Source organism: Pithys albifrons, chromosome 15 (assembly GCF_047495875.1).
Source record: "Pithys albifrons albifrons isolate INPA30051 chromosome 15, PitAlb_v1, whole genome shotgun sequence".
Classification (NCBI taxonomy): domain Eukaryota; kingdom Metazoa; phylum Chordata; class Aves; order Passeriformes; family Thamnophilidae; genus Pithys; species Pithys albifrons.
The window spans coordinates 15979675-16123853 of record NC_092472.1 but is presented as its reverse complement, the minus strand read 5'-3'; the positions used below and the strand labels follow the sequence as shown (position 1 = coordinate 16123853).

The following is a 144179-nucleotide window of genomic DNA, read 5'->3' as shown; positions in this document are numbered from 1 at the left end:
CACAGGCGCGCATAAAATGGCGGCGGTGCTGCTCGGGAGCGCGGCCGGCGAGTGGCGCCCACACAAAGGGGCCGCCGCGAGCCCCGCCCCCGCCCCCCGCCCCGCGCGCAGCCACAGCCAATCGGAGCGCGCCGCCCGCGCCACCAGCCACTCACCTTCAAGGGGCGGGCGCCCCGGAGGAGATGGACGTGAATATCGACCAATGAGAGGGCGCGACCCCCGCGACGGTGGCGGTGCGCGCCCGCTGACGGACGCGGCGGGGCAGCCAACGGAGGGGCGGGGCCCCGCGACCGGCAGCCAATGGGGAGCCGCCGCCGCGCGCGCGCGCCCTCCCGCGGCGGCCACGCCCCCTCACCCCGGCGGCGCGCGGGGGGCGCGGGAGCGTTTGAATGGCGGGAACGCTGCGGGGGCCCTGAGGGGGAAACGGGACCGGGATCGGGGCCAGGATCGGGGGGGAATGGGCCAGACCGGGGGATCGGGATCGGGAGAGCGGGACCGGGATCGGGGGGGAATCGGGGCTGGGATCGGCGGGGAATCGGGGCTGGGATGGGGGGGGAATCGGGGCCGGACCGGGGGATGAGGGCTGGGATCGGAAGGGAATTGAGGCTGGGATTGGAACTGAGTTCAGGAGAGCAGGGCCGGGGTCGGGAGGGGAGCGTGGCCGGGATGGGGATGAGGGCTTGGACTCGGGGGAGGAGCGGGGCTGGGATTTCGGGAATCAGGGCCGGGATCGCCGACTCCGGAGCGGGTCCCGGTGGGAGGCTCCGCACCGGGTGATGCTCCCGCAGGGTCGCCCCCAGCTCGCCCCGCACAGCGCGGAGTCCACGCGGTGCTTGTCCCGCAGGGAGGGACACCCGCACCCGCTCCGGGCACCGCACGGTGCCGCAGTTGTGCCTCATGTTCGGGGGGACCATCCTGTGCATCTGTCTCTGCCTCCTGCCCAGTGCAGGCACCCCCGAGCAGAGCCTGGTCCATCCCCCTGAGCCCGCCCCTTGGACACGCACCCTCCGGGCTCTGCTGTCTGTGTGTCCTTCCCTGTCCCTCGCCTTCCACCGCGGACAGCGTGTCCTTCGCCACTCCGCTCTGTCCAGGTCCCGTTCGCTCCCTCTCAGCGATGGCTCTTCCCCCTCTGTGTCCATCAACCCCCTTTCCAACACTCCCAACTGCCCCGTCCGTTCTCTCAGGACAGTGAGGGGCTGGAGCGTGTCCAGGGAAGGGAATGGAGCTGGGAAGGGGCTGGAGCAGCTGGGGGGGCTCAACCTGGAGAAAAGGAGGCTCAGGGGGGACCTTCTGGCTCTCTGCAACCCCCTGACAGGAGGGGGGAGCCGGGGGATTTGGGCTCTGCTCCAGGAACAGAGACAGGAGGAGAGGGAACAGCCTCAGGCTGGGCCAGGGGAGGTTTGATTGGATATCTGGAAAAAATTCTTCAGAGAAAAGACCTGACACAGCTGCCCAGGGCAGTTGGACTCCCCATCCCCGGAGGGATTTAAAATAAGTGGAGGTGTGGCACTTGGGGACATGGGGGAGTGGTGGCCTTGGCAGTGCTGGGGGAATGGTTGGAATTGATGATCTCGGGGGCTTTTCCAACCTAAACGATTCTGTGATTCTTTCTCACTCACTTTCCCAGCTACTGTTTCCTCCCCCATTTCCAAGTCATCTTCCCAACTCTGTCACTGCCTCCTCACCCTTAAATCTGTCCTTGGCTCTGAAAAGGAGGAATTTTCTCTGAGAAATAATTAGAGCCGTTCAAGGATGTTCAAGGCCTGTGAAATGACTAATAGCGAGATCATTCTTTCTTTTTTTTTTACTTTAATTGTACATTAAACACTAGCAGCATGAAGACTGCAGCACTGCTTTCAACTTCATGATTTTTTTCACCAGGAACAGGATTTTCTCTTTTTTTTGGTCTTACAGCCACTGGGGTTTCTGTTAAAACCACCCAGGAGCTGAGTGGCTGATGTGGTGAAATGTTCTTTCCTTGAAGGTCAGTTCACGCAGTGTTACAGTTTTGTGTTGGGCACCGTGTCAGGATGTAATTCCACAGTTGTCTGAGTTGATATGCTCTGGGATTGCTTCACTCCAGCCCTGGAATCCTTCCTTCCTTTTCCCATGTGCCAGCCTTGATGCTTGTACAAACACACAGCGATCCACTTAAGAGAACTGAGACAGCCAAAAATAATTTTATCAAGAAAAATAACTTTGTTTTCGGCTGCCTCAGCTTTCTGAAACATTTTTTTACATGATCTGCTGGTGCTGACAGGAGGGAGGAAGCAGAACTGTAACATCCCCCTGATACATATGAATTGGAAATGCTCCCTTGGAGACACAAGTGTAACACTGACTGTACTGGAAAGTTGGTCAACCACAGCCTGGGAGGAAGTCCAGGAAGGCTGAACATGCTTTAGTCTCACAGGGTTTGATTATCATTAACCAATTGCATTCATAACTCCAATACAGTAACCTAATTTTTCTTAAATTGGGGGTTTTTTTACTGTTATAACCAAATTTAAAGTAAAAGAAATGTATTAATATGATAGAAATATTAATAACTGTGTTTGACAACCACTCACATGTTTACATCCATTTATCTCAATGCATGAACAGACAAAACCATTTTATCTAGTAGAAAAGAGAATATGCTCACAGTGTCACTGAAGTATTTGTGGTTTAAAAATAAACAAATACATCCTACTCTGTTAAATGAACAGATTCTCCCCAGGGGTCATCTGCAAGCTCCACACAATTGCAGGAAGCACAAAACTGTATTTTGCCTACTAGTTATTGGAAAAGCTGTGTGGCCCTTCACAAAAAAAAAAAAATTAATATATTTCATGTAGAAAATAATCCATGAGAGTTTTGTTGACCTGAAATAATTTAAAGCAAAAAAGGAAGAAAAATTAAGAAGAGCTGCTTGTGGCCTCAGTGGAAAACAAAGAAAAGAGAATACTTGTTTACAGCTCACTTTCTCTCCCTGAGAGTAAGACAGACAACTAGGCCAAGGAAGAGATCAAAGAAAGAAATCACTGCTTGCATCAGGAGGAGGAGATGAGGGTCATCAAGATGTGAGTAAATCAGGAAAAATCAGCCACTGACACAACTCGAGTGTAGCCCAAATGCTTCCTCTTCATTTGCATTTCTGACTGGTTGATTACTGAAAGGAAAACAGCCTTAAGACAGACATACCCATCACTTGCAGGTGAAAATGTCTCCTCTAACACGTCAGAAAGGCCGAACTCCACTTGACCTGCTGTCCTCCTGTGCACTCACCTTTCCCAGCTGCCTGGGAGTGACCTCCTGTCGCTCACACCTTCTCTCGAAAGCACTTCAGTCCCCACACAGTGCACTGTGCACCTCCCTGTGCCCTGACAGGTCCCACCAGGGCTGGGGCTGCAGCTTTCCCGGACAGCCCAGCATCAGTTTAAGCTTCCTGAGTATCCCACTGACCTTCATACTGCCCAGGTCACCTGAGCTGCTGCAGCCACTCCAGCACGACCTCTCCAGCTCCTGTGGGATTCGTGCCTGGGGAGGGATCCAGCCACCTGATCTGTGCAGCCAGTCACTTGTTACACACATTTCCATGGACTGGGTGGCTTTCCATGCTCCTGAAACGTCCCTTTTCCCTGGAGCTACATGAGCCACTGCAAATATGACCCACAGGAAGGGCCACACACAGAACCAAAGGTGGGTCTCACTGGGCTTGAGATGTGGCACAGACAACACTCCAGCAGCTACAGCAGCTTCTCCACCGTATCTTCCTACTGTTTTTCACTGAGGAAATACATAACACTCCCCCATGGATTTAAAAATTCTTAGGAAAGCACCACACAAAAGAAATGCATGATTTCCCCCTTCTGAAAGGGCAGTTGCAGCATGGCATTGTTTCATTCTGATAGCAACCTAGAGAATAAAAAAAATCATTGTATAAGCAGCTGAAGTTTCCAAATTTAGGCACTTTTTCAGTTAAAAGATCCACCTGTGTCATCACCTGAAGGAAATGTTTCTCAGACCAGAAGCACTGGCCAAATAATGCCCTATGTTAAACATCTTCACAGGATATTTTAATTTGAGTGTCCTTAATTAGAGTGTTGGAAAGAAACCACATTGTTTTCATGCAGTTATTCGAGTAGAAATCAGCCTGTTTAGAGTCCACTGGAGGGCATCACTGCTTAAGAGATCATAAACCAGAGACAAGACAGGCCCTTTCCAGCACTAGGATTCCTATTTTATTATATATTCCTCATAAATGATGTTACAAAATAAATTATTAAGGAATTCTTTTTATCAATTTTTATCAGTAGAGAAACATAGTCTTGTCATGCCGTTTAATGGGTCCAAACTGCCAAGAAAGTAAAGGAATAATAAAGTTTTGGGAAAGAGCATGAGGGGCAATAGAAAAACATTATGAAATCAAAAGTAGCTCACTAGTTATAAATATTTTTATCTAAACCTTCATATAAACACAAAGTCATATCCTTTTAACTCATTTCAACCTCTTTAATCTAGTTATATCAGTGGCTTCCATAGTCAACAGGTACTGATTATTTTTTTTTTTTTACATTTAAGTGTATCACTTGGATTTTTAATGAGCTTAATTATGTTTTTTAGTATAGTGCAGTCATAGAATCATAGAATGGATTGGGTTGGAAGAGACCTCCGAGATCATCGAGTCCAACCCTTGGTCCAACTCCAGTCCCTTTACCAGATCATGGCACTCAGTGCCACGGCCAATCTGTCCAATCTTAAGTCCTTCTAGACTTAAGTCTGCTTTTACCCTTCAGCAGACAGAAAGTATTTTGAAACCCACAGGATTCCTCCTTGCAGACTGTTAGTTCTGCATCGACATGATGCTCCTTGAAAATTGTAATAACATCATTTTAGTTACACACACATTTCATCCAGATTTTTCTGACTGTGCAGAGGAGGAAAGAGTTGGGAGTACAGGAGTTTCAACCCTAATTCCTCACATCACCCTGAGATCCACAGGGCAAGAGATCCACATTCAGGCAAGGCTTTTGAATCTCATCCTTTCAAAGAGACATTATTAGACTTTTCAAAGCTCACTCCTACCCAAAGCAACACCTCAGACAGAGGGTCATTGTGCAGGTCATAGGAAGGTATTCTGGCTAAAACATTCAGCAGCAGCACCAGCTTCCCCATCCTGGCACCTTTAGCTACAGGTGTGAAACTTGTAAAAGTTATACAGCTGCCCTTGACAGAGCTCCTCCCTTCCTGGAAAGGTTTATCTTTCACTCTGTTCTGCTGTTTTTACTTTAATCTGCATAAACATCAAACCTGTGACTTTACTTTGGAGACCACCGTGAATTAGAGCTGGTTGGGAGAGGGGGTTTTGTTGAAAAAGATGGATTAAAAATCATTGAGAGGCAACTGGATAGTCTTTTGCATCCCTAAAGTTTGAACATGACTCTCCTCAGGATGAAAATCTCTGCCCTGTGTGAATTCAGATGGGGAATTAAACACTACCCCTGCCTTGTATCTGCTTAAAGCAAAATAAGATACCTACAGATAAGAAGATAACTACAAAGCAACCCACAGGAACTGTTTCTTCAGTAAGTAGTATCAAAGTTTATCAACTGAACAAAATCTTCCCTGAGCCTTTTGTAAGGGGAGTTTGCTGAAGAGAGAGAAACACACCTTTGTGAAGGGTGAAGCAGAAATTCATCAGAGAATTGAATTTGAATCCTTTTCTTTGGACTTAATTACCATTTTTTCCTTAAATCCTGCCCTCCCTCTTCTTGCCTCTGAAGTTCATTTTCTCGTTCCCTTTCATCTTTTCACTCTTCTGTAATAATGGTTGATTTCCTTTCTTCTCTTTCCTAAAATTTTATATAAAAGCTGGTCATAATTTGAAGTGATGGGATGAAAGTAAGGCTGCAAAATACAGTCTGAAAAGTCAAGGTTCTTGTGAAGGATCAAAGAATGCAGCAATGCTGGGACAGATGTGAGAGGGGAGATCTCAGTCCAAGACAGACCAGAATTGTAAGTTTTGCCAAGGGAAGACCTGGAGCCAACACCAATCTTGGCCACACTCTGATCCTTTTCATCTGCAAATCTTTCATTATGTATTTTCCAGTTAAATTAAAATCTACTTGCTTTCTTTTTTTTTTTCCTTAGTTATTCCTGACTCCATCTATTTCTCATTGCACAGAACATCTGGGGGGTGGTTTTGTGGAGCTTTTGCATGACTGACACTCAGCTTTGTTTGAACACAGCAGGCAGAGTTGTGCCAGGAAGCTCAGTAAGTACCTGCCTGAAATGAGCTGTAAGACATCCCTGCTATTCAAGGCATTTTAAAATGAGGTGGTGTGAAGTGAGACTTCCTAGACACAAAATAGCAATCTAGAATCCATCATTTTAATTCAGAAAATCAAAACTGCTCTTGCATGCTGGAAAACTGAAACAGATTGAGATTAGCAGGAAAAACCTTTTGATTATATAAGTATTTCTTAATTAACAATTAGGACACTGAAAGATGTCATGGCACGAGAACAGCAGGGTTTGGTGCTTACAGTGTTGTTATAAAAAGATTGTAGAATGGGGAAAAAAAACAAAACAGAGACACAAATTATCATATTCCCCCCAGGTCTGTGAACTATTGAAATAATTCATTTTTTAGCAGAGATCACTTTTGGTAAAAACCAACTGGAGAAGTTCTAGAAAGCTACAAAGAACTGAATCAGGGTTTAGAAAATGAAATCTATTATGAAAATATGAATTAACACAGTCACCCTCCTATTGCAAATTCTCACATAACTTATCTCCTTTTCAGTGAGAAAAGTGACTTGGCTGACCCAAAGAATCAAGATGCTAAACCTTCCATGTCCACCACAGTTCTGTGCCAACCCAAGAAGGTCCAGAAATCAGCCAACAGTTCGTGGCATGACATAATTTCAAAAATGAATCTACTATTATAAGTAACTCATTTATAGTTCAATCAGATTTTCAAACAGTTGACTTTTCATTCTAGGCAGGAACTAATTGAGAATCAGAACTGAGAATCAGAATGAGGCATCAAGGATGTTACAGAGCTGTTCTCTAGAGTTCTGCAGTGTAATGGAGGGAGACAAACTCCAGGCAGTGATTTGGGGGATAATTTTTAACAATTAAGAAAAAAAAATTCTGAATCATGGAGTAGAGCTTCAACTTATACATCTTTGGAGAAAAATTTACACTGCATACTTAGCTGATATTCAGCTGTTGCTGGTTTGCTCCCATTACAAGCTATTTACTGAAGATCCCTCACCAGGGTGTTGATCTCTCCACAAAACAGGAAATGTGAAAGGGCTGTGGTTTTCCTCCATCACGGCACATTATCCTACTTTCCTGGCATTAACCAGCACATCCAACACCAACACAGGAGATTTCCAATTATTCTTGTTTATCTCTCTGGGCCTCTTTGAAGTGCTATAAAGAATAGTGCTTATAAGGAAGAAATATTCCAGGAGAAAGACTTGGGGGTGTTGGTTGACAAGAAGCTCAACACGAGCTGGGAATGTGTGTTTGAACCCAGAGAGCCAAAGGTGTGCTGGGCTGCAGCAAAGGCAGCAGTGAGGGAGGGGGTTGTCCCCCTCTGCCCTGCCTGGGACACTCCACCTGCACAGCTGCCTCCAGCTCTGCAGCTCCCACTGTAAGAGAGATGTGGAGCTGCTGGAGCGAGCCTAGAGGAGGTCACAAAGATGCTCCAAGAGCCCCTCTGCTCTGGAGACAGGCTGGGAGAGCTGAGGGGTTCACCTGGAGAAGAGAAGGCTCTGGAGATACCTCAGAGCCCCTTCCAGTGCTTGAAGAGGCTCCAAGAGAGCTGGAGAGGGATTTTGGACAAGGCCCGGAGTGACAGGACACAGGGAATGGCTTCCCACTGCCAGAGGGCAGGGTTAGATTTGGGATTAGGAGGAAATTGTTCCCTGTGAGGGTGGGCAGGCCCTGGCACAGGTTGCCCAGAGAAGTTGTGGCTGCCCCATTCCTGGGAGTGTCCAAGGCCACGTTGGACAGGGCTTGGAGCAACCTGGGATAGTGGAAGGTGTTTCTCCCCATGGCAGGGGTTGGAATAAGATGATCTTTACGGTCCCTTCCCACCCTTAACACCCTACAATTCTGTGGCCCTTCAGAGATGTGACAGGTCACCAAACCAGCCCTTGGCTGACCTGCTGTTACAGAACTGGGAACTGAGAAACTGTACCTGTCCATCTGCACTAAATCTTGCTTTCTGAAGAAGGGGCTGCACCAGGTAGGAACAAGCACTGCTGCACAGCTACGTGGGAGAAGCAACCAAGCAAAAGTTTAGAGTGGTCAACCATCAGCAAAGACTCCTGCTGGGCAAGGAATCATGGAAATGCCAAAGCAAAAGGTGAACTCAAAGGACTTACATGACAGAGAATTTTTCACCAACACATTGTCAGTGCAACAGAAGTTACTACAAACTTAGAGTTTATAAAACTACTTTGGCACTTCACCCATCACTTACTACAGAGCAATTTAGAAATACCACGATCATTGACAAAAAGTAAATACAATTCTGCCATCCATTAACCTTATTTGCAAACAGAAACTCCAACATCTGATCAAAACAATAAACCACGGTCCCTCCTGCACAGCTGTAGGTCCCACTCAGCACACACACCTTTGGCATCAGGCACAAACTCTCCAGGAGCAGCTACACCCACGAGCCTCTGATGCTGGATGTGCTCTGACCCTCAGCAGGTTCCAGCACAATCCAATCCACACAAGGCAGCAGGTGGGTGTGACTGTAAAGCCAAGGGATCCCACGTGAAACACTCCAGCTTTTCCACAGGGGAAGGACTGCATGGAGTTATATTAGAAACAGAGGCGTGTGTAAATAAGCAAATTGACCTTTGAAATTCCTCAATAGAATCAGAACATCTTTTAATTTTATTGACTTATCCCCTTTATAAACAGATAATGCTTTTTTATGGCTTGTTCTGATGCTTATCTGCCACATTGCATGTTCAGGTCCTGATTCACTTCCTTGGGTTACAGAACAACCAGAAGGAGAACTTCTAAAGTACTTTGGCAAAGCTTTGTTTTTAAAGAATTTTTGACATAATCAAAACCAGCAAGTTCTAGAAATGCTTTAGAAAAGTATATTCACATTGCTTGATTGTAGCATTTTTGGTTAAAATGTCAGAATTCCCAGACCACATGGAGAATAAAAAGCAATGGGCTAAAATAAGAAGGAAATTTTAGGAGGAGATGTTAAGGAGTCCTCCTAACAGCAAATTAGGCTCTTGAATACCCAATGTAGGATTACCACAGATGGTTAAAAACAGGCTGGATAAACACATCAGGAATAGATACAACTATATGAGAAACAGGAGGTTTCTCTGGCTGATCCCAGGGGTTTCCTCCACCCCACCCTGAGTGTCTGCAAGAGCAATACCACTAACAATGTTTTCAGATAATTAGTTCTAAATTGCACTTTTATCAGTATTGCTCATTCCAAAATCCTCCTGCTTTTCAAAGGTCATTCTCTCTCAAAAAAAAAAAACAAAACCAAAAAACCCCCAAAACACCAAAAAAAAAAAAACCAAAAAATCAACCAACCAACCATCTTTTCAAAGATCATTCTCTCTCAAAAAAAAAAACCCAAAAAAAACCCAAAACACCAAACAAACAAACAAAAAAAAAACCAACAAAAAACAAAACCAACCAACCAAACCAAACCAAAGCAAACAAAGAACCCACAACAACCCAGATTAAGATGCTGGGGGTTAAGTGGAACCAGGTATGAATTCGAGAGAGCAACTTACCTGATAGCACATCCTAAGGAAAACATTTCCTTTCCCATCCCATAAATGTCCACTCTAAATATTAGTAGGGAAATGCTGAATGCTAATTTTTGTAAGTAAGTGACTGTAAAAAGTGTGGACTTATACTGGAAAAACAGTAATCAAAATAAAGCCCCTTTTCACTATGTGCTAATGCAACGTGCCATGCTTTGCTTTTCAGGAATATTCTTGTATCTGTGGAGTATTAGCTAAAATATCAATTTATTATGAAAATCTGATTATCTTAATTGCAATAAAGCCAATGATACACTTAATGGGATGTGCATGCTCTTCCCAAGCAGGTTATTGTATGGTCATATCAGCCAGGAAAGCAACATGCCATCTGCAGATGTTTAAGTATGAAATCCAGCGCAGGGAAAACATTTGTACTGCAGAACAGATTAAATAATTAAAAATGAAATTGCAAGATAAGGTGTTTGACAAGGTGGAGGGAAACTGCACAGTGGAGGCAAATCCATCCCCATGACTACTGGTCCTCCCTCCTCCCTGCTCACTGCTCTTCGCCTCTCCTTGGATTCCAGAGCTGGGTTTATTCCTCAGCAGCCTTTCCTGCAGCCTGGAGGATTCAGTACAGCTGGAAATTGTGGATCTGTGCTTTGTTTCAGGAAGAGAAGAAAGCAGAGTTTAAGTACTGCTTTAGCAGCAGATGGCTTTGCTCTGGGTTCTCTTACACACAAAGAAGATGTTTTCGCTGGCTCTGTAAGCACAAAAAGGGAAGAGGAAAATTGTTACAGGCAGTGTGGATATGACTTGAATTTTTCATCAGGTAAGAAGTCAGAAAATCCATAAAACTGTGGCAAAAGTTACTGAAATATATCTTTAAGAGCATTATTTTATTCTGTACCTCCTATATTTAAAATTGAATGGAAAATTTCCTCCACATGTTATCTGTGCATTACTTTGGAACTTAATAAACAATATTTGTAATTGAAACACTTACTGGTCACCTTGAAGGGATGGGAGTATTCATCTTTATCATAGGTAAGCAAATACTTAGGAAAGAAAGCCTTTTTAAAATTAATTTTATTTTAGACCTTTCTTTTGCTTAGGAATGTTTCAATAATATTTCTGCAGACAGAGGAATGAAACAACAAGGCTGAGGGGTTTCTAACAGCTTTTACTGTTGAACTCTCCCTGTGGCAGAGAATCCTTTTCAAAATGCATGGATTAGATGTTGAACTAATAAGTTCTTTTCATTAAACACTTGGATTCTGATATCAGCTGTAGTTGCAGTTCAAGGACACTGATTTTGCTAACATTTATTAGCTTTAAAAATGCCAGTATTTATTACATTTAGTTCAACATGCTGCAGTAGGTACTACAGTAACTTATTTTTGTAATGCTGTGAATACTCCACATGTTTAACAAGACAGGTGTAATTGTTTTACTGCCAAGGAAATGTTTAAATTGCCTTGCAGAATGATGTGTACTAAAGACTGCACTCCTTACTCCCAGCACAAACCAAACAGTGAGAAGAAATTAATTTTTCCTGAGAAAAGAACGGTGTAGGTGGAGAATGTGCCTAAAACTGACACAGCAAGTGAACTGATCAGGTCAGTTCAGGGACTTTTCCCAAACAGAAAATGCCAGGGAAGCCCCACCAGCCACCCTGAATTCTTGGGAGAGGACATTGAGCACCTGCCATCAAACTGTGCTGGGCAACCATGGATAAATAAGCAAATTTAGCAAATAGTGCATAAAATATTACAAACTTGGCTCAGCCTCGTGGCCTTTGAGTCCCCACAGCTTCTCCTGCTCACATAAAAAGCAGGGAAGAGCAGATTCTGTCTCTGAAGGTGGATCTGCTCCCAGGGCAGCTCCTCTGCTAAAACCTGACCTCTCCTCAAAGGCCAGGGCTCAGATCTGGGAACTCCACAGGCAGAGCAGAGGAAAGGATCACCCTTGGGGCAAAGCAGCCAGACTGCAGATCCTCACACTCCTAAAGTGGCAGCAGAGCTCATCTGAGCAACAATTACAACTGTTGGTGGCAAATTGACCTTTTACTGCCTGTTGTCCTCTTTCAGTGTGACAAGCCCTGCCAGGCAGTTGCTGCTGCTCCAGGGAAAGGGGTTCCAGGTGCTCAGCCACACTGTGGTTCTGCAGGGGGTCACTGTGCTGCATTCACAGCCCCTGTCCTTGTAGCAGAGCTGGGACACACACACTGGGGTGTCCAGCTCTTGTCCCTGCCCTGCAAAGGGACCACAAAATCTATCTGAGCCACCAGCCTTCAGTGGCTTTCTCAGAATGATGGTTCAGGTTTCCATTCCATTCCCTCAACAGAGCTGCAACCAAGGCAGGTGCATTTGCCCCTCAGTTCAGAAAGGATATTGATGTGCTGGAGCAAGTCCAGAGAAGAGCAACGAGGCTGGAGAAGGGACTGGAGCACAAGTGCTGTGGGGAGAGGCTGAGGGAGCTGGGGGTGTTTAGCCTGGAGAAGAGGAGGCTCAGAGGTGACCTCAGCACTGTCTGGAACTGCCTGAAGGGAAGTTCTGGCCAGGTGGGGGTTGGTCTCTTCTTCCAGGCACTCAGCAATAGGACAAGGGGACACGATGGGCTCAAGCTCTGCCAGGGGAAATTGAAGTTGGAGAGCAGAAAAAAATTCTTTGCAGAGAGAGTGCTCAGTCATTGGAATGGGCTGCCCAGAGAGGGGGTGGATTCCCCATCCCTGGAGGTTTTCAGCTGAGCTTGGCCATGACACTGAGTGCCATGATCTGGTAAAGGGACTGGAGTTGGACCAAGGGTTGGACTCGATGATCTCAGAGGTCTTTTCCAACCCAATTGATTCTATGATTATTTAGGGATACTACGGGGCTTAATGTCAGCCCTGACCACAAATTCAGTCATGTTTGGAACATCAGGGCCACGTAGAGTCACATAAATTTACAGCCACATCCCACTCCAGCGTGAGTAAGGTGGTTTAAAAGGGTATTTTAATCAGAATGAGAGAGGTAATAGATGCTCCAACTGTGTTTGTGGGGGTTTTTTAGAATCTTAATTTGAAGCAACCAAGCTTATGTCAATCAGAAGTATCAGGATAAAGCAGTCAAGGATATAACTCTGGCTGGAATATTCTTTGAGTGGGGCAAACCAGCTACACAATCTTAATTCCCAGTTTAACTCTGGATTTGGTGTTTAATCTCATGCAAGCAACCAAAAGATGTTTTTTGTTCATTAGGGGTTCAAGAATGCCAATTATTCCTACGAAAAGGTTGACAAATCTTCTACACACAAGCAGATTGTTTCTGGTAATGAAACATCCACCTATTCCTTCTTCTTGTGCATCCTCTGTAACCTCCCTCTGCTTCTTCATTCTCCTTTCTCCACAGGCTCTCAACACCATTACTAGGGGTGAAGAATGAGCTCCTTCCAGCTAGTTTTCCAGTAACTTCAAAAAGGAATTAAGGTGAGTTAAAGTCAAGTTTTCAAAGGTATCTGTGTATAACATACTTATTTTAAAAGTAACTCTTTTCATCCTTCTTTTTTCCTTTCCCAGGTTGGAAACAACCTCTTTCTGGCCAGAAAGCTGGTGAGCCTTTGATTTAAGATTGATTTTCACTTGGTGATAAATTCAAACCCATCAAGATATTCTGCTGAGCCTAATTCTTCCCAATGTTATTAGTTTTATAACAACAGAACTGTGCAAATATCAGATTTTTTTTGCTTGACACCTGTTTAAGTTGGAGCTGAAAGAAGAGTCAACTCGGTGTCTCTTGAGTACCTGTTGCATTTAACCACAAAAAAAAAAATTGGGGGTATCATTTGCCAAACTTGTACAACAGTGAAGAGTGTGTAGGAAAATGAGACAACCCTTGATAAATGCTGATACAGAAATAATTGTGTGTGTAACTACAAAGTGATCAGTGTTTGGTTTACATTTTTCTCAAGTCAGACTGAGGAAAAAGGCCATGGTTTCTTCAGTGCATCAGCAGAACAGGAAACTGCCTTAAAGGAATCATTCACAGAGGTGTTGAATGCCACATGAGCTCAAGCACACATAATTTTGATTAATTCAGGAGGATTTGGAGTATTAGCTCACACTGCTTTGTAGTCCTAAAGAAAATATAAGTGTGATGTCTAAGCCAGCAACGTGATGGCAGGGCCCAATTCTTCTCTTCTGATTATCCTCATTGGAATTCATTAACCTTGCTAATCTTCAGCAGAGACAGATCTTAAAATAGTTTACTCTGAAAAGCAAACTTTATCCACAGCTGGTGGATTTGGATGAAAATGCCCATACAAGTTTAACCAGAGCTGCTGTCACTCCTGTTTCTGTCTCAGGTCTGTAGCACTGTCAGAGCAGACCCTCAGAACAGAAGGGGGACATCAACCTCCCTCCACAGATATACAGAAACCCACTAATAACCACCCACTTTCCCATTGCTGTAATTAATCATTTGCTCAAAGCCTTAAGGACACCAACTGCAGTGACAGACCCATAGCACACACTGCTCTGAAAAGCTCCACACAAGGTATATTCTGAATAAGACAACACAAGGTATATTCTGAATAACACAAGGCTTTGTCCATGGGCTGGGAGGTGCTTCATGATGGATAAAGCCATTCAGCATCCCAGTGAGATCCTGTCTAATCAAACTATCTCTAACTTCAGCTTCTCTCAGTTTTTGAGCTTTGATACCTGCCAACTTTCCTTCCTTGCAGAGTTCTTGCTTATTACAGCTTACACTTTAGTTTTGCTAGTGGGGCTTTTTGGAAATCTTTGCTTGATTATTATAATCAAGAGGCGGAAAGAGGCTCAAAATGTTACCAACATTTTGATAGCCAACCTCTCTTTATCAGATGTGTTGATCTGTATCATGTGCATCCCTGTCACAGTTGCATACACCTTAATGGACCACTGGATTTTTGGAGAAGCAATGTGCAAAATGGGCTCTTTCATACAGAGTTTGTCTGTCTCAGTCTCCATCTTCTCCCTTGTTCTCATTGCTGTTGAGAGGTACCAGTTAATTGTGAACCCACGTGGCTGGAAGCCCAATATCTCACATGCCTACTGGGGAATTCTTCTCATCTGGGGCCTTTCCCTTGTAATATCCCTTCCTTTTTTAATATTTCACCAACTAACAGACGAACCCTTCAAACATCTCTCTTTCCACAGTGATTTCTACAAGAACAAGGTAGCTTGCATCGAAGCATGGCCCTCTGTTACAGAGAGACTGATTTTCACCACCAGCCTGCTGGTTTTCCAGTACTGCTTCCCACTGGGCTTTATTTTCATCTGCTACCTCAGGATATTTGTGTGTCTTCGAAGGAGACGCTTTAAAATAGACAGGCTGAGGGAGAATGAGAGCAGGCTGAGTGAAAGCAAAAGGATTAACATGATGCTGGTGTCCATTGTTGTGACTTTTGCAGCTTGCTGGTTGCCTCTCAATATATTCAACGTGGTTTTTGACTGGAACTACGAGGCACTAATGAGCTGTAACCACAACCTGGCATTCACAATATGCCACCTCGTGGCCATGATCTCCACGTGTATCAACCCCATCTTTTATGGATTTCTGAACAGGAACTTTCAGAAGGATTTGGTAGTCTTAGCTCACCGCTGCAGGTGCTCAGCATCACAAGAGGAGTATGAAAATATTGCCCTTTCAAATCTGCAGACTGATGCATCAAAGGGGTCTCTGAAGTTAAATAATCCCCGTGTGGACATATAAAATAATCCAACAGCAGTTTAGATGATTTTGTAGGTCTTGGTCATGTTACCACCAATTTAGAGGAAATCTTTGCCATTTAGTTCAGAAAACCAGAATTATGCTCCCACAGGCATACTCTTAACAGGTACTTAATGGTAGTATTAATGCAAATAAACACTTCCAAGAGTCATGAAGATCAATAATAATGACTTATAAACAGTATTAACATCTTATTTTTTGAACCCACAAAGTCACTGGCACACAACTTTAGCTCCAAAACGTGGTTTCCATTTCAGCCATCGATGGGATGTCCTCCCCGAGCATCAGCTTTCCCCACATAAACCTGAACACTGTGGATTCCTGACTTTACCAGCCCCTCTCACAGTTCTCTGGCCTTTTGATTTTCCTGCCCTACACTGATCCCAGCCCTGGTGAATTTGCAGTTTACAGGCAGCTCACACAGTAAGGAAGGCCCTGGAATTACCCTAAGCCTCTATGTCTTCCTTTCAGCCCCATCATGCAGTTTGGTTTGGTTTGGTTTGGTACCAGTTCAGCCCAGAAATTATATTTTAACAAGGGAGGAGACTACAGTTGGAATTTTACTATTTTTGTGAGCACTGAAACAGGAGCCACTTGATGTATTGCAAATTCACTCAAATTAATGCTGTTCAAGATGAAATAGATATTTAACATTTCTCCTCCCAAACCACCAGTACTGATCTTTGCTTTTGCTCTTACCATCACCACTGGTCCTTACAACAGACCTTTTAGAATCTCCATTCTCAAACAAACACACAATGAATTTAGAGTAAATTTTGTTCTAGAAACTTACCCAGATCTGTCTTTCAGTAAAAAATTAGGTTTGCATTTTCATTTCAGCAATATCTTTCTCCACATTTCAGCACTAGCAAGAGGCCACACTTGAGCAGATGTGGTCATTCCTGTCCATCTGTGTTTGAAAGTAATTTCTTTTGTAGTACAGTGCAGAGAAGCCTAAAAATGGAATACTGAACACAACTTTCCTCAAACCAAAACATTTTAAAAACCACTTTCCAGTGTGGTCATAAAAATAGCCAAGCCTATTCTTCATCCATGCTACAGTGACAACATAAATAATCAGTTAATATTGGGCTGTTTAAATACAATACTTAAAACACTGTAACAATCCCCGTGCTTCATCTTGTTCAAGTTAAATAGAACTAAATACTCTTATTGCTAAAACCCTTTCTTATCTTTCTTTTGAGTTTTTAAAACCCTTGTTTTAACACCCATGGAATTCCTTCCAATGTGTTCCCTATCTTTAGCTGTTTACCAATGCCCCACTTAAAATAATTAACATTTAAATGACAATGAGCTCCTCGATAATTCAGCTATGATGAACTTACCTCAAGGCTATAAAATTGTCTTGGAGAGGGACCAACATTTGCCATAATCATGCAGTTCTTACAGGATTTTGTGAGGTCACAGTTCTCTTGCTCCAGCATTAGTTCAGACTGTCTGCATCACTCTGCCCATCAGAGGAGCTCTGTGAGAGCCTCACGAGTTCTTGCAGATGCTCCTGATTCACAGGAGCAAAAAGACCCCCTTGAAATCTCTCTGAAGTCACAAGGGCAGCCCCATCACAAGAGTAAGAGAGGCAGACTTAGCAACACAGTGATCAAGTATCTGAGTGACAGCTCTGGGTTAGTTTTGGCATCATTTAGCTCTTTTTTCTAATTAGATGAAGTATCACACATGTGCACTGGAGAGCATAAAGCATCACTTAAACACTTGCCTTGTGCATCATAGAAAAGAAACCAGGAGACAGATAAATGCCTAATAAAGGCCAATGATCAGGCTGTTGAGAATATCTTAGCATTAGTTAGTTCCATCAGCTCCATCCCTCACTCACTGGGCTCCCTTTGTTTCTGGTTCACACCATCATGCACAGTCAGAGGGGCTGGGATGTGCTTTGGTGAAGGGGAGGAGATGGAGCTGGTTCTCTGTTCCATCAGTGACATTCCAGCATAATAAAGTGTCTTCATTGCACTTGTTTAACTGAGGGCAAATCTGATCCAGGAACTTCATTTCTCTTGGAGGTTCCAGTGCCTGTACAGAAAGTCATCTAATACTGCCAGAGGATCATTCCCTGAGCAGGTCATTTTAACAAATCCTGGTGGCATCCCTGCAAGTGCCTGGGCTATCAGCTGGGTTTCCCTGAGCCTGGACACAGATCTCTATCACTCTCTTCCTCGTATTTAAGCACACAGTTTACAGCTTCAGGGCACATGTTGAAAGCTTTTACAAGCATGTGACATTCACAGTTTACTCTCATTTACTAACACAACAGTTCAGATTACTCTCAGTTCTCATAGAAGTGTCTCAGACAGTATTTAGTGTTTGAATCAGGCCCAGTTGAGATTCCCATGTGTGAACTTGGCCTAAGTGACTCCCATACCTGTATTCCCAACCCTTAGGCACTCCCAAGTGTGCTTAGTTTAACAGCAGAGGTGGGTTTAGTCTCACGTCTCAAGTGGTTTAAATACAGCCACAAAATGGACACTGGTTTAAATTATGTGATACTGATGGATGGTCTCCCTTTACTGTCTCTCCCTCTGAGTGCTTGGGCACTGTGCATCAGCCAGGCACAGAAAAAGAAGATTGCCATGGCTTTTTGTAACACCAATTTTCTACTCACGACATCCTGATCAAACCTAAGCAATCAATTTTCCCTTCCAGTCTGAATCTTGGCATAAGAGGGTTCTTCATTAGCAGGTGGGAGCTCTATGAGCAGTGACTTCTTCAGAATCAAATGTGAACAATAATACTTGTGCCTTGATTTCTTCTCATTTCTTCCTCACACTTCCATCTGACTCAAGTGCTGATGCTCCATTTCTGTCCTGAGCATTCAGCTATCAAGTATCTCTTCTTGATGCTGCACTTATGGAAATGGTTGTTAACTGCACAGAGGATCATCACTGCCTTGAAGCCATGGCCCTCCACGCTGCATGTTCTCTCAGCACATCCCCTGGCTTCTTGTGCATCCTGATCCTGAATTTCCAGGCAAGCCAGTAGGAGTGAACTGGCTCTGACAGGAATAGGAACAAAGAGGAGTTTCTTGTTTTTAAAGCATAAGTATTATGGACTCAGCCTGCTGTGTGGTGGTGATATTTGTAACTGCAACGTGCAATACTTGGAGAGAACTGAAGTTAAACTGACAGATGTTGCCCTGTGTTGCTAATGCTGATAACTTTATTTTCCCTTATTTTATTGGTATAGCAATTAGACAAAATTCTAACAGCCTTTCTCACCAGAAAGTTGTTACTTGATCACCAAATCATGGAATATTTTGCATTGGAAGGGACATACAAGGATCATCAAGTCCCAGCTGGAGGACTTTGAGCTTCCTCAGGGGAGCAACAACATGGATTTAATGACGGAAAACTAGAGGGGGAACCTGACCTCCTAAATGATATTCTAATGTAAAAACTCTTGGGTTTGTTGTTTGTTTTTTTTAAACTGCATCAGAGCTTTGTTCAAGTGGCTCAGTCTTGTAGACCAGACTAATATATTTATAAACATCCTTGTAAATGAACATACCCTGACCTGTCTGTGTATTTAATGGTTCATTTTTATGGTCCAACTGTAAGCCCATATAACCAGGGTGAGATACTTGGGAACTGGCATTCATTGTGGAAATTCCTCCACTGAGCAGACAGCTCCATTGATTAGTGACTGTAATTCTGTCTGTGGACAAAGGCAGTGCCAGTGCTGTGTGTGATTTGAAGGCTTTGATTGCTCCCATCGACTGACAAATAAATATTACCCTGTGTAAAGCTGTGACTGTGCCCAGCTGGTAATTGTACTGTCTGTAACAGGGACAGGGCAGTTCTGCAGTGCCCAAAGGCCAAGAATCACCAAAGGGTCACAGAAAAACACAGAGCCTGCTGCAGATGGAAGGGGTGGCCACAGAGAGGCAGATCGTGGCCCAAATGGGCACAAAGGCACTGGAGAGGGGACTTGACCAGAGTAGAGATGTCATGAAGGAGCTCCTGACACGTTGGAGGCAAAGGAGGTGGAGGAGAGGACACAAAGACAGCTCTGAGGAAGAGGAGTGACCTGCAGAGGTGTCCTGAGAAACCCAGAGCAGTACAAATTACACTCCAGAGATACCAGTGTGCCAAGGTGACCCTCTAAAGCATCAGGATGAACTAAGAGAAGAGAAATAAAAAATAAAAGACACAAAGGAAAATTAAAAAGCAACAGGGTATGTGACAAACAAGAAGAAAAGAATAAAAATAGTAATGGCTTGATAAGAGGAGACATGGAAAATTTAAAAGCTAAGGGGTACAAGGCAGAGGAGAAAAACATTAAAATAGGGAGAGAAAAATAGATAAAAGTAGACACAGAAAAACAATTCAAAAATGAGATGAGAGCAAATCTATAGCAAAGCTTTGAGAAACTTCACAATGAAGGGTCAGATGGGCAGCTGATGTACTTAGTGGAACCTCATAGACTCCACAAATACAAAACAACACTGTCCTTTCAATTCTATGCTAATAAGACACTTAGAAATATTCCACAATGGCAGCCTTAGAATTATCTTGTCTGGTATCACTCATTTTAAAACAAGGTTCCTTTGGTTTCCATGCAAATGCACTGAGTGATGCCTTTTATTTCATTTAATTTCATTTAATTTCATTTCATAGGCTTCTCCATTAGTCACAGGCTATTTACATAATGTGATGGAACTGGCACCTGTGAGGAGCTGTTCTCTGAGCAGAATTCACTTCACCCTCATACCTGGTGAGGAAAACTTGTTAATTCATGTAGCTATTGGGGCTGTAAGAGCTCCATGAATTAGTTCTAACCAGGAATGGCTACTAGAGCCACAAGAAGCTCTCAAAGTTTGGGCTCCCTCTAAAGAGAATCTCTCACAGCCCTTTGCCAGCTCCCTTTTTAGGCTGGAGGCTCCTGCAGTGCCTCATTCCATGAGGGCAAGGCTGCAGTGCCTGAGGTGGCTCAGACAGGCACAGCTTTCCCTGGCACTGCTGCAGGGACCCTGCTCAGCCCCCACCTCCACAGGCTCACAGGGCACCCTTACACCTCCCAGCACCTCCAGATCTCTCCCATCCTCAGTACAAGCCAACAGAGTGTTCTGTTAACAGGCTACAGAAAGACTATTTTTGGGACTGAAACCACTTGGATGGTACAGTTGTGTCAGATGATTCCATGCTTTAATTCCTACCTCGAATCCCTACCTCAGGATCTGACACCATTACAACCACTAAAAACCAACCCATGACTGTGTTCTGATCATATTCCCATATTTGCTCAGCAGTTGGCCAGTGGAAGGCGTTTAATCCACATCAGTTTGTTGGGTTTGGGGGTGGGGATGTTGTTTGGGTTCTGTCTGCTTTTCTGATAAAGGCAACCACTGTTTGTTACACATGAGAAGTAAATCTAGGCAGGAATAAAACTTTGTGTAGATCAAAACAAGCAAGGAAATCCCAGGACAGTCTCTCCAGAGCCAGCTGTCCCATTCTTCTGGAATTTCCCCAACAAAACCATCCAGCTGCCCTCCCCTTTTCCACAACTGCAGGAACTAAACAGCAGCTACGGCCTCACATTCCCGTTGCCTCTTGGGCAGAATCCACTACTAAAGGAGCTCTCTGGGGCTGCAGAAATGAAAGCCAGACAGAGTGGATTTTGGGGAAGGAGCTCAGCTCCAAGGTAGCAGGGAAGGAGCTGAACTTGACAGAGCGGAACAGAGCCAAGACAAATGCTCAGTGGAGCTCAGACTGGAAGATGATCAGGAAGATTCTGCAAGAAAATGGAGGTACAGGTTGCAAGTCTGAGAGTAGATTGTCACAGCATTTAAATACACACATGTGTTTAACTCAGCACACTAGGGTAGCTCTCTGGGCTGTCACAGAATAAATGCCATTTGAGCATTGTATCTTCACAGGACATTTTTATAGAGACAAAAGGGCACAGGAACCATTTCATATTTAACTTGCCCAGCAGGGAAATCCACATACACACTGCAGCTCTACCCAGAGAGGTAAGAGACACAGGCTGTCCTTGCAGGAGCACAAAGCCATCAGGCACCTGAGATGTCAGCAGGGGAGTCCCAGTCTCCCCCTGTAAGGCTTAGTGTGCTCTTACAGCAAAGAGCAGGAAGAGCTTGGGACAGTGGCTGCTCCAGCTGTGCTGCAGGAAGGGCTTGGGACAGTGGCTGCTCCAGATGTGCTGCAGGAAGGGCCTGGGACAGTGGCTGTTCCAGATGTGCTGCAGGAAGGGCCTGGGACAGTGGCTGCTCCAGCCGTGCTGCAGGAAGGGCCCAGGACAGTGGCCTGTTCCAGCTGTGCTGCAGGAAGAGCTTGGGACAGTGGCCTGTTCCAGCTGTGCTGCAGGAAGAGCCTGGGACAGTGGCTGCTCCAGCCGTGCTGCAGGAAGGGCCTGGGACAGTGGCCTGTTCCAGATGTGCTGCAGGTAGAGCCTGGGACAGTGGCTGCTCCAGCCGTGCTGCAGGAAGAGCCTGGGACAGTAGCCTGTTCCAGATGTGCTGCAGGAAGGGCCTGGGACAGTGGCCTGTTCCAGATGTGCTGCAGGAAGAGCCTGGGACAGTGGCCTGTTCCAGATGTGCTGCAGGAAGGGCCTGGGACAGTGGCCTGTTCCAGATGTGCTGCAGGAAGGGCCTGGGACAGTGGCCTGTTCCAGATGTGCTGCACGATGGACACTTCACATCCTCACTGGGTGGCTCTAAGTCTATCCTCTTTTGAGGAGCTCCAAAGTACAGGTCAGAGGGACCTCACCACACGCACAGGGTAAACCTTTGGGAGGATAATCAGTCAGCAAATAGTCTCTTTTAAGATACCCAGGCCACTATTTCATTATTTGTAAAGAATACCTTTATCAGTCAGCCCAGCAAGGCTGTCAGCATGGCACGGCACCACAGCCAGCTCACGTTCACATTTGTGCATTTCAGGCAGCTTTGAGTCTCTTATTGCATCCAGCCCTTCATTCCCAGACCTTTCTGACAGTGTGAGCAGGTCAAGTTCTCACTTACACCAAATGCACTGTGCCCTCCTGCCCTGGAGAGAAATCAGGCTGAGAGATCTCCTCGTTGGGACTGGTGTCATTTGTCATCCACATCAACCAACACCAAATACGTGTGTAAAGCAGCCTGAGCTTCCTCCTCACATCAGCTCTCAAGCTCTGCTGCCTCAGGCACTGTTTTGTCTCCTGTCTTTGTTCAGGTGGGAGCAGGGAGGAACTGTGGGAGGTGTCACACTCCAGCGGCTTTGAATGCCCCCACCCTTGTTAGTGACCTCAAACGTGATGCCAAGAGAGCACATTCTCCATCAGCCACAGCCTGTGAGTGCTGCAGAACCTCCTGCAGACAGAAGCCCCAAAACCTCAGGGATACAAAGGCATAACCAGCTTGTGAAGTGCTCTTTACTTACTAAAACCAGCTAAAATTTGGCCTGTATTTAGGCTTGCAAACAAAGCCATGGTCATCCTGCACCGAATCATCAGCTGAAGCGACCAAAGTCCCGTGACTGACTGAGAACAAGACTGCTGGTTTCTAATTAAAGATGAACTTGAGACTCCTTTAAAAGTTGGCCACAGAGTTAGTATTGAATCCAAAAGCAAAATCTGAGTTGACTGAAAGGTCAACAAACTCAGGGAGATAATTACTGCTTGATGTTCCAGGAAACCCAACTCTGACACTAAAAAAAAAAAAAGAAAAAAAAGAAAAAAGGCTTTGATGAACAATAACAAAAACTTTCTTTCTTCCCATTTCCATCACACAAACAGATCAGGCACAGAGATACTGGGGGTATTATGCAAGAAAACCCCAGCAATCATGGGAGCCCAAGTATTCTGTTAACCCTCATATCTTCATTCACTGAAATACAAACAAAATCAAATATTTCAAGGGAAAAGTAATTTTTTTGTTGTTAGTATAATTTAATTTGCTGACCAATCAATTTTCAGAGCTCACTTATTTTTGCTTTAAGCCCTTGCCTCGTTCTAAAGGAAAACATACAGTGTACTGAGATTTTAGAAGTACTCAAGTCATGTTAAAAGTGTGTTGTTGCAGCAAGGAGACCTGCAGCAGCTTTACAAAAAGCATCTGAGAACAGCAACAGCAAGTTATGAACAAAACCAAACTATGAACAAAGCGACATTATGAACAGTCAAATTAATATAATCAAGGGTTACTGTACATCTGCTGCTAAGAAATAATAGCTGCTTCTTGTTTCCTTGAACAAGCTCAAAAAACTCAGCTGCTGGTTTAATAATTAAGTAGAGTTTAAAGATACACTGAGGACAGGAAGGGGCTTCTTGAGACCATCGAGTCTCCCCTCCTGTGCTCCAGAAGATAAAATGCCTTTTCTGAAGTATAATCATAAATTCACCTAATTAAAACTTCAGCAGGACGCGGCTCCTGGGGGAGCTGTGCTGGAGGGGCCACGTGGGTGAGCACAGCCAGCAGTGCTGGGGCACATCCCTGAGCCCCTGCTGGCCCCCCTGGGAAGATGGTGCTGCTCCACTTCAGGATCACCCCATTCTGGAGGATGGGGGGCTTTGTCCTCCTTTTTTGTTCATGTTGCCGACAAACTGGGAGCTGAAGTCTCTCAGAAAAACCAGGATGCCCCAGTGGAGGCCACTACAGCTGCCAACACGAGGGCAGTGGTGAGGAGGGGACGTGATGTGGAGCTGCAGATGGAGCAGGCAGGAGCCTGGGATGTCTGGGCAGATGTGCAAACAAAAAGTCTTTTTTTTTTTTTTTTTTCACCTAACAGACCCAACCAGGGCTGAAATCAATAGAAATTAGTCTCCTGCCCACTTCATCTGTGGGATGCTGATGGGTTTGGAAGTCAGTATTTCTGTACATGGTACTGATAGAGAGACCAGCAAACCCATCAGAATCCAGAGATCCTTCAAATTATTGCCATCTCCACTTTATATTAAATCTAACTAGAGGATGCTTGTCAAATTTGATTTTCATGAATATGTGTCAACCTTTTATACTGACTTCATTTGTTTTACCTTGAGAGCAATCCAAGTGGTCCCTGAGGCAGGGATTACTCACGTGCCACCTTTAGCAATCAGATGAGCACCGTGGTTGCTCCAGGAGCTGAAGCTTTGGTGCTCAGCATGGCAATGAGACCTCCTGAGCAGAGCACACAGCCTGGCCCCCACTCCCAGCCCCGTCCTGGAGAGGACCACGCTCACCATATGGTGCTCCTGTGCTATTTCTGGCTTCCAGCACTGGAACTCTGATGGACAGATTTAAAAATAAGGTTTTGCTCCTGCCAAGACGTCTGCTCAGCACACCCCAGAGCTTTTCTCTGGTGGCTGAGCTGTGCTGTGCAGCCTTCAGCTGAGCCCTTCATGCTGCAGGGCCAAATTCCTTACACCTGCATTTACCCACATGGCTTTCCCTCCTGAGTGCCTGGATTTGAATGTACTTTGACTCTGATGTTATTTACCCCCATGGAAAGAAAGTAGATTTATACTCTAGGCGATGAAATGAGTCCTTCACTCCTTGGAAACCTCATTCCACCATTTACCCAGCACAAGGTGCCACTTCTGCAGCACAGACAGACAAAGACAGACAGCCATGCCAAGGGCCAGCCAGCCCTGTGCCCACCACCCTCTGCCCAGCTCTCTGGGCACAGCTTCCACTGAAAGTCTAGTGGAAAACCAGGTACTGACAACTCTTTGTTCACTAACGATGCCCACATTGCAGTGTCAGCTTTAGGTAACACTGGGGGGAAAATGGCAGTTTACTGAAAGCATTAATTTCTAGATAAATTGCTCTAAAGAATTTCTGGTAGACCAAACACTCCTTTCAAAGCAAACAATTAGGTATAAAACCCATTCTTTTTACTCTACTGCTCAGCATTTAGATTAATCTCCTGACTAGTTTTAGCATCTCAGCACTCATCCTCCTGCAAAACTGAACACTTTGCAGTCCTAGTCAAAAAGCCTTGAAAGGCTCCAGAATTCCCAGGGGGTGACAGAGGTACAAAGGAATCTCCTTCACCCAGTGATGAACCTTTTTAAATCCCCCCAGCTGCAGCCAAGACAGAAATCTGGCTCATGTAGTACTCACTTCGTGCACTGAGTACATCAAAACTGAACCACCTTGGTGTGCAGGATCAAGGGAGGGGATGTATCGTTGTCTGGGATGGTTACAGGAGGGATGAAGGTTTCACCCAGGCTGAGTTTCCAGAATATATACAGGAAATGGATCACTCCTGTCTCAAAGCTCATCACACATTTCTAGAATCCCCCAGTGCTCAGCTTGGTCTACCTGGATTTTCAGTTTCCCTCTCCCTCCTCCTCCTCTTTACCACTCCTTTACTTACTGGGAAAGAGCAGAGATGACATTTCTCACAGGATTTAGCAAGAACATCCACACGATGTAACAACACCAGGATTTAACAACCCGAAATTCAGGTTAACCAATAAGGACAATGAAAATCAAAGGTTTGATTTGGGGGGAGAGGGAACCCCAACAAACAAAACCAAAACAAACAAAACAACCCAACCAACCAAAAAACAACCCAAACCAAAATAAAACACCAACAAACATTGGAGGTTTTAGCAGCTGTATTGTCTAGATCAAACAAGCTGTTTCCATCTACTTAGGTCATTTTTTAATGAAAAAAATAACTACTACAAAGCAATGGGAATCCAAGGCCAGGCTTTGACACCTTTAGGCAAACCATGGGATTCTTGCTGCTGTAATCCCAGAACGCTGAGCTACCAAATACAAGACTCATCCTTTTCTTTCCCAGAGATTTTGGCAGGGCTGTGCTTTCCACAGCACCCCTGAGACACTCAGAGACACTGAACCTGCAGCACAGCAGTTGTGCAGCAACTCCTAAAAGCCATTTTCCACCTTTCCCCCTGCAGAGGGAAGGCCCAACATCAGCCAAGGAATCTTCCCTCTCAGTGTCACTTCACCACTCCCACTAAGAGGTTGAGCAAAACCCACACACACATTCCCTTGGCCAGGCTGCACCTGCAGCTCCAGGGCTTGGTGGGCACAGCTGGAATTCTGCAGTTTGGAGCAGCATCCTTGCAATCTCAACCTCAACATGAGCTTGAATTTTGTGAGAGAAATCCGTGTGCTGCCAACACAGTAAGTCAATGTCTACTGTGTGAGCATTTTGCTCTTTAAATACTTTTAAAATGTGAAATTGCTGAATAGCACAAAGAACAGACGTTTGCAGACCAACCCCCTCATTTTAACTGTAACAAAAGGTTAGGACCAACTCAGCTCTAGACCCCTGCCCAGGTTTACTTATTCAGCAGTGCCTGTGAGGACCAGCAGCCCCTTTCTGCACATCACTGGAGCACCTGCAGTGCTTCCTGCACCAGCACTGAGTCAGCTCTGCTTCCCAAGAAACCCAGACCTCTGTTTGGCAAATTACCACACCCTACACCAACACGACTATAAACAGTGTTCAGACACTGTATTATCAATGAATTTATGCAGCTGCATTTAGACAGAACCCTAAGAGAATCCAGACCTGCTCTGTGCATGAGCTGCCCAAGCTCTCTGTCAAGTTCCACCACCAAGCTCACCATTCTGCAAGTAAATCTACAGTTTCCACTTATTTTTCTCTTGGTGTCTTCCATGTATATAGAAAGAACCTGCATTTAGGAAACAGTCAGATTTTTTCTTTGCTCAGTTCTGAAAAGCAGGAAGGGAAAAGGAACCAAAAGTCTTTCCCCATCTCACTTTTATTGTATTGACATTTTGTCGTGTTATTACCCCTTGAGCCTCAGTCACAAGGGCTGATGGAATTACTTCAGTCCATAATAATTACTTATCCACATCATAATTCTATTATGGCACAATCTGTCTTTATTAACCACCCTTGTTTGGCCAAGGCAGAAGGTTGTGTTGGTCACACCTGTAGTACAGGCTGGGTTGGGCAACTCAGGTAACAGCAAATACCTGCACAAGGCAGACCTTTAGCTGGGAGAATTGTTCACTGGTTTTGAAAAAGAAGCAAATCAACAAAATTTACAAGGAGTAGTTATTTTATTGCCATATTTCCTGTTAGGTTTTTATGGGTAGAAACTATTTTTGCATTGCAGAAAATCAAGGCAGTATCACACTTAGATTGTACCTAATTAATTTTTCATACTAAAAAGCTTCTCGCTGCCAGATGGCTGATATGTGGCCATTTAGAAACCAGAAGGCAACAGTCAGAAAAAAGACAAAACCCTCAGCTTTTTTCACTGAGCTCCTTTTTTACCTATGGTCTTGCTAGACCAACTGTACCATATACCTTTCTACAGAGAAGTCTTTTAAATCTTCATGATTTAAATGCACCTCTCTACTCTTTCTTTCTCATTTCAAGCCATCACTCTTGAGGGTAAAATACAGGAGCCACAGAGTATTTGAGTTGCCTTTCACTGGGGCAAAAGATCTTTGTGTCGTCATCATCATCATCATCATCATCGTCATCATCATCATCATCATCGTCATCATCATGATTTCAGCAGGGGCCATGGAGAAAGATGCACAGGGAATATACAGACTGGGTCTGCTGGGGCTCCTTTTGTCACCTCCAAGGTACAGTTTGCTGGCAAAGGAAGAGCATCCCCACCAGGACTGCAGGGCAAGGGACAGAGAGCGCTGCCCAATCCAGCACAAGCACCACCCAGCACCGAGTTTGCCAATGCCTGGGCAGAGAGGGGCACAGCCCCATCTCCCTCTGCACAGGTGGGGCCTGGGCTTACCCCAACAGGGCACAGGCATTTCTGTGCTGTTGGTTCCAGCCACCTGCTGGCTAACATTTGACAGAATGTCACAGGGAAAGGAAAAAAGTGCTCCTTAATTATAGTCCTTCTGTTGTTCCACGCGGGGGTTTTATTGAAAGAGAGAACGTGTGGAGAGCAGCTAATCAGCTGCTCCCAACAGATGAAGGTCTGGAGACTGATTTTTCAAGTGATTAGTGGTGCAAACCCACATTTTCACAACTCAGAATCTTTGCATTTTTACCCAACAGCTCTTTTCAGTAACCAAGCAAGGATCAGAGAGGGACAGTTAACAGCCTCAAATACTGGGGGCTTTATTACCACAGCTTTGAAAGCCTCTATTGCAGCTTTGCTTCCATAGCCCCAAGAGCTTCACAAGTTCCACATGCAGCTTAATTAGGAGCAAAAGCTCTTGCTCTCCCTTTGCACACATGATTCTTTCAGGACAAAACTTCACTTGCTGGACAAAATGCCATTCAGCCTCACCCCAGCCATTCACTGCCTCCAGCAGCATTTAGCACCATCACTCCTATGCTGGAGGCAGAAGCTCTGCCAGCAGCTGCCAGCAGCCTGTGGGCTGAAATGGGGATGGGAATGGCTTAGAGACAGATGATATACCCTGAAGGGAGCTAACAATAAGCATGGGGGCATCAGACAGCCTATATATTTGCTGTGCTTCTTTCCATACCTGCCAGTCCCTCAAGGTATGGTGACATCAGGAGCACCAAGTGACCAGCACTCACCAAATACACCTCCAGGTGAAGTCAAGCCATGAAAACTACAGTCAGAAAGCCAGTTGTATAGATCAATAACTAGGTTTAATTTAAACCTCCAAAAAGGGCAGTATTAATAAAGTCATACTACTCATTGCCTGATTTTCTGAAGGCAACAGTCAGACAGTCCACCAGTTTCTCCTGAAGAGAAACCCACTGCCTGATGTGGGAGTCTCACAAAACCTCACATGTCCCAACCTCAAGTAGAATCAAGCACTGGCAACAGCCATGGGATAATTTCCTGGACCCTGAATGACACCAGGCACTGGTGCAATGCACACAGTCAGGGATGTTTCTGCTCTCCCTTATGTAGCTTTAAAATCACAAAAGTATAATTTTACACATATAGGACCTGAGAGTAAAGGTTGATACCTCGTGCTTACACAGCCTCAGAGACAATTTCCCTGCAGTTCTCAGTGGAGTTAATTCGTGCACTGTGAGCCCATGGTGTTATCAAGATATGAGAAGGAATGTATTACATAAATATATATTTGTCATAGGGAAGGGAACAGCTGAGACCAATTTTCATCTTTCTTCTGCACATAGACATGCTTTGTAGATACTTTCCTTCAGCAAATGACTCAATCCATCACAATTAAAGTAACACAATATAATCTTCCCTTTGATTTAATTGCTTCCCTTCTACCAAATACACAAGTTGAAAATACATTCAAAGCAATATTTAAAATAGAAAGATTATTTTCAAAATTAGCACAAATCTCCTAATGGGTTCAGAATTACATGCTGGGAGTCTTGCAATGCATTGGGGTTTGGTACTTAATTTTAAATGATTTCCAAGGTATGCCAGCATGAATCTGAGCTGATCTTTCCCAGGGAACTCTAATGCCCTGGAGCATTCAAATCCCTCAGAAGACCAATCTTCTTTCCCATGTGCTGTTGCAAACACTCTCCTTCCCCTGCTCCTCTTGGACCCAGGAGAGTCCCACAGCCCATGCAAGGGCAGCCCTGTGTCCTCTCCAGGCATCTGCATCTCGGACACTTCCACAGCTCAGGAGCAAAGCCATGGGGACCTTCACAGATGAGGTCAGAGATGCACAGAAAGACACTAAGGAGAAATTCAGACAGTGACCATGGCTTTGGCAAAGACACCCAGGGAGAGGCAAGGACTGGCTACAAAACCAGACCACATGCCCCAAAAACTGCTTGTTGCTACCTTGGGCAGATTTGACCTGACAAGTCAAAAGCTTGCACTGATGGTTCCATAAGCTTGCCCCGGGTCAAGCTCATGTACACACAGATATGTTTGTTAGACAACAAACCAGAGCTGTGCTCAGGGCTGTGACACTCTCCTGTAACCACAAAGCAAGTGGAGAAGAGCAATTCAACATCACCCCAATTAATGGGTGCCATTTCTTCTGTCCTTTCCTTTTATCTTACATCTCCTGATTTTGTTTGCCACTTCTTTCCCTTGCTGTACCTGCTGAATATTTAATTTCATGTCCAGGCTCTGCTGTGGAGAACTGCCAGTGCTGAAGCTTCTTAGGCAAAGACCTGAGGACTGTGAGGCTGCTGGGCCAGGTTCAAAGAGGGGCCACAATTCCTGGTCTTTGCTGTCACACCCCCAGACGTGGTCCTGGCCAGGGGAGCTGGCAGAGCAACTCATCCCACCCTGCAGTCCCACCAAGCTGCTGCCTGTCTCAGGCCCTGAGGAGTCAGGACCTGGCAGACAAGGAGCTCTGTCCCATCCAGCAACCACCAAGCAGAAAGCAGATCTTTTATTTGCTGGGCTACAAACCACTGCAGCAAAGCACCCACAATGGCAAGGAGAATCACAGCCACCAGCTGCTTATATTAAAAAATAATAACAATATCAAGAAAATACCTCTGCTGTGGCCTGAATTTTACAGCTTAAATGCTCAGTGCTATCTCACCTGCTCAGTGAGCAGTCGGGGATGCGCTGGAGTGGCTTGTGGTGTGCTGAGCAGCACAGAGTGCTGGTGCCATCTGCTGTTCTGGCAGGCACAGGCACACCAGGTAACAGCATCGCCAAAGAAAATGACTTGGTTAGTTCTTGTCTGGCATAAATGGAAATCCTTCAGGGTCTCCTGTGGCAGTTTAGGGATAAATGGGGTTTTAAACAAGATTTATTTACATGGGAAGTAGCACAAGCGAATCCTCGCTGACACAGCCCTTGATGCTGCGAGAAATTAGGCACAATGTCCTTCTAGAAGCAAAGAGTGGGATAGCAACAGAGATAGACATTTTTAGGGTGAAGTTACTTTTAGCTTTAGCTTAATTAGTTGCTTTTATCACCTCAGTCAGGAGCTTAACTCCTGCAGCTCAGAAATCCAGCTGTCCCAAGGAGAATGGCAGCAAGCTCTTTCCCTAAAAACTTGTCTGCTATTTAGGACACACAAAAGCAGCTTCATGTATAAAACCCAGAGAGAAATCCAGTCTGCTCTCATCCAGCTCCTCCTCTGAAGGCACTTCCAGAGGCTCACAATCCCCATCTGGAAAACTGCCTTTCCAAGGTGCCCAGTTTGCACCCAGACCTGGCACGGACAGCAGGTCTCAGGACATTGGTGTGAGTTTCACAAGGGAGGATATTATTTTGCTGGGCCCCAATTCAGCTGCTCTGTAGGAGAATCATTTCCACTGCCCTTCCAGGGAGTTATTTATACTGACAATTGAGCACTGCCTTAAGCCTGCTGTCTAGCCAGAAAACAGGCTGCCCACCACAGTCTGTGCCCCTTCCTCCCCACACCAGCCCCTACACACTGCCCAAGGTGCTGTGACACACACGGAGGGCAGGTGGACTATTTCTGCCACAGCACAGGCAGCATGTAATTTTTAAATGTCCTTGCTTGTGGGCACTAAAAGCTGCAAACTTGGGGGCCAGAGGTGCTCGTGTGTCCCTCAAGAGCTGCAGCTGTTGGGATGGCATCCTGAGCATGCAGAGGGAGCTTCTGCCAGAGCTAAAAACAGCAGGAGTGAAGCACCAGCAATGCAAACACTGCATGTGTCCTGCCAGCTCTGGCTGGGGCACACCAAGGGAAAAGGCTCTGCCTGGAGCCATTTCTCAGGCATTTAACCCCATCTCCTGAGCACCAAAGGGAAAATCCAACTGTAGGAACCACTGCCATGATGGAAAATGGAATGAGAGAGTGTGATGCACTCGATGTGTTCTGCTTTAGCAAGGAGGTTGCTCAGGAAAAGGGCAGGATAAAAGAATCCTCTCTGGAAATATCTCAGCTCTACAGGCATGAAACCTGGACCCACATCCACAGGGAACACTCAAATAAAGTGGTGACATATTTTGCACAGCTATATATCACGATGCAGCCTGCAGAGGCTTGCCAGGACCCAGCTGTGGGGCACAGCAGTACACTGTCTCTGGAGATACCAGGGCCAGTGTCCTACCCAGGACTGGCAAACATCCAACACTGTTCACCACTCCTCAAATTGCCTCTAGATAAGGCTGTATAGCCCAGACTGGCACAGGTTTAAGTTACAGTGGCAAATATATTATGTACATCAAAATATCTGAAATTAAACCCAAGGGAATGCTGCCAGAAAGCAGCTTTAGGAGAGTTGGAAGACCATTAAATAAAGGGCTGCCTGGAGGCAGCATCTACTAATGTCTCTATTGCAACACTGTGAGTGAACTTTAATTTGAGGCTTGCCAGTCTCCCCCACTAAAACACTGCTCCTGGGATTCAGCATGTGGAGAGCAAGCAGGCACCTCTGCTGAGTTGCTTTCAGAAGTCAATCCTGGCAGATGACAGGGTATCTGCCAGCAATCCCACTTCTGTTATGTAGTAACACAGCTCTAAATTGCTCATACACATCTGCAGTCCTTTCCCACCACACTTGCTCGATCCCCTCCAAGTCTCCAAATATGCACCAGCATCATTTAGAGAGTATTTGGCTAACACGGTCAGAGATAATCTGAGTTTACAACAAGATAACCATGATAAGCACCTTGGCTAAAACTATTGATCTGTTTGGCTTCCTGAGAGCATCAGATCTTAAATGGAACAACAATGGCAAGAGAAAGGTCAAACATGTCCTGTTGTCTAAACACAGCCCTCACATAAGCCTGCATTGCTCCTCTGAATCCAGAGGAACCACAGCAGCCCAAATCTGGGGCTGGACCAGAGCACTGTTAAATAGGAAGGCAGCCCAACAACTGCTGGGCTCAGACTTGGCTCTGTTTAATCAGTCAGACTTGGCTGAGTCTACTGGTGAGTCCAGTTTCAGACAGGTTTGACTAAGTGTAAGCAGCCAAACTTGGGTGATTCCACCAGTGTTTACCACCCACGTGGAGACCTCAGTGTGGGAAGATGGGAGGGAAGGGTTGAGGAGCCTCCCAGCTCCCTCCCACAGCCCCTCCACCACCTTGGCACCTCAGGCAGGCTGTGACATCTCTGGCAATGACCCCTCTGTGTGCCCGAGACCTCCCAGAGCCTCTGCCCAGCTCACAAATGGTTATGTGGAACTTGCAATTGTGTTCTCTGCACTGCCCTGAGTCTCTCCCAGAGGAAGAGCCCTGGTTGTTGCCAGCAATGGGCACCACCACCCTCAAACCCCTGCCACAGGTGGGGGTGCTGGCACATCTGCCTGCTCAGCATCCTCTGTGCCAGCAACTCGCCCCAGGCAGCCTCTGACTGCCACAGGGAACCCCTCTGTGGGAAACACCTGCAGGGGCCTGACAGCCTTCCTGGAGCTTCTCTCTCTCCCCAAACTCACAGCCCTGCCAAGCTCCCTCCCTACCCCCACCAGTGCAGGCCCAGCTTCTCCTTGCAAGAGTGGGAAGATATGCTGGATTTTCTCAAGGAGCGAGAAGTTTCTGCCTGAACTCTGAATGCAACAGTTGGAATTAATTCAGCTTTTACTGTATAAACTATCTCAGATACCAACCTGCCAGGGAAGACATCTAATTTCTCCACAAGGCAGGCCCCTTCCTTTTCACATCAAGACTGTCTGTTACCTGCATTTCTCATTTAAAAATCTCGGAAAAATAAAAAATTAAAAAAAAAAAGGAAAAATCACTACTTATCAGTCTCAGAGACTGATGTGGTATAAATTGAAATGTCACTTCAGAGGCCCCTGTCAAAGCACTTCAGGAAGAAGGGCCCCAGCATTTGTGGCCTTTGCACCAGCTGCTGTCCATTTTGGGAAGGGTTTGAGATGGCTGGAATAGCCAGTGTCTTCCCACCACCCCTACATTCAAGCCAGCATCAAAAGTTCAGCTGATAATTATGCCATCGAGAGGTGAATAATAGTTTAAATTCCTTGGGCTGGCTTGTCTAGCAAGGGGATCCAAGTAAATCCCATCAATTCTTGGCAGAGTTGCTTGTCCAGAGGAGGAGGGGAACATCCCTACACCACAGTCTGTGCTGGAGGCCAGGATCCACCCACCCCTGAGCCCTGGTGGTCTTGACACAATTTGCAGTGACATAAAAAGATGCTGCAGCCGTTGGTAACAGTGCCAGGAGAGGTGCTTGAGCTGAAAGGTTCTGGGGCTCAGCATGAATGAAGCAGGAAGGTAAGCAGAAAAATTTAGGGGCTTGTGCTTGCAGGAAAGCAAACTGCAAGGCACATTTTTAAACTGGGAATCTGGGGAAGACCTCCAGAAGCCCCCAAAGGGTAACTAATCCAGTGTACCCTGCACTGCTGGGCAGGGTGTTGCAAACCAGATGGGTTATTTTCAGTCACAAACCTGATGAAGGCTGACAAAGCCAAGCCTGAACAGTCTGACCCCACTGCTGGAGTAGCAGACAAGAACCAAATTGTTATACACACTTCCAGCTTTGTTTGGGAATCTGCCTCCACACAAAGCAGTTCCTCTAAGCAGGCTGTTAATTAGTGTTTGGGAGCACAGGAACCCTCCAGGTGCACTTTATGTAGTAACACTGGGCACAGACACAATCCCCCACCCCAGAAATGCCCTCACTTCTGCTCCTGCCCCACATGGCACCTCACTGAACAGTGCACCTTGCTTGAAATTCAAGTGTATGATGGCCCAGTGCCTCTGCCATCATCAGGACATCCCTTCAGCTCCCACAGACTTTACACAGCTCTTCTACCCAGCCTGGAGGATGCTGACAGGAAACCCTTCAAGCCAGCTGGGCATGTGCTGGTTCCACCAAACCCAAGCCATCTCCCTGCATTCCTCAGCATTTGGGGAGAAGCTCAGGTTTTCTTTATATCCCCAGTGAATAGAAAATTCTTTACATTCCAGACCTGTATAAGAGAGTCTTGCTCCTAATGAAGCTTTTCTGCACTTCTCTTTCAATGTGGACAGCCACAATTGACCTGAGCTGGTGTCTTTCCAGCACTCAGGACTATTATCATTTCAAATTATAAGCAATTACAGATCTGGCCACTGTTGTATCTCACAAGGCTGGACCTGTTTTGTTCCAGCTAATGGTGCCACTCCATTGACTTTCGAACAGGCTGGAGGGAATGAATTGCTGCAGTTTATTCCCATCCAGCTGACATTCCCGCCATGCCATCACTCACAAGCAGGGATCTGAACATCAGAAATGTAACCCACCACCCCAGACAGCCTTCAGACCTCAGAGGGGAGCTGGTGGAGAGGAGCCTTTCCGCTTCAAGGCTCAGCACTGACTCAAGCTGCAGGCAGCAGGAGCCCCAACACCAAACTGATGGCTTACAGAGGTGAGTAGCACTTTAATTTCTGGCATACTAATCATGTTCTCAGGATGCCTGAGGGCTTTCCAGGGGTGGGGAGAAGAGGCAGGGATGTGATTTTCAGTTTCAGATGGCAGCATTCCCCTCGCTGGCACACCAAGCCCTGCTCTTACCTTTCGGCTCACCCAGGGTGGTCATTTGAACATCTTGGCAAACCAGGAGCTCCAACCCCACAGCGTGCTTGGCTCAGTCCTCCTGCCTGCACCCAGGAAGACTGTGGTTTCCAAAGAAAGAGAGGACTCCACTGCCAACCAAAGCATCCCAGCTCCACAGCATGGTACAAGGGGTGCAGCCATGGTGAGCTCTGCCCCTCCTCTCACCTCGCTCATGGGGTACTTTGCAAGCAGCCACTCCATCAAAGCTTCATTTAGAGTCTTGGGCTGAGAGAAGAGGCAAATGGTCCACAAGACATTCAGGTGTAGTGTGGGCTTGGTTGTCCAGCAGAGCATCAGCTGGGTTGGGCTCCACAGCCTCTCCCTAAACATGGGTCACAGGCAGGCAAAAGAGAAAAGAGAGAGATGCTACAGGGAAAAAAAAGTGGCCAGAAAATACAATGCAACTTCTCAGTGAGAGTCTTTTCACAGCTCTGGGAACTGTAGGCAGTGAAGGTAACCAGAACCACAGGAGTGGGACTTGGATTTAGTCTTTCAGTCTGCTCTACATTTTAGCAGCACAGGCTGCTCTGATTCCCAAACAGCCACAAAGTTCACTGTCCAGCAAAATAACACACATTGTGCCACCAAAACACATCACCTGGCTGTTCCTCTGCAGCAGCCAGGGAGGAAGAACAGCCCATGAGTGTCCCTGGGCAGAGGTAACCTGAGGTGATGGGAGAGCTGGGCAGGACCCACAGCCCAGGCCCCGTGGCACAATGTATAGCTGGCCCATCATCCCTAGGCTTAATCCAGAGGGAAGTGAGAAGGACTAGGTGTGGATAGGAGTGTGGGGGCTTCCAGCTCCAAATGACAAAACAGTTGAGGATCAAGTATTTCCTCAGCAGACCTGAGGGCAGAACGTGCCTCTTGAAAGGAACATTTTTCCCCTCAGTTTCCTGGATGACAACTCCTTCTTTTCATATTTTGCTTTTCAGTTGTATTAATTAGTAGATTTTGGCTATCCAAGAGCTTTGTCCATAACACTGTTATGTCCTAGAGAAATTCCTTGCTGTCGTTGCAAAAGGTAAGAAAAAAATTCAGTGGTGTCTTCACTGACTGAGGAACTTTGCACACTTACCACAAACACTATTTTAACAGCAGCTGTAACTCCCCTCTGTTGCTTTTTTAACCTATAACATTTCACATGCATTTACTGAGCAGCTCTGTAGGCAGAAGCAAACCCTTTTCTTGGCAGGGAGGGCAGGCAGAGACAAAGCCCTGGCTTTGCTGAGGCTCCCACTGCACACATGGCTGCAGGTCATCGTTTCCTGCCCTCCAAAGGCTCCAGAGGGCAGGGCACAGCCAGCACTCAACTAGATTAGGCATTCTTGGGTTTGTGAGACTTTCCAATAATTAAAGGAATATCAGTTGCTTAGGGGACACTTGAGCTGGAGTTTGGCACACATGCTGCCTCTGTCACTGTCTGGCAGACAGAAAATTCAGGCCCTGTTGTATTTTGGGGGGTTTTCTACCTAGAAAGTTTGTGTCTCAGCTGCCAAAAGGATGGCAATCCCAGCACCCACTGAGGTCACTGCCTAGGTGTGCTCTTGGGTAATTAGCATGATGTCTAGCAAGAGACCACCAGTAGTTTAGGCTCAGACCACTCCTGGCTTTCACTCCATAAACTTTTCACTGTAAAAAACCTCTCCATGAGAGAGGAACACAGAGCAGAAAACCTTTGCACGAGCTGTAAACAGAAACAGGTACAAGCTGGCATTTAATGGATTACCTGGTGAAAAAAAAATGATTCATGCCTCACTTTTCTAAGGAAATGGCATTAAAATCTAAGAGTTTGGGCACTGCACATCTGTGGTTACAAAGCTACAGCTGTGATTTATACTGAGGCAAGTGCAGGCTAAAACCAGGCCTGGTTTCTAAAAGGGTTTGGGTGGAAATGAACATATTTGCTTTAGCACTCGGGTTGCTCAGCAGGCCCCCAGCTTGGTAAGACACCAGCTGCTTCCATATCAAATGCTGTCCATGTGGTTAAAATTAGACTGATCCTATTTCTGGTGGGGTTTGGGCTGTACAGCCACTGCCCCCCTGTGTGTGGGCTCCTGGCAAAGGACAGGGCACTGCCTGGCACCAGCCTGGCACATGGGACTTTGTGGGAGCCCAAATGCCATGGATATTCATTTAAAATAACCTTTTCTCCTTCCTGAACACGGGGTATGGCACGTGTCACTTGTCACAAGAGCTTCAACAGTCCTGTCTTGAGGCTTCCTGCAGACAGACAATAACCATCAGGGCAGGGGTACATTTATTCTTCATCCAGGAAACATCTGTGCAAGTGATTTAATTTTTATGCATCACTTTTTGCCAGCCCAGTTTTCTATGAAATGGCCTGGGGTTTGTAAAACTATTTCCCTATGAAAAGCTTCCTTTGACTGTACAGTGACAGATTAATTTGGGCAACTTGAACAAAGATGGTTTGGGGAATTAGCACTTTTAACTGCTTCACAGTCTACAGTTCTACAAACATGCCTCAGAAGTGCTTAGTGATAATTCTGATTATTTGCACTTTTTAAAGGCATGATTAAAATCCATGATTTCTCTGTAAAAGTTCCAAGGCTGGGGTATTTTTCTTTACCATATTTTACAGTGCAGCAGGTCCCTGCTTTGAGGCTCATGGTGACATGGGACACATGCACTGGGCTGACAGTGCTCTGACCACAGCAGTTCCTCCAGCCTCGATGATGTGCTGCACTCTGGCTCCCAGCAGTTGGATAATTACACTGATCAATCAGAGCTCTTGGTGTAGACTCAAATTCTCTTTTAGATGCTAAAGCTGCCCCAGCTTCTCTGGTGAAGAGATCAGAGATAGAACCTGGACCAGGCACAGGAGAGAGAACAAGTATTTAGGAAACTCCAGCTCTGCCCCCTGCACAGCAGCCCTCCAGCCTCTGCAAAACCCACACAAGGCCAAAATGACTGAAAACACCCTCCTAGTGTTGGCATAGTGCCAGCTTTGCCCCTCTTTCCCCACTGCCACCCTCCCACACAGCACTAACAACCTGCTTTAGCACAACTTTAAAGTCACCTGAAATAATTCTGCTGCTCAGGGGGCAGCAGAGGGAAGAGCTTTGCCCCAGCATGGGCAGGAGGTGGCAAAGACCCCATCCTTTGGATGCTGTCCTGCCCAGTCCCAGGCTGCCACCCCACAGCATGGCACACACAGGGATGGCCCTCCTTGGTGGCCCAGACACACATTTGCTCTCAGGAGGCCACTGAGGTAAAAGCATCTCCTGGCACGTCAGGGACACTGGAGACAAGAGAGCTCTAGAGAGCTTTAAATGGCACCCCCCACAGCAAGGAGACTCCAGGGGGATCCTGGGCTCTTGTTTGATTGTGCATGTTCAGTTCTCACCCACTGGCTTTGCTCCAGCCATGGAAGAGTTGGCACTGCCCATCTCAGGTGGTGGGGAGCAGTGATGGTGGGGCTGAACAGCACAAGGTTTTTAGGTCAGAATTCACTGATGGGAGGGGTTGGGTAACCCAGAGGATTGTGTGCTGCTGTTCCTGTGCATGGGCTCCCCTGCCTGGGGCACAGGCTGGAAGAAGCTCCCGTGGTGCACAACAGTCACTCACCTGTGTGTCACTGCAGCAACAGCAGGGGCAGCTCAGGGGCATCATGTGCACTGGGACAAGAGGGCAGGCAGGCTCAGGAGCTTTAGTCCATCTCTGGATCCACCAGCTTTGATGACATCAGGTTCATATGTTAGAAGCATCAGACCACCAGTCAGGAATCACCTGTGTGACAGGAAATGTCAGAAGCTCCAGCTGCTTTTCATAGAACTACAGAGAAAAATATTACACAGGCTCTGCAAAAGCTACCCCAGATTCCTATTTGCTTCTGAGTGCAACTTGGCTGTGGCTGTCAGTCTTAAAGACATCCCATTTGAATGTGTTTCAACCTAAGGATACACTTTCTCTTTATTTCTATTCAAAACAAATAAAATTAGATAAGTAAAAGCACGAGGGTTTGGGACAGAAAAAGTTCTTTTTCCATTGTGCTAATTACTGGTATGGTAAAGGCATCCTGTGCTATGTTGGATGCTGACAAGTTACGATTCCTACAGTGCTGTCCACAGAAATTCCTTGCTCCTGGAGGAGGGACACACGTAAGGGGTGTGGCCCTTGGCCAGCAGAGATCAGAACTCGCTGCCTTCTGCGGAAAGTGCCAACGTAACAGCAAAACAGAGAGTCATCCCTGGGGCTCCAGATGGCAAAGCCATGAGTCACACCCAGCTACACGCACTGGCCACACCACCCTGATCTCCTGAGCCTGCTGGAATGACAGCCACCTCCTTGGCAGGTGTGCCCCCCATGCAGAAGGGGCTGCCCAGGCTCACCCTCCTCTGTGGCTCCGTTAACTTAATCCTCCTGGTGATGCACAGCAGAGCCATTGCTGGATCATGTGCAGAGGTTCTCTCACTCTCTGGCTGAATGGTGCACTGGCATGTTTTATACCTTAAAAAAAATACTGTGGGTTTTGGTATTGTGGCTGGGGCTCTGTCTCATTATTCACTGCAGGTATCCACAGGGGAAGGAGGAAAGCATCCTCCAGCAGCATGCAGTGAAAGGGAGGGCTGGAATTTGATTCATCCCCTGCTCACACACAGCCTGGGTTGTACAGGCTGGAGGAGGAACTGATGGCTCAGATGGCTCATGGATTTGTACCTGACTGGTGCAGCCCAGCTTTGCCCCAGTGCACCTGCTCAGCATTAACACAGAATTCCTAGAGGTGTTCCATGAGGCAGAGGGCCTGTGGATGTTTCCCCTCAGGAAAGAATTTAGTCTAACTTTGTTATAGCATCCTAACTGCAGAAATAGCATTTCCAGGTTCTTGAAATAAAACTCTTTCCATGGCACTGAATTATTGTCCTTAGGGTTCAGATAAAGACCCCCAACCCCCACCAAAGGCAGCCACTGGGATGTGCCTGTGCAGTGGGAATGCCAAAGGGACACACAGCACAGGCAGCAGAGGGCACACAGTTGGCAGAGGATGCCCAGGGACTCCTCAAACACTGCTGCCTTTACTCTCACCTGCCTGCACTCTCCAGGTTACAGCCCCAGGCACCACAACCTTCACGCTCTATACGCCCCAGGGCCTGCAGTGCTCACGAGTCAGGCAGCCTGGGCTCGAAATCCTTCTACATCTCTATAAAGTTCTGGCATGCAAAGAAGTGGGGCAGGGTTGGGATTTTTTTTTTATAGTGAAGAAAGGAAGCAAATTACCAGGATTTCTGCTTGACATGAACCTACTTACTTTAACAAGTATGGAGGCTCATGGTTTCAAGTGGAAGCTTAACATCTCTTAAAATAAGCTCTTAATGTCGGTGCTTAAAAGGGGATTTAGTCTCTTGGTTCTAGGAACTCCAGTTTGACTCAAGTGTCCAATATCTGTCAGCAGTTCAGCTGTTATCCAAATAAGGCGAGGGAAAGCCAGGATTTTCCAGCCCTGAGAAACAGCTGTGCTCAGAAGAGGCATGTAATACAAGGGATAAAATTAATTCCCTCTCAGCGCCGTGAGCCGCTCCCAGCCGCTGGATGCAGAGCCTGTCCCTCCCAGCCTGTCCCCCAGGGCCACTGGGGACACTGCAGAGCCTCTCACTAGGCGGCCCCCGAGCCCTGCCAGCACCTCTGCTCCCTCCCGGGGCACCTGCAGGGCACCCAAAAGGTGATTTGAAGGGAGACATACTGATGCCCCATCTCTTCACTGGCACTTGGAAGTAGGACGTGTCCCCATGAGCAGAAACTCCCCAAGGACCCCACAGGGTGCGATTGCAAACACTCACCATCTCATCAGGGATGTGCCTTAATTCATTCCAAAATTAAACTTTCTACTGTGCTCTGTCCTATATTAAGGCTAAATAAGGTTGCCCAAATACCAGATTCTCAGTGCCGACACTTTTCTTTTTCTCTGTAAAATGGACAAAGTCATCTTAAACTCAGCAAAGACTTTGAGGCACGGAACACAGGACACACATTTCAGCAGCCCTGCTGTTCTCCATGCTTGACATTCTTTGCTGACTCCAGAGGGAGCCTGTCCTTGAAAGCCAGTGCACGTCCCCCCCCCTTCCCAAACACGTGTGAAAACGCCCACAGGAGTGACAGACACAACTTTTGAGAGGCAGATCTCCGACCTGCTTGATGGGAGGCATTACAAACTGAATTCACAGAAAATAAGCCTCTGAAATCATGCTCTCTGGTGCTACATGTTCTGAAAATATGCTACAAAAAATGGTCTTTGAAACATACTCAGTGTCCAGCTGCGTTTCTACAATTTAGAAAGGCTCTCAGCAAGCTTCACATCCAACCAGGATTCTGCAGCTTCTGTGAATACCTTATCAATGCCTACAATAACCTCTTACAGCTATTTGATTATTTTCAGAATATCCCAGCAGATGCAAACCTGCCCCACATCCCACCTGAAGAGCAGTTCATTTTAAGAAACCATTCCACAAATCACAAATTTCTCTACAATCCAACTGGTCTTCTCAGGATCTTTGCAGTGTAGGAAGGGAAACAAGTAAAATCACTTCTTTTCTCACTTCCTACAGAAGTCTGGTTATTCACACCCCAGGAGTAACAGAGAAGCCACGTTCTAATCACATATTCACACCACCAAGTAACTCACAAGGGGAAAACTGTCTGCTGAAGTGGTGACAACTTCCCCCTTTAGCCATATGGCAGAGAAGAAATACAGCTCCAGACAGAACTTTCTCCAGCCCACTGCCTCTGGGAAAGCCTCACTCCTTGCAGACCTATGTTCATATCACTGTTAAGCCCTACAGAGCAGTGCCATAAGATATCCAAGTGTCTAACACACCCTCCCAAAGCTTGGACACCTCTCTGAGAATGAGTAGCACCATCAGGTACATGCAGATGGCTTGCAAAACAGATCACTTTTGAATTGACTGAAGATTGTTATCCCACGTATCTATTGGAGCCTAAGACATGCCAGTACATTAATGTGGTGATGTGCAGTCTAGCTCTGCCTCACTTCTAAGTGTAATTTTTTTACACACACTCTTTGCAATGCAGTGTATTTCAGATCCAGCAGATGCTCGTCTTGTTCCTAAAACAGATTTAATGTGTTTTCCATGATCTAAACACCTGGCAAAAGGGCTCCATGCAGCTTTAATACTTTCCTACCCCGTGTTAAATTTGTCCTAGTGTTGCATATAGCATAATTCTGCAGCCATGTCAACTATTCAGGTAATTCCAGAATGTCGTCATTATGGTTTGTGTCAACAGCATGATCTGTATGTACCTTGTAATCATTCTGGTGTTGGGTTGCAAAGGTCCTTGGACTCTTCAGTTGGCTGAGTCTAATTCCGTCCACTTCACAAAGCTCTAGAGTTACACTAAGTAAAGGTTGACATTTACATGAGACACTGGGACTGCTGCAGTGACTCACCAAGGTAAAATCTTGGCTAGATATTCTTTCAAGGGCATAAATTGTGTGGTGACGACTTTTCATAGATTCATTAAATCACAGAGTGGTTTGGGTTGGAAGGGACATTAAAGCTCATCTTGTTCCACCCCCTGCCATGGGCAGGGACACCTTCCACTAGTCCAGGTTGCTCCAAGCCCTGTCCAACCTGGCCTTGGACACTTCCAGGGATGGGGCAGCCACAGCTTCTGTGGGCACCTGTGCCAGGGCCTGCCCACCTCACAGAGGAGAAGGTCTGCTGACCTGCTGTACAGAGTCTCTCTGCTGAGCAAGGCAAACAGGGACAGAGGGGCATGTCACACACATTGCTCAGCAGGACACAGGATCAGGATCCCAGGAGTCCGAGAACAGATAGATACAGAAACCTGGAGCATCACTCATAAAGTAAAGGAGACACGTCAGAGAGAAAACAGATATCTCAGAGGGACCTTCCAGTGTCTCCTTGGAAGATGAATGACCTCCTCTCATTTTTAGTGCTAAGTTGGACAGCCACACACAGAGGACAGCTTTGCTCTGGCACAGGAGCCCACTGTTTCCATCACGTGAAACCAATTAGCAGTAGCAGGGCTGGTCATCAGCACTGCAGCCAGTGCCCAAATGCTCTCAGGACATTTACTCTCCCAAACTCACTCTGCCCTTTAAAGTAGCACCAACCAATTCAGCATGCTTGAAAGTCTCCTGGTTTACTAAGTAACCTAATCCACAATGCCATTAGGTCTGAACCAAAATCAGGAAACCCAAGACTAAAACAGTGACTGTTCCTGCAATGAAGGTCATAAGCCTTTTATCTGTTCCCATAACTCTCCTTTGCCCAAATCCACTATTAACAGTGAGAGCATCCAACACACTCACGAGAAACCAACAGTGAAATGGAAAGACCACACAACAGGAGATGAGAACAGAGCATCTAACACGAACCAGGTGTGTGAGGCATGAGTTTGTCTACAAACAGGAACCTGGATTTCCAAGCACAGACTTCCCAGTGATGGGGTCTCCTCTCAGCTGAACTCACAGGATCTGCTCCAAGAAGAGGTCAAGCCCAGCCTTTCTCAAGCCTGGCAGCTGCAGCAGCCCATGTATGGCTGCCTGTATTTACTGTATGAGCACTGAGTGCCTGGTGTGTTGCAGGGCATCAGTCCAGGTATACTTGCAACTCTGAAGCCACCATCTCTGGCCATGGCCTCTGCCACGTCAGAAGGTCTTAGCAGTAATCATCACATCGAGGAACTAATGCCATGCAACTGAGTGACTGCCTTGAGCACAAATTCATCAGCCAGTGCTATTCCTGCTTAGTGCTAAAGTTCAGTGCCCCTTTTATCATGCTGGAAACTTGTCAGGGGCTGTTTTAATTCAGTTCAGTAGAGCAACCTCTCTCCAAGATGTCTCTTCTCACTACAGACACAGTTCATCCAACCCTTGTGAGGAACTGCCTATGGGACCTCACTGTGCCTTAAACCACACACTGCCACAGTCCCTGCTGACCACTTCACATCCTCCTAACCAAGGGGAACCTCTGTGCCTTCTGTGCATGTCTTGCCTGATTCCAGACTGATCATGGCTTGGAAAAAGAGTGGAAGATGAAGAGTGATGTCAGTTCTAAGGAGAATGAAGTCCTTTGTGGTACAGAAAAAGGGGGTGATGATCCTCCAATGCAGTTTTGTTGATGCTGCCTCAGGCACATGGAACAATCCTTAAAGCAGATATGCCAGCCCAGGAACTCCTTTCATAATCTGCACTTCTGATTTTTCATCACCCTTTTTCTCTGGAGGTGAAACAGTAAAAACAAATCATCCAGTTGTACAGGTCCTGAAAACTGACTATCCCAGCTGTGACCTGATAGACTGGAAGGCGTCCCTGCAACCAGAATCCCAGGAATCTGTGCTGCAGTCCAGCCAGGATTGCTTTGCCCTGGGAACCCAGGGCAACTCAATAACATTGGCTTCCCAGGCCCTGCTCCCACACCCAAGGGTTTGGGATTATCCAGCAGCCATTGCATCATGGCACAGCCCTGGTGGTGGCCTCATGGTGTAACCTTGGACAGGAGCCACCCTCGAACTGCTCGAGAGATACTTATAAATCAAGAGAACAAACAGAACGATGAAGGCCATGGGTGGTCCAAGCACATGGGTAACTGTGCTCAGAGCCCAGGGCCACACACTGCAGACTTGAAAGGGACACACAGGGACATGTTCTCATTTCAACCAGGCAAATCCAACCAGGCTGCAAAATATCCATCACTGTAATCAGGTGTGACTGTTTTGGAGAGTGATAGAAAGCAGAAAAGAGAGATAACAGATCTCAAATAAATTATTTGGACTAAAGAGCTGTGCAAAGGCACTGAGGAGTTGACACATTGACTGATTTTATTGGATAGGATGGGTAATTTGCAGCCTGCTGACATCTTCAAGGCAACTAAATCCTGCTCTATAGAGGTATCTCCATATGTGTACACCAGGTACTCATTTGTAACTCTATGAATACAACTCCAAGACAGGGTGACATCCCAGGATTGCAGTTACTCTGCCTAATGTCTTCCAAATGCTGTAGATACCAAACAGTATCACATGAAACTAGAAACAACAAGTGTAGCACCCAAACTCTGAAGAAACATGTTTTTCTGACCTAGAGCACTGTCAGGGTGCAGAAGAACAACAGCAGCCTTAAAGAGAGTTGGGGTGCCAAGCCATGAGCCCTCACATCTGGTTCTTCACAGAGTGCAAACACAAAGGCAATGGCTCAGACAAGCAGCCCACGAGGGAACATCACAGGAGCCTCAGCAACTGATCCTTAAACAGCAAAAAACAGCTCTGTAACCATCTGCCAATGCCTTCAGGTGCTGTCTGTGTGGCCACAGACACACACAGATACAGAGGACTTGGCAGTGCTACATCAACTACCAGACACACAGAATGTGATGCCTCAGGACCTGGAGTGGGAGAGGGGGAAAGCTGGATTAGTGGATGGGAACACAAATGCCAGGGTGCCCTCCAGCCAGGCAGCAGCTCATGAGGATTGCATGGCAGCAAGCAGAGCAGCAGGGTGCACACACAGCTCCTGCAGCCAGCAGAACACCAGCTCAGCCATTTCCATGCCTTCTCCTTGCAGGCACACCAGGTTTGAGCCCAGCCTTTGTCCTGACACAGCTGGGCCCCAGAGAAGCAGGACCATCACCCTGCAGCCCTCCAGCAAGGAAAATCCCTCTTGCCATAGTAAGAGGGAAGCAAAGATGAAATCTGTAAACCTTTTATTACCCCAATGAACTACTAAGATCTCAGTAACTACTTTTTCTGTGTCAGTCCACTACTCTGCACTCATTATGCAGAGGGACCTGGCAACTGGTCTATGAGGTACCATTTTCACTTCTGCTAAAGTAACAAGGGTTTTCTTTAGACTCTTCCACACAAATGCAGGAAAACCCTAACTCCACCATGGAGCCAGGTTTCAGAGGTGACTTGGGTCTTTTACAGAGGTCCATATCAATAATCTTTATTAAGTATCTCTGTGTCCTGGAGCCTACTCTCAAATACTCAGGATGCTTCTGTTTTCTCTGGCACCTGCTCTCCAATCAGCCTATGCTCAGTTCACAAAACAGAGTCATCTCTGTGTTGTAAGGAAAAGGAGACAGTTCTAAACTCACATTGCTTTATGTTTGCCTCTCCAGGTTCTTAGGTTAAATCCAAAGGCTGAGCCTCCTTGCAAGTCTCAGCATCCTGCCAGGGCCAGAGGAATGTCACAGTAAGTGTAAACATTATGGATCCAGTATATTTGTCCTCCTCAAATCTCTGTTTCCATCCTGCCTTGTCTATTCACACACACACCAGGATAAAGCAGAAAGCCACCAGTGTTTGCTGTCCACTGGTTCCTCAGCCAGTGCAGTCTGGAGCAGCCAGTTACACCACTTTGGTTCAGCCTTATCTGCTGGCCTTCAAAGAGCAGGTTACACACGTTTTAAATTATTGTTTACAGCATTCTAGAAATCCTTAGCAAGGATCAGCTCAAGCTCATCTTCAGCAAGTGACTAAGAGGCAAGGGTCATCCTGAATATCAAGATCCAGACCCTAAGCCCTGGAAAAGGCCTTTCTGGATTGGAATATTTCCTAGGCAGAATTGCCAGGTGAATTGATGGAGCAGCTGCAGGCAGGGAAAGACTCAAGGAGCTGCCACACAGTTACACTTCAAAGATTCACTTCAGAACAGACAGTTGGTTTAGAACACACACTTGGCCAAGAGCTGGGGCAGTCAGAACACCCAGAGACAGACTTGCATCTTAACTCAGGCTGGGAGGGGAAGAGCTGATAACTTGGGCTACTTCAGAGAAAAGATTATTTTAAAAAGAGCAGTGTCACAACAAAACAAACCCAAGCACTTCAGTAGCACATTTGTGTGCAATACACATGGCTCCAAAGCTAAATGAGGCAGATGTGAGTGCACATCAACACTCCACCAGGGCACAAGGGCACATCTTGCACTGCAAATATTTGACCATCTTCAGACTGCTTTTCTTGCTTAATCAGAAGCCTCATTGTAACCTTACTGTCAGCTGAACTTTCAAGGAGGATGTCAGGACAGAGAGCCAAAGATCCTGCTCATTTCTCTGCGTTCAGCTTTACTGTAACAACCACATAAACCACACAAGTCAGGATGTGCCAGACCTGGGATCAACTAAACCAGGTCAGGATCTCTGTAGAAGGGGGCAGCTACTGGCAAGCAGCTCTGATCTTCACACAGAGGCTTCAAGAGATGGGCAAGAAATTACTTTAAAGCTCTGAGTAACATTTACTGCTTATCAGCCCCTCTTCCTGCTGCCTTGGTGTTCACAGGCCGAGGAGTTTTATCCACTTGAAGCCCTTGAATAGAGACTCACCATGGGGTATTTCTTAACCTGGGACATGAACAACAGACAAAACACTCTGGGTCTTCTTCTCTTTCAAAGTAAAGCACCAGCAGCACAGCCTGGTTTCTGCATATGCAAAATTCAAGCTATAAAAATGCATTTTCTTTGCCATCCAGATGCAGAGTCCCTCGGGAAGCCTGACTGGGTCTGCCTACGGGAGCACCCCTGTGTTCACAAAGGTAAGAGCTTGGGTTGTCCCAACAGCAAAGCTTGTCCTGCAACCAGCAGCAGCAGATTTTGGGTTTTCTTGTTCCATCAGAAGCTGTTTCTAGGCTGGAACATTCGTTCATTTACAATTCAAAAAACCAACATATTTCTTTAGTGATCATATCAAAATAATACCTGAATTGGTAAATCAGACTGACAGATGGACAGAACGTGAATTCACACAGACTTATGTGAATTCATCTCGTATGTTTCCTGCAAAGGAGGCTGAAATGGAAGCCTCCCATAGTAACTTCTGTTATTATGTTACATCCACTGGAATGGATGTTTATATCCTGCATTTGCCTCTTATTTAACTGCACAAGCAAGGCTTTAATGAGCACTGGTTTACTGGTGAAAAAAAAAAACCCACTCACAACCCACTGCTAATGCATTTAGAATTAAGTCAACTATTGTAAGTGAAATAAAAACATGGACATGAGAGCACCTTCTTCACTCAAGGGTGTATCATTTCCTAACAATTTCTTCCATGGGGCAATACTTACATCAGACATTTAACACAAATATTTTCCCCTCCAGGGTCTACAAAACATAAGGGCTACGAAGGGTCAGCTGGTGGTCTTTGAGTGTCGTGTCCACGCCACACCCACCCTGCAGGTTCACTGGTACAGGGAGTACGACCAGATCAGGGATTCTGCCGATTTCCGGATCCTGCGCAAAAGTAGGTGCTGCTGCCTCTGTTCTGTGGAGAGTGATAAGGCAGGAAGGAGAACTGCTGTGAAAAGCAGGAGATTGGACATGGTCACAGAGGCAGAGTGAAGTTTATGAGTATCAGATCATAGAATCATAGAATCGATTGGGTTGGAAAAGACCTCCAAGATCATCGAGTCCAACCCTTGGTCCAACTCTAGCTCATTTACTAGATCATGGCACCCAGCGCCACGTCCAATCTGCATTTAAAGATCTCTAGGGATGGTGAATCCACCACCTCTCCGGGCAGCCCATTCCAATGCCTGATTACTCTCTCTGTAAAAAATTTTTTTCTGATATCCAACTTAAATTTCCCCTGGCAGAGCTTAAGCCCATGCCCCCTTGTTCTATTGCTGAGTGCCTGGGAGAAGAGACCAACCCCCACCTGGCTATAACTTCCCTTCAGGTAGTTATAGACAGTGATGAGGTCACCTCTGAGCCTCCTCTTCTCCAGGCTAAACAACCCCAGCTCCCTCAGCCTCTCCCCATAGGACTTGTGCTCCAGTCCCTTCACCAGCCTTGTTGCTCTTCTCTGGACCCGCTCCAGCATCTCAATATCCTTTCTGAACTGAGGGGCCCAGAACTGAACACAGTACTCAAGGTGTGGCCTCACCAATGCAGAGTACAGGGGAGGGATCACTTCCCTGGTCCTGCTGGCCACGCTATTTTTGATACAGGACAGGATCCCATTGGCCTTCTTGGCCACCTGGGCACACTGTTGACTCATGTTGAGCTTCCTGTCAATTAGTACTCCAAGGTCCTTTTCTGCCTGGCTGCTCTCCAGCCACTCTGTGCCCAGCCTGTAGCGCTGCAGGGGGTTGTTGTGGCCAAAGTGCAGGACCCGGCACTTGGCCTTGTTGAACTTGATCCCATTGGAATCAGCCCATCTCTCAAGTCTATCCAGATCCCTCTGCAGAGCCCTCCTGCCTTCCAGCAGGTCGACACTCCCTCCCAACTTGGTGTCATCAGATGACCCCAAGTCAGCAGCTGTGCAGAGTCTGCACTTCCTCTGGCAGCGCTGAGAGGGTCGGGCACAACGGGAGCAGATTCCACGCTGTTAGTTATTAATGGCAGCACTACTGAGCCATGGAGGCTCTGTCACTGTGCATTAGAACTATTGATTAACTCAGGGGAGAAAAATATATATAGACCAATTTCTGATACTCCCAGGCATGAGGTCAGACCTCCAGTGAGCCAAATTCACAGCCACCAACCCCAAAGTCAGTGGAGGTCTTTCTCTGTCTTACTCTGTATCACCTCATGGGGAGATGTTTGTACCACCGGGTTCCCCAGCCAAACCTGAGCTTCCCCTGCCTGGGTGGTATTTCTCTCGATGGACACAAAGGGAGATGGTTCCTCTGTAATCAGGGTGACACCTGAGGTGGGGAAGGGAGTGAAGGCTTAAGGTCTGTTTTCCATTCTGGCCTTATAACCATTTGAATTTTTTCTCTCTTCTTTCAAACAGAGGCTTGTTCATCAGCAGTTCCTGGTAAGTACATTGTGCATTTTGTGCTGAACATTTCACCAGTTATTTACCTCACACTCAGTATTTCCCACAAGATAAAAAAATAATGTCCAAAGGGTGATCAGAAGACAATATTCAGAGTCAGGCCAAGAGCTTTCAAGTTCTCACTTTTGACACAATCACCCAGAAAGACCTGAGTTTTCCCACAACACAATGAAAAAATATTGACCCTCTTTGATTAAGTCAATGAAGAATATAAGGGAAAACATATCAACCATTTTGACTTATAATCTGTTACAGGGTTTAAACAAGTGCAAGAGAAGACTGAATTTAGCTAAAAATAAAACAAAACAAAACCAAACAAATAAACAAATCCAAAATAAAAAAAACTAACAAAAAAAACAAAACAAAAAGTGAAACAAACAAACAAAACACACACACACAAAACCCCCCAAAACACGCACCCAGAACACCACACTACAAAAAAATGTGTTCATTAATATCACAGGAAGAATGAGTCTTCCTTCATTCTTTGTTCCTTCTGAATCCCTTAACTTCCCATGCCCTGTACATCACTTTTTTTGCACTTTACTGATGCCAAACCTCATCACTAAGTGACAGTCCTTCTACAGGGACCAATCCCTACAGGTTAACATTTGGCTCTTTGGTACCTCAGCATGCCTGAATTTGTTATTTCAGAGGAAGTCTGCACCCTGGTTATTACAGAAGCTTTTCCAGAAGACTCTGGAATATTTAAATGTGTTGCTGAAAATGAATTTGGGTCTGCAGCATCCAGTGCACATCTCTCTGTTTCCCCAGGTAAGCACATGGATTTCTGTGTTGAACAACTAGGCACAAAACAATTTGCTGCAGCTCAGCATCAGGCAGAATCACAGATATTTGCCAAGCAGAAACCAGACACAGTTTTTAGACTCAAGAGAAGGGCCCCAAAAGACACAATGTGTTTGGGGACCTCTCAAAGCTGGATGCAAGTTGTTTTGTGTTTCTACCTTTAGTCAAGAATGACAAGGTGGAGATGGTGTCCCCTCTCACAGAGCAGTCTCATCCCTGAGGTTCATCCCTTCAGTGATTCCAGCTTGGCCCAACACACTGGCTGTGTCTATACCTGGTTTATTGTAACACCTGAGCTGCTTGGCTTGTGCTGAAAGCCACCTGCAAACAGACCAGCACCTTGCACATACCCAGAGCTCCCCAGCCCAGGGGAGAAGTCTGGTTTGGCCAATGCAGCTGTGCAGGTGCCAGTTCATGCAGAGCCCAGGCAGGCTGAGCCCCCACCCACCTGCTCAGACACTGCAGTGTCCCTCCCCCTGTTACTGCATGTGCTGTACTGGTGAGGCCCCACTGCTTCCCACTGACTTGGGGACAATTCTATTCCTATGTCCTATGGAGAGAGGCTGAGGGAGCTGGGGGTGTTCAGCCTGGAGAAGAGGAGGCTCAGAGGTGACCTCAGCACTGTCTGGAACTGCCTGAAGGGAAGTTCTGGCCAGGTGGGGGTTGGTCTCTTCTCCCAGGCACTCAGCAATAGGACAAGGGGGCACGATGGGCTCAAGCTCTGCCAGGGGAAATTGAAGTTGGAGATGAGAAAAAACTTCTTTGCAGAGAGAGTGCTCAGGCATTGGAATGGTCTGCCCAGAGAGGGGGTGGATTCACCATCCCTGGAGGTTTTTCAGCTGAGATTGGCTGTGGCACTGAGTGCCATGATCTGGTAAAGGGACTGGAGTTGGACCAAGGGTTGGACTCAATGATCTCAGAGGGCTTTTCCAACACAATCCATTCTATGATTCCAGGAGCAAAAGAGTTGGAGAGCTTTGCAGCTGCTGCCCACAGACCAGCTGTGCCACTGCCCATGAAGAAACCCACCTTTCCCAGGAACAGCCCAGCAGGAGCCAAGGAGCGAGGGGCACCTGGCCTTCCACCCTACAGCCCAGAGAGCCCAGGGCTGGGCAGCCGAGCAGCAGCCACCACCTTTGGGCAGGTGAACTCCAACAACCAAGCCGAAGATTTTCATGGAGCTTATGAAAAGTCACCTCAGGCTTCACCTCTGTGGTAAGACAAAGAGAAAATCACATCCCTGAGTTAGTTTTTTACGACACTTAGGGCATGAAGTCTCTTGTGGCCCCAGCAGTACAGCTGCAAAGCTCCAGAGTCCCTTACCCTGACAGGGGAACAGGCCCATGCAATCACCTGAGCTGTTTGCCTGTGTGACAATGGCAATGTGTCACACCAGCCCAGCTACAGAACAGCAAAGGCTCCTTTTGACAAAGTATTTCATTACCTAAAGGCCCAGGTAAGTGCCTGATGGCATTATCAGAAGGTAATTTCAAAGTATCACCCACAATAATTAGCCTCTAGAAGACCCTTGGCAGTGCATGAGGTAAAGATCACAATACCTGGGAAATCTCAAGGTACCGTTCTGTTGCCACCTCCTTCCCCTGTAGCCTTGGCCAAGTGGCATCACCTCATGTTTCTGTTGCCTGTCCTCAAAGCCAGCAGTAAAACTCGGGGTGCTGGTAGCACAGTCAGACAGTCCCTGCAAAGCACTCTGTGGAGGGGAAATACTGAACCAGTGACCCACTGGCTGGAATGAAAACTGTCCCATGGCATGGTAGGGACTCTTCCCACTCAGAAGATGGAGATTTCCCCCCAGTAATAAAGTGTTCCTTCTTATAACAAGACTTGATCCAATCTCCACCCCAAATTCAGCTCTCAAGTTGCTGTGAACTTATTTCATTACCAGTTACCCTGTTTGACTGTTCCAGAGAAGCAAAACAAGTCAGAACACACACACTGGCCATCCCATCCCCATTCCTGTAGTGTTTCTCAGGGGTTTATAGGCAGAAGGATGACCTCAAAGGGTGACAGTTCAGTTCAGACACCCAAGCCCAGCAGAGGAGTTTCCTCAGTGCTGTTGGTGGCAGTGAGAGCTCCGAGGCAGACGTGTGCCCCCTGTTCCAGCTGAATGCCAGCCTGGGACTGCAGTGATCCTGTTACAGCCTGTGGAAATGGCTCTCCATGACAGAGAGCACTCCCTGTGTTACAGATAATTTTTGGATGTGCTTGGACACTTTAACTAAATCAGTTATTTCAACAATTCTGAACACCCTCCTCCAAATTTCCCTACAGGAGAGGTCATATTTCAATACAGATTTATCTGCACAGGAATTATTTTGCTAAGTTGGTGAATAGAAATGGGTTTGCTTCAATAGCCTGCAGATCACTAAGAGGAGGCTCTCAGTTTGGCTTCAAGCCCTTCCATGCAGTCCAGGCTTGCTCCAGGGAAATCAGCTGGGACACTAAGCAGACCCCACTGCATGAAGGGATATAACACACCATCAAATTCAGCCATGTAATAGTCTTTTTAAATGTAGGTTATATAAAACATTAACTAGTGTGTAGAGCTGCAGAGTGCTTTTCTTGACAGTGCTGAACCAGACTTTGAGCACATCTCAAGATACAGAGAGAACCCACTAAAACTTTTAGAGGCATTGAAATATCTTCTAAGCCTACAGACTTACTGCCATGTGCTTAGAAACATCATTATGAATGGGACACAGCACTGTAAACGTTGCTGTTACCTCAAACTCAGCAATCATGGTAATGACTGGCTGTAAAATAGCTGTCTTTTTAGTCAGACTTAGCTTATAACTCTCTCATGTAACATATGTGGTTGCAACTGTATTACCAAAGGAAAATACCAACAAAGGCAGTGATGAAAGAACAAAGTTATCACTGGGAATAACTACAAAATTATTGAAATCTTGTACTCTTACTTCTTCCAATTATTTCTTTGCAACAGCCACTCCACAACAGCCAGAAAATGCAATTCAAGAAGGCTGTCACTGCTCCTTCCTGAGCCCTTTATACCTGCAGCTTACAGAGTGTCCTTCTCTACAGCCTTAAAGAACCAGAACAAAATCTATGCTGATTATTAACTTCATTAAAGGAACTTAATCCAAGCAAAAGAAGAGGCTTCAGCCACTAACTGTACTCATAGATCCTTTAAGTAGCTTTTAAGTGTCCTTTATAAATAAGAGAAATATTCTTAACTCTTTTTCTACACATTTTTTGCCATATGACTCAAGCCACTGAGGAGAACCCAATCAGTCACAGCAGGTCACCATTCTTAGAAAGTGAATTGAAGCAGGACAGAAAAGCTGGGCTCTAACACCTCACAGTGCTGCTCACAGCACTATTAAGTTACTTGGCACAGGCAATAAGATTTATTCCTCTGCTTTTACCAGTTCAGCTTCCAGTTCTTCCTTTTTTCTTCCCCCCGCTACCTTCTGGATCTCACGTTTTTCTGTTCCTTCTCTTTCTCCCAAGTCGTCCCAGTTGTGTCCAGTCTTCTAAGTGTATGAATCTGTCCTGACACTGATGCCTTGCAGCCAACCTTGGCTCTGCAATGAGCATCCTGCACCCTCCCTGAAGTGGTGGGGAGCCTGTCTGAGCACACAGCCCGACCTTCACCACGCTCACAGCTTCCTGCAGGGCAAATCATCATCCTACCTTTTTTAAAAAAAAATTTTAATTTTGTAATTTTTATTTAAAAAACAAATAACTTCTCCAACAACTAGGGGCACACTCCTTCCCTTAACCACTTTCCCGACGAGGAATTTAAATAAATTAGCGCTCAATTAACACCTGCTACATAAGTTTTAGTTCACAAACGCTGAGCCGATGTTTAAATACGAACACTAAATGTGGATTAACCTCTTGAAGATCGCTGTGCTGACAGACTCGTGGGCACAGCGAAGGAGAGGAGGCGGCTGAGCCCACACTCACTGCGGCACTTTCAGGCTCGGGGTGCTTTTAAACAATAGGTGAGAGTTGCCAAAGTATAATTAAGATACTTAAAACACTATAATGTTAATTTAAGATGTAATTATGCATTGAAATATTTGATTAAAGGGATACAAATCACCTAACCCGCCAGCAGGATCCGTTGCTGTGCTGGTGAAAACACCATAGTTGCATCTTTTTAATCTGTGTAGATAGCTGTAATAATAAACACAAACAGCAAAGTATTAACATTTAACATATGCTTATCATACATTATTTTTGTAAGTCTAGTTTTTTCCTTATGACTGTTCGGACACATCCCCGAGCGGTGCCGCTGCTCCTGGCTGGTCGCCCTGGAGCTGGGGCAGGTGGCCCCGGGGCACGGAGCGAGTGCTCGCTCGGGTCTGCGCCTGGGGGCACTTAAACCACGTTCAAACCTGGCTCTCGAGTATCTGTTGGCTTAAAAGCAGTACCAGGGTGTTATGAGTACAGAGACAATTAGCTACAGCCATCTAGTAGATTAATTAAGCAAGGAATTCAGAATCACAGAGTGATTTCGGCTGGAAGGCATCTTATAGATCATGCAGTTCCCACTCCCTGCCATGGGCAGGGACACCTTCCACCAGCCCAGGTTGCTCCAAGCCTTATCCAACTTGGCCTTGGACACTTCCAGGGATGGGGCACCCACAGCTACCCTGGGCAACAATTTCATTGGAATAACAAAGCGGGAATTAGGGCCGTTCAAACATCGCAGCAGCCTTTCCTCGCTGCTCCCTAACGGTGTTACGGGCAGAAAACCTGTTTTTTGTGTTCAAAACCCGTCGACTTGCTGCGTTCTCCCCGTCCTGGGCGAGGGGCGCTCCCGGGAGCTGCCGCGCTGAGATGCGGCCGCTTCCCCCGGGGCCGGACGGGGACAGCGGGGACAGGTGGGTCCTGCCCACCTCCACCCCCGGAGCTGCCGGGGGAGTCCCTACACCCGGAGCGGGGCCGGGAGCGGGGTCAGACCCGGGGCAGCAGCAGGATCGAGGCGCGGGGGCCGGGAGCGGGTCCGGCCGCCCCCTCCAGCAGCGCCCGGACCAGCCCCCGGGAGCGCCGGGCGGTTCCACCGCTGCCCCGGCGGGGGATCCGCTGCCCGCGGGCACCTGCCCAAATCCCGGCTCCGGCCCTCGGACGGGTGTCCGGGCAGCGGAGACTCTTATTGTGACAGCGGCGGCGGCCGCGGCCGGGCAGAGCCGCGGGGTCACCGCTGGCAGCACATTAAAGCTCCGCGCAGAGCGCGGCGATGACAGCCCGGGCCAGGGAATGACCGTCCCGGCCCCAAATACCGGGTAAAATCCAGGTGACAACTTCTAGGCTGTAGGTAAGGTGCTGCTTTGGGGTTTTTTTCCCGCGTCACTTTTTACTTCGGAGCTGGTTAGGGAGGTGGCAGGAGGGACTGCAGCGCTGGGAATGCTGAGGTGAAAAGGTGCTTTAAGGTGAGGTGGTGTCAAAGGTAATGTGGGCGGCAAGAGAGGAAAAAACCCTATTGTGTTTTTTTACAAAGCAAGATATCCCTATTATTACTCACTGTTTCTATCTTATAAGGTCAAAAGTCTCTTTGGATTTATTTTTTTCCCTCCCAAATCAAGATGGAATGGTTTGAGGAAATCTCAAGTTACCGCTTGCTGTGAGAAGTGACATTGCATCAGAGTGTGGATAAGTGCAGTGGTTTAGAAAACAAAGTAAATGCTGGTTCCTGCACACAACCTGTAGGTGAAACGAATGTACAAATCTGTACACAGGTAGTGGTGTAAAAATGGGATAAAGACAAGACCTGACAGGTTTTCTGCATCAGTGAATGAGAACATGGGGTGGACATGCTCCAAAAATTTGAGCCAGCTTCAAATTCCAAGAGCATGACAAGGGGAAAGTTAGGGAATTTTTACTATAAAGCCTCTGTTTACATACAGTTAATTTTCAACTAATATTGATGATTGCCTTTAGGAAATGAAAGCCTTGAATCTTTAAAATGAAAGCAATGTCTTCAGTTACCTCCCCCCATGGGAATTTATGACCTCCTGGAACCCTTTTTCGGGCTCTCCGATGAGAGGAATACAATATACTGGGTATATATAGCAGCAAAACAGCTGATCTCGGTGGGGCAAGATTACAATTTTTTCCAGCACATGTAACTGTGTGGATTTATATTCTCATTTTTTATTAGTAGCTTTATGTTTATTTTGGGGGTTATTTATTTATCCTGGAGCCAAAACTGTTTGTCTGTTTTAACAAGCTTGCTCAGTTTCACTCTAATGAAACTTTCTTGGGTTTTGAGTTGATGGAAAGCCCAGGTTTGGATATCAAGCACCTGTAAAATCAATGCATCCCTTACCCTGCAGCTAATGGCATTCTGGCAATTAGCAGCCCAATGCAAATCTTGGGAAGTCGCTTCAAATGGAAAAGCACAGGCCTGGGCATTCCAATCCCAAATCTCAAATGGATATGAAAAGCTCTGAATTCAAAACCCATCAAAGAAGAAATCAGGATCCTTGGTTTCAAAGGTTGAGTTTTAGGATTAAAAGCAAGTGGAACCTGTTTCCTGCCTCCCTGTGGTATAAGGAATTTCTCAGCACAAACAGCCAGTTCTCTGAGGAATGGTACATTTAGCATTTTGACATGGCATAAACAAGCAGGGCCCAGGCATTTTTAGCTAAAATGATATGTGGCAAATCACCTTGCTTGGCAGTAGTATCTGCAGTTCTCTGTAGATTCAGGTACATGGTGAGGTGTCTTGATAAACCAATTGCTATTTGTTTTATAATTCACTGGGCTCTGGCATGTAAGAGCCACAGTGAGCCCTGTACCTGAGTGAGATAAACTGCATGGCTTGTTGTTGTAATCCAAAATATTCATACAGCTCAGGAATATTTCTAGTAAATCCTAAATATCTTTATTCTAAGCTCAAGCTTTCATTGTCAGTTGCCTGAACTGCATATTCCTCTAATGACTGCTCACAACTCAGTATTTCTGTGATTCAGCTTGCGACGTACAATTTATTTTGTCTGTATTGTCTTCCTTAAGGGAAAATCCACACCAAGAAAGCCTCTATTCTGCAAGGCAAGGGTTCCATTCTACCCAGGAGCCCAGCCAAGAAAACTTTTGTGGCCTACCACCTAGTTTTTACCAGCCACCCATCCAAAGCCAGTTATCACCTCCTCCAAACACCCAGGACAGCCGCGAAACCTCTCCTATGAGTGTCCCTACCCTCCCATCCGTTTCCTCTATGTGCCAACCAACCATATTTAACTACGAGCGTCCAAAACACTTTATCCAGTCTAAGAGTGTGTGCCAAGGGCAACAGCAGCCTCCAGGACCCGCAGCCTGCACAGAGCCAAGCAGAGAGATCAAACAGTCCTCCATCCTCATCCAGCCTCGTAACCCAAGCGGGCAGAAATTCTCCTCCTCGTCATCGCTGAGCTCTTCAATCACGCTCTCCTCGCCCTCCTGTAGTGCCCCCAAGGAGCCCACATATCCCATCACACCTGCATCTGCACAGTCTCCTGCTAGCTCATCCTCCGGGCAGCGCCTCATCCCCGCGCCTAACCAATCCCCCGCGGCCTTCCTGTGCTCAGTGCTACCCTCGCAGCCCGACTATAACAGCCAAACTCCTTCTCCCATGGAGCCTCAGTAAGTATACACAGCCTTCTAACCTCCCCCTGCTTCCCTCTGGCCTGGCCTCTCCCGTGCACTGACCATTCCCAAATCCAAGCCTGGCCGGAGCCAATGGCACAGCTCCCACTGACTTCCCGTGTTAGGAGGCTGAGAGCTTGTCCCTGGGGACTGTGTGGGAGAGGTGGGTGTCCATGAGGAATTTAACTGCACAGTGGTCATGCCACGGGCTGCTGTGGGGGGGTTCTGGAGGCAGTTTGAGTAGTTTAGTTTGATTGGAAAAAAAAATCTCTTAATTAAAGTTATTCAGAACAGCAGATGGACACCCACCTCAAATTAATTTCTTCAACAAACATGGCTTATGAATGGGGAGACAGGGGAAGGCAGTAGTACTTTCCACATATAAACAACTTAGAGAATTTTTCTAGTAAGTCTCAGCAGGATTTTCAGGTTCCACATTATGATGGGACTCTACACTCACCTACAACACCCTTTTCATTAATAATACATGTGAACAGAAAGGCACCTACTTGAAAATTTCACCCCTTTAGACCAAAGACGAAATTCTTTCCTGAATATGTATTATATCATTTTGCCTTTGGGCTGCCATCCAAGTATCTCCCAAGGTCAGTGAGAACTCAAAGGGAGCTGGGCCTTGCCTTCTCACCAACTTGTATTCCTGCCAATATTTGCTGGAGGACCTGGGGAAAGTCAGGGCAGAAAATGCACAAACACTCAACTGGAAATATTAGAAAGGTGATAAGGGCAGGGGGTCCTGCTGGCCTGGGTATAAACCCAGGTTTAAGTGTCAGTTTGCACTCAGGAATTCTGAATGTTTCTGGGGGCTTTCTGAATCCCAGCACTGTGGGAAAAGGAAAGGTAAGATGGGGTGGGTGAGCTGGGGCACTCAGAGTGTTTGCTGAACTCCTGCTGGAGTGTGGGGTGTTGGAAACACGTGTGGAGCAACTGCTGGAGTTTGTGTGTGTAGTGTGGGCTTCTTTGTTTCCATAGCAAAGGGCTTGGGTGCCTCACTATGCTTTTCATACCAGCTGCTCTTGAAGGCAATGCCCAACGAGTTGAGGGACCATTTTCCCAATCATGCAACTAATGGGTAAATGGGGACATGAGAAGTACTAATCAGTTGGGCAAATGATTCAAGTTTTTAAGGTATGACTTGCACAAGTTATTAAGTCCAAGTAGTGCTGGGAGAATTCCAGAATTACAGCCTTTCTACCCTTCTCTAATGAGCAGAACAAATTCCCAAGTGACAGGAGGAAAAGGATTTTGAACAGAAATAATTTCTGACCACAAATGCAGCACATGAGGCTCTGCTGCCCATCACAAACCGGGTTAGATCCTGTCAGAAGAGAGTGCTGTGACCTTTGCAACCCACTGTGATGGATGCTCCTCTTCTCCCAGCATCTCTCAGAATCAAATTTACTATCAAACTCCAGGAGCTGAGTGTGTCTCTTGGCTATGGTTTACAGGATCAGGCTGCTGCACAACAGAGGGATGCTGAACAACGAGTGTTGTGGGAGAACACTCAGTGACTGTCTAAACCAAACTTCATTTTTTGATACCCAATCTAACCTATTCATCTCCCAGATACTTTATGGGTTCATTTGAACCACAGTTTTTAGCAGGTTTCACATTTTTGTGAGCATTCTATGAAGCTGCAGCAAACAGCCCAGCAGGCCCATGGGAATGACTTTGTTTTCTCTTCCTGCATGAGCAGTTTCTCACAGCCAATGTATAACAAACAAGCCAGCATCAACTCTATGCAGAAGACATCAGACCAAGAAATCCGAGGAACAAAAGAGGCCCTCATCCAGGACTTGGAAAAGAAACTCCGATGCAAAGACAACCTTCTCCAGAACAGCAACCAGGTAAGGGAGAGGTGCTGGTGAAAGAGCTGGTTTGCTGTGACCTGATTGGTGCCAGCAGGATGCAGAGACTAATTCTGGTACCCCAGAGGTTGGAGCCTCCAAACTGAGCTGAAAGCAGAAGGGAAATGCAGGAGCAACACTGCCCAAACACCTCTACTCAGAACCTCAACAGATCCCACAAGAGTTCCTTGAGCCATTTATGATTATTATTCTTTCAGTGTGATGTGGCTGATTTTTTCCCTTAGAAATGTTAAAAAACATCTCTTCCAACAGTGACTGTATCTTTAATCATGGTCAGGAGTGGTGAAAAAGGTGTGGGTTTGAAAGACATCCAATCTTTTCATTTTCCAACACCTTCTTCACAGTTATTTTTGCTATTAGAATACAAATAGCTGGGCTGGTGGGTCAGGCTCAGCTCAGGTCCAAGAAGACCCGTCCCAGTGGAGGAAGTGCCAGTGCATGATGGAAACTTGAATGTTATTAAGTCCAGGGTCAACAGAAAGGAGCATGTTTAGAGCTGTGGCACAAATCTGAACTCTCTGCTGTGGATCCTGGTGACCATCATACCCACAGACAGCCAGAAACCCAAGGAGAATCCCTCAGTTCTCCAGACATGATTTCACCCTGGCTTTCAACACTGGGGTTAACAAACCACTCAAAATCATTAGAACCTGGTGAAACACTGGAATATTGGAAAGCTCTTTCTAGAGATTACCCCCACATACAGTAAACTTCTTTGATTTCTTTTTTATATGAACAACAAAACCTGAAAGAAATTACATGAGCTTTTATCATAAAGCCTCTCTCCTGTAAGAAGGTCTCTTAACCTCAGTACTTAATTATTTATTCTGCAGAGGGAAATCCTCTTTACCAAGAAAACCAAAGCTGGGAGAAAAATTTGCTTACCAGAAGGGGAGCCCATTGCACAAGGTAGAGTGGACAGGTGTCTAATGTGGGAACCTTCCTGCTGTCTGGAGACAGACTGGTAAAAGCCCACTGTTTATAGGTTCCATCTTCTTTACCCTGAAGTAGGAAGGAGTTTTTTTCATTATCATCAGTGAGAACACATTTTGGTCATATTTATATATATATATAATTTTAAATAGGGAAGGGGAAAACAAATAGGTCAAATCTGAGTTAATGTGTCCCTAAGAGGAATGTCCTATCTGCTGTGAGAAAGCTTCTCATAGCAAGTCAGCTTTTCTTCCCATAGGAAGCCAGGCTAAAAATAAGGCTTATGCAATCACCACTCTGTGTCCTCCTCCCCTTGTCCTCCAGCAGCGTCTGACCCAACTGGCCAATCTCAGCCACACTTGATACACACTCAGGGTTATTAAGCTCTCACAGGTTTGGCTAAAGGTCTCATGCTCTCTTCTAAAGAAAAGTCCCACAAGCCTCCCAAACCTTTACCTACCCAGCAGCAGAAACACACACACATCTTGTGCACAGCAGAAATTCAGTCAGAGCTTGTTCTTACATCACAAAATCCAGACTCAAACTTTGTGGGAAGCGAAGTGTCAGACGTTCTGGTGCTCAGGGGTCTAACAGCCTCTTCTCAAGTAACCCAACTGACAGAGCCTGAATTTAACTCTGCTCATTTTTATCTCTGTGTGCCACATCTATGCTGTAGGAACTTTCTGTTTCATGCCTGAAGTGTGTCCTTGCCCCCTCTCCATTCAGCACACAGCACTTCAACCAGGGGATGCTGCCCTGGCATAAACTTCCCTCGTGCTTCCAGGGCTAGTGGTGCTCCCCTCTGGCTGTGTCTGCTTCTGGTGTGGCTCTGGCATTTTTGGGAGCAGGGGATGCCAGCAGCCATTGTGCCTTTAGCTCCACAGCTGAATGACTTGGGAAGTTTTCCCAGCTCTAACAGAAAGGTACCCTGGGACTCAGTCTGGCTTCTGAGGATGATGCCATCAGTTACCCATAAATAATCCCAGCAGAGAAAGAGGAGGAGTGGAAGGCCACAGATGGCATTAGAGAGGCTTTGATGAACAGGCAGTTTAATCTTTTATGCATTTCAGTGCTGTATATATTGAGGCTGACTTCAGTAGGCACCAGACTGCAAACCCTCTGGGCCAGGCGTGGGGCATCTATCCAGCTGCTGCTTTCATTGACAGCACCCTGAATTCATGGCATATTAATGTGCTCTTCCAAGCTGATCTGAAATAGTAAATGGACTTGTGACTAGAATTGCTCTCCACTCTGCTTTCAGCGACTGACTTATGAGGAGAGAATGGCTCGCAGGCTGCTGGGACCAGTGAATGCTGCCTCTGTGCTGGACACACAGGGAGAAGACAACATGCAGAATGCACAGGTAGGTGGGCAACTGTCTGTAGAGCCAGGATTTCCTGGGAATTGTGCTGTGAGCTGCTTGTACCTGAGTGGGGCAGAGATGGGGTTAATTGGTCCTGGTGTGGGTGAGGGGGTGGCTCTCCATGGCAGAGCTCTCTGTGCAGGGGGGATTTGGAAGGTGGTGGCAGAGGAGGGGAATTTAAGCACCATTCTCTTGCTGGGCCTGATCTGTAGGAATGCCCTCTCTGGAGAGGAATTGCAACAGCTGCTGCACAGCATGGAACACCCTGCCTGTGACAGGCAGGGAGCAGCACAGGGAGGGATCCAGGTACCCATTTCCAACAGCCCCAGTGCAGGCTTGGCCAGGACAGAAAGACTGACAGCTGTCACTGGCAATGTCAAATAAGTGACATTGGCTACAAAAGCTCAGGGTCTTGGGGCAGGATCAGACGGGTTTCAGCCCTTCTGGGGGTCTGCAATAATGAAGAGAAAGCAAAGCAGTTATTTCAGCAGCCCACATGATGATAGACAATAATCTATTGCTACTGGTATTTTCAAAGAGTTTTAGTTGGAGACTTGCATCATTTGTTGGTTATCCAAGCCAGTTAGAAGCTTCCTGTGGCATTTCTATGCTCAAAGTTAATGGAAATGTCCATGATATGGCCCTGGATACCTGTGCAGCCAAAGCAAACATCCCTCCTGCTGCTGCAGCAGAGCCAGGGGCAGGAAACACCTGCCAAAGGCAGTTAGAAAAACTCCTCCATGTAAGAGACACTTCAGATCCCAGCAAAGGAGGAATACACCATTTGTGCTATTTCTCCCCAACAATCACCTGGTAGCAGCAGGCAAGAAGGGAAATTAGGATGTCAGAGAGCAAGGGAAGCCTCATCTTTTGCAGATACCAAGAAAATATTGAGTCAAAACAGGATGACTGACAAATTTTCAGCATGGGAGAAATGCTGCTTTAAAAAAGAATATTGGAAGCAGAGGTTGGCTTATGTTTGGGACATCTAATTCCCATTATTCAGTCTTATTTTTAAATATTGTAGTCACTGATTCATTCAGCATCCTGATTCCTTGGAAACTTAGTGATAGTCAGTCCATGTAACAGATCCTTAGAGACATCAGCAACTCCATCACCACAGCATCCTTTCACAAGCAATGACTGTACAGACCGTGTGTCAGTGAGCAGATCCAGGCAATTGCCTTTGGACTCAGCACTGAACTCAGTCCAGCAAAACCCTCGTCCATGTACCACTTGCCCTGCACTGAAGGCTGCTTTGTACTTGAACTTTAAACCCAGGCTTAAATGTTCCACAGGACTGGGCCGCAGAGCACACAACCAAGCACTGGAATGGCTCAATGCAAACACTCCAGAACTTTCTATGCAGTCCTTGCCTTATCTGACTCCACTGCTAAAACGAGTCGCTGGCAGCAAACTCTGCTGCATTTTCCAAACATCCAAGCTCCTAACAGGAATCAATCCTGGGTACTTTAGCAGATTTAGTCATGTGATTGTGGAGTTGTCAGCAAGCTTAGTTGGTACTGTGATCTAGAAAGAAAAGTATTTTCCAGCTCAGCAAGTGTCCATTGCTGTTGGTACCATATTTAAGTGGGCACAATACAACTCTCTTGCCAGCGACTCCACTTCTATTCCTGCCATGGGGAAGGACACTCTGTACTTAGAGCTCATTTTAGACACTGCCAGTAGTACTGCTCCTCTCTAACAAAGGTTATTGGCTGGCCCAGAGCCTCGTGGGCCAAACAAAACTGCACCTCTCACCTGTCCAGTGATGAGAAGTTCTGCCATTCTATTCATGGTACCGGTAAATTCATGGCAAAGCCCACGGTGAACACGGAGCCGGAGCCCGTCAGGTCCTGGTGCAGGTGATGAACACGGAGCCTGTCAGGTCCTGATGTAGGTTCCTTCACCTCTTGTCCCAATGCCTTCTGCAGTACAATCAGTTTGCTTTTAAGCAGCAGTCAGTACATAGACTTAAAAAAGCTTCTCATTCCGTTTATAGATCACAGAATCATAGAATGGATTGGGTTGGAAAAGACCTCCAAGATCATCAAGTCCAACCCTTGGTCCAACTCCAGTCCCTTTACCAGATCATGGCACTCAGTGCCACATCCAATCTGTGTTTAAAAATCTCCAGGGATGGTGAATCCACCCCCTCTCTGGACAGCCCATTCCAATGCCTGAGCACTCTCTCTGTAGATAAATCTCTTTCCAAGTGAACTCACCTCTCCTCTTTCTCTTTCCAAGCACCAGAATGCAGAAAACGTCAGGCTGCAGGTTCCTACAACACATGTAAGGTAAATGACAAACTTTTTGACATTCTTCAAGACTTTATTTCAAATGTTTCTAGGCAATGTTAGTTTAACTTCACTACTTACCACTTTTTCTCAAGTTGTAATTACCAAATTCACTCACTTCCTTTCCACCAAACTGCTCCTGATTGTGGATGGTTGATGATGCCCATGATCTTAATCCAGTAAATTCTAAGCATAGCACTAGAGGTTTAAAAACTCCATGTACCTTGGGAAAACACACTTTTTGTTCTAGAAGATGAATTTCTAGCCAAGGGGTGAGAATGTAAGTGATGAAACACAGCACAGTGGAACACAGGCTCCACTGCTCTTGTCAGCTCATTGGGATATTAGGCCAAAGATTAAGGTTATGCTTCTGTGTTGAATTGGACAACTTGAGCAATAGAAGTTGTTGTCCAAAAGCCACTTCTTGCAGATGAAAGACCAACCAGAACTGCAGTGTTGGATACCCAAAAGTGTTGAGGGACTCCAGCTGCAACTGGAGCTTCTATGTCGTTTGTGCTACGGCAACTTTTACACAATTAACTGTCCCTGTCACCTGTTTAGGAGCAGACCATCCTCAAGAGGAGATGAACGTGGACATGACTCAATCCAGGAGAAGTTCTTCCAGCCACGTTTCACACAAGTGCCTGAAGATGTGGTTATTGAGGAGGGGCGGTTCTGCAGGCTCGACTTCAAAGTAAGGCCAACTTCCCTCTTCCCATCCCATTCTCTCTTGGGCTGGGGGGCATGGAGGGAGGTCTCAGAGCTGCAGTGCCTTGGCACTTTAATGAGCCAGAGCACTAATGGCCATGTACACCAAGAAACAGGAGATGGTTAAATATTTCAGCAATAAATAGAATCAGCTGCATAAGAATATGGTTAGAGCTAAACAGTGGTATTGCCACAGATCTCACTGGGAAGAATTAATATTAATGCCCTGCTGAAAAAAAGGCATTTTGACAGGAAAGCTTTGCACTGGGACTCTGCTACTTCAGTGGACACATCCTGGACACACATCCAGGGATGTCTGTCCAGGACTGAAGACTGTGCCCTTTCTGGAACAAACAGGACTTTATTATCTCAAAGCTGTTGAATTCTTCACTGCTTTCTTCTCCCTCACAGGTTAGTGGGCTGCCAACTCCAGATGTGATGTGGTACCAGAATGGAAGGATGGTACATCAAGACCAGTTCCATAAAATGATAGTGTCAGAAAAGGGATTCCACTCGTTTATTTTTGAGGCAGTCAAATCGTCCGACGCAGGGACATACGAGTGTGTGGCTGTAAACAGAGCAGGAGAAGCTTCTTTCACAGTCAAAGTGGAAGTCATTGGTAAGACTGAGAGCACTGAGGTCTACCTGGCAACACAGGGAAAGTCTCAGCCATCTAATGCTTTCCTCCCTGTGTTTGGGACATTAAATAACTAAGAAGCAGAGGAAGCGCTTCAGATATTCAGGCTGAAACAATAACAAACACTATTTTAATAAATATGTCTGGGATGGCATATTTCTTTAAAGCACTTCTAGCAGGGTATTTAGATATAGTGAGATTTAATTGAACTCATGTTATTAATCTCACAGGATTGATAGCATGTGTTAATTGACTCTCCATTTAAAGTGGGTTGTGTTTACTACATCCTTATGCCCATGGGAATTGCCTGCAGGCTAAGGAGGTGCAGCAAGGGACACGTGTCCTCCTGAATTTAGCACTCTGAAATCCTGGAAAACCGAGCATGATATGAGCATTCCACACTTCCAGTAACTCCTCTTTATCCTTCCTCCTTAATTTAGCAAAAGAACATCACACGCCTCCAACTTTCATCTTCAAACCTCAAAGCAAAAAGGTTTTTGAGGGAGATACAGCCAGACTGGAATGCCAGATCTCTGCCATCCCAACCCCTCGGATTTACTGGAAAAGAAACAACGAAATGGTACAATATAATACAGACCGAATAAGGTATCCTACTAATGAGTTGGCCATTGGTGTGTTAGAAAGAAACAACCAGTGTTTGTTAAGGCAGATTTAAACTGGCTGGTTCCTAAAAGCAGCAGGTTGGGAAGCTGGGTCTGCCCCTTGTGTGTGACACCAGTGGCACAGCCCCCTGTGCTGGGCAGGCACAGTCCTGAGAGCCTTTTTTGGGGGCACAGAGGGAAAACTGTGCCCAGATGCCCCTCTGAGTAGCAGCAGCAAGGCCTGTGGAGGAGCAGAGCTTTGGGACTGAAATATGCAGTGTTTCCTCATGCTCTGAGGGTGTGGGGCCACAGAACAGCCCTGGTGCCACCTGGGCTGTGTCACGGTGTGTCACTGGTGGCTCCTCACACAAACACAGTGTTTATGCCTGAACAGTCTGTTGTGCCCTGCAAGAATTGTTGTGGGGCTTCCTTGGCCCCTCAGCCTGTAAAGTGACTCATAGAATCATAAAATCATGGAATGGATTGGGTTGGAAAAGACCTCCAAGATCATCAAGTCCAACCCTTGGTCCAACTCCAGTCCCTTTACCAGATCATGGCACTCAGTGCCACGGCCAAGCTCAGTTGAAAAACCTCCAGGGATGGGGAATCCACCCCCTCTCTGGGCAGCCCATTCCAATCCCTGAGCACTCTCTCTGCAAAGAATTTTTTTCTGATCTCCCACTTCAATTTCCCCTGGCAGAGCTTGAGCCCATCGTGCCCCCTTGTCCTATTGCTGAGTGCCTGGGAGAAGAGACCAACCCCCACCTGGCCAGAACTTCCCCTCAGGCAGTTCCAGACAGTGCTGAGGTCACCTCTGAGCCTCCTCTTCTCCAGGCTGAACACCCCCAGCTCCCTCAGCCTCTCTCCCGCACCACTTGTGCTCCAGTCACTTCTCCAGCCTTGTTGCTCTTCTCTGGCCCTGCTCCAGCCCCTCAGTATCTTTCCTGTTCTGACTGCAACATCTTCTCTCCTTCCCCCTCAAAGTACTGACACGTTAACACCTTCATTTTGCAGTTTGCTCCATGACAACACTGGCAGGATCTGCCTCCTGATCCACAATGCCAGCAAGAAGGATGCTGGCTGGTACACCGTGTCTGCTGTCAACGGGGCAGGAGTGGCCACGTGCCATGCCAGGCTAGAGGTTGCAAGTAAGTGCCAGGTCACAGTGCCACAAAAAGTGCACTTGGGTTCCAAACAGGCCCTCAAGATTAACCCCATGAAGCTCAGACTGCTGGGAGGGTTTCCTTCCAAAGATACTGAACCAGACTAAAAGTAACTATCCCAAGAAAAACTCTTTTGTTTAGTACCAGGACACTGTGGTGTGTCCTTTTCCCTGTTTAAAGACTGTGATTTGATTGGCACCAGGAAGGAGGGGGAATATAAATCTCTGATGTCCAACATATGGGCTTGTCTGGTAAACTCTTCCCAAGGGTTTGCTGGTTTCCAGTGCAGATTAAAGCAGTTGGGTTGCTCTACCATGGTCTTTCTATGGTGGGAAGATACTGTAAGAGGCTTTTTCTCTCTTTTCCAGCACATACAAATAAGCCACTTCCAGCCCCAAAGCAGTTACGGGTTCGACCAACTTTTAGCAAGTACTTGGCACTCAATGGAAGAGGCCTGGATGTGAAACAAGCTTTCTCACCAGAGGGGGAGTTTCAGCGTTTGGCTGAGCAGTCTGGACTCTATGAAAGTGATGAACTTTAACTGGAAATGAGGAGGGAAAACTCACCTAGAAGAGACAGTTACAACATAGATGCAGTTAATTGGTGATTGCTCTAATTAGCAAAATACCTATCTACATATTTTTACTTTGACTCTTGCACATTCAGCTGTTCCCGTTTTACCATGTTAGATTTTATTTATATGGTTTGGTGACTATAACCATTAACTGAGTATTGCATTGTAACTACAAAGCCTAAGAAAGGAGGTTAATTAGTTTTTGCAAGTGTGGGTGGGTTTAGTTCCACCTGTGCTTGGTCACATGCTAAGATGGGTTGGTTTGTACTGCTCTCCAATATCACTCGTGATAATATCAGAAGTCTGTACTATCTGAATATTAAAACCAAATAGACTAGAGTGTTTTTATGAGAATAAATTAGAGGCAAATAAAAATTTAAATAACCAACATCAGCCGTGACTCTTCCTTGATCTGTTAAAGGCAGTTTTTGGGTGTGTGGCATCAGCTGCAGCCTGGGAAAGGTGGATTCCTGCCCTCCTAAGCCTTCCACTGGTCCCCTGCCCTGTCTGCTCCCACTATCACTTGTCATCTGACATCTATAACCTTTTTAGTATAAACTAAATGCTGACAACCCCTTAACACTAACCATGTTGGTAAGGCAACATCAGTGTTTCTCCTTGCACACTTGACCCAAAAGCTGTCCTGTACAATATAAATAATTAAGGCTACCCTGTTTTCCCCCCTTTAATCAAGGAGTGGGTGTCACTTATCTCACTCCTGACTCTCAACAAGGTGTTGATTTGAATCATCCAAGTGGTTTGTGTGCTGCTGTTCACTGCCACCTTGTTCAAATCAATGTTAAACACCAGGAAACCTGATTTTGCCAAACTCCAACCAACCCAAACTGAAGATTTCTCAGCTGTACTTGCTGCAAGAGGGTTGAACTAGCCTAACCTCCTCCCAGAGATGCCCAGTGCCTGTTAGCAACCCCCAGGCACCTTCCAGAGTGGAAAAAGTGAGGATAAGCTTCACCCTGCACTGCTGTACCATTAAATAAACCCCCAAATCTGAACTACATAACACTGACTATTAAAATCCCAACAAAATCCTGCAGCTCTGCCACCACACTTCTCCTCTGGGCTGCCCAAGGAATGAAACACTCCAAGATAACTCCCCTGATGCACCTTTGCAGATTGGAACTGATTGGATACAAACCAGTACCCATTTTGCCCATGGGCTCCTTTAGAAGGTTGGAAGGTCTACATCCTTTTCCTGACACACAAGTCATCACTGAGGCAACTTCAACCCCTTACCAGTCACCAATGTGTCACTGTCCTTGCTCTTTATTCACTCCTTGCTCACCCTGTCATCCACCCAAAAGTGTCACTGTAGCTGAAATGGCTCAGACCACTCTTCCCAACAGGACTCAGTGACAACTGAAATGGCAAAGCCAGGTTAGAGGATGTTGTCACCCTCTAATTGCAGCCTGTGAGCATCCCCTCTTTGCCCCTTCCTCTCAGTGGTGCTGGGCATGGTGAGAACAGACAACCTGAGCAATGTCCCCTCTTGTGCCTGGAGTTGTCCCCTCTGAGTGTGGCATCACAGCACGGTGCCAACCCTCCCAAACAGCCTTGTTTACTCTGACAATTTGCTCTTGGGAGTAGCCCAGAACCACCAGCTGAAAAGAGACAACAACTCTTGCTCCATCCCCCTGTATTTCCACACTTTTCTAGAAGACTTACAGTGAACATCATTGTTGGGTCTGACTTAGCCTAAGGAATGAATCCGAGCAATTAATCCTCCTCGAGCACAAAAATGTTTTTGAAAACATAACCAAGCCCTTAATGCCACAATCCTACGGTTAGTAACGACCAAGGGTGCAATTAGATGAGCCTTTCTCTTGTTTACATTGAGATAAACCACGGATTTGGTTTTGTGCCAACATTATAGATGAGTATTTGGCATGGGAAAGCTACAGCAGAGAGACAGGAAGAACTGGAAACAGCAAGCCCAGTTGAGCAGAGGCATATGGTAGTGTTCCTGTCTCCTCTGACATCTCTGGAGAAATCAATTATGAGGCCTGAATTTAAATCACATGTTTATAAATTGGAATCATGCTAAAACACCCTGGACTCAGAGCCAGAGGGCTCCTTCACACACGTCATTTAGCCCTGACATAACACAACAAAAGAACACGTGGACACGCCTCAGTAACAATGAACTATGCAAACCAGAGGTAGTTCATTTAAAGTAATGGAGTAAGGTATTAAAGTAATAAACTGTCTGGCCCATGCTGGGTGAAATCCAGATCCATAAGCAGAGGCTGTTTTGTGAATGGACTGAGAAACTAAATCAAAGAAATGGGAATATCTCAAGGCTGAGTGAAGTTGTTGTTTCTCAGGCAGAACAGTTGGCCTGGGAGAGGAACCAGAGCTGCCTTAATCAGACATGTATTTGTATGTCATCCACAGCTTCTGGATAATCAGGTGAGCTCTTACCTTACCACATGTGAGATCCCAATTGCTGAGGATGATGCTCCCATGAGGACACAAGGAAAGGCTGATCACCTCAGGCTCATGCAGACAGTTTTCTCAGGCAGCAGCTGGCAAGACAGTCTTTTATTACAAATGCAGAAATCCAGTCAGCACAGGCAGCAGACCCAGGTCCATCCTTTCCATCTTTTGGTAATAGTTGTGCCTGGTCTGTACACTGGTTGCTGCTGGCTGTGGGAATAGATTTCATAGCCTCTTGCAAGGTCAGATACTGGATGGTTAGTCCTTGTTATTAGCAACATTAGAAAAGTGAGGGCTGAGGTGATTTGAAGGGATAATAACTAACACCAGCCCACAATTTCTTCCCTGCCACTGAGGGTGCTCCCAGCTCCTCACACACCTCCCATGTGAGGTCACATATCATGATTAACTCCTGGCTCCTTGCAAAGTCAGGTGTTGCCTCTTTATCTTCACATTCATAATCCAGGAAACTACAAAGACAGTAAAACTAAGAAAGAAATATTTCAGGAGTGCCTGGAACTGGCTGGTTTTTGCTGTCAGGAGGGTGAGGTACTCCTTGAGTTTCAGCTCTGTGCTTGCCAGCCTGTGCCAGCACTGGGTGGGGAGGACACAAGCCTGGTTAGAGCCAGTCACCCCCTGTTCTACCCCACAGAGGGCACAGAGCCCACCCTGGTTCAGCACAAAAATCTCTGTTCTGGCCTTGCTGTTGACTGGCTGTGGCTCTGTTCTCCTTCCTACTCGTTATCCACCTTGTTTGCTTTAGCCCTAATCCTTGCAGAGATAACACAGTAAAAGTGGAATGTGCATGGCATGTGACAGAGCACAAGCCCAAAATTACCACAGCACAATGACAAAAGATTTGGCCAATAAAGTCTCATAAATACATTCTATGACAAAACATCTAAAAAGCTCAGGTTCTTCAAAGCACCTCTGAAGTCAACCCAGTGTTTCCTGTGCAAAGTTACAGCCTGAAGAGAGGGCAGGGAGCTGCACCAGAGTGCCACTGGCTTCCTTCAGGATCCATCCTGGCACTTCCCTCCAACATCTGCCTTGCAGGAGTGTCCCTGCTGAAGGAATTGCTGCTGGCTAATGCCCATGTCTATCCAGACTTCTATTTCCTTGCATTCTGGTGAGCCCTTTACAACATGCTGGCAACATCTTCTTTCCTGGGATAAAAGCATTGGCTGCTTCCCTTTTTGTTCAGGAATCACAGAGTTTCTGGTCATAGCAAAGTGTTCACCTCTACCTTTCCACGGGTCAATTGCAAAGGTGGAGCTGAAAGGGAGAACTCTGTTTAGGAGCTTCCAGAAGAGCTGAAAATCACCTCCTCCTCACAAACATGGGTCACACAGATCCCAAGCTCATCTAACAAATATTTGGCACGTGGGCAGCTGTTTCCATTGGAGCAGCTGGGAAACCACCATGGCCAAACAGCCTCCTCAGCCTGTTCCTAGGCCCAGTATCAGCCAGGTGTGACCTGCACAGGCCACCTGGCTGTAAGAGATGCAGCCAGTCAGTTTTGTAGCCAAAAGCTATGAAAACAGCAGTGACTTTTTAACTGCAGAGCAAGGCAGAATGTGTGTGAACTGGAGTCAGAGTGGCTCTGTGAAAGGACACTAATTTAATGGTATTTTTACTTGTAAATAGGTCTACTGATCTCTGGACAGAGAGAGAAAACTTCTCTAAAATTAGAGTCTACCTTTGTTCCTAACCAGAGGCTCTGAGACCAAACCAGTAGACAGTGCTAAGGAAAAATAGGCTTATTCTTTCCTATATTCTTAAAAAATGATTGTATTTTGGAAGTTGAAGAATCACTGCCATCCCCACTGTTACTTACAAAAGTTATTTCTCCACAGGATACTATTTATAACATCATAGCAATAATAAAAGCCAGACCCATAAATAAAGTCACTAGTTATGCCCAAAAAGTCCAATGGAAGCCTGTTCAGGCAGGTCATACACAGAAGAGCAGAGCTGGCAGCAGGGTGAGACCAGTGAGTTTTAGCAATGGTATAAAGCTGTGAGTTGGGCATTTGCCCAAATGTTAAACAAAAACAGATGTATGAAAAGCAAATGAGTTTCACAGCAATCTATTGGGTGACAGGCTGCATCTACAGCAAGAGGAAAGATTACTGCAGCTTCCCTTTGCTTTAAGAAAGGCTTCCAGCAGCCTTTGGTAGTTCTGTAACTGGGGTAAGTCTTTGCAAGTACTTCTACAATGTGTTTTTTACAAACTTCTACAAGAAGAAAGGAAGAGCCTCCAGGCTGGCTGTAAACACCACCACACAACAATGCCTGCCACATCTCTCAGCTCTGAAAAGTGTATTTCTATATCCTCACTTTTTGCAAAAGCCAGAAGAAAAATCCTCATTTAATCAGATGGAGAACATTTTTCTCCACAAAGATGTATATACCTTTTCCTGTAGGAGAGATTGTGCTGCTGGTGTCCCTGTCAGCTGTGCTGGCTTTGTCTGTGCTTTATTTCTTTTTTTTAAATACCTCTGGTGTTGAATAAAGTCACTTGGGATTATCAAAGCTACAGGAAGGGAAAGAACTTCATCAGGGGTATCCCTGCACTGAGGACAGACTCAGTCTCAGCTCAGAGCTAATCTCCACTGCAGAATTCCAGCAGAAAGTGTGTGGGAGTGTGTTCTTGCAGATGTTCTTCCCATCCTCAGGCAGCTGCAGCCAGAGCTGAAACCCTCTCCAGTGACAACCTGAGAGACAGAACATCTACACAAAGTCAGTTATCCTGAGATATTTTAAGTGCTTTTATACTGGCTGACCACAGCTGTCCTCAGGGAGGAAAGAATTTAGTAGAGCAATTTGTAAGGAAATAGTCAAGACTGAGGTGGGACAAGGATTTAAAATATTGTCCCTCTTTCAGCACATCTTATGTCTGCCCAGGGAAGGGCACAGAGACCCTTGTGCTTGTGAAGTATTTCAGGACTCAGAGCCTTGGCAGCTGATGGGTGATCAAAGAGGAAGGTTGCAAATGAGAGTTTAAAGGCAGTGACACCTCAAGGCTTCGTGGCTGTGTTTGTATGTTCTGGGCTCTACAGGCACACAACTCCATTGGGGAGCAAATTAAAGATCACTGAAGCAAAGCTCAGGAAAATGAGGGAAATTATGAAAAGCGTGGAGGAGGCAGGAGGGGACAGTAAATTGTGTGAGCTCAGCTGGTAACAGTGTCCACACAGTTTAAATAAAACCAAAGTCCCTATTTTCTTTCTATTTCTGGACAAGAGCAGCAGGACTGTTAATAAAGGTATAAAGCACTGTTGCTTTTGTGTCTTTTCTCTAAGTATTTCAGGTGCTGCTTGTACTCTCAGAACTGCCTGTCCCTGCTGGAGCTCTGGGCAGGCACCTCTACAAACACCAGAACATGAATTCCGTTGCCTTGAGACACAGCAGAGTGACCAAGAGAGCACATCCTGAGCACTGGCAGCTTCCAGGGTGTGCTCCAAACCCTCCTCTCCATGGCCACACAGGGATCAGCCCTCACTTGCCCTGACTGCTTTCCTCGTTAGGGCACCAGCTGCCAAGGTTACTGCTTATTTCTCAGCAATTCCCATCCCAGGCATCTGTTACCTTCAGAGAAAAAGGAATAAAATTAAGCTTTCAGTAAAAAAAATTTCCTTGGACTGGGCGGTCCCAGTTGGCGGCACCAGAGGGCGCTTCGCTTCACCCTGGAACGGAAAAATTCCCAGAACAGCCTTTTCATTCCCAAATCCATGTCCTAAGGACACGGCGCTATGAGCAAACCCGGGGCCAGCTCTGGGATGCAGCAACCCCTGCACCCACAGTGTCTGTCCCGGGGCAGTGCTGCTGAACATCTCGGCTGGTGTGTGACATCAACCCCAGCCCCCAGAGCATCCTGATCTCAGATAAATCCCACATGGTGTCTGGTCTCCCAGTGTCTAATCCCAGTGTGGAGGAGCAGTCATGGGGAAGAGAGTACAGGCATTCCAGGGAGCCCAGGAGGAGATCTCCAGCCCAGGAGCACGGATTTTGGACTTTGGTCTCCTGCCCAAGCCAAGCCAAGACATCCACTCTCTTCTAGAGGTACCAGTTTAAAATAAAATCCCTCTTCCCTTCACTTCCAAAGGGATCTTGTTGTGATGCAGTACCCCAGGACACTTGTCCCAGGAAATACAGGTCACTGATGATGTTTATCTTGATTGCTCAATACCTGACAGGGCTGAGAGCAGGTGTGGCTCCTTTGGCATCTCCAGCCTTTCCATCTCCTGGCAGCCCCTCTCATACAAAAAGAGCCTCAGAGTCTTTCAACAGTTCCTCACACAGAACTTCCCAAAAGAGTTTCAGACACTCCTCAACATCCCCCACCCTCCTTACAGACTGCCTGGCTTTTCCCTGCAAGCTCCATGCCCTGCAGTAACACAATGGCTCAGGCAAACCTGTTGGAAAAGCTTGGAATACTGTGGATTTGCATCATCTCACAACTGGTTCTTCAGTAAAAGATTTGTCCCAGTATCACTGAACTTTTTGCACCCTCAAAAAACATGTTTCTCCTCTATTTTGACTGAGTGTTACACAAGGTTACTGTCCTCATTAATATCTTGGTTCATGCACATGGATTTGTAGCAGTTCCCACCACACCCCTATTGGAGGGAATTCTGTTTTCTCATTAGCATCCTGGTCACAGAAAGCTTCTTTGAATATATAATAGAATTAAGGAAAAATGGGAGATTGCAGAACAGATTTGTAGCAACTCTGTTCATTTTTCAAGTGTCCTTAGAATTTGGGCTCTTCCCCCTCATCTTCAGGTAAAGGCCCATGTGATCAGAGGGAAGGTTGTTCTGTCCCACCCCAAAGAAAATGCCCAAGGCTGCCTTCCATCTCCTCTCCCTCACTTCCTGGTGTTTTCTTATTCCCATTTACCTGCACTGCCACACATCCACAAGCAGAGTCTTCACCTTCAGCTCTTCATCCCCTGACAGGCTGAGGCTGAAGAAAGGTGGATTTTCACAGACTTCAACAACAAGAGTCAGTCTGCAAGACCTCGATCACTTTCATATGAACTCACAACAACATACTATGGAATAAAGTCTGTTTGGTGCAGAGGAAAAGCACCCTGTGGTGTGTTCAGCTTTTCAGCCACAAACAGCAGTAACTGCTGTGAGAGTTTCAAGGATACAGAGACACAATCAAATATGCTCAGCTGAAGGTGCATTAATTAGCCCAGCAGTGGCTCCATCAATCAGCTCTCAGCCCCATCCATTCCCAAACTGCTGCTGCTGGGGCAGGAAGGAGGGAGGCTCCTGGTTTCTCCTGCATCATTCCCAGCAGGAACTGAGCCAAGCTGCCAGTTCAGATGACAGTGGAGGAGAAAAAGTATGATGAGAAACAAAGATATATGACAATAAAGGTTAAGGTACTTTTATTATAAAAGTCTATACAATGAGCACCAGACATAGCAATGCAATTATATCTGGTTTAGTTATATATATTCCATATCTATATATCCATATAGATATATAGGTTTTGCTTTTACCAAAGTAAAACTGTTATATCACAAAATGCCTAGTTCTACCATTTATTTATTGCTCAACAATGATGGCACAAAACACACTCAGCATAACTGTTGCCATGCTTATCTACTATACTGAATAAACAGCCAAACACTGCATAACAAACACAAAGCAGCTGTTAATTCTGAATTGGAACCAGTCTGATCACTCACTCACTTATAAAAATATTGGAATCATATAGATTTAAGCATTATAAAGGAGGAATATATTATTTAAAACATTTAAATAGTGCATATTGACATTTTGCATGTGGTATATAAAACACAAACAATCATGTACAACACTGTACAGTACACATTAGTTTCAATGTTTGGATACACCCGTGTCTGCAGACTGATAGAAAAGGAACTGAAGTGTACATTGCACAATGGAACTGAATAAAGTTGGTATATGGTCTCAAGACTAGTTTAACCTCATAATTCTCTAAGGTCCCAGATCACTTTGCAGTAAAAAAAAAAACCCAAAAGAAAACAAAAAGAAAAAAGGCAAATCTCGCCAGTGCTCAATAGTTTTAGTGCTTTTCTTTTTTCTGAATTCCAGAATTACATGCCCACAAGCAGAGTAAAACAAACCAAGGAGTATTCTACAGTACACAAATGAAATCTGAGCACTAAAGGTCCTACTTGCAACCTGTGTCATATGGTTTGTGACAGGACAGCAAGTCTCTGAGGTTACATGCAAGCCATGTCTTACGTGGTGAGAAAGTTTGGTTTTGGTCTTTCAAAAAGCAGAGTGAATCACAGCTATGTGATATCAGCCAGTCATTGAAACATGCAGTGAGAGCAGGTGCATGCAAAACATGGCCACAATCAAACTGATACACTGCAGAAAGGAAAAAACCAAAACTGAGCAAGCACCAGCTGAAATGAACATTTGGATTTTGCCAGCTCAGGAACAGCTGCGAGTGGCTGCTGCAGAGCACAAAGCCAGGAGCTAAATCATCATTCAGCACAGCAGATGTGATACTCAAAACATTATTTAGTTTCAACTCTGAAGCTAAACCATGCAAGGCCCATAAACTGTTTTGCTTACATCGTAAGGGTTAGGTAACTTATTTCTATTCTCCAACTGTAAAACAAAACCGTGATGAACAGCAGCAATCTCTGCACTCCAACGCTCACCCTGTGGTGTGTGTCACCTACACCGAGTTTAGCCCTTGTCACCACACTTATTTCAGGTACAGTGGGATTTTAACTGTCCTAAGCCAGCTCCTTTGTGCTGGAGCCACACCAGTCTGAGTGCCAGCAGATCACCCATGCACCAAAGTGTTCCTTGTGTTCCTCAAATCTTCCGAGAGCAGAGGTGCATTATCCAATTCAGCCAAAACACTACGCCAGCACCGGCTGATAAACAACAACTGATACAATGGTCAAATGAACAACAGTAACACAAGTCCTGTAGGCAGCATGTGATTGAACTTTTCAGTTTTCCAAGTTTTAAAAGCCACTAAGCAAAGGTCACTTTCTGGTGTGTCCACCGTCATCTTTATCAAGGAGGAAATGTGACCACTAACGAGCAAAATCCACAGACGTTAATTATTACTGTGTGTAGGTGCAATTTAGAATATCAAAAATTAAAGTTGTTCCACAGCAGTCCTTTGAAAGGAATTTCAGTCTGTTTAAGTGTTCCAGGAATAAGAGCTGTACCTTTAATTGGAGGGGTTTTCCCCCTCCCATTAATAAAAAAATAGGCAAGAGGAGTAGTTCAGTGTAGCATTATGGTATCAGTAATTTCTTCAATAATGCAAAAAGTTGGTAATAACAAAAGTCTCAAAGTCCTTGAATGCTAAAGAAAAAAAAAAACAAAAGCTATGGTTGTTTTGGAACAAGATGGATGCATCTGGAATACAAAACTTTGATGGAAACTGTGTTTGCTAAAGTTGGATAGAGCAGTCTCAAGCTTAGAAACCTCACTTGCTCTCTAGACAGGACCTACTTACCCTCCAAACATGTCCTAGTGGCACCACAATAAAGTGCACAAACTGGATTCTTTCAACAGTGCATGACACATGAACACAAGCACCCAACAAGTACAGGGGTATGAAACAGCGTGTTACTCAACAGGTTGGAGGAATATAATTTAAATGGATTTTGAAGAATCTTGTTTGCTGATAAGGACTTCCAGCAGCCTCAGTTTGGCTTTGATTTTCTTGTACTCCCTGTACTCATCAAGCATTGGGACCCGATCTTCTTTCTGGACGTTCCTGTAAGAAGCAGCACATCAGAATTTCAACTAAATCCTCCATTCTGCAGCAAGCCAGACACAAAAGCACAATAAACAGCTGTGTGCTGTTATCTTAGGGCAGATGAAAACATTTTTGGCAGTTTGTTCACCAGAAACAGACACAGTATTGTATTTGAGTTCATTGTAACTAAAATTGCTATCACCAAAAACACTGAACTGAAAATGCAGCAGTATTTATCCAGCCCAAGTGCTGCACCATTGAGTGTTAATTGTTGTCTTAAGCTTTTCTGGGGATTTCACTAACAGGATATGAAGACTTTAATTTCAGATCCTGTGTACACATTACAGAAAAACACAAAGAAATTTAAGTCAATCTACATTTCACTGTATGTAGACTGACCCACAAATTGACGGCAGAGAATTATTCTTGTTTAAGACTGGAGTATAATAAATTAATCTAATAATCTTATTAACCTCATTCTTTGCCATTGAAGTCAAAAGGAGTTATGTTCCAAATTCAGCAAGGGCAGAATGAAGCCATGTTACTGGAATTTGTGTGACCAATGGCCCAGCAGTTTGGAGTTTAGGAGAAATACAGGAGAAATTGAATATCTGTCAGTCAAGGGACTGACCCCTTAGGACACCTCAAAAATACAATGAGCAGCAGTTCAATCCAATTCATGACAATTCAGATGAGAACTTTAAAATAACTAATCAATACAGAGAAGAATAAAATGATTTAACTCTTTATTGGTAAAGCAAATATCCACTGTCAGGATTGACTTACTGGAACAAAGGAAAAATAGATGAATTTCCCTGACCCATATTAAAAAAGAGGGATAGTAATGAGAGGGGGTTTAATATAAAAATATACTTTTTAATTAAGTATTTTTAAATGGAAAAACCTCACTTTTTCCATTTTAATTATTATGCTTTATAGACTGTAACAAAGGAAGCAAATCCAGGAGGAGGCTTCCTCCACTGTTAAAAATACACAAAGTTATCTCCTTCAGGGGATTATTCATAGCAGAGATCAAAACAGATCAGATTCCATTTGGCATCATTCATGAAGTTAAAAAAAATACTTGGCTACATCATGAAACTGCTGCCCAGCACCTGGTTTTGTGCTAAACAAACCTTCCATTCTGCTGATAAAACTCCTCTTCAAATTCTTGTAATGTCTTACGTAGCTTCCTCTTCTCAGCTCTGGCTTTCCACAGTTGCTCCAATAACTCAGGCCTAAAGTTTCAAGTGAAAGAAAAATACTGTTGGCCATACAATAGAGTTTAAATTCCTCAAAAACAACTGAGCTGGCTGCACTAATAATTCATGTGTCTGGCTCATAAGGAACACGCTGTCTGTCTGATGGTGAAATACTGAGAACAAACTGCTATTAACTAGCAGTTAATAAAGGGGTAACAGTTTCTGCTGTCTACACAACTCAAAGCTGAAGAAGGTTTAGAAGACACTCAACAATTCACTGAATACAAAAAGATCTTAGATCAAAGAACATTCATCCCATCCAAACACCTCCTGGGAATTGCTGCACATGTCACTCCCTTCCACCCAACATCTCAGCTCTGCTCCCCTGACTGCCAGGACAGTAAGAGCAGCTCCTGTGCTGGAGCTCTGCATACATGGAAGCTGCTCGGGTGCTGGACAGCCGCAGGTCCCGCGTCAGCTTCTCCTGACCATCCTCAACATCAGACTCTGAGTTTTCCACTGGGCTTAGAACGGGCTGGGTTTGGGCAGCAGTTTTTAAGATATCATTCAGGTCTGTAGACAAACCATCACTTTCCTCCTCTTCTTCCTGAAAGTCAAAGCAGAAATTCCAAGTATGACGTATTTCTGTTGGCTATTACAGGTGCTGGGAAGTGTTTATTAAAAATGTACTGCATATACCTTAATTTCTTCAAAAAAATGGGCAGTTTCACCTTCAATAATGGGCTGCAACATCTGCCCCCGCCTCTTGGTGGATGGTGACCCCTGCAAAAATGCAAGTTTGTTTCATTATGTGCAATGAGACATCAAATGCTGTTTGAAGTCAGAATTCTGCCCAAGACACCCAATACCTAAAGGTATTTCCTCTTTCAGATGAGTAAGACTGCAAATATACTTACTAAGCACAATCAAAATAACCACATAACCCAAAAAGCTCAGATGCCCAAGGTATACTTTACACAGAAGCACAAATGTTACAGCTTATTTATGTAAAAATTATGTTCTTTGGGCTCAAAATAAAAAGCACTTGCTGTCTTCATGTTTTGTAGTAGATTCATGAAGTGCAATGATATCTCTGAATTTCATATCCACTCTTGTTCTTCCAAATCAAACTGCAGTTACACAAGGCCAGAGCTGGTTTTTATCTGCTGCCAGACATATATTGGGACTAACATGGCCAGGTTCCTGTTCTAGACCACTCTGAAGCCCTGAGTTGGAAGGGTGATGTCAGAGGTACCTACTCTGCCACCTCAGAGACAAAATCCTCTGAAGTCCAGGCTGCCCCAGTGCCCTGTGCTGTGCAGGTGTTACTGTGAGCTGCCTGTTGCACACATGCCATAATGCTCTGCTCATCCATCATCCCTGCACAGCAGGAGCAACTCCAACAGATGGACTCTGAACAGGAGAAAGGTGGAACAGAACAGCTACACAGACCATGACCTGTCAAAAAACTTTGCTTCATGAAAGGTAAATAGTTTCCTGCTTCTCTGGATGTTTCCATACAGGCTTCAATGCATGTGATTAGTGCACTGTGATACCTTAAGAGATCTTGTGGAATCATCTGTTATATAAACCAAAAAATCCATTCTTGAAATACCTGGCACTGAATACAGCCTACCAAGAACTATGACTGAACAGCCTTTGATAATGACAGAGCTTCCCACTTCTCATAGGTTTCAAAAGGCCTGTGAAAAATACTTTACAGATGTTGCTGACAGCACAGACCAGGAATTATGTTACCAAGATCTCTTGTGAATTTAAAATCCTTCTGCTGGGCTGTCACCCACAGCCCAAAAAAAACAGAACAACTATGATACAGTCATAAGTGTATCCAGAATGTAAAATGCATCTCAGCTGAAGAGTCAGATTTCTGAGGTGAGAGGTGGGATAAAGCTCCACCAGCAAAGGGCCCCACCTGTGACTCACCAGTCACAGAGAACTGAGTTGGTGTTTAAGAGCAACCTGTGTTTATGGAGTTCAAAAAGGGATACTGATATAAAAGCCCTTCAACTTAAATATGACTGTGATGCAAATATGTTTTTCTTTAGAAGTAGCCACCAAAATGTATGTGCAAGAAGGGCAGGATCTTGACCTGCTCCTTTACCTGAAGGTACTTTGGCTTCAAAGGGAGAGCTCAGAACTGTCCCTGACAATGTAAACAGCAGATTAAGCTCCTGCTGAGTAAGCCCAGCTAGAAAAGAGAACTGTCTCTATGCAAAGAGATTCTCTCAGTCAGCTGTGCAGTTCCCTTCCTTCCAGAAGGGTCAATATCTAACACCAAAGCAGGTGTTGTGCAAGTCTGGGTCAGTGTGCAAGGTTTGATTACAGCTCCTGCAGAACAAAACCAGCTGGCTGCCATTCCCCAGCTGTTGCACAGGTACCATAAACAAGGCTACAGCAATTTCCTTGCACAGCAGGAAAACTTTTCTTCCTCGTCTCTTGCAAGACCACAGAGAGAGGAAAGAAAAGAGCAGAGAGCACTGCAATTCAGAAGAAAATGAAGTGAAAACACAATGAAAAAGTAGGGATGTTGTGCAGATGCTGAAGGCGTTGGTAACATGTCTCACTCTGGGGGAGCATGAAGGAATGGAATGGTTCTGATGGGCACCCTGTCACTCAGGCCTCTGCTGACAGCACCCTGCACTGCAACTGGTGTTACTATTCTGGGGAGGACTGAAAGTACAGTATGTCCTGTGTGCCCACACCTAGCACTGAGACTTGGGAATGTCTCAGCCACAGCAAGTCAGCACAGCTCACTCAGTTCCACTGAGAACCATTTACTTCCCAGGAGCCACCAAGGTCACAGACAGCTTGGAACTGCTCTGTTCTCAGCACTAAATCAAATGCCTCGAGTACAGCGACAACAGAAACTTGTATCTTCCACAAGAAAGGTGTTTTAGGGAACAGTGTTACTAGCTCTTCTAAAGGCAGCCTAACAGTTCAGGAGTGGGAAAATAAACAGAAATAGCATTTGTTTTACTCACAAGAATAGGAGTAATGCTTGCTCTAGTTAACATTTGTTTTACAAGTCTGTATCTGTCATAAAGTGGCTTCACAATATGTCTTTCTTCTCTAGTAACCTAAAGGCAGAGAAACCACAGAATTAATTATACCAGTCACTAAATAACAGACAAGCAAACACAAAGCAGTGTGCTTCTCCTGCCAAGCCATGTACATTCCAATTAGGAACATAAAACTAGCTTGAATTGTGTGTATGGAAGGGGAGTTTATGCAGATAAATAGGAAAAGGTGGGTGCTTTTTCATACTCTCTTTTCTCACTTTGATGCCCTGTATTCTTCAAGAAAAAGGTTTAAAACACTTCCTAAAGTTAGGGAAGCTTCAGTAGAAGCAAACTCTGTTTTTAAATACCTCTGGAAAAGAGGCAAAAAAGGGACCAAGAACTAAGGGAAACGATGTGTGCCTGGCAATGATGATGGTTCTACAGAAATGACAGGGGAAAAAAGAAAAAGATGAAACTGTAGAGTGGGGGGGGGCAGGAACTGTCCTTTCAGTTCTGGTTTTGTGAAATCCAGAAAAACATTTCTGGCCTTTTCCCAGGAAACTCAATAATCTTGTTCATTTTTAAGATGTCTCTTTGCCTCACAGACATAAAAGGCACCAAATAACACCAATCACTTTGAAAACTCCAATAACCTACTGATTCATGAAAAAGGGGCCTACCAATACATACTTTTTTTCTTTTTTTAGAAGTCAATGCAGTAACTTCCTCGGATGCCAACATGGAGGCCAATAGATACCTTTGTGTTTTGGAGAAGGAAAAAAAAAGAACCCCCACACCAGCATTAAATTCTGGTCTTACTGCTCAAGAGTTACTGTTGTCTACACACACACACGAGTTTGAAGTAAAACCGAGTATTACCGGCCGTCCATGTTGGCTTTCATAATACAAGAGGCTTTTCTGGAGAGATGTTTTCTCTTCTACCAAATGGTCCTTTGTCATTTTCTATCAAGAATAATTAACATTTAATCAAACACAAGTCACTTTAACTGTTTTTCCACATAACCAGCTATACAGATTCCTTAGCTAAACTTAGCTTAGTTAATATCATACTTCCCACCTTCATCCACTTAAAGCTGTTCAGTATTGTCAGCACATGCTTGTAAATATTTAAAAATAGTGAGCAAGGAAAATGTGGTTTATCTTGATAATTTCCCCACAGAGTCTGAAATGTGATGGCCTGACAAAGAGCTGCTAGAGAGGCATCATTTTGTTGGTAAAATGGTGTCTAAAGTGTCTGACAGTGCCCTATTCCTCTCTCATTGTATTGGAAAAAGCCTTTCCATAACCTCATTCTTACTTTTATATCTTCTGGCAAACACCTCTCAGTTCGTTTTTCCTTTAATCTTTTCAGAATGAGTTCCAGTGTTGCCTCCTTGCTGGGCTTCTTCTCCTTCTGCACAACCTGCATCTCATCTTCATTTTCCTCATCCTCTTGGTCAAGAGAGGAACCAAAGCTTTTTGGAAGAGTGTTACTCCGTGGACGTGCTTGAGGTATGAATTCTCCCTCTGAGCTCCTCTGCTTTGCATCTGAAATGAGAAAAATTGCTCAGTCCAAAGGTTTAAAAAATATAACACTCATTTTGTTTAAGTGAAAATACAGGGACACAGAAGTTTTCATTGAACTAAAGCCTCAAGAACAACTGGATTTTTGAATAGTTCACAATGCAGAAGTGAAACATCTTTAGTGTCCTGTGGATTTTATTGAATGGCTTAACTGTTTCAGTCACATAGATAATGTGTGTTTATAAAAACCCAGAAACTGCAGCATCTCTTACCTTTTATTTGCTTTCTCAATTTGGTAAGTTCAGTCATCCATTTTAAAACTTTTGGATTGGCTGCAATATCACTATAGGAGGGCTGGAAAAAATACAAATAAACTACATTTTAAAACAAATACTCCAGATCCTGTTTATAAATACTTCTTTCAAGACCTGGTAATACTTGGCACAGTGAATATTACACCCAGTACCAGACGAGATTTCAGGGTCAACATAAGGGACAACACCCATGAAAATTAAACTGAAACAGTATCAGAAGTTAAACCAGAGAGTGGTGAAACACTTCTGCTCTTCTACACAGGTCATGTGAAATGCCCTCAGTCTCAGTGTATAAATGTACCTCTGTCCTCCTCTGGCTCTGACATTGGCACATTTTCCAGCATTGCTGTTGCTCTGTTCAGTTTTGCAGACAGCAGTGTATGAGAAAATCCTTCTCATCTGAGAGCCCACATTACTCAGTGATGGACTCCAGGAGTCCCTCAGCCCTGCCGTGCAGCCCTTTACCCCCAGTACAAACAGAACTGGTAACCTACCTTACTGTTCTTCTCTTTTTCAAACTGTTCCTCAAATTGCTTTATTTTTTTCTGTAATTTCTTGACAAGCTGATAAGGTGTCTTGTCTTCCCTTTTGTCATCTTTTGAACTAAAGGATGCTCTTCGTGTTCTGTATTAAAAACATTTCCAGAATGTCATTCAAGTAATTAAATGAGTGCAAACAATTCGTGCCTTAAAGTAACAGGTGATTAATTTTTCCCCCCTCCAGTTCATAATCCATTCTTTTCAGGTTATCAGGGCTATTTACTCAAAATGCTTTGAAGCTGCTGCCTTCAAGATGTGATGTGTTATTTTTTTCCTCTCTGATTTCAGTAAAACCCACAACAGAAAAACAGCATTTGAAATTCAAGTGTAGTAAACCAACATACCATTAATTGCCACCTTTCTGGTGGCTGAGCTATTTACCTCCATTACTGATACTCAATAGTTCTTTCACATTTCTTGAGCACAGAATAAAGCCTGGGATAGAAGCCACCATGGAACAACTCTTGGTAATCAAACAAGCTTCACTTAACTGTCTCAGGCAAGATATTAGATACCTACCTAAAAATACCCACATCATCTGTTGCTCTTACTGATAACTTTCTTAAATCTTGCTAAAAGATTTCTAGAGTATGTGGTTCTGGTTTTATATCATCTTTTACACTTGTTCAGGTCCTTGACATTTGTGGCTTTTGTAAAACCTTTTTATTTCAAGACTGAGATGGGAATTTTCTTGTACACTTATTACAGAAGATGCCTGAAAGATCCCTCAACACAGCCAGTGACATCTATATAGTTCAAGATATTAGCAATACTAATCTAATAATCTGTTAGTGTAGATCCTTATTAGATTCAGAATGAGGGGAACAGCTATCACATCAGCACTTTCTGCAGGTCAGTCTTCCACATCATTTTAACAGTGTTGTCAAGTATCTTCTGTGACCAATTGGAGGAAATTTGGACAAGTACTTTTTGCCTCAATAAATCTGTCAGACAGACAACTGGAGACACTAAACTTGGTCTTTCCTGTTGCAGATTTTCCCACTTTTATAGATTATTTCTTCCCTAAAAAGCCTCGGAACTGTTCTCAAATTCCCTTTCCCAGCAGACAGTACAGGTCATGGGTTAGTTACAGTTTTAGAGGGTGACGCTCCCCAGTGTCGCACAAATAACCTGCAGCTTGTTTAGTGACAACTCTGCTTTCATAAACTAAAAGAAAACAAAAGCCAGAGTTGACATCAAATCACAGACCAGAGTCCAGTAAAACCTGGTAAAGAGAGGATATAAATACTACCTTCAGCCCAGGAAGTGCCATCACAGCTGGCTGTCAGAAACCCAGAGAAACCCAGACCAAGTGCCAGGGAAAGCCTGCAAAGCTCTCCCTATTTTTGTACTCTTCCCCTCGGCATCTGTCAGTGGCCACTTGCAGAGATATGATACCACCCCAGATGAACCTCTGGCCTGACTCACTCTGGCAGATCCTGGGCAGGCAGAACACTCAAATGGCTACACCACACTATGCTTGACCTTGGTCTTCAATTAATTCATATCATGAATCATAGAATCATAGAATGGATTGGGTTGGAAAAGACCTCTGAGATCATCGAGTCCAACCCTTGGACCAACTCCAGTCCCTTTACCAGATCATGGCACTCAGTGCCACGGCCAAGCTCAGGTTAAAAACCTCCAGGGATGGGGAATCCACCCCCTCTCTGGGCAGCCCATTCCAATGCCTGAGCACTCTCTCAGCAAAGAATTTTTTTCTGCTCTCCAGCTTAAATTTCCCCTGGCAAAGCTTGAGCCCATTGTGCCCCCATGTCCTATTGCTGAGTGCCTGGGAGAAGAGACCAACCCCACCTGGCCACAACTTCCCTTCAGGCAGCTCCAGACAGTGCTGAGGTCACCTCTGAGCCTCCTCTTCTCCAGGCTAAACACCCCCAGCTCCCTCAGCCTCTCCCCATAGGGCTTGTGCTCCAGTCCCTTCACCAGCCTTGTTGCTCTTCTCCAGACTCGCTCCAGCCCCTCAATATCCTTTCTGAACTGAAGGTTCTTAAACTGCTGTTTTTCATCCTGGCAGTACCATCTCCTGCCCCCAAACCCACCAGACTGCATTAAAATACACACCTAACAAAAGAAAGTGCTTTGGATGAAGAATCCAATGTTTCTGGATCGTGTAAGAAACGCTGGCTTTGCCCAAAATCCAGACTCCGATGGGACAGTATGGGGTGAGAGTCCTCTTCCAAGGGATGGTTGGTCATCCTGCCAGCCTGGGGGGAAAGCTGAGCTTCTCCAGACTCACTGTCCTCCTGCCAAGACTTGAAAGCAGGAAATGGATCTAGAAGATAAAAAAAGGACACAAAAGGGTACTTTTCTGTTAACAGAATTATAAACAGGAGTCAAAAGGAAACAAAAATGAGTACCCAATGCTTAGTCTTGTATGCTACAGAGGATGTGGTGTCATACACAAAGTGAATAAAAACATTGAAATACATCAGAAAGCTACAAATTCTGTCATGTAACTGAAAGGAAAAGGTACTGAAATGAAGTATGCACACTAGGATCCCTTTTTCAAAGTGTATCTTGGGAGTATGCATTTCTGAGCAGTTCAGGAGTGAAAAAGAGCCTTATTTATGTATCAGAAATCCAAAATTAGAAGAATGCATTTATTGCCCATTGCAACATTTTGCTGTGGAAATTAGTTTTCATACCATATGCTTGTACTTGGAAAGTTTGTCCTCTTGGTTTTGAAGAAGGTAACCCTGACAGTACCTCTTTGGGCACAATGCCCATTTGCTTAAGACTTTTTAAAGGAGTGTTGTTGGGTTTTTAAGATTAAATCTGTCTTGACACCACTGAGAAAAAGAGATTTCTTAATTTGTGGAAGATGATTTTCTAGGAAGGGGATTCCAAAACAATCAATCCTTTCAAATCCCTTGAAAAGCTCATTGCTAACAACCCCTACAATTCCCTGACATTGATTTTTTGCTGTCTAACCAAAAGCTGACACGGTCTTGAATTTAAAATCCCACCCCCCTTTTCCTTTCAAAGTGTTGTCTATAACTTTCCAGTTCAAATCAGTAATTTGAAAACTGGGTTCAAAGTGTGCAGAACAACAATAAAACCCACAAAGTAATCTTTAAAAAAAATAACCCTTGTACCTGCTTTCCATTGTGTATTTACCAAGAATTATTGGGGGTTTTTTGTCTCGATTTTCAGCTCTGATCTTGCCTGTTTACACAGTACAAGATACAAGAAGGGGACCTTTTGGAATCAACAAAAAAGCTGCAGATCAGAATATTCCCAAGATATCAGGGACAGCAGGTGAAGGGTTAGTTAGAAAGCAAACCATAAACTATCAAAAGGCAGTAACTGAACGTATGGCGAACCATACTTACCCTCCACTTCTCTCTGCAGATGCATTGTTTTGAAATCAATGAGGGGGAAAGTGATAGGGCATGGCGCTAATAAATGAAAAAGAATGGCAAAAATACTAAAGTGAACACACAGCACAGTCAGAACAAACTATACATAACATGTAAAGCAGGAAGATACAGTACCAGGGGAAAACATCCCATCTTTTGGGCCAGGCCCTGAGCACTCTCAGCCTCCAGGCAACTCCCATGGCAGGTAAGGATGCTCAGTCCTTGGCCAGGTGGAACTTCTACTGAAAAGGTTTACAAAGAACTGATACAGGAATAGTAAAGATTTCTGTAGTTTAATAAGTGTCTCATGCATCCTCATGTGAACAAAAGACAAGTTCTAACTATGTTTTTGCCCAGAGTTTGTAAATAGTAAGAGATGGTGATGATTTCCAAAAAGCAGGGCAAATGCAGAAAAAATACTCAGAAATATGAATTAACCATTCTGCATTTATGCTTTAAACCAGCAAGCATTTGACATTCACTTTCAAGAACCCTGCTGCTTACAGGCCTTTGAGTTTTCTATTAGAGTGGCTTTAATAACCCAAATTTTGTAACAAAACTTGGGCTAGTACAGAGTTTTTAACAAAGTCATTCTAATTGAGTGGAATGCCACAAGGACTGGTGTGCCTTGGAAGGCTGAGATCCCAATAACCATCCTAAAAAGAACCAAGAAGTGAAAACAGTTCACAATGAAGTAGCACCTTGCAAGAGATCATGATTTAATACCAAGAAACTCACAATATAAATTTATGTACATATGCTACTTTCTTTTTAAAGGAAAGTCATAAAGCTCATTGGGGAAGTAAAACCAAAGCAATTTTTATGAGCAGATTTAAGGAATAATGAAAATGGAAGCCACAAACCTTCTGAGAATATGTATTAATAAATCAGATTAGCACAAATAAGAGGATGCAACAAAATGTAATGTGCAAGTAAGCAATAAATATAAATAAAACACTGAGAACATAAGCAGGGTTTTGATGATTTTTTTAACTTTAGACAGTTATTAACTTGGGCAACATGAATGGAAATCTGGACTCAGTGTCTTTGGTTCCCTGCAAATTGGCTTCTCTGTGGCAGGACAGACCCTGAATGTGCAGTTTGCTGGGGCTCAAAACCACCAACCAGCAAATATTGTACAAATCTAAGAAGCCACAAACCTCATCATCTGTAAAAGGGTTATGAGGGCAGGATGGATTCCTGCAGGGAATTAATTTGGGAAACAGTCAACAGCAGTGACACGTTATCAGTAAGTTACCACCCCCTGAGCTTCAGACAAAGCTGTTTGTGCTGACATGGGCAGCTCTGAGCTGCACTGTCACAGGACACACCCCAGCTCTAATTTACTGATTTTAGTATTTCTAACACTGCAACCAGAGGTTCAGTGCATTCCTTGTTACGAGTATCTTACTAACATTTCACTGAGACACTCAGAGGCATCTCAGAGAACAGCTGGCACTGGAACAGCCTGGGGGAAGGTAAAACCTTGTCCCTGCACTCATCTATCAAATCGCAAGTTTTCCAAACCAGAAACAAGGGCACTGTGGCCACTGCACTGTCAGTGACAGCTCACAGTATTTTAGCAGATGGAATCACTTGCAATTTTAGGGTGTGCTGGCTCCAAATACCAACACCAGGCAGAGAAAATGGGATATAAGGATCATATAAAAAGAGAAATGCTTTGAAAAGATGATGTCGATGAGAGTGTTTTGCTCTGGTTACAAAGGGCTTATGGTCTTTTTAAATAAATCAACAGTTTAGACAGTTATTGACAGATATTTAAGCAACAAAATTCAGTAAAGTCAGAAGCTCTGGGGTCTGCTAAGCCTGGAAGGCCATGAAGAATAAGGTTCAAACCATAAGGAACTCTGTCTGAGAGGAAACTATGTGTCAAATATTTTGTTTTTCCTAAAATCCAAACAATGGAGGGAGAAAAGGCAGAAAAATAATACCCATCTGCAACTTTAGCCCTTATTTGAAAATTCAGAGCTGTTTCAAGTTGTCCAATGACATGAAATTCAACATCTGATAATCCTGATGTTTTACACAAAACAACCAACAGATTTTTCAGAATAATTGAAACATTAGTTGCTGTGTTTGGCAGCTTACTGATTTTAAGTCAAATTCAGCTAGCATTAGAACTTCAGCAGTTTGCATTTAGAAAAAAAAAGACAAACAAGACAGTGAATTTTAACTTATGATATAATGAGAGAAAGTGTTTTTAAAGACTTGGATGAGAAACTCAGGGTCGTGGAACCATTAGACAGTTTGAACACAATAAAAAATCAAAAGCATCCAAATCACCCAGAATGAAACTTAAGAGGTTTTTTGCTTTCTTTCTTTAGTTGTTCCTTTGACTACTATTTCTTTATATTTTTAAGGTCCTAATTATGTTGCAGATAGCTCTGAATTGAGATGGGCCCTTTGTCAGACTCAGTCAATCTCATCACGTGGAAAAGAACAAATTCTTGAAATCAAACAAAAAAAAAGCTAAGTTGTTTGCTACTTCTACTTTGCAAAATGTTCTGTTGGTCACTCCTAGTTAACTATGAGCTGAAGGGTGGAATTACCTTCCCATTTGTCCCCATCAGGGACATTCCTCAGCTCCAGCCGTGGCACCTGGAGCCCCGGAGCCTCCTGAGCGCTGCCGTCCCCCGGCCCCTCCGAGTCGGTGTTTGCATTGAGGTCACAGGCCTTGCTGCCTGAATCCTGCATTCAAATCACACAACACAACAACTTCAGTACTACTCAGCAACTGGAAAGAAGGTATTTAAACCTGTTCCAGCACTTCTGGAAATTTTCTGGGAAAAAATATCTTTCCAGACTCAAGGAGTTATAAACACACACCTCCCAACACCAGGCAATTATTTACAACACACAACATTCCTTACATGAGATGCACAAGTTTGCTCTGCTGCCCAAAGTGAGAAGAGTTCTCACAGTGAAAGGTTTTGCAAGGCCTGGTGCAGGCCAACCAACATAATATGTTAAAAGATAAATTCACTGGGTTTCTTCCCATTTGTATTTCATATAAGCTTTTAAAAAAATTCTTTGCAGAGAGAGTGCTCAGGCATTGGAATGGGCTGCCCAGAGAGGGGGTGGATTCCCCATCCCTGGAGGTTTTTCAGCTGAGCTTGGTCGTGGCACTGAGTGCCATGATCTGGTAAAGGGACTGGAGTTGGCCCAAGGGTTGGACTTGATGATCTCGGAGGTCTTTTCCAACCCAATCCATTCTATGAGTCAATGATTCTAAGATGCTGTGTATCTGTATATAAATGAAATCATCATCTTACCAGAGTTATCTCTGAAGATACACTATCATTGCCATCAAGCAATATACAATTTTCCCTAAAAAGAAGACACAGACCAAGTTATTTTAAATACAAGCTCTTAATGGACAATACATACTATACACCCCCCTTAGATTTCATTCTTACAAATTCCAGGCCAATTTCAGCAAATAGGCAATGTATTCACTTACAGCAATAATTAAAATTCTGAGGAACAAAAGGCACATTGAACTTGAACCAAGCTCGAAATAAAAACCACTCAGACCTTTATTCTCAAACTGGGAGTAAATATTTTAGAACTCAATTCAACTCAAACTGAATTTCAGAGCTGAACTCCAAGTGCAAATTCACAAAGCTTTCTGACTAGTCACTGTTACCAGCATTAATTCTTCAATGATTAAGAGCAATAACATGTGTCAAAAATATTTTAAAGAAAGTAACTTTTTCTTCTTCTGCTTCTCTTACCCAGAACATAGGACTGCTCACAAAAGAGCCATTTCATACAGGCTTGTACTTATTTTCTCTTAGGCACATAAAATTCTGTGCCTTTTATACCATCATCATAAAAACACCCTGTTTTCACATGTGAAAAGTGGTGTGTTTCATTCACCTCCCTCAGATCATGCTGTGTTGTGACAAATCCCAGTTTGATACACTCTGCCTTTCAGAACTGAAGTTACACATCCTGTAGGGTCAGTGACTACAGAAAAACACAAACCTTTCACTGTTATTTTCTCCATCAACATCTGCATCTTCATCACAAGGCTGCAATAACACGGCTGCAGTCTGTTGGCAAAAAGCAGTTAGAAGATTTAGGAATGGCACTCTCAGCTGAAAACATTTCCATCCTCATCTCTGACCACAACACACCCTCAAGAACTAAAAGCTTCTTACCTGGGGGCATGGAAAGCGTAATTTTTAACCATGTACTACTTTTACATCTAAAGTAAGGCCAGTGAGCAAGTGTTTTATTCACCAGTAGTCAGACAATGTCTTTTCATCTTCAGATAAACTCTTTTTATTATTTCTTCAATAAAAGTTCTACCTCAAATTGTCAATCATAGTTTGAAGTTTGGGGTGATTAAAACCACTTGGTACATCCCAGTCCTGAAAACAGCAGGGTTGGATATTGACCTGTGCTCAGCATGTAAGAAATGAAACAACTCTGAGAGACTTTCCAAAAGGAGCTACTAATTCCTGTTACTAAATAAAGCAGCAACAGAATTGGAAGGGAATGAAGAAATGCTGGCAGTTCCATGACACCATCTCACAAAACAAGTTCAGATGAATCCACGCCACCATTTTGTTCACTAAAAACTGCCACAGGATGACTGGCTACTTAAAGTATTTCTGCTAAAGCCCAGCACTTAATTTCTTCACAAAGTGTCTTACTTTGGAGAATATAAGAAATTTGAAATATAAAATGTGTCATTTGGTTTTAGACTTCAAGGAGTTCTCACTAAATTATCCTTAAAAGTGTCTGAATATAAAATAAACTTACTGTGAGAGTTCAAATGTCCCAAGAGTTGCCACTGACAGCAATATTCACCCTTACTAGAGAAAACTCCATTATTCTGTTAATACTATTTCAGTCCTCAAGTCAAACTTCGATTTGGGGAAACAAGTTTTAATTATAGTGCATTTTTCATTCTCCTGCAGATAATTTCCAGCCCAGAGATGAGCTGTGCAAGTCTTGCACAGTCACTGACTGTGGCTGTGGAAACAGCTGTTGTGTTTCCATTCCAGGCCCAAAGAAGAGCTCACATGCACAGCCTCCTTTTCCTACAACCCTTTGTGCTCCTCTCAGACTCCTTCCACACAGGAGAACCACTGTATTTCCCTTGAGCCTCTCCCCAAAAGATATAACCTTTCAGTACTGGTGTATTAACAGGAAGATAGAAATTCACACTGAAAAAATCCAAACTCCACCTTATGATTCATATCCATGGACAAAAGTCTATCAAACAGCAAAAAATGCCAAGAATGACACCAGACATGACACCAGAAGTGTTTCTATCATGCACTCATGCTCCCCATTATATTCAACAGCCTGTTTTGTCCTATAGGATAACAACCCTATATAATTCTTTTCAGAACAAGATTTGGCACTAATGCACCAGGAAAGAACCAGGACAACAAATACATTCTGTGGAATTCTAAACCAATATGCCAGTTTGTGGGAACAACAGAAAAATTTGGCTTGAGAGGTGATTCAAGAGAATCACTTGGGACCCCCAAAAGCCAACTGGGCCAGAAGAAGAACACATCACAATAGTGAAAAGCACTACAGCAATGTTTTTCCACTAGAAGAACTCACAGTTTCACTGTGATAAGGTACCCATTCCTATCTTTTCAAGTTCACAGACCCATTAAATTCTTCTAGCTAATTTAAGTCTATTAACAAAAGTTTGCTTATCTAGTTATCTTTCAGGAAACCCTCAAAGATTTATGGACTCCCAGGCAAGAGTCTGAAGACCATTGTAGAAAGTTCTCTATAACAAACCTCACCATCCACAAAATTCACTATTTACATTTGTAACAGCAAAAGTGTTACCAAATAGAAAGAACTACAGATATGGCTTCATTAGAAGGGTTTATTTCACAGCTACATATGGGCTGATAGAGTGGTAAAACCCTCTGCTCTCTTGCATGTTTACTGTAACCCTTGATTTCATTTTTGGCAGCACATATTTTACAGCATTGCTTGGTCACAAAGATGTCCTGAACGAGACTGAGCTCTGCTCACTGATCAAAAACGCTGGTGCAGTCCAGGCCATCATTACAAATCCAGGCCACACACACTACAAACCTTCACATTTGACTCTGTGTGAAGATCTAATAATTTGCAGCTCAGAGCAAAGCAGAGGCAAGTCTGTTGTGTAGGGCAAACCACTATTTCAACATTTACAGCTGCTACAACACTGGGCTTCCATTCAGACTGTGCACAATACTTGCTTCTGTCAGTGATACAGAACCATTCAATTCAAGCACAACATATGAAAGCAAAGCCAAAATTAACTCTGTGACACCTAATTATCTTGTGGTTTGTTGTTTACAATTTCAGTTGCTTTAAGAACTTCAACAGCCACTTCAAATACCATTACCATTGCATTTCCCCAGCAAAATAGTTTTTAAAAAACACATCTAAGTGTTTTATTTTAACAACACATCCCAATATGTGCTCAAGCAACACACTAGACAGACTTTTCTGCTTTGGAATACAATGGCCAATCCATAGTTTTCAAAATGACAATGGTAAGAATTGAAGCTCTTCAGGAGGACACCTGTCTAATTTTCTTCTCCTGAACTCCTCAAGTGCAAGAATTCTAAGTGTGTACACCAATCTGGGGGGACACAAGTCATCAGCACAGTAAAAGGAAAAAGTCAAGCAAAGAGCCCAAAGAGAAGTAGCAGAACCCCCTTCAACTAGAGAAGAGATGAAGATGTGATGAAAAGAACAGGACAGCCCTGCCCACCACAGAAGAAACTGGAACCAAAGAGAAAAGGCTGTAATTAGCTATTTACAACCCCAACCTTCCTAGTACAAGCACAGCCAAGAGGCTGCAGCCTCGAGGAGACTCCTCCCCTCTCCTGGTCCAGCCCCAGGTGACTGACTATGGGCTCTGCATCTCCTGCTCCTCAGGGAGCCTTTACCAACAGGGATGTAGAACCAACCAGTGCTGTGCTGGCTCATACACTGACTTACCTCAGCAGAAGGAAGGGCTGGTACCTGTGAAAGACCAAGAGAGAAACATTAGTCAGGGTTTAAACCAGTCACACCAAAAGACACAAAGCCCCCTCTGTGCCTGTGGCACAGCAGAGAAGGTAACTGGCTGCACAGAGCAACACCTTCAGGTAATGCTGCATCAGAAAACCTGGAGGTCTCTAAATTAGGAAAACCTGGATCTCTAAAGCACTAAAAAGTCACAGCAACTTATGGTTTGATATACAAGAGACTCCCCTCTCTCACCTGAGTGCTTTCTTCTTCCTCAGTTACAGTATCATGTTTTGTAGCTTCATTGTCTAAATCAGTGCAAACCAACACTTCAGAGCAGTCTCCTGTGTTTTCACTGCTACCCATGTCATTAACTTCAATAACATCATTCCTAAGAACAGAACAGAAAGACTTTAGGAACCTGTAATTCTACCCTCCAAAAGGAAACCAAACCCCACACTTCTTGTCCTTAAACAGTATCAAACATCAGGGTGGGTTGTTCTTTTTTGAATTATTCTGACCAAAGATACTGGGAGTATTTACAATTCCAACCACCTGTAGGCAAGTTTAATTATTTAGGTAGTTTATATATACCTGTTTTCTACATCAGTATGTGACAGACATATTAAAATATCATACACCCCACACTCAGCACACTGCCCTAAGGAATTAAAAGCACAACATGCTGAAGCTGCAGTGACCTGATGACACTGCTATGACCACACTGCCCTCAGCACTGACCACCAGTCTACAGCTACTACCACTGTATTCCCCTCAATCCCCTTATTTGTAACATCTAATCTGCCTAGAATTCAACTTGAAGGCTTGTAAATAGTACAACCAGTCTTTATGTGCCACCATCCCTGTTCCCACATGATTCTGTTGTTGATCACAAGCCTTTGCCTTCCCTCTCCTCACTCACAAAGAATTCCAAACTACTTTTAAAAAGCTCCTCTCTATCAGATATAAAGACACTTAACAGGATGGGTTTGAAATTAAAATTTTGACTACATTTTCTTAATTCCAGCCATCATTTTAAGCCAGTTCTAAGAACTCTGCCTGGATCACTCTCTCTGTAGTTGTTCATTTAACTGAGTATTTGCCTTATGCACAGTCTGCTGCTTTAAAGAACCCAGACAACCACTTAGAAGGATATCAGGTATCCTGTCTTACAGTTAATCCACAGTGGAATGATGATCAGAAGCATTTGGAAGAGTCCCTGTGCCAGAAGAGGATACTGGTTTCAAACCAGCAGTGATGGCACTTGGAGCTCTGTCTCTGAAATCAGCCAACCTTTAAGGCTCTTACGCTGTAACTGAAGGAATTCAGCTCCTCCAGCTCTTCCAGGCAATGACCAGCTTGTAAATGACTTCAAAGACATTAAATCTTTAACACTAACACTCATATTTAATTATCATTCCCATTAATGATTATTACTTTTATGATCAACTGCTAACTTTATTCTGACCTCTTGTCACGACTTCAAAAACCCAGTAAAGACTGAACAACATAAGAAACAGCATTTAAGTCTCTGAACATTTAAGGTATTCCAGGCTCTGCCTGTGTATTCCAGGCCCTGTTTGTGTATTCCAGGCTCTGTTTTCCAGGCTCTGCCTGTGTATTCCAGGCCCTGTTTGTGTATTCCAGGCTCTGTTTTCCAGGCTCTGCCTGTGTATTCCAGGCCCTGTTTGTGTATTCCAGGCCCTGTTTTCCAGGCTCTGCCTGTGTATTCCAGGCCCTGTTTGTGTATTCCAGGCTCTGTATTCCAGGCTCTGCCTGTGTATTCCAGGCCCTGTTTGTGTATTCCAGGCTCTGCCTGTGTATTCCAGGCTCTGAGCAACTGAGTATTTCAGGTACTGAAGTTTAACAGCACATTTTTGGAGTCTGGGTATTAATCACAACTATTTATTTTTAATAAAGCACCAAACTGTACCAGCTTCTCTCTCCAGGCTGCCATGGCAATCAGTACACTCAGAACATGGCATGAGTTACAATAAAAATAAAAGCTGATCAAATGAGGCTGGAACTCTATGCAAATAGAGCCACAGTGCTCATTCTATCCATTTTTGGCTGTTTCATTGGACACTGACAGCCAGAGCAGTAAAATATCTATGCTGACATGGAAAAACAGGCTGAGGAAACTGAAGCAGCATCTACAGTAGCTCTAATGTGATAAAATTTTGCCCTAAGCCCAAGAATTAAAGCACTTGGGTAAATTTAAGCTCCTGTGCTACTCACACAGAATTCAGCAGTAAAGCAGACACAGTTCACAGCATTTTAAACAAGATCAATTTAAAACATTTGCTTTAAGAGCTGTTGATTACTGGCAACAGATGGAGGTTGATTTGTTTTAAAATCAAAAGTCAGTAATAAAAGTCATAACTTTTAGGCTGAGGTGGGGGATTTGGGCAGGTTTTCCTGGAAGAGTTAAGACATACAATCCTACAGAATTAATTACAGAGACAAGAAGATCTTACTGGTTGTTAGATCCTTCCTCATCCCCACTGGGATTTTCTTCTTCATTGGTACAGCCCAGACTGTGTTGCTCGATATGTTTCAGATCCTCATCAAAGGTGGTGGGCAGGTCGAAAAGATGCTGTTCCACAGCTGCTCTAATTGCTCTTTGTATGATGCTAAAAAGGAAAAAAGACATAAAATTCTTAATAAAAACTCTCCTTTTGCATTGATCAACTGTGCAGAAAAGCAGAGAGAAACTTCACACAACAGAAATCTTTGATGACAAGTACTTCAAGGCAAAGAGACTGACTTTTCCAAAAAGGCAGTGGAAATCACACTGGTTTTTATTTTGTAAGATTTATATAAAGTGTTATGAAGCCTATTAACAGTATTTTAAGAGTAATCAACGTATTACAATGACTAATCTATTTTTAACAACACAAAACTTTTGTTTCAACACACAAAACTTCTTAAAAACCTTAATATGTTTATGTGACAGTAAAATCCTGTGTCCAGCACCTGCTGAAGGACACGATACACCCAAAGACTCCCCAAGAAAACAGCATTCTTTAAAACCAGACTGTTCTGTTGAGTGCTGCTTTGTCAGCTCATCCCAAATACACAGAGGCCTCTAGAAAATCCTCCTGTAAAAATCTTAAACTATTTAATCCCATTTTAACTCTCAAATGGTGCTTCCATTTTCCCTCCACACCTGACACAAAATTCCACTGAACTGTATTTAATACCTATAAATGGTGCTAAAAATACAATGTGAATGCTCTGATAATTTTAAAGTCAACCCCCTATGATGGATCTAAGAATAAAACCAGAGTGGTTTGGGCTGTAGATCCCACCATACAACACACTCACTGCTCTCATGTTCCTGCAGCCAACAGCACTGACAGACAGCAGGTTTTTCCTACATTACTGGTAAATGCCATAAGTCAAATACTTTACACTAAAATATGTTCATTCATGACTATAATCATCAAACCTACTGCATTTTTTGGAAAGAATATGCAAGTTGTGTGCATGTTCTAGTAAAACAATTTTCATCATACTTACGCTGCAGGGGTTGGCAAGATACAGATGGGAGAGATATGAGCACTGCAATAAAGAAGAAATAAGTTAATGTAAGGAAAAAGCAGCACACAATAAAAGTCTTGGAAGTCAACAGAAAGCAACTTAGAAAATACTTAAAGATTGCATGTGATGCAGCTAATAAAAGTAGAATAAATAGGTAAAGAACACTGATTTGCAGTCCCTCCATTATTTAAATGGCAAAACCTTCAGGAATGCCATCACAAGACAGTTGCAATGCAGATTTCTGCCTCTCCGGAGCCAATACTTGGTTTATAATGAAACTACAAGCCCTCAGATGTATGGTCTTTCCCATGGGAAACACTAATCACTGTGTAGTCAAACATTTTCCTGACACTTTGCTTAAGACTGCAGATTTCAACCTTGCTGCCTGAAGCAAATTCCAAAAGCCTCTGCTCTCCTCCACAGGTCCTGTCAGGCTGTTGCATAATGTGACTCTGCACATTCAACAGATCCACAACAGGAGCACAGCCCAACACTTCAGGGGTGGGTTCCTTCCAGAGCTTTTGGGACAGGAGCTGGACATTGCAAACCACCTGGAAACCTCCCAGCACAAGCCACTTCAGAATCCTGAACTCCTCGAGGGGTGGAAAGGTGGAAAGCAGCAGAACTAACACCACTAAGTTGATTCATGTGCATGTGGTCCCTCTAGAATTTTCCATTAATACTCAAAATTTTCTCATTAGAAACAATACTCAGAACTTTAGTCAAAGTGACAGTAGAGTTGGTAAGAATAAAAGAAAATATGAAAAATCTACTATAAACAGCAGTGAGCTGCTGCATCCACACCTCACTCAGAAAGAACTAAATACCAATTGCAGTTTAACTCAGAAGTGGGGAAATAAAAAAATACTTTTATCCTCTTATAGGCAACAAAGCTCAGCTGAAAAACAAGCTTTTAGCCTACTCTCTACCATGCAACAACACTGCTGCCAGATAAGGTTGATTTTATAAATATTATTTCCTGAATGCATAAGGTAAACCCTGAAATACAAGGCAATTTGGCACTGCCCTGGAGAGCTGAACAGGCACAACCTCTGCAAGGTAATTCTGAGTGATATGAGCCTTGCTTGCAATAAATGTAGACAATCTCTCTGCTTAAAGGTTTTTAATACAGCAAAGAATATCTTGTTTAGACCTTATCAGGTTTATTAGTAGTTCCACCACCAGAGAGGGAGAACACCTCAAACAGACTTTCTATTTTTCTCTTCCTCCAAGTAGACAAAGCACAACCAATAAAGGACTTTCAATTAAACAGAAGCTGATAAGGAAAATGACCAAGGTATTTATTTAAAAATAACTATACCAGTTTGCCTCAGACACCTTTTACTGGGCCAGCAGAGGAGTGAACTGCATTTAAACCCACCAGGGCACAACTGAACGAGGAGGTGCTCACAGAGGCTTTTAATTTCTTTTCTTCCATTTTTTAATAGAAATTTGCTGGTGAATCAAGTTCATTTTATGATTTGAGTATGTTTGCCTGGGTGAAAAATAAAAGCTGATCTATTCCAAAAGCACTGACAGGACAGGCAGCACTCGACTTCAAAGCAGACACAGCTTGGGGAAATTAAAACACCTGATAGAGAAGCCAGATCTTGTGGCCACTGATTTCAAAACTGCTGGATCAAACTTAGAGGGAACACACTGGAATTTGGTATTTTAGTTTCCAGTAAAAGACTAGTAGAGATAGTTTAATTTTACTGGCATTTCAGTTCACAGAAGCTCAGCATAGCCCTACTACTTGTACAAACTAAATTTTTTGATAAATACATTTTTTTTACAATACTTGAAATAAAAAAATGAAGATATGAAGTTTTAAGTTCAGCTTCATGAACAAGATGAGAGAGAAGCAAGAGCAAGAATCTCAGCAAAAACACCAGTAATATTTCAAAACACAAACCCCATAGTTTTAAGTATCCATCTCAGTAAGTTCTACAAAAGCTGCATTATAAAAGGATAGTTACAGTCTGAAGGTACTAAACACAACTGTGTACAGTGAAATTAAAACAGTCACTCTTAGGACACATTGGAAGAAAAAAAAGAGGCAATCAGAGCACAGATCACTGCAACACTCTAGTTTAAAAGAGAGCAAGAAAAACTCAAGTCAAGGGCACAAGTACAAACACTATTTATAGGAAACTGATGACCTGAAATCCTTTTATTTTACCCCTGAGACAATGAAGATCTGTGTCAAGAGTGGGGAGGATCAAACTCATCTCTCCAAAGAATCCAGATGATTCCAGACAGGGGTCACAACAAAATTTTCCATCTCAGTGTGTAACATTCAACCCCCAGCACACACAGGACAGTTCTCAGTGCTTTGATTCAACACCTTCAGGTGCATCAGAGGGACTCAGAAAAGGTGTGCATAAACCAGCACTATTGCAAAGCCTGGAGAATCCTCTTACTACATAAAGAGTATCTCCCATCTTCAGCTAATCCCTTTAGCAATTAAGCACTTTCTGAAAGAAATGTGTCAGTCTTAGCTGAAAAGCCACTACAACTCCCGTACCACAGTTCAGGGATACTTTTAAAAGCTGTAATTTACACTGCCAGACAGAGCCTGAACGCAGCATGACACAGCAAGACACAGAAAGGTAAACATCTTTGTTTCATAATGCCAACCCACTCTGAGAATCCCTCCCTACCCACAGAAGGTCCCAGTAAAAACATACCTTGAGTAGAAAAATACATTAACTAGAAATAAAATATGTCAAAGTTTTCCCTGGTAATATCCTGACTGTACACAGATTCTTCTTTCTCCTTAAAATAATCAGTTCTGACATATTATGAGACTAAAGAATCTCCAAAACACGAACTCCAAAATCTCACATAATCTCAAAGTTAAAGCACTACCAGCAATCGTATCAAAACATTTTTCCTTGCATAATTTACCTGTGCAGGAGAACTTTACAGGCCATCCTGATTATCTTTGCTACCCCGAGTGAGCACTTGATGTAGAAATGCCTGATGTGGAAGGCAGCGAGGGGAGCTGTGGGCTGCTGGCTGTGCATGGTGCTGGCAGGGCTGGCACTCCTGAGTGCTGCACTAAACCCTGCAGTCTAAATAGAAATCGACTGCAACATGAGGTCACTCCTGACAATAAGCTGCCCAATCACCACTTGAAAGCTTTCCTAACGTGTTGTTTACAGATTTTCCAGCATGGAGCAGGGAGTTAAAAACAGTGCTGTGCTAAAATAATAATGTATTTTCCAGCAGTTCTCTTTGGTCAGCCTTACTGTGCATTTTGTCTCACTTGGTAGCTGTTGATATTATCACCCCTCTCTGATCAGAGCCAATTAAACCACAAAAGGGTTAATAAAAATATCACAGAAGCAGCGAGAGCATTGCCCTTCTCACTGCATTTAATAGAAAGAAAGCAAACTGTTTATACAACTTACATGTTGTATTTTTACACATATCATTTTGAGAAGCCCCAAACAAAGAGTTTTGTATCAGACTTCTGACTGACAGTGTTTGAGATGAACTGCACAAGTGCAGCAAACACTGCTTGGCAATGCACAGTGATGAAAAACTATGAATAATGACAGAGAAGGAGTCTGAAGTAGTTATTTCAACAGCATGTCTTAAAATTCATCTGCAATGCCAAGTCAGGGATTTTGGAGTTCCAGCCAGGTGGGGGTTGGTCTCTTCTCCCAGGCACTCAGCAATAGGACAAGGGGCCACGATGGGCTCAAGCTCTGCCAGGGGAAATTGAAGTGGGAGAACAGAAAAAAATTCTTTGCAGAGAGAGTGCTCAGGCATTGGAATGGGCTGCCCAGAGAGGGGGTGGATTCCCCATCCCTGGAGGTTTTTCAGCTGAGCTTGGCCATGGCACTGAGTGCCATGATCTGGTAAAGGGACTGGAGTTGGACCAAGGGTTGGACTTGATGATCTCAGAGGTCTTTTCCAATCCAATCCATTCTATAATTCTATGATTCTGTGATTCTATGGATGTGGCACTGAGTGAGAATCCACCATGTCTTGATCCAACCCCACTGTGATCACCAGCCCAGGGTACTCCATGCCCTGGGCTGGTGATCACAGTGGGGTTGGATCAAGGGTTGGATTGATGATCTCGGAGGGTTTTTCTAACCCAATCCATTCTACGATTCTTTTCTCCAGAAGACAGGACACAAAACCTAAAGAGCCACAGGGAAAAGGCTCCTGGTAAAGGAGAAGTTTCCTCTCCATGCACACAACTCCAACCTGTGTGCAACAAATGCTCCCTGGGTGGGGAACGTCCTCCAGGATCACCCAGCACGGTTATTTTAAATGCCATTTGCAAGCAGCCACTAAATCAAACTGCATTAATGATTACCCACATTCTCCCCTGATCTCTAACTCAAAGTCAAATTAACACCTGCAGAGCAGGAAGGTCACAGGTTTCAGAAAGCACAAACAGAATGAGCAGAGAAAAAAGGGAGTGAGCAAACACAAACAAGTTGCAGTCCAAACAACCAGGAGGAAGGTCAGATGCCCCATTGCAGGAATCAAGATAACCAATATTTAACATGCAACTTCAGCATTCTTTTCCTTCTCTCCACAGAAACACTAAATACACAGATATTCAGTTCCCAAAATCTAACAGTAAAAAGGCACCAAAACTCCACGTCAGGGAACTACGAGAATCATGTTTAAGATCTGCTTCTCCTCATCCTTTACATATAACCTGCCATAGCCTCTGTGTCAACACAAGGATAAATAATCCAAATAAAACCTGAAGCAACATTTGCTTTTTTATTTATTTCTTTTTACATCGAGAATCTAAGACCAAAAAAAGCCATTAAATACCTACATAAAAGCCTTTAGGTTTGGGAAAATATTTATAGTATTTATACTGGTTAAAAGTCTAATAAAACATATTTTCTCTTTCACTTTATTTTATTCTTAAATGTTTCATACAGTTGTTCTGGATTTATAGTCAAAATTCTCCTTCTTCTACAGGATTCCTCTTTATCCTTTCCCACAAATTATGCAAAATGCCAACCATAATTAATACCTAATAATTTTTAATTAACCTTAAACATTGAGTAAAAATGTTTTCCTCTTCGGGCTATTCAATTTAAACTCAAACACGTAGAGTTTTGTCACTACTGCTGTGTTTACACATTCCACAAGCAACCTGTGAATAGTTCAACTGCAACTTTTTTTTTTAATTTAGCCCAAACTAAAATTAAACAGTTTTACTGCTGACAAAGATAATTAACTACTCAAGCATAATTTAAATTACAAAACAGAATCATGTTTCTCTCATTATTTTATATTTTACAACTGCTTGCCCTGACATAGAAGGAAATGTGCAGCAGTAACTGAACAGATTTCAACCCAAAATCATTCTTGAAATTAATCATTCTTAGGCAGGAACCTGCTTGTGATTTTCCCTACATTTCTTTGGCTTTTAGTCACACTTTAGTTACAGATTCCTCCTCACCCCTCCCTACAAGTCCCTACATGCAGTTCCCATACCAAACACACGCTGTGGAGGGGAAGAGGTAAAACCATCTGTGTGATGTAAACTCTAAGTACAAGTAAAGCAGCCTTCAAAATAAAACCTTGTGTATCACAAGCAAGTGCAAATGAGCTCTCAAAAGGAAGTATTTTACATTTATGCATTTCCTTTATGAAGATGGCTCTTAAAAGCTGACTCCCCCCACTCCAACATTCCTCCCTGTACCACACTGTGCAGCTTCCAAACCTGCCCACAGCTCTCCACCAGCACGAGGCAAGAGACAGTCCCAGGATTTCCCACTGAAAGATGGTACAGAATGGCTTTGCATCCACCCTATGCAGACTCTATTTCTGCTACAATTTACTGTTTAAATACCACTTTATAGTTTGACTAAAATATCCCCTTTTTACTTTGCATAAATCACTGTATTTAATCCAGTCTGAATTTGGGAACGGTCATTTTAATCTGTATTTTACTATTATAGGAACTGCACCTACTTCTAAAGCTTCAGTTTGTAGACACCACCACTTATGAGAAAATTCTGACAGCTTTCTTGTTTGAGAGAATAAATTATAACCCAAACTTTAAATCCAAACTCCAAGGCAGGACAGAGTTACCTTGTTGATGCTGAAACAGTCCTGGAATCCGAGAGACCCCCTGTCACATCCAGGTGCACCACAGCTGGCCTTTCATCAACAGGTTTCTCTGTGCCATCTTCTGGAAGCTCTTCAGACTGCTCAAGCTTTACATCTTCCTCTTCTTCCAAGAGATCATTGATCTAAAAGAGATTTAATCCAAGTTAATGGGTTGAAAGTTCCTTATAAGAGGCTGAGGGAATTAAAAGAACATGAGAAGTATGAAAGTGACGTATGTGTAAGAGAGGAACATTTTTCAATTTTAGAAAAAATAGGCACACTAGACTTGCTTTTCGGTAAAACCATAAATTCCACATCATTAAAAAGCTACTTCTGAAACACTGGACAAGAACTGAAAGGAGGCACCACCTCCAAGGCCATAAATGAACACAGAATCAAGAAACAACGCAATCCCAACCACGCTGAAGTCACAAAGCACAGAACCTTTCTCCTTCTTTGTATAAAACAGATCATTCTCCTCTGGTCCATAGGAAGCCTTGTTCATGTACCAGAAGCCTTTTCAAACCTTTTCAACACAGAGGTCTGAGAATCCAAACTTTAAAGCCCTGAATGATCCAAACTTTAAAGCCCTGAATGAACACTTCCAAAGCTCCTGTGAAGCCTCTTGTCTGGTTTTGTTTCTCTGTTTCCAAACAGATGTTTTTACTGAAGTAGCAAAATATAACCAACTTTAAAAGTAAAACAATATAGCCAACTGGCAACTCTGGGCACCACCTTCATCTTTTAAAAAGCAACTATGCCTAAAATAGGAAAACATAAACAAAACAAAGGGATTGTTTGACTCCCAAGGCCTCTCTGTGATTCGTTACTGATCTCCCAAACTTGCAAATCCAAAAATGAAAGGAGCAGCCTCAAGAAAATATGCTTTATAGTACCTGCCACATGAATGCAAAACAAAAGCATGAAATTAAGAAAAATTCAAAATTTAAAAATTTAAGATTACAAAGAAGGCAGAGGGGAAGTACTTGTTTATTTTTAAAAGGGGTGTTACATGTTATATGGCACTACATTCCAGGCAAGAAACGCATTTATCCCTGGTTTTCGTCTGTAATTGCAAGAGGATGTGCCAGTGGAGCAAAGGCAAGGCCACCCACGCACTGGGGCAGTGCCAGGGGGGCTGTGCCCAGCAGGGACAGCGGCCCTTCTGTCCCCACGGCCCCAGCCCCGACAGCAGAGCACTGTTGACATCTGGTGGAGACACCACGAAATTAAAGGGACACCCCACCAGCTGAGGGCAACAAACCAAACCACACACCAAACATTGGGAAATGCTTTTGCTAAAACACACAATGATACATAGCCAAGTCAGTGACTGCAGAGCAGGAGAGCTCAGACCCATTCTGGTCACAGAGCAGCTGCTCCAGCTCAGGGGCTGCCCCAGGCCACGGCTGAGGAGCCCCAGCCCTTCAGCACTCCCTGAGCACAGCAGGGCTGGGGCAGGTCTCAGGGCCAGCCATGCCCATGCAGAGCTCGAGGCAGCAAACCTGGCAAAGCTGCAGCGTTTGCTCACGAAGCACAGGCAGCCCCCCCCACCAGCGCCCGCTGCCCACGCCTGGCACACCAGACCAGTGTCTGCTGCAGGGCAGAGCAGGCAACCAGCTGCCCCAGCACTTGCCTTACTTGTCTCCCTAAATACAGCAGGGTTCGTTAGAGAGACTTTATTAATTTCGTGTTTCTCATTACCTTGCCCAGCAACTGCCTGTTATTTATCCTTTCTCCTCTTTATCAAAACTAGCGTGGCCAGCAGGCCCAGGGCAGTGACCCTTCCCCTGGACTCTGCCTTGGGGAGGCCACACCTTGAGTGTTGTGTTCAGTTCTGGGCCCCTCAGTTCAGGAAAGAGATTGAGGGGCTGGAGCGGGGCCAGAGAAGAGCAACGAGGCTGGAGAAGGGACTGGAGCACAAGTGCTGTGGGGAGAGGCTGAGGGAGCTGGGGGTGTTTAGCCTGGAGAAGAGGAGGCTCAGAGGTGACCTCAGCACTGTCTGGAACTGCCTGAAGGGAAGTTCTGGCCAGGTGGGGGTTGGTCTCTTCTCCCAGGCACTCAGCAATAGGACAAGGGGGCACGATGGGCTCAAGCTCTGCCAGGGGAAATTGAAGTTGGAGATCAGAAAAAAATTCTTTGAAGAGAGAGTGCTCAGGCACTGGAATGGGCTGCCCAGAGAGGGGGTGGATTCCCCATCCCTGGAGGTTTTGAAAGTGAGATTGGCCGTGGCTCTGAGTGCCATGATCTGGTAAAGGGACTGGAGTTGGACTAAGGGTTGGACTTGATGATCTCCGAGGTCTTTTCCAACCCAATCCATTCTATGATTTACACAAAATACATCAATACATCATTTTGAAGTCTCAAAATTATCCCTTAAAAACTTTGGCTTAGGAAAACACCACTGATAACATCAAGCAGAGTGTGAGACCCTGCATGTTTCTGTCAGACACACCCAAAAGTCCTGTTGACCAAGACCAACAACAGCCTAGTTCTTCATTTGGTTCAAAAGCAGTACATTCCTAAATAGGTACTTAGAAAGCTGGACTGTTTATATGGCATAACAATGTCTGTGTTGGGCAGGGTATCAATGTTGGTTTCGTTTCTATGCATTTTTCTCAACAGCACAGCTACACTTACTATAAAAGCAACAGTTTGACAAGCACTAAGAAAATTAGGAAAATGCCAGGTTTTGTCAGTTTGCAGGAAACTAAACTATCTTTCATAATCACAAATGTGTTTTAACAGATAGTTAAGTGATAACATATTGTCGTTCAAAATATTCTTACCTGCTCAGTTATTGAGCTTAAATCATTTGTAGATGAAAAATCTTCCTCTTCATTTTCAAAAAACTCACAGTAGTTCTCCAGAAGCCCCGCCATAATTCTGCTAACAATTTCTTGTTCTTTCAGATCCTCCACATCTGTGTAAATGCTAAAGATTTAAAGAGTGTTTTAGTTTAAAACTCCAAATCCAACTGTTTCCCCAAAGAACTCCTGTGGATGATGTCCTTGACTACGGGCTACATTCCACACCTTTATCCCATATCCATTCTGAACACAGATAAATCCACATTTGCCTTCAAGCTACTGCATTATAGAGCTCTATACTGTATTTAAAAATGAAGCAATAACTGTTTAGTCAATGAAATTTTTATGAAGAATATTTAAAATTCAAGTATTTTCCTGTAGAGAGGAAGACCAGGAGAAGCTGATACTTTAACAGCCTTCTCCCAGAGCTATTTTCTTGCCACAAATATTAACCTTACACACTATGACTAAAATATTTGAACCTCAGAATAAGTAATGCAACAATCCATCAGTGGTTTCTAATGCCACAGCTCATAGACAAGTTGCTGTTTAAATGCAAGCAAAAATTGTGAAACCACACAGTGTACTTGCTACTGTTGCTCATGGACTAGGAATGAAACTCCAGACATCCACTCAAACTCACACAGAAACTTCATTAACTTTTATAATTAACTTACTGGAAAACATCCGGGCCAAAGACTGCAGCTAAAGAACTTGCTGACCAAACTTCTTCATGATGTGATGCCACGTTAGCCAAAAACTTACACAGGAACTTTAACAAACTGTAATTAACAGGTGGAAGCTGCTGCAAGTGGAACCTCAGCTTTCTTCCAAACTCATCTTCATTATTGTAATCTGAAAAAAGAATAAAAATATTTAATCACAAATAAGATATCTGCTTTTTTATATTCAATATCGATCAGCTTTTTCTCTGACAATAATTACTTCTGAAATATATCTAGTGTGGTCAAACCACAGCCTAAAATGTCAGAACTGACTTGCATTTGTTCAAGAATTTCCACCATATTCTCCTCTGGGAAATCCAGTCAGTATTTTTCAGCACATTTTCCCCAATGAAAACTCACTCAAGTTTCTGATTTCATGGGACAAACTCCTCTGTATGTTTCTGTTATGTAACAATTGCTTTTTAGAAGAGCTCTGGAGACACCAACAGCTCCAGAGACAGGCAGCAAACCTCAATCTAGTCAAGTTGTTCTATCAGACCAGCTCTTTGACACTTTAAAAGCATCCCATCTCACCACTCTTCTTGCTTTTATAATACTTAGCTGATAAACCCAAATGCAATCATCTTCACACAGGCTTAGCTTGGAGCTTGTTGAGACAATTTCAGATCTGAAAAAGGGTCACCATAAAACCTCTTCATTCTCACCCCACTTCACTCCATCGTTCATCAGAATATCTCCCTGTAAATCTCATTTGCTGCATCATCAGCCTCACAGGCAACAAGGTTCAAAGAGTTTACAACTGTCTGTACCTAACTGAGAAATTACATTTATAGGAAAAGAAACGTCAGGGAAAAGCAAAATGGGAGAAAAATTGATAGAGAGATACCTCACCCCTTCTTTCTCAGACACTTGAAAACTCTTCTGAGATCAGTTAGAAAGGGAAAAGTATGTCTGAGGGTGATGAGCCATCACTCTGCCTCTCCAGATGAGAGAGCTGAGACATCCTAGTCCTTAATATCAAAGCAGAGAGTGAGTAAATTCCCTGTTGTATAAGCACAGTAACACCAAGCAGTAACTGCACAGATTTCACTTGCTCAGTCAGTCAACATTTACAGCAGCTGAATTCAGGCAACCAGGCACAGGAAAATAGTCTCAACACAGGAACTCAGTAAAATTAGTATCTTATTGTTAGTTTCTACTGCAGAAATGAGTATTGGAAACAGAACAGAAAAAAAATACTTTAAGAAGGACTTTCACCATGTAGACCTTGAAAATGAAAGGAAGAGGGAGGTGATAGTCAGACCACCTTGCACACACCCCATGTTCTGTCTAACCAACCTATCCTGAAATTTAAGTTCTAAACAACAACCAGAGTCTAAAAAGCAGAACATTCTTACCTCCACCTGAAGCCCTCTGACACTAAAGCTGGGCACACACCTCTGGGACAGGTGGCCTTGAGCAATGGGGTCAAATCCACACTTCAATTACCAAAATGACCTGTCTTTGAGGAGACACCTGCAGGTAATGGGCCTGTAATGATTTATACAGGCCACACCTTGTTGCATCACTACTTGTTTTGAGAGCTAAGCCTGACCTAACAATATAAAGGACAGCTGAAGAAGGGGAAGACCAGAACTAACATATGGATCATCCACAATTACCACCTTCTGCACTTCTGTAAGAAATTCCTCCTAAAATGCAGCTGGTTATGTAATTCTGGAACCAACTGAGCCATATCTATCAAACAGCCAAACCCAATTAAAGAAAACCAGGATATTCAGGAGAGGAAAATGAAGCAGCTTCACTGGTGCAGAGGATGCTCCAGTTTAGCACTTGGTGAATACAGAGTATCAGCACATGAAAACTCTGCTGAACCTACTCCTCCTACAACCAATTCCCACTTCAAACAAACAGAACTATCACAAGCACCATCAAATTCTTATCAGGAATAAACTTAACAACAGGAAATTAAATGGAACAAAAATGTGTCTTACAAAGCCAAAAAAGCCCAGCACTTGAACAGAAGTTCTGAACTGACACTGGAACAGGAGCAGGAACAACACTCCTGCTGCAGGGACACAACCAGGGCTGGACCCTTGGTGGACGTTCCTGCTTGTAATAGCCAAGTCATGAACCAATTCCAACATCACTCAACACAGCAGAGGCCAAAAGGCCCAGGAGGGTGGATATGGAGACACAAGCTGGGAATTGGTAAAGAAAATAACTGTGCCATATGGGTGTCAGTTTGAAAGGGCAAGTTTTTGCAGTATAAGAAAAAACATATTTAGCAATAACAATATGCTGGTGACAGGTGGTTTTGTCCTCCTACAAATGAATTTTAAGCTGAAAACAATTCACAGTGGGAGAGCAAATATGAGTATGGGACTTGAGATCCCTTTTCCACTATACAAAACTTTTAAGTGCCACAAAAACACGGACAGAGTAAGTGAAATTGAGAGGAAATAAGGGAGAAGCAAAGACATTCCTGAAGGGAAGTTCTGGCCAGGTGGGGGTTGGTCTCTTCTCCCAGGCACTCAGCAATAGGACAAGGGGCCACGATGGGCTCAAGCTCTGCCAGGGGAAATTGAAGTTGAAGAGCAGAAAAAAATTCTTTCCAGAGAGAGTGCTGAGGCATTGGAATGGGCTGCCCAGAGAGGGGGTGGACTCCCCATCCCTGGAGGTTTTGAAACAGCTTGGCCGTGGCACTGAGTGCCATGATCTGGTAAAGGGACTGGAGTTGGACCAAGGGTTGGACTTGATGATCTCAGAGGGCTTTTCCAACCCAGTCAATTCTGTGATTCTATGGATGTGGCACTGAGTGAGAATCCACCACATCTTGATCCAACCCTACTGTGATCACCAGCCCAGGGCACTCCCAGGGCTGGTGATCACAGTGGGGTTGGACCAAGGGTTGGACTTGACGATCTTGGAGGTCTTTTCCAACCCAATCCATTCTATGATTCCCTGGTACTTCCAAAGCATCAGTGGTGGGAAATTGTCCAACAGCTTTGATTCCAGTGTGTGACACTTCGACCAGTGTTCCAGCATTCCCACTCAGGAACATGGAATATTCAGAACTAACCAGCAGGACTCATGGCAGCCTCTCCATTTTCCTCCATGACAGATAAACCCTGCCTTTGAACCCTGACTGAGCTCCCTAAAAAGACCAATTTATTGGGGGTTTATGCTTAGAAAAGGCCTCCTGATACACACATTATTACACAGAGCACCAAAGACACCCACCCTAGTGCCACTACAAATCCCAACTCAATACTGGGTTTTACTCTTAAAATCACAAAATACAAACACCAAATCAAAAATGGTTGTTACCTTGAGAAAGCTGCATCAAATGTGTGTGCAAACTGCCTGGGATAACTGGCTCTGGAAGTTCTTGAAGAAAAACTCTAAGAAGGCTGATGGCTGAGGGTACATCTGCCTCTTTAACCAGGTCCACATCTTCTCCATTATCGTATCGCTGCCGAAGCCACTCCACTGTCTCAGCATTCCCATTGACTTGGAAAAGTCCTTCTTGTTCCAGACCCCCTGAGGCAGAAAAGAAGTTGCAGAAATGAAGTTTTAGATCCAATACAGGCAAGTGTACCAGAAAGAAATAGTGATAATCAGATCTGCACAGCTCTCACACTGAGGGGAACACTTTATGGAGCAGCTTTGCAAGACTTCCAGCAGTCTTTTCCCAACACACACATTCTCATGCCCAGTTAACAATAAAATAACAAGGTAAATGTGAGCAGTTCCTAAACCACAGCAGTTCTTACGAGGTGCCCTGCTGAGCTTACTGCCTTACTCTGGGCTAGAAAACATAACAATCAGACAGAACAGGAGGAGTAAAGAAATGAAACATCACCAAAAAACCCAAAACAGCCAAATCACATCCAATTAGTACTCTTCAAAACCCCCAATCTATTCTAATCTAGAAGGAGCCTGGATCAAACTGTCACAAAGAACAGTTCAGTGCATGGTTGAAGTCCAGCAAGGCAGTACATACCATGTTCCTCAATGTAGTCCACGACATGGCGGACTATGAATGGAACCTCATTGTCAGGTTGCCCTTCTTGCTGCAGCTCATCAAGTGGAATTCCAAATATTTTGTTAGCAAGAACAGAGTTGCAGTTACTCAAGGAAGGGGAGGAGCTCTTCCTCATATCTTTTTGCAGCCAAAAATCAAAGCTGTCTTTTCTGTCAAAGAAATGGAATTAAAACCAAGAAACACAGTTCAGTGTATGCTGTTGAAAGCACTGACCTGTAACACAGTCTGTTTTAATTGTGAAATGCAAATATTCTCCAGTTTGTCTCCAGCAGTTCACTGATCTAATGAACATTTCTGTAATGACTCCAATCACAGCTAACTCAACTAATGACTGTCACTGAGGTGTTCTGTCCAGGACTGACAAGAACACACAGAGCAACAAAGGAAATGCAGAAAATTCTGGTTACAACATTGCTAATAAAGCTCTAAGGTACTTTGGGAAAGGTGGGTTCCTCAGCACCTTTTCTAACAGCATTCAGGCTTTCAGAACTCAACACAAAAGCCTCTCAACAGGAAGTGAAACCAGTGGATGACACCAAACTCAAACCCCAAGTTTCAGTTACATGAAATGATTAATTATCGTGATACACAACAGCACTGCAATCAACTTCTAATGTATTTGGCATTTTCTGGTCTACATAATAAAGTTTCAAATACCTGCATCAAATTAAAAGTTCTACTGAACATAAAACCCCCAAAACTAGTTTCCAGATGCTCAGTGATGCTATTCTTGTATCAAGCTTTTACTTCCAAGTCTTTGCTTGATAAAGGATCTGGACAGATAAAGGTATCACTGTCAGTCACTCAGTTAAACTGTGATCCTGTCAAAACCAAAATATTTCTACTAGCAAAGTAAACACTGTCCCATCAATATAAACATAAAAAGAAAAAAAAATACTTGTTTAAATGCAAGTAGTCACTTCCATAGAGGCTGACACAGAAAACATGAAGTACGTGCTGTTAGTCAAAGCACTGAAACCAAACAAATCCTCTGTTCATTTCTGGATAAATTTTAATAGATTAGGCATCTTGAAATCCACACTTTCTTTTTGTATTCCAGTAAAATAATTTAAGAAACCCACCTCAGAGTACTTAAACAGCAGAGTTTGAAAAACACTTTCTGCGCCAGCTGCCCTCACTGACCAAGCATTCTTTTGTCATTTATGGTTGTTTAAGATTATGGCAAAAGATCAGCCTGTAGTTCCTCATTGAAGAATAGCAGAACTCGATCAGTACTTCAGCAGTTAATCTGAAAATAAGGAAAATATTATTAGACCATAAAGTTTTCAACAGTTTTAAACTCAGTCACAAGTCGAAACATCACATTTGAGGAATTCCTGTCAAGTCATCAGTTTCTTGTTCTGAACAGGAAAGCATAAAAGACCCACATTAGCTCAGCTCAGGACAGAGCACCCAAAACAGCAAAGCCCTTTTTTCACTCAGGAGTTAACCAAACCTGAAGTGAAAGTCAGCACGGGGCATCCAAGTGTTAACAATTAAGAAATAATTTGCAGACTCATTCAATCCTCTTCCAAAGAATCAAGGAGCATTAAGTAGGTTAGACACAAGTGTTTTAGAGTACCTACCACACTGAAATATTTAATGGCTGTAAATTTTTTAAAAGTATCTGAAGCACTGATTTAATACAGCATCTTAAAACTGCAAGACCAAAACCAAAGTTCTAACTGAGTCACCCAGTTTCAGCAGCACTGATGGTCTTGTCTAGGAAGTTGATTACGTGTCGCAACTGCCGGATCAAAGTCCAAGAGATCATCAGATCTTGATACAGGCAGCAACTCCCCCCAAGTCACATTCCACAGAAACACCCACACTTTTGCCACCTTTCATTTTGCATCCAGATTAGGTGGACATTTTTCATGTTCTCAGCTCTCGATACAGCTACAAACCACAGCAATAGCTTTGATAATGTTCTGTGGGATCAAAAATTTACATTGCAGCCTCCTGGCACAGAGCAGCTGATATGAAGTCCAGAATCAAAAGGCACCTCAGCCCTTTGATCTCACTCATCACCTGGTCCCAGTGTACTCAACAACTGGGTAAAAGCAGCTTGTGACACACACACAACACACCCCACCAAAAACAGACAATAAAAAGGCTCTTCACAACTTTAAAGTTTATGTACCACACAGAATCACAGACTATTCTGAGTTGGAAGGACCCACAAGGATCATCAAAAGTCCAACCCTTAAGTCAATGGCCCACATAGGGAATTGAACCCGTGACCTTTGGTGTTACTACAACCAAGTTTTAACCAACTGAGCTGACCTCAGGGTCTGAAACCTTCTGTTTCATAACTGGAGATTGATACGATGGACTGAGACAAGGACCCTCCCTCTCTGTGCTCCCCCACACCAGCCCTTGCTGCTCTTCCACATCAGAACAAATCAGCTCCAGCCTGCCCTTCAAAGCCCTCAGAGCCCATCCCTCTCACTGCCCAAATAACGACAACAGGAATCCAGAGTCCTTCCAAGAGTTTGCACAAAGCAGTTTTCCTGCTCCCAATCCTCCCAAACTGCACCCACAGCTGGGGGAGCTGGTCATGAGCTCTGTACAAGACTCCTTCAACCTCCTCAGTATTTTCTTGCATTGAGGCCTAGACGAAGAAATATGTTATCAGGGTTGTTTGCACCCAGAGCTCCCACCTGAGGCAATGGTGCTTACAACTGTTAAGTAACATTTTAACAACTGCTTTTCAATTATTTGATGAAGAATTCAAAGAATTCACAGACTATTTTGAGTTGGAAGGGACTCACAAGGACCACTGAGTCCAACTCTCAAATCATTGGTCCACACAGGGGATTGAACCCATGACCTTGGCATTATTGCAACCAAGTATTAACCAACTGAGCTCATCTCAGGCTTAAAGGTGTTTAAACTATTATTGTAAGCAACACTGACCAATATTCTCTCCTGCTCTTTGCCTTCTGTCTCTGTCTATTGTCTTGTATTACACACAGATTGTAAATCTGTTGTGTGTCACACAAGTGAATCCTGGTCTGAGATCACAATTCCAGGTGAGCTGGCAACAGAAAATAAAGGGTTGTATTGCAGTCAACAGGTTTTAATTTTTTGTTTGTTTGCAGGGTTTTCTTAACCAATCATGTTCAAATCTGATATTGTGCAGTCTTGGCTACTAAAAGATCCTGCCAGATACCCACAGTGAGGCAGCTGCAATTCATGGCTCTCCTGTCATTTATGAAGGTTTCCTGTATGTTTTGATGTACTCAGTGGAACTCAACACAATCAATCCCAATATATCATGCAAATTTTAAAACATGAAGATGCACAAAGTCTATTTTCTCAGGTCAGCCTGTCCACAATAAATGAGAAATCTCACTCTGACCAACTCTGGGGTTGAGGGCAGAAAACCTTTGATGGATCTGCCACACCAAACAAAACTTCAAAACAAACCTCACCTAACAGGGAGACCAAATTAGAAGTAACCACTTCTTTATAATTCAGCACCAAATGAACACTCTTGAGGTGCAGCTTTGCCAGCAGAGGTAACTCTGCTCAGTTTGCTGAAGGCTCAGCCACTGTCAGTCAGCAGGTGCTGCAGACAAACAGCTGCCTGAACATTAATTTCATTCAGGAGACATGAAAACAAAGAAAAAAAGACAGACTTCTATTTGAACTGGCTTGGCAAGGTAACAATGAAGCTGAAACAGCCTGGTTGTCTCATTGTTAGAGCAAAACCGGATTTACAATCCCAGCTTATACTTTAAACAACGGTTTATATGGCTTATCATCACCTGGAATAATTAGTGAAAGCCTCATTTTCACCCTCTCACACACACTTATACACACCTATAAAGGCAACAGTTTATTTTCAGAGCATTTAAGTCTCTTCCCTTTTAGTTCAGGCTGTGGGATGATCTTCACAAACTATGATACAATGCATCTGGTATTTACCAAGTCTAGAAAAATCTGGAAACTCTAAAAAAAGTTATTCAACTTCCGGCAAGTTTTATTTCCTGCTGTTTCCAACATTGTAAAACTGTTAATAATTAAACATCATATCACCACTTGTTATATGGATCAAAAGCTTTGCCACTTGCCCTGCCCTGACTCAGGAAGAGCAGCATTTCAGTGCAGACATGTAGGAAAACTGGGACACGATACGTGACCTTCAGGACTATTTCTGGAGTCTTTTACAAATACTAAATATTGCTGTGCAGTTTTTTTACTTTTTTTGCCATGATCAAACATCTCAGAAAACAGGAACTGACCCATTCAGCCAACTATCCCTACTTTTGTCCATACTGTCCTGATCCTTTTGAACATGTGCTTCCCTTTCCCAAGCTCGCAAGCCAAAGGCTCTGCAAGTCTTACCAAGAAAATAAAGTTGCAACAAAAAAACCCCAAGTCAAACTAAACCAAAAACACACACACACACACACACACACACACACACACACACACACACACACAAACACACACACACAAACACACACACACAAACACACACACACAAACACACACACACAAAAACACACACACAAAAACACACACACAAAAACACACACACAAAAACACACACACAAAAACACACACACAAAAACACACACACAAAAACACACACACAAAAACACACACACAAAAACACACACACAAAAACACACACACAAAAACACACACACAAAAACACACACACAAAAACACACACACAAAAACACACACACAAAAACACACACACAAAAACACACACACAAAAACACACACACAAAAACACACACAAAAAAACCACACAAAAAAACCACACAAAAAAACCACACAAAAAAACACACAAAAAACACACAAAAAACCAGAAAACCAAAAAAACCCCAAAAAACCCCAAAACAACCCCAAAACCCAAAAAGCCCAAAACCCAAAAAAAAAACCAAAAAACCAAACCCCAAAAAACCAAACCCCAAAAAACCAAACCCCAAAAAACCAAACCCCAAAAAACCAAACCCCAAAAAACCAAACCCCAAAAAACAAAATCCCAAAAAACAAAATCCCAGAAAACAAAATCCCAAAAAACAAAATCCCAAAAACCCCAAAACCAAAAAACCAAAACCAAAAAACCAAAACCAAAAAACCAAAAACCAAAAAAAGAAACAAACAGAAAAACCAAAAAACCACCAAAAACAAAAAACCAAAATCAAAACCAAACAAAAAAAAAAACAAACACACACAAAAGAAAACCAATCAGGTTATTTTTTTATCATAAATTTTCTAGTTGCATCCTTCTCAATCTCCTTCCTCTCCTCATTACTACAACATTTAAAAACATCCCTAAGCTACCATCATGTCCTACCAAACTTAAACACAGAAAACTATAAATACACTGTATTATAGCCACATATTAAGCCACAATTTTACAAGGGGCTGAACAAACCATTCTGTGTCCTTTGCACCATGTTGAGCCCAGGCATGTCACATGAGGGTAAAACCCCAGTTTTGTTCTGTACTGAGGATTTCTGTGCTCTCACACGTTTTTAAAAAAAAGTTTTGTTGTGTTTTGGGGTTTTCATCAAGGCAAGTTCTTCACAGGGTCTGCTGGGAAAGCAGCACCATGAGCTTCACTTGCCAACAGAATGGCATTCACTCATCTGGGCAATTAAAGAATTCACCCCCACACAGAAAATGCCAGGACAGAAAACAGGGAATATGGGGCTAATTGTTAATATTTGACAATACTTATGAAAACTTGCATTTAGTTCAGCTTTTATGTTACTGACTGAACTACAAACAACACACGGGTGTCACTTTAAATTAAAGTCCTCGGGGTTCCACCACCTTTCCTGAAAACAAAGGAATGAAGCAACAAGTAAAAATAAGGAAAGGTTGCAAACAAACTGTGCCATAGGAACAAAAACATTAATTCTGCCTGTAGAACTTCTGCCACAGGTCCAACTATTCAAGCAATTCCTTTTATTTGCTTGTTCTATCTAGCAAGAAATTCAAATTGTCTCTGAAGCCAAACCCAAGATAAGAGGGAGCTGCTGCTCTGCTCGACTTTTAACATGTTATTTCGTGGCATTAGCAGACACTGCCAGTGGTTTTTTTGTAAGACCTATAAAATAAATGGTAAATTTAGTATTTTAAAGGTAAGAAAAAAGTGTCACAGGGCAACAAAAAGTCCTGCCCCTGTTGCTCAGGAAATACACCTCAAGTTTTTCAGCTTTCTGAGCCCGCAGTGCTGTGACCCAGCGAGCCACCCACACGCTGCACTCTGGGTGCTGAAAGTCACATAGACCAAGAGGATCAACATCCACAGAATCCCAGACTAGTCTGAGCTGGATGGGACCCACAAGGACCATCGAGTCCAACTCTTCAGTCAATGGCCCACACAGGGGATTGAACCCATGACCTTGGTGTTATTACAACCAAGTTTTAACCAATTTCCTTTGCTACAATACAAGGAGGTTTATTTACAAGTAAAATCCCACAGAAAACACTCTAGTGTCTCAAAGCTCATCATTTCTTACCCTATATTTGATACAAACAACATATTATGTTCCTTATATGACTTACAACTAGACAAAATCTGTGCTGTCCCCTGGATGTCTGTAGCAAACTTATTGTTAAATCAAAATAAAGAATGAAGTTTTTTCCTAAGTTTGAAATCATGGAGTGGATTGGGTTGGAAGAGACCTCCGAGATCATCAATCCAACCCTTGATTCAACCCCACTGTGATCACCAGCCCAGGGCATGGAGTGCCCTGGGCTGGTGATCACAGTAGGGTTGGATCAAGACATGGTTGGATCAAGACATGGTGGATTCTCACTCAGTGCCACATCCATAGAATCACAGAATCATAGAATTGATTGGGTTGGAAAAGACCTCCGAGATCATCAAGTCCAACCCTTGGTCCAACTCCAGTCCCTTTACCAGATCATGGCACTCAGTGCCACGGCCAATCTCAGTTTAAAAAACCTCCAGGGATGGGGAATCCACCCCCTCTCTGGGCAGCCCATTCCAATCCCTGAGCACTCTCTCTGTAAGGAATTTTTTTCTGCTCTCCCACTTCAATTTCCCCTGGCAGAGCTTGAGCCCATCGTGCCCCCTTGTCCTATTGCTGAGTGCCTGGGAAATGTCCAAAGTTGTAACAGATGTCAGGAATTTCTAAATGATGGCCAAAACTTAGGACAGATGCCAGGTTGGAATCACAGACTCTCCTCATGCAATGACATCACCAGAGCCAATGCCAGGTGTGAGCAAGAGGCTTCCCCAGGAACACTCGTGTAGCAGCTCATTGTAGAACACACAGACCACTTGGCAACTGCTGTTCTACACACTATTTCATTTATGTTTCTAAAAAATGGCAACCAGTGCTCTTCTCCTTCCTTTTAAGTTTCATCAAGATAAAAGGAAACTGACTTTTTGTTAATGTTGGGTCAGGACAGTGCCAGTTGTCACTGACTGGTTTTTATACTCAAATTACTGTCGGCATTCCCAGTGGATGAATTGCTTTTGGGGAAAGGAGCTTTTGCTCAGCTGATTTTCAGCTTCTGTTCAGCTAACAAGTGAAAACAGAGTATTTTGCTCGTTTGAATTAACCCAGTCAAAATTGCAAAGTTGGGCAGGTGAGGGAAGGGACAGGCCTTGGAGGAAAGACAAACTGAAAAATAACCCCACAAACAAACAGAACAACAGAACACTCCACAAACCCAGGGCAGAGAAAAGGACAAACACTTGTCTCAAGAGCACAGCTGAAAGCACGCAGAGCTGTGCAAGTGCTTGAATGTGAAGAGACACAGAACAGCCTCCATGCAAAAAGAACAATCACATCTAAGTACTCATCAATAATTTGAGTAGTCAAAAGAAAAATTATTGAAAATAAAAGTTTCAAAACTAGCAAGATTAGCTTAAAATAGATTCTTAAAGCAAGATTTCTTCTTTGTGACTATCAGTGAAATCAGTTGTTGAGAGTATTTTAGGCACAAGTCTGGACTAGCAAATCACAGAATCCCAGACTATTCTGAGTTGGAAGGGACTCACAAGGACCATCGAGTCCAACTCTTAAGTCAATGGCCCACACAGGGGATTGAACCCATGACCTTGGTGTTATTACAACCAAGTTGTAACCAGCTGAGCTCATCTCAGGGTCTAAATCAAACAAATGGACTCAGTTATTATTTTAAATTTAACAAGCTGCTCTTAAGAACACAAACCCCATTCCCATAAAGGCATAATGTTTGAAATTAAGTATAACTACAGAATGTAACTTGCAGTGTTGAAGGAAACCATGTTGGAAGAAATGCCTTCTCAAGCAGATGTGACTTCCCTGCTCCCTTCATTTCTCACTGCAGTCACCAACTCTGCACTGCCCTGTTTGCTCTCTGGTATGAGCTCGTTGCAGGTTTGCTCACAATCACACAAGGAGCCAGCAGAAGCATGAACACCAGCTCTTTAATTAATTAATTACTTGCCTGTATATGCCTTCACATGTACATTCACACACACTAAACCTCAACTCCTTTGCCACCAGCACTTCTGAGATGGCCCCAGGAACCACCCAACAAACACTGGCCATGATGATGTGCTGGTTTAAAGGAAACCAGTGGGAGAAACGAACCCAGCTCAAGAGAGACCACAAGTCAGAATCACAATTCACTAAAAAGATTACAATAAACACAATGATACAGAGAAAAAACTGGTTTTAACCCACAAAACCAGCTGCACAACCCAGCCCCCTGGGGCACAAACAGAGTGGTGTTGGTTGGCCTTGTGTGCACAGTGAAAGGAAAGGGCAACCGCCTGGTGAGGACGATGGTCAAGGTTGGCAGTCACAGTCCTGCTGAGGCTCTGGTCCTCCTCTGCATCCACCCTGAGATAGCCCAGTTGGTTAAAACTTGGCTGTAATAATGCCAAGGTCATGGGTTCAATCCCCTCTATAGGCCATTGACTTAAGAGTTGGACCCAATGATCCTTGAGAGTCCCTTCCAACTCAGAATAGTCTGTGATCTGCAGAAAAGTGGTACCAGAAGTCCCTCAACCCAAAGATTATTCATGCTCAGGTTCAGGTGGGAATGACCAGTACCTCCCCCAGGGCAGGGAGTTTCACAGTGGGTGATTTATCTCTTTAAGTCATGGGATATTTTTGGAATCTCTGATGGTCCTTCCAGCTGCCTGTTGTGCCAGTCCCCGTTGGCCCACTGGCAGAGATGGCCCCTCAGGTGGGTGAGAAGGTGTTGGTGCCTCCCCAGAGGGGAGTTACCACAGCTGAGTCACTGCGAGAAGGCAGAATCATCGAATTGATTGGGCTGGAAAGACCTCCGAGATCATCAAGTCCAACCCTTGGTCCAACTCCAGTCCCTTTACCAGATCATGGCACTCAGTGCCACGGCCAAGCTCACCTTAAAAACCTCCAGGGATGGGGAATCCACCCCCTCTCTGGGCAGCCCATTCCAATCCCTGAGCACTCTCTCTGCAAAGAATTCTTTTCTGCTCTCCAACTTCAATTTCCCCTGGCAGAGCTTGAGCCCATCGTGCCCCCTTGTCCTATTGCTGAGTGCCTGGGAGAAGGGACCAACCCCCACCTGGCCAGAACTTCCCTTCAGGCAGTTCCAGACAGTGCTGAGGTCACCTCTGAGCCTCCTCTTCTCCAGGCTAAACACCCCCAGCTCCCTCAGCCTCTCCCCACAGGGCTTGTGCTCCAGTCCCTTCTCCAGCCTCGTTGCTCTTCTCTTCTCAGTTGGGTTGGAAGAAACCTCTGAGATCACCAAGTCCAACCCTCGATCCAACTCTGTGCCCTGGGCTGGTGATCACAGTGGGGTTGGATCAAGACATGTTGGATTCTCTGTTCCTGGAGGTGTTTAAGAGGACACTCAGTGCCACATCCAGTCCCTTCTCCAGCCTCGTTGCTCTTCTCTGGACCCACTCCAGCCCCTCAATCTCTTTCCTGAATGAGGGGCCCAGAACTGAACACTCCTCTGTGTCACAGGGTTCTTTAACACCCAGTCTGTATCCTGAGGGATCAGTTGTGCCCTGGGCACGATCCATTACCAACAGTCCATCAGAGATAACACAGATGGTGTAGAACACTGTTTAAGTTGTGCCCACATAGTGATAAACTGGTTCCAGCCCCTGTAACTAGGACAACTGACAGAGCACATCAAAACATAAAATAACAGAGCATAAGATTTAGTAGGATGCAATTAGAATTCGATTTGTTTCCTGGAAATGCAGTAGCAAGTCTAATTTACAAATGAGAACAATTTAAATTAAGCCTTTACGTCCTTACCAGAGAAAAAAGCCACAAAACATCTCATGAAAGCTCCTCTGGAAAAGATATTACTACAAGTAATAGAATTTTGGATTTTTTTTTAATTTTCAACCATGATACTGATTAGTATTTATTTTTCAATCAGTAAAGTTTAGTCTACAATTTCAGATGACAAAACCTGAGCACTCTGTCTCTGACAAAGCCCATCATCAAACAGATCACATCTATTAGTAAATCCTCAAATATACTGACTATTTTAAGTAACATTCTAAAACAATTCTATGTTAAAAGCACAAGCTGAGGGATCACAAAACATTAGCTGGTATGATATGCAAAAATAATGTTTTATATTCACTTACTAGATAAAATCCAAAGTCTTTTTAACAGCATTACAGCAACTCCTTCTCCAACTACATTGTAGAAGAGGAATGAAATCAAACCATCAGCGACACCAGAAAAAGTGGCTGTTTGCTCAGTGCCTCACACCCACCAGCACACACTGCCAGATCTGCTGCCAATGCACATGTGCAGAATTATAAAGAAACTTCCTGCTCGCACAGATCCCATCACATTCTTAACAACAGTAGTTAATAAATAAAAAGGCTTTTGTATCTTGTGTAACAGCTAATTATAGTCATCCTACTTGCCACCCTGCAGTGCAAAGCTCTGCTCCCCCAGCCACACACAGAATTGCCTCTGCATCAGATAATACACAATTTAAGTGCAGGGGCATTATAAAAGTACAGAAAGGCAAGAGACAGGAAGAAATTATCAGTAAAGTCATGGAGCTCGAGAGGGTCATGCTATAAAACCAAAGCAGTTCAACAACTGGCTCTGCTGTTAGAACAGACTTTGGAACAGAAGTCAAGCGACCTCAGAGGTACCAAAAAAGCAAACTATAAATATATAATGCACTTAATCCATTATAGATAAGTTATTGTATTACATACATTTATCATCGGCTTGTTTCCCCCTGACAAACAGGTAAGCAGAAATACACACTGGAGCTCAGCAGGTTACAAAACGATTACACAGCCCATTATTCCCTCTCCAAACGCTGCCAGTGCCACAACCAGGAGCAGGTGCCTCCAAAGTCATGGACAGGCTCGGCATCCCCACGGCAGAAATGAGACATTGCAGTGAGGAGTTCAAAGAGTCATTGAACTGAATGACAGAACTGAACTGCAAGGGAAGAAGGGGAAACAAAAAAACAACAAAAAGAGAGGAGGGTACTGAGGGCTCCTCCACAACCAATTCCTGTCGCAACTTGACTATGACCAAATTTGAAGACATCGCCAGAATCATAAGGTTAAAAATTATATTGCAAACTAAAATTAAGTAAGGTGGTTACATTACAAGACAACAAAAGATTTCATTAAATGAGAAGTTCAGCAAAAAGGGGAGAAAACCTTTCAAACAAAAAAAGAGTATAAAGGAAGAAATAATCATATTGGTAAGATTCCAGCTCTCACCTTTTCAGTTTTGTCCATGTATTATCACCCTATACAGCCGAGCAGATTTTAATCCTGAACACACTGCAGGGAACACCCAACAGAAGAGGCACATGAAGAGACCAGAACCCGGACAGTCAATGCGGGGCTCCCACCAGACTCTGCCCCACCCAAACGTCCCTACAAATGTCCACACAGTGAAGAAAATAAAAACCATTTAAACCTCTCAATAGAAAAAAAGCCCCTCCAACCACAGCCCTTGTTACAAGCGATTTGAACACAAACATAATGAACTATCTGAATTTTAAGCTCGTTTGGAGTATTTGTTTTATAAACACACAGGATTTCACACCTTCACCGGACCACAAGAGAATTGTTTGTTACTGTCACAACAGAACCATTTTCACTACAATCAGAACAAGGTCCTGCAAAACATTTCCCATTTCTTGTAGTGAAGGACTCCACCCATTCATTGCAGACCTAACAGGTTTTTAGCACCATAATCACCCTCTAAACACTGTGCTTTTAAGACTTCAAATCAGATCTACCAAAACAAAACAAAAAGCCTGATAAAAGATGCAATAACAAATACATTATATTTTAGCCTGCAAGAATACACAGAATTAACTCGAACTGAAAGAACTTTCACAAATACCAACACTTGGCTATCAAGCCAGTATAAAACTGTGAAGACAAATCTGAATTTACCGAACCCTTGAGACAGTTATTCATTCTCAAAATTTTTGCAGGTAACATCTACAACTTGCAGAAAATAATAGTCAGCAAAAAACTCAAAACTGAACTGCTCAATTTTACCAACTTTCCAGGGAGCAATGTAAAATTCTTGTATTCTCTTCCTGAATCCCATTCTGACACGAGACACAACAGCCACTCTGCTGAAAAACTGGCAGAGGCACCACTTAAACTGCATGACAAGCGAGAAATCTCCCTCTCTCACGTATTTAATAATCCTTCAGTTCTTATTCCCTCCTCAGATGTTTGGGATAAAGTGTTATTTTATGGTCCTCAGGTCTAAAATGATCAATAAATATATAACCAGGCTTGCAATACAAGGAAAAAAGTTAGAAGGGTCTGCCGTGTCCCATCCTCACAGAGGCAAATGCTGAGCTGCCCTGCAAGGAGTCAATTCACTCCCATCCAAATGGCAGCACGGCAGCAAAATTCACCAAAATTAACCCGGTGTGATGCACCGAATTTAAGGCAACTTAGAGACATTCTCTTACCGACATCACTTCCTCTTCCCTGTAGCTGCAGCTCCTTTTGTGGGGGATGGGGAAAAAACCAGAACCACCACCAAAAAAAAAAGAATCGAAACTAAAAAGAATCACCTCAGACTTTGCAGGTTCTACTCCCTTTCCTAGAAAAGGGCAGTACTACAAACAGAGCGCACAAAAAGCCCGAGTGTATCTGAAAAGGAAAAAACCACCCCAAAAAGCAGGGGCTGCCAAAACTTACTGATGTCTGTTCCAAACGCACGGGCTGTTTCTCCAGCCTCACCTGCCCTTGCAAACGTGCACATCGGAAGGTAAATCCTCACCGCGCTCACGGTACGAGCCACACAAGACAAATGGGAAGGGTTTTAATGAGCTGCGAGCTGATCCCCCGCGTTACGAGCAGCAAGAGCCCAAACTACGACTGAGCAGACAAAAACTGTTTGCCGAGCCCAGATGCTCTGACATGAAGTCCGTGTCCGAATTTGCGAGCATTACAAGTCACCAGGAGCCCCTCTGAGTCAGCTTCTCTAAATGTAACCACGGAACACTCCACGTGATTGATTTTTCTAAAATAATGCTGTAAATTGCCAGTTTGATGCTTTCAAAACACTGAGGTATTTGATTCCTTATTGTAACGTTGCCAAAAAAAAAGAAAAGGAGCCCTGTGGTGCTACACAATGTACTTAAAATACAGACAAAGCAGATTAAAAATTATTCTAAATATCTTCAAATCTATGCAACAAAGAACACATAAAGCAATTTACTAATGTTGAGCAGTAAAAACAAACAAACAAAATCGCTAAATTGTTTATAATATAAGACCAACAAACTGGCTTTTTGTTCTTTTAATGCTTGCAAGTTAAACTGCACGGAAGACAGAAAAACTTCAAACCTAAATGCTAATCCAGCTTAACAATCTGCTCCAAAGTCACATACTAACAATTCCACTCAGGAATACACGCCAGAAAAAAAAATAAACAGCTCTACAGGTTTTGATGTATTCACTTTCTTTCTTTTTTATTACACAGAGTCATTGGGAAGTATTTACTTTCTCCCCACCCTGAGCCTGACAGCTGCAAAAAAATTTGTAAAAATTTATTAAAACGCAGCCAGACCTGAGAGCGAGCGATGTGTGAGTGTGTGATGGCAGCTTTTTGTTGCTGGGGTTTGCTCTGGGGGTTGTTTTTCTCCAAACCTGGAGGCAGGACCCTAACACTGCGACATCTCTTAAAGCAACTTTTTGCCAGCAAGAAATGGAAGTCCCTGAGGAATAACAGAACCCCAGAGTGGCAGATACACTTGGAAGACACACTTGGAAGGCACACTGGGTGTCACAGACTCCGGGGGAAGTCCATGACCCGCCTTCTCGCCACTTAATGACTCCCCTTCTTGCAACTTCTGAAGCCAACTCGGGCACCGGGGCGGGAGTGGAGGCCGAGCCGGGAGGGATGAGCGGGGCGAGGAGGGGGTGAGCGAGCGGGGCGAGGAGGGGGTGAGCGAGCGGGGCGAGGAGGGGGTGAGCGAGCGGGGCGAGGAGGGGGTGAGCGAGCGGGGCGAGGAGGGGGTGAGCGAGCGGGGCGAGGAGGGGGTGAGCGAGCGGGGCGAGGAGGGGGTGAGCGAGCGGGGCGAGGATGGGATGAGCGAGCGGGGCGAGGATGGGATGAGCGAGCGGGGCGAGGAGGGGGATGAGCGAGCGGGGCGAGGAGGGGGATGAGCGAGCGGGGCAAGTAGGGCTGGGCAGGCAGCCCTGGGGGGGCCGAGACTGTCAGCGCCGTGTGCCCCCACACAGGAGCGGCCAGAACGTTCCTGAAGCCCCGAGGGGACCCCAGAGGGGACACCCAGAGGGGACCCCCCGCCCGCCCCCCGCGCATGCGCCCTGCGCCCCTCACCGTTGCCGGGTGACTCGCCCTCCTCTCGCCGTCCGCGGCGCCGCCGGCAGGTCCCTCCTCCTCCTCCCGTTCGTACCCCGCGGGGCCGGCTCGGGGCCCGTCCCTCGGCCGCTGCGCTGCGCCAGCAGCCCCTGTTCGTGCCGCGTGTCCCGGGGCCGGGCCGGGCCTGGCGCCGTCCGAGCCCTCCGAGCAGGACAGAGCGAGCGGACCCCGACGGCAGCGGCGGCCACGGCCGGAAGTGACGCGCTGACTGACAGGTGCAGAGCGCGCGCCCCCCGCACGCTCCCCCCCTTCCCCCGGCCGGGGTCACGTGACGGGGGGCGGGGCCAGCACTGAGGGTTGGGGGGGCGGGCTGGGGACACACACGGGATGGGGATAGCGACAGGGGCTGGGGACACGGGCACGGGGACAGTGACACGGGCTGGGGACACGGGCTGGGGACAGCGACAGGGACTGGGGACACACCCGGGCTGGGGACACACACGGGCTGGGGACACGGGCAGGGGACACACACGGGCTGGGGACAGCGACACAGGCACGGGGACACGGGCTGGGGACAGGGGAACCCGCACCGGGACATGGGAACACGGACTGGGGACAGCGACACGGGCACCGGGACGCGGGACCCTGAGATCAGCTCATTTGGTTAAAACTTGGCTGTAATGCCAAGGTCATGGATTCAATCCGCTCTATAGGCCATTGACTTAAGAGTTGGACTCGATGATCCTTGTGGGTCCCTCCCAACTCAGAATAGTCTGGGATTCTGTGGGAGCCCGCACCGGGACACGAGCACGGGCACTTTGGCTCTGGCATCCCCCTGCCCGCCTTGGCCCGAGGGTCAGGCTGCAAGACACGTCTGAGGTCACAAAGGCTGGAAGAGCCCTCTGGGATCACCAAATCAACCCTTTACCCAACCCGCCCTACACACCAGGCCCTGCACCGAGAGCCACGTCTGGCTCTTCTCACACCCCCAGGGACGGGCACTCCAACACCTCCCTGGGCAGCACATTCCAGAGTCCTGTCACCCCTTCTGTAAACAATTTCTTCCTGATGTCCAACCTAAACCTCTTCTGGCGCAGCCTGTGCCCTCTTGTCCTGCTGCTGGTTGTGTGAGAGCAGAGCTCAACCCCACCTGGCTGTCCCCTTGTGTCAGGGAGTTGGGACAGTGGCAAGGTCACCCTGAGCATCCTCCCACCCAGGCTGAGCCCCCCCAGCTGCTCCTCACAGCTCTTGTGCTCCAGACCCTTCTCCAGCCTTGTTGCCCTTCCCTGGACACGCTCCAGCCCCTCAATGCCCTTCCCAAACTGGGGATCCAGCCCTGGATGCAGCACTTGAGGAGTGGCCTCTCCAGTGCCCAGCACAGGGCGCAGTCACTGCCCTGTCCGGCTGCCACACTGATCCCAATCCAGGCCAGGATCAACATCCAGTCCAGCCTAAGACCCAACACCACCACAGCACTGAGCACCATGTCCAGTCTTTCCATAAACACTTCCCTGGGCAGCCCATTCCAATGTCTGATCATCCTTCTGTGAAGAAATTCTTCCTCATGTCCAACCTAAACCGCCCCTGGCACAGCTTAAATCTCTGTCCTTTTGTCCCCCAGAGAGGGACCACGGCCAGGAGTGTCACTGTGGAGCCTTTGGTTGGACATCAGGAAGAATTTCTTCTCAGAAAGGGTGATCAGACACTGGAATTGTCTGCCCAGGGAGGTGGTGGAGTCACCTGGAAGTGTTTAAGGAGGGACTGGAAGCAGCACTTGATGCCATGGTCTAGTTGACATGGGGATGTTCAGTCATAGGTTGGACTCAATGACCTAAGAGGTCTTTTCCAACCTAATGGATTCTGTGATTCTAATTTTCCCTTTCTCACAACCGTATTAAAATATTTCCCATAAATTTTCTGAATTAAATCATCAAGAGCCATCACTCCCAAACACCCCCCGAGCGTAAGCACACCAGAAGTAACAAAGTGCCCTTTGACAAAGAGTTAATGCATTTTGAAGCATAAAATTTAGCACCCTGAAAGTAAGTTAGCATAAGTTAGTGAGGAGATGCAAGTTTACACCCGAAGTGTTAAAACCCGTGCCTGGCAGTCTGTGGTTCCCACATGCCACACTGAAACTACAACAGCTTTTTCTGTCATGCAGTGCCAGCAGCCATAGGTGGTGGGTTTAATAAGGCATTTAAGGAAACTTGGATTCAGTTGGTAAAAATCCTCTCAGGAGAAGCTTTTTTTCCCCCATGAAAAACTGACAAAGAGTATATGAAAGGGAAAAAACCGGTATGACTAGGATGGGATTAATTGAAACCTCTGTATTTTCAATAGCTGGGAGGGTTTTGTCTCAGGTTTTCCAACGTGGATTCTGAGTTTTATCTAGAGATACATTTGTAGGACTCATTAAGAGGTTTTACATTTAGAATCCAAAGAAGGGAAGAGTCACAATCCCACAGTAAATTAGCCTGGGTTTAATCAGATCTAAAACTCTTTACCTGCTGGAGGATTTGGTGTCATTGGAGGTACCACAAAAGCAGTAAAATGTATAGGGCTGGGGGCAGGGGGTTTGTGTGTGCTCTGTCTGCTCACACAGAGACTTCCCCACTTGAACTGCTCGTAAAATCTCCTCACATCAGGATGAGGTTTCTGAATTTGTATTTTGTATACATGGCTGTGTTCTTTCTGATTCATTTAGCCTCATCAACAACAATAAAGATACTGAATCAGAACAAGCTGGCAATTTTGTTGATGAAACATGGGGGAGAGAGGACTCCAGCTGGCTCTTCAGCAGATACATTGGCCAGTTGACAGGAATAAAACTGCAAGAAACCTGACACAGAAAGCACCCGTGGTGAGAGGAGACAGACAGCAGAGGCAGGCAGGTAGGCAGGCACTGCACAGCAACTCTTGGCTGGGTTTGAGACCAAGGCAGTGTCATCCCTCCCCTGAACTGGCTCTGAGTTCACCATTTCATGCCAATTGATCCTCTCTCCTTTCAAAGGCTTCCAAGGCTCCTCACAGGGGGCAGACATATGCAGTCCCAGGCTGCCATTTTAGGCTTTTCTGCTCTCTTTGTGTTCTTGCTGTCTGTTTCTGAAAGGTTGAGGATAATCAGGAGTCATAGAGTCACAGAATATCTCCAGTTGGAAGGGACCCATAAGCATCATCAAGTCCAACTCCGTGCTCCTCGCAGGACTTTCTAAACTGTGTGAAAGAGCATCGTCCAGGTGCTGCTTGAACTCTGAGTTGCTTCTGTGACCACTTCACCAACCATCCCCTCAATGAATCACCTTTTCCTAATGTCCAGCTGAACTTTCCGTGACACAACTTCATTCCACTTCCTCAGGTTCTGTGCTTGGTCACCAGAGAGATCAGCACCCGCCTTTCCCTCTAAGAGAACCTGTAGACTGCTCTTTGTAAGTCTGGGGCCTTTTACCATCCTGGTCTGTCTCTGGTGCTTTAGCCACTTTTTCTAAGAGAATAAATACAGAGGGAAGGGAGACAACAACTTAATGAGTGACTGCATGGTTATACCCCCAAAATACAACTGCTGAAGGCATGTGCCTCTCAGGTCACTCCTAAACGTTACACAGAGCAGTGCCCTTCAGTGTCCCACATTCCTCTTCCACTTTCTCAGGCGCAGCTTAAATATTATGGCAGCATTTTGTAATTCTCCCTCTTCAGTGCTGTGCAGACTGTGGAGCTCACACAGGTCCTTTTCCCCTCTCCAAGCTCACAGGCATGTGCAGAGCAGCCCCAGCACGGGCAGGGGCTGTGCAGGTGCAGGGCTGCACTCCCACCACGTGGCACTGCCACCCACATGTCAGGACATATGACAGTGACAAGGCCCCGGTGTGGGGCTGCTCCTGAGCAGAAGAACCCGTTCCCCAGCTGCTGCACAGCTCCAGGAGCTTGGCAGATTAGTCTGGTTGGCATCTGGCTCCCAGGACTGAAGAGCCAGAGTGTCATGGCATCCCTGTCTCATCGGTAAATCCACGTCCAGAGCCACACCACGAAGGGTGGGCATTTCTGTAGCTCAGTGTGTTTTCTCACAAACACAGCTAAGTTGCTCAGCCTAAAAGTTTGGCAGAGATTGTGCTGCCAAGTGCTCACAAAGTAACAGAGTAGATCTGGAGTGATTACTGGAGTAATTCCCCTTTTTTCAGGAAAAGCTATTCATGAGCACAAATCATTATTACCAGTATATGTCACAGAAGAACTGGAGCCACATTTCCTTCATGTATCCCCAATGTCTGTCCTGCCCTAGTATGACTTCAGAACAAATATTCTCTGAAGACTTTAGCTTCCAATTAAGTCTAGTTCCAACAACAGCCCTGCATTACTCCTCATGAGACATTGAAGCAAATTAAAGAATTCCTGTCCCAACTGTGCTCACTGTTGTACAAGGCTTAGTACAAACTGAGCTTAAATACTCCAAAACTTAAATCAGCTTTGCAATCCAATCCAATTCTTGGAAGGTTGATACCCTGCCATGCAATTCCTTACCTTCATCCTGGGCTATTATCTTACTAGGAGGAAATGGGAATCTGCTGTGTGGCAAAACAAGACACTGCCTGCTGTAATACCTCTGTATTATATGCCAGTTTATACTTGGGGAATAAATTATCTGCATGTGTGCAAAGTTTTTGGTTTTAATTGTTCACCTATAAATTATTTGATCCACTCTCCTGAACTTGGAAGTGTTCAGTTTTTCTCACAAATGGATCCTATTGTCTCTTGCAGCAAAGAATATTGACAAACATGAGTCCTTTTAACACCAAAGAAGAATTAGCAAACAGTAACAGTTTCCAGCTGGTTGCTCTGCAAAGTGCTTTCCTTTCCTGCATATTTCATCCAGAAACAGAGACATGTCACCAAACTGAACTTGACTTTGTTCCTCTTTTCCAGCATTACAAAATTCTCTAACAAACATTTTGCTTCTGGCCATGCTGGACATCCACAGCTCTCCATGGAGGCTCTGGAATCAACAAGTATCCAGTTCTTCCAACTCATGGCATCCAAAAGGGCACCAAAGAATCAAAGCCCAGGTTTAAAACTATGCCCTGCAGTAACAAATGAGGCTTCACAAGGCTCAACTAAACAGGTGAAAGAATCTACTTTATAGAAACAGAAACTCCAGTCCAGAGAAAACCATTCATCGTTTCAAAGACTGTCAGCCATTACTAGACACACATATGTAAGGATTTTTAAAAACTGAATTCAGTATCAAAGACACATGTTCTGCATAAATGTCAGACATTTTTGCTCATCTTGCTACTAGAGTTCTGTGATTAAAATAAGCATTTACAGCATAGATTATTTTTTCCCCAGCCTTTGAATACTTTTTGGATCTGATTCCTGGTTTTGGAAGCTCTGTCTTTAAAGTAGAAATCTAGGAATATGGGTCAAATGTGGCTTTTAAGGCTTGTTCATATTTTAATTGCATGGTTGCAGACTTAACAGGAGATAATTCTTCCCTTCTTGAAATTCAAGACATTGAAAGGTTAATTCAGTCTTCTCAGTTCCATTTCCTTCCGTCTGTTCCCCTTCCCACACTTCCCCCCCCATCTGTAGACAGCTGAGTTATTTGAATTTTGTGCAAGCCTGTACTCATCCAAAGGGAAAAATCACTCAGTGTGTTCATCAGGCAAGCAAAATTTGCAATATTGCACACTTGCATTTTTTACTTCCTATTTGCTTTTCTCTGCATTCACCAGCTTGGGCTCAGGACATACAAACTCTTGCCCTGAAATAGTCCCCAGTGAAAAGTTAATTTGGATTAAAGCTTGAGTGTCCCCATCCCTTTTGAATTCCCATTCTTTGCACTCCCGTGGAACTGCCCTCCAGCTGCTGTGGTGCTTTTGCCTTGGGCTGAGGAAGGGCTGCAGTTCACGTTAGCACAATTTGTCTGCTGCCAACACAATCACTCTCTGCTGCTCCCATGTTATCTCATGGTGTGGCCACTCACCCTCAAGGTACACCAACACCAGAGGAGTCACTCTGACAGGGCTCAGGTTAACTCTGTGATGAAGACACGGCCTTAATCTGGCTGATTTCAGCACTTTATATTTATTTTCTAGAAAAAAAAAAGCCATAAAAGTAGTCACTGAAAGTCTTCTAGCTCAGTCAGGTTCTGAAGAAACAGCTTCTCACTGCAGATGCCAAGAGAGGAAAATAGTCTCATCTTTCATTTTTCTTTTCTTCATTGTTGTTTTCACATTTTAAAGAAGAAAACCAGCATTTAACGTATTTACAGCTTTCATTTGAGCAGGCAGAATTTAGCAGATGTGCAACTTACTGATTACCACTTCCTTACATAATTGTTGACCCTGTGCATGGTATGGAGTACCTGTGTGTTTGGCTTACCCTGTGTAACAGGCTTATAGAGTTGGAAAATTATTTTTGGAAAAGATTATGTAGAAATACAAGTTTTTGTTGTGTGAATTGCTCACAGTAATCAGCTAGAAAAGATACTTGGCTGCCTGGTGTGTTCCTCTCCATCAGCAGCCTCGTTCCCTCAAGCAGCAGGAAAACTTCAGGGTTTATCTTCTTCCCGAAACAAACCCACTCCATCTACCAGGAGGTCCCAGGCTATTGAAAGTGTGAATGGTTTGAATGATTTGGCAACACAAAGGGAATGCTGGTTAGGCACCCACCAAAACTCCATCCACAGCCCTGTGTCCCTGGAGTCAATCCCACACCTCCACATCTCCCCCAGCACAGCATGGATTGTAACAACAGACCCACCAATTGTCCCTTTTCCTCCACACAAAAGGAAAATCTGAAGGTAAGATAAAGTTAGTAGATCTCTGGGGTTTATTGTCTTTAATTGTCTTCGCTTGGATTATGTTGGCTGTCTATTTGCTGCACAATTTGACCTTCATAAGGAGCAGTGATGTTCCTCCTGTTTGGAGCAAAGAGGGTGAGAATTCCAAGAGTGGATTGTTCAGTTCCAGAGCAGCCAGCTACACTGAGAATGGGCATGTGTGAGCACACTCCCTGTGCTCATCCAGGACTTCCCTGTCTTACTCTTTCCTTCCAGATGCTTCTGTTCAGAGGCAGGGAGGAAAAAGGGACTGTTAGTGAAGACTGGAAGTCACACTAAACTTGTGTTTCTAGACCAGCATTCATCACAAACTGTCATGTGCTCTGTAGTATTAACTAATGTGAGTAATATATCACATGATTCTTTCCCCACCCTGGTGCATGGACATTTTGTATTAATTCTTTCTTTCTTTAATAATGTACACATGGGTCACCACGTTTTGCTAGACAAGGCCAGGCCAAAGCCAGGTATTTTGTGCTGGAATACTCAGTTTTGGGGCAGTTCTTGAGGATGTTCTGCTGCAAGAATCTCCATCTGGTTAAACTTCCAAAAATTCACCCCCATACCAAGTTTCATGATATCAAAAAAGAGGGAGAGAGGAAATTTCTACTCCCACTAACTTATGTTTTCTCTTTTTGCTCTTTGCTGCAATGGGACTCAGTATAGATTATCTGAACTCTTGAGCTATCTGGAAAACACAGGGTTGGAAAAAATAGCCCAAGCAGAAGGAATATCTACATCTGCCTCCCCTCTGCCCTCATCTTCTGCCTGTACCTACTCTTAGAGTTCAATGGTCTCAGTAAGCAAAATGAAACACCTTAGGTGATGATAAAACATACAGCATTGAGTATTTACTCACTAACAGTGCAGCCTTACAGCAGAAAGTCTGCCAAAGAGGGATCAGTGCCTTCCTTACACCCCCAGGATTCATTGTCTCTCAGCCTGGGAACCTGTCTCCGTTCCCAAACAGGGATATTTTTTTTGGCAGCAAGACGGAACAAAAGGCACAAAGAGAACTAAGAAAACCCTTTCAGCAGAGCTCTAGTCTTTTTTTTTTCTTGTTCCCCTAAGGAGGGGAAACCTTCTAAGGACAGTTTATAATACACACAATCCTTCTACCTGCCAGGAAGGTGCTCTGTGCTCACAGGGACCTCAAGGAATTCAGGCACATGCAGATCCCAGCCCACCTTTTGGCCTGGAAAAATGAATCCCCTACCTTTAGCACCAAAAATACCACAACATTTTGAAAATGAAATCACTGCTATATTGGAGGGGGTGTGTTATTTCGAGACAGCACTAATGTGATTATAAAATCAGTTGTGTCAGCTTATTGGCTCAGCTACAGACACGGATCTGCTCGAGCTTCTGTTCCTTTAACCGGCTGCTCCTTGGGGTGCTTTGTCCCTCCTCAGCTCCCCGTGGAAACAGATACCATTTGATTCCCTCTGTTGCACCAAAGAGAAAGAAACCCCCTTTTTCTGGCAGTTGCCCATCTCATCTCCATGAAACTTGGCATTTCCAGAGCACCTCTTGTGCCAAACATGAGCACAGCATCCCTCAGCCCGTGGAAGGCTACAGCCCATATATATATATATATATATATATATATATATATATATATATATATAAAATATATATTTATTAGTGTCCCTGCAGCCCCAGCCCCACACAGGCTGGGCATGCTGCTTCCAAGTGCCAGCAGCCCAGGGAAAAGGCCAAGTGGCAGCAGGCTGCAAACACCCCAGCCTCACTCTGCAGACTTTACACTCGAGCTCCCTTTAAACGTTTCCTCTCACCTATTACCAAATCCTGGTAGCAAGTGTTTGTTTTCCCCATTTCTCTGTGGGTGTCTGACAGACACTCAGTGCCTTGTGCTGCCAGGCATGGTTTGATGCTGTCAGTGGCAGGTGACTCACTGGTATCAGAGGTGTCAGTTTGACTCAGCCCTTCATCTTTTGGCAGCAGATTGAAAGAAAATGCAATTTCCATTGTGTGAGGCAGCTTTTCAGGCACAGCCATACCAGTGTAGCTTTACATGCTTTATATGTAGAGCATGTGTAAGCATCCCAAAGTCTGCATGTTCCTCTGGCTTCCTGGTTCTCCACATTTCTGTGTGCTGGATCATTCTCCTGCCTCCGTGCACAGCAAAGAAAGTTGAGATTTATTGCAGCCACAGCCATCCCAAGGCCAGGGAAATGCCATGTTGCCCTTGCTGAATGTGGCGACTCCAAAATCCTGCCATTCAAAACCTGACAAATAACTGCTTTGCTGCTCATATAGCAAGAATATTTCCATTTCCAGTGAAAGGAAAAGGCATCAGAGTAATATATGACCTACCCATCTTCTCCCTCCTGTGATCAGCCTCAACGCAGTGCCCTCAGGCCAAATTCCAAACTTTCCATAAGTAAACTGCATCCAGCTGCCTGTGCTGCACAGAGTATGTAAACATGAGGTTTGAATCCCACATGAGCTGTGTTTGACCACAGCACTGAACTCAAAAGCTGCAGAAACCTGCCAGGCCCTTTCTGCAATGGTCAAGATGTTTGTTATGGAGATGAGTATCTCCTGCTTTCAACAGAGCCAGAACGTGTAATTTCTCATCATTATGTTATTGGACTTAACACTGTTGCACCTTCCTCACCAACCCAAGCCAATATCAATTAAAAACCTGGTAATCTTCAGCCTAAAACCCCAAGCAATATATCCCAAACTGTTTTTAATACCAGCTTTGCCAATAAATTGGGTAATTAAAATGGTGGTGGTGAAAACAAGCGTGCTCACCCTGTCTTAGCATGTTTAGAAGAGCCTGAGCTCTGCTATGGATCCATGACTGGACACAGAAAGCCAGAATTAAGATTATTCTGCTTTGCTATAACAGTTTATTTGTTTTTTACAACTCAGGGAACTTGTGCAGGTCTAAAAGCTCAAGAGGTTTTGCCCTTGTAGGTTCTCTTCATAATCAGAATTACATTTGTTATTTTAAAAAATGGACAAACATTTAAAAAACTGTAACTCATGAGCTGCCTGGATTCAAGAATAACTCAGATTATGTTTTAAAGTCTTTTCTGATCTTCTGAATCTCATGTCCAGCCTAACAGGAGGTTAATGCTTTCTCTTTAAACAGACTCTAAGATTACTGTTCAGTGCCAAATCTCTGCTACAGCTTGCACTGAATATTCACCCAGTGTTTGCCTTCCTGCTTATTCCCAGGGGCTTCCAGTCAAGAACACAGCCTTCTATTTGTGACAACTGCTTGGATCCATGGGATGGAGGCAAAGGAACCGAGTCCTGATGTTAAATGTGGAGCAGACACAGTGATTCTGTGTGGACAGTCTGTGCAGAGGCAGAGGTAACCAAGCCAGCCTGCACCAATCCCTTAGGTTGGGAAAGACCTTTAAGATCATCTAGTCAAACCACAAACCTATTCTTTATATTAATTTAAACAAACACTGGAAGAAGAGACCCTCAAGACACATTTAAACACATTAAAACCATTTTCTCCAACCACATATATCAGACTCAAACCTGCTTTGCCTGAGCCTGTTACAGCAACAGAAAGATCTACAGACCTTCCTGGGGCTCTCAATCAGAGAGACATCTCTGTGTTTAGCATAACTTAGTTGCCTCCTTTTTGACTTATCAGAGTCTAGACAGGTAATTCAGGTGGAGACAACCAAAGGTACCCAAGAGGAAACCCATGCCAGGATCTAGGAGGATGTGCACAGCTCTTCCCTGTCTTTCCTTTGAAATGTGATGCCCCAAGTAGTTTTGTGCTACATGGCTGGAGCCACATCACAGCCACAGGGATGTCAGAGCCACAGGCATGTCACAGCCCCAGGGATGTCTCAGCCACAGGGATGTCACAGCCCCAGGGATGCCCCAGACACAGGGATGTCACAGTCACAGGGATGTCAGAGCCACAGGGATGTCACAGCCCCAGGGATGTCCCAGCCACAGGGATGTCCCAGCCCCAGGGATGTCCCAGCCACAGGGATGCCCCAGACACAGGGATGTCACAGTCACAGGGATGTCAGAGCCACAGGGATGTCCCAGTCACAGGGATGTCCCAGCCACAGGGATGTCCCAGCCACAGGGATGTCACAGCCACAGGGATGTCCCAGCCCTTGAGGGCAGCAGCTCTGGGATGCCACTACAGGCCATGCCCACGTCTATTACCCACAATGACTTGCAGACACAGACAAGGGCTAAGAGCCATTTTAAAGGGTTTTTTGGAATCACATCACTTGACAAAGTTCTCCCTTTGCTGCAGCTGAGAAGGTCCCTGCAGGTGAATCCAGTGTGATCCATGCCATTGGCATGGGTGGAGCACAGGGAATGGCCACACAAACCAACACAGCCTCTTGCACAGGGAAGGCAGAAGGTTGGCTGTGGGCAGCTGCCTTGGCTGTGGGCAGCTGCCTGGCCTGTGCTGCAGAGCCACAGGCTGAGAGAGGCACCAGCAAGCTGATTGATGGCTTCCAAACCAGGAATGAATGGAAGCTCCATTGTCCATCCTGTCAGGACACACCCCTGGATGTCAGTGTGGTGCTCAGGCCATGCCAGTCTCAGGTTTGGCCCCTGGTCATGGCCATGGCACTGTGGCTGTGCTTAGAGCCCTCCCCAGCCCCAGCTTGTCCTGTCAGCCTGGGCAGGTGGGGATGAACCCCAGGCATGCACCTCAAATCTCCCCACAAACCAACCTGGCAGCAGCAACCCCCCAACCTCACCTTTACTCCAAACCTCAGCACTGGGAAAGGATGGGAAGGGAAACTTCAGTATGATTGTCACAGCAAATGAGGAGAACAGGAAAAAAAGAAAAACCAAGATGGATTTTGGCAGTTTTCCATGTCAGCTTTGCCATTTCCCTCCCTCATGCACTTTCTGCAGGAGCAATCTGTCCTTTCCCTAAACGCTGAGCAATCCCAGCACTAAACTAATCAATATTAATAGCGATGGGCTTGGGAGGGGGAGGAGGGGAGAGGAAAGGAGAGGAGAGGAGGGATTACCCTGACCTTTCTCAACTCACACTGCCTCAGACGGCCACCAAGCAGCTGAGGAGAGAGCAGCCAGACGGTAATGCCATGTGGTTTTAGTAGCTTTTCATTTTTTTATATATTTTTTTTAATCTTGTGAATATTTACTTCTGTTGTCTCAGTGCAGATAGCAAAGAAATCTGATTTTCTGCAGGAAGGAGAAAAATATAATTATATCAGCCATCTCCAGGCCAAACCTCGCCTTGATGGGAAACTCTACTGAAAAAAGGGGAATAACACCCAGGCTGGATTTTAACTGGAATTTCTTATTGAAAAGAGGAATTGGATTAGGGAAGTTTTGACAGGTGAAGGGTTGACTGCTGGTTTGCTTTGTGGATTTTTCTTTATTATAACAGAGCATAATCAACCCCATTGAGCTGTGACTGGGCTATGGAGCGAGAGCAAACAAAGGGCTGGGGGAACCAGCCCTCTATTGTTACGCTGAAGTGTCCACAGCAGCTCAGGGGATGTATGTGCTCAGGACAGGGGGCTCAGAATTAAAGACAAATCATATTAATTAAAGGAAAATAATAATTGAAGCTCTTTGTTCCTATTGGATTGGGGGTTTCTTGTAGATTTTCTGGTTAGCAGCATTTCTTAAAATAGAGGTTTGCACCAGGAGGCACCGTGGATTACTGGCAATTAATGCATTGTCTCCTCAGTACTGAATATTCCTGTTGCTGTGTGCAAAATAGGATTTTTAGAAATTTCATCTGAGAAATCTAGAGGAAATTCTATTTATGCCTTTCCTCTTCTGCTCTGAAAGAGCCAAGCCTTAGGGGGAAAGTCCCAGATTGAGGCGTTACATTTGTGGGGTTTTTTTTGTATAAACATTCTCATGGCATTTTCATATTTTTTTCTTTGGAGGAGAAAATGCTTTGCAGATGGCTGATATCACAGCACTGGGTAATGAAGCCATGGGTGTGTTTTCCCTTCCTTTGTCAGGACCCATCATGTCCGACAAACCAGATTTTGCAGAGATTGAAACATTTGACAAGACCAAGCTGAAGAAGACAGAAACCAGAGAGAAAAATCCATTGCCCACCAAAGAAAGTAAGTGCTTATGAGGCTATTTGAACTGTGAGTATCAAGGACACAATCTGTATTGCAGTTCTTATGCAAAATGAATACTAATCATAGGATTACAGGATCTAACTCATCCCTGACTTTAAGTGGGGATAATACTGAGACTCGTGGTCTGTGCTGGGCTTCCAAGGATATGAGGAATTATAACCAAGATGCATTTTCTCTGAAAAACCCTTCCTGATGGGATTGCTCTTGCTTCTGCTAAGAGCAAGACCAGTGTTCCTGCTGGGTGCTGGTAACAGGATCAGCCTGTTGGTAATTACCATGTTACCAGCCCCTCTGGAGGCTCAGGGGAACCCTTGCCCATCCCTGGCGGGCCAGGCAGCATCCCCAGAGGGGCCTGGGCTCTGGATTTAAAGTGTTATCAGGCACAGGAGCTGCTGCCTCTCACTGGTACCTGCTGCCAGCCCTGATCAGGAGACCTCCAGGCACCTTCTCTGGGAATAAGGCTGCAAGCAAACCCCACCATCATCCTCATCTGACAGGAAATCTTTAGCAAAGAACCCCTGAGCTTATCTCGTGCAGGGTCTTCTCCCCCACGTGCACCATGCACAGGCAGCCAGATGAGGCTGGGACTCATACTCAGCTTCAGGTATGAAAGAGCATTTGGACCAGATTTTGTGAGCAGTTTCCTTCAGGAGAGCATTGCTAACCCCTTGGGATGTCTGTGCTGATAGCCATGGAGTTGCACTGTCCTTCAACATGAGACCTGGTTTCTCTCCCCCTGCTTTATTATCCTTACCAAAGCTAAAGCTGTAAATACAGAAGGAGGTTTGCACATCATGAGCTGCCCCCTTCTAGCTATGCAGACATGGGAATGAGGTGGCATTTCCAAGGGGACCAAAAAAGGCAAGTGTGGATTTAACCATTCCCTGGCTTTAAGAATGACCATAGAAATCTGTATCCCGCAGAACCACTGGTCACAGAATGACTTGGGTTAGAGGGAACCTTAAAGATCATCCAGTTCCACCTCCCCTGCCATGGGCAGAGACTCATTCCAGTAGCCCAAATGGCTCCAAGCCCCATCCAACCTTGCCTTGGACACTTCCAGGGATGGGGCAGCCACAGTTTCTCTGGTCATCCTGTGCCAGGGCCTGCCCACCCACACAGGAAAGAATTTCTCCCCAATATCCCATCTATCCCTGTCTTCTGGCAATGGGAAGCCATTCCCTGTGTCCTGTCCCTCCATCCCATGTCCAAAATCCCTCTCCAGCTCTCTTGGAGCCTCTTTAGGCACTGGAAGGGGCTCTCAGGTCTCCCTGGAGCTTTGTCTTCTCCAGGCTGGACACCCCTTACTCTCTCAGCCTGGCTCCATAGGAAAACAAAGTTCATTGTTCATAACCAGTAATGTTTATTGATGGTGTTTTGGTTTCCTCTGTTTCCCTGCCAGCCATCGAACAGGAAAAGCAAAGCGAAAGTACAGCCTGAGTGCAACTGAAGATGTGACTGCTGCTGCTTCAGTGGGGTTTTGGCTTCTCCCTTGGGTTGTTGTTTTGTTTTGTCCCACTCACCCCCTGTTTGTTTCCCATTTATTTCAGGAAACATTTGTTCATTTAGTGTTACCCAGAGAAGTTTGTTTTGTGTTTGTTGAAGAAGATACTGTGTATTTGTATTCTTAAAACTGTAATTCCAAGTTCTGTATCGACTCCATTGCTTGCCAAAAAAAAAGCAATTTGCATAGAAATTGTTTTCCCAAACCTCACAATAAACAGGTTTCACTCTGATCAGCTGTCTTTGAGCCTTGCAAAAATAGGGTTTACACTGCAACTCTTCCTAGCATCCTTCTCACTTTGTTTGCACTTCCACAGCTCCTGGGGAGGGTGGTGATGTTGGGAAGGGTCACCCTGGACACCCACAGGTTCCTGGGCTGGCACATCCCTGAGTCCCAGGAGGCACCAACCCCCAGGAACCCCCAAACTGCCTCCACAGTGGCTTCTGGAGACTTCACTCCCATTCCCTGTATCACTCAAAGGAGTGTTTCATGGGGACCCTGAGGGACAAACTGTGCATGCTGGGAGCTCCTGTGCTTTTACCCCCCAGCCTGGCAGCAGGCATGAGTCAGATGGGAAGGTGCTGGCCTGCTTCAGTCCTGTCCAACAGTAGGTTGGAGGTTTCAGACACAAGTACCCACTTACAAATTCCATGAAAATATGATGGTTGGGCTGAGAAAATAGTCAAATTAGCATCCCACATGTTAAAAAATGGGGGTTTTCCTCTCCTTAACTTGCCAAGATCCAGTCAACCTTGGGACAGCTGCAGCACACACAGCCTTTGGCCCATGTCACATCAAGCAATACAAGAATGAGGGAAGGTGGGAGAAGGAAAGAAATTTCAGCACTATAATGACTTTCTGGGATGAGAGAGACTTTCAGCAGCACAGGGACATAGGACACAAACCTTTAAAGCAAGCAAGGACTCCCTAGATCTACATTACTGGTGGTGCAATAACATCCTCACTGGTCTGCAGAGGCCTTGGCAAAAATAGAGTCTGGTACCAGCTCAGGGGACTCTCAATGACATTATCTCTGGAATTAATATGCAATCATGTTAGAAAAACAAGTGCTTCTTCTGGGCAGATAAACTGCTCTCCGTGGAGCTTTGGTTTGGTCCTACTTGTGCTGTGAAACAAGAACAGCTCTGTGCACTTCAGCAGGGCTGCTCTGGGCTGTACCTGTGTGAGAGGAGGCAGAGAGCAGCCTGCAGGCATCACAACACAGCTGAGTGGGTGGGGTGTGCTCAGAAAGCTCTTGTTTGCTCAAGGGTTGTTTGACACTTGACATTGAGTGTGAATAGTCAGGACTGCAATTAAACAAATGCAGTGGAGCCACAGGAGACATTTGGTGGCAACA

General features: G+C 44.7%; 5 protein-coding genes across 14 annotated transcripts in view; 3 read left to right on the top strand and 2 right to left on the bottom strand.

The window, feature by feature from the left end:
* KLHL3 (kelch like family member 3) overlaps window positions 1–86 on the bottom strand; it is a 58170-nt gene extending 58084 nt beyond the window's left edge. Inside the window, exon 1 of the mRNA XM_071570530.1 lies at window positions 1–86. This exon is cut by the window's left edge and continues 1056 nt beyond it. The gene's annotated coding sequence lies outside the window, so the exon portion shown is untranslated.
* A 14279-nt stretch (window positions 87–14365) lies between these two features.
* Window positions 14366–15490, top strand: LOC139678987 (neuropeptide Y receptor type 6-like). Its single transcript, XM_071570314.1, has one exon. The coding sequence runs from the start codon at window positions 14366–14368 to the stop codon at window positions 15488–15490; it is 1125 nt and encodes a 374-aa protein (XP_071426415.1).
* Window positions 15491–58522: 43032 nt separating this feature from the next.
* MYOT (myotilin) lies at window positions 58523–69607 on the top strand. The gene is made up of 9 exons (XM_071570104.1): window positions 58523–59051; window positions 60769–60919; window positions 63135–63236; window positions 65484–65533; window positions 66095–66227; window positions 66653–66860; window positions 67319–67484; window positions 68495–68628; window positions 69012–69607. Exons 1-9 carry the CDS (start codon window positions 58615–58617, stop codon window positions 69182–69184), a joined length of 1554 nt encoding a protein of 517 aa, XP_071426205.1. The 5' UTR covers window positions 58523–58614; the 3' UTR covers window positions 69185–69607.
* Window positions 69608–77047: 7440 nt separating this feature from the next.
* On the bottom strand, window positions 77048–128634 carry FAM13B (family with sequence similarity 13 member B). Of its 8 annotated transcripts, none has more exons than XM_071570595.1 (25): window positions 128392–128634; window positions 114664–114830; window positions 113540–113730; window positions 112864–113076; window positions 109525–109702; window positions 108827–108971; window positions 106020–106180; window positions 99915–99956; window positions 98870–99025; window positions 96648–96783; window positions 96384–96407; window positions 93396–93463; window positions 92681–92735; window positions 91958–92096; window positions 89361–89426; window positions 88090–88300; window positions 85963–86092; window positions 85427–85508; window positions 84949–85178; window positions 84510–84593; window positions 83613–83708; window positions 81310–81393; window positions 81045–81217; window positions 80545–80646; window positions 77048–79426 (listed from the first exon to the last, which is right to left on the bottom strand). In XM_071570595.1, the coding sequence occupies exons 3-25, from the start codon at window positions 113694–113696 to the stop codon at window positions 79303–79305; spliced, it is 2856 nt and encodes a 951-aa protein (XP_071426696.1). In that variant the 5' UTR covers window positions 113697–113730; window positions 114664–114830; window positions 128392–128634; the 3' UTR covers window positions 77048–79302. The 8 variants fall into 8 exon arrangements, with proteins under 8 accessions (XP_071426696.1, XP_071426698.1, XP_071426699.1 ...); XM_071570597.1 differs by lacking the exon at window positions 128392–128634 and adding an exon at window positions 126744–126821; XM_071570598.1 differs by lacking the exon at window positions 128392–128634 and adding an exon at window positions 126512–126530.
* Window positions 128635–138472: 9838 nt separating this feature from the next.
* LOC139679165 (thymosin beta-12-like) lies at window positions 138473–143054 on the top strand. Of its 3 annotated transcripts, none has more exons than XM_071570605.1 (3): window positions 138473–138560; window positions 141190–141297; window positions 142721–143054. In XM_071570605.1, the coding sequence occupies exons 2-3, from the start codon at window positions 141198–141200 to the stop codon at window positions 142756–142758; spliced, it is 138 nt and encodes a 45-aa protein (XP_071426706.1). In that variant the 5' UTR covers window positions 138473–138560; window positions 141190–141197; the 3' UTR covers window positions 142759–143054. The 3 variants fall into 3 exon arrangements, with proteins under 3 accessions (XP_071426706.1, XP_071426704.1, XP_071426705.1); XM_071570603.1 differs by lacking the exon at window positions 138473–138560 and adding an exon at window positions 140166–140284; XM_071570604.1 differs by lacking the exon at window positions 138473–138560 and having other exon boundaries at window positions 141129–141297.
* Window positions 143055–144179: the final 1125 nt, after the last annotated feature.

Excerpts from the sequence above, each read along its gene's own strand:
- LOC139679165 (XM_071570604.1), top strand. The coding sequence starts at position 141,129 with ATGGCTGATATCACAGCACTGGGTAATGAAGCCATGGGTGTGTTTTCC. Across the intron at positions 141,298-142,720 it reads TCCATTGCCCACCAAAGAAA|CCATCGAACAGGAAAAGCAA; the intron begins GTAAGTGCTTAT and ends TTTCCCTGCCAG.
- MYOT (XM_071570104.1), top strand. The coding sequence starts at position 58,615 with ATGAGTGTCCCTACCCTCCCATCCGTTTCCTCTATGTGCCAACCAACC. Across the intron at positions 66,228-66,652 it reads TCTGCAGGCTCGACTTCAAA|GTTAGTGGGCTGCCAACTCC; the intron begins GTAAGGCCAACT and ends TCTCCCTCACAG. Across the intron at positions 67,485-68,494 it reads TATAATACAGACCGAATAAG|TTTGCTCCATGACAACACTG; the intron begins GTATCCTACTAA and ends TTCATTTTGCAG.
- LOC139678987 (XM_071570314.1), top strand. The coding sequence starts at position 14,366 with ATGATGGATAAAGCCATTCAGCATCCCAGTGAGATCCTGTCTAATCAA.
- FAM13B (XM_071570595.1), bottom strand. The coding sequence starts at position 113,696 with ATGAGGAAGAGCTCCTCCCCTTCCTTGAGTAACTGCAACTCTGTTCTT. Across the intron at positions 108,972-109,524 it reads TTTGGCCCGGATGTTTTCCA|CATTTACACAGATGTGGAGG; the intron begins GTAAGTTAATTA and ends TTAAATCTTTAG. Across the intron at positions 92,736-93,395 it reads GGAGAAAATAACAGTGAAAG|GGAAAATTGTATATTGCTTG; the intron begins GTTTGTGTTTTT and ends TCTTCTTTTTAG.